The 116454-nt window shown below is 40.7% G+C and overlaps 5 protein-coding genes across 6 annotated transcripts; 2 read left to right on the top strand and 3 right to left on the bottom strand.

Moving 5' to 3' along the window:
* Nucleotides 1–27532: 27532 nt before the first annotated feature.
* On the bottom strand, nucleotides 27533–64392 carry zzef1 (zinc finger ZZ-type and EF-hand domain containing 1). Of its 2 annotated transcripts, none has more exons than XM_023962278.1 (54): nucleotides 63872–64392; nucleotides 62430–62574; nucleotides 62142–62336; nucleotides 60660–60843; nucleotides 60375–60574; nucleotides 59302–59512; nucleotides 59058–59174; nucleotides 58498–58676; nucleotides 57789–57887; nucleotides 57607–57698; nucleotides 57368–57513; nucleotides 56703–56808; nucleotides 56314–56532; nucleotides 55792–55883; nucleotides 55508–55707; nucleotides 53583–53716; nucleotides 53397–53467; nucleotides 53200–53314; nucleotides 52930–53095; nucleotides 52564–52685; nucleotides 52335–52457; nucleotides 51964–52133; nucleotides 51801–51882; nucleotides 51509–51710; nucleotides 51195–51328; nucleotides 50590–50830; nucleotides 50425–50504; nucleotides 50254–50344; nucleotides 49690–50173; nucleotides 49418–49582; nucleotides 48488–48607; nucleotides 48217–48378; nucleotides 47975–48107; nucleotides 47514–47652; nucleotides 47267–47432; nucleotides 46929–47191; nucleotides 46569–46741; nucleotides 44416–44611; nucleotides 44134–44297; nucleotides 43770–44050; nucleotides 42353–42527; nucleotides 42138–42270; nucleotides 41062–41288; nucleotides 40655–40963; nucleotides 40476–40576; nucleotides 40255–40390; nucleotides 39388–39747; nucleotides 39132–39275; nucleotides 38820–38988; nucleotides 36411–36509; nucleotides 36157–36322; nucleotides 34683–34833; nucleotides 31349–31420; nucleotides 27533–29523 (listed from the first exon to the last, which is right to left on the bottom strand). In XM_023962278.1, the coding sequence occupies exons 1-54, from the start codon at nucleotides 64268–64270 to the stop codon at nucleotides 29443–29445; spliced, it is 9084 nt and encodes a 3027-aa protein (XP_023818046.1). In that variant the 5' UTR covers nucleotides 64271–64392; the 3' UTR covers nucleotides 27533–29442. The 2 variants fall into 2 exon arrangements, with proteins under 2 accessions (XP_023818046.1, XP_023818047.1); XM_023962279.1 differs by having other exon boundaries at nucleotides 40655–40960.
* A 58-nt stretch (nucleotides 64393–64450) lies between these two features.
* LOC101169383 (neuferricin) lies at nucleotides 64451–67036 on the top strand. Its single transcript, XM_004076614.3, has 4 exons — nucleotides 64451–64775; nucleotides 64894–65034; nucleotides 65924–66110; nucleotides 66714–67036. Exons 1-4 carry the CDS (start codon nucleotides 64466–64468, stop codon nucleotides 66883–66885), a joined length of 810 nt encoding a protein of 269 aa, XP_004076662.2. The 5' UTR covers nucleotides 64451–64465; the 3' UTR covers nucleotides 66886–67036.
* On the bottom strand, nucleotides 67016–82003 carry ankfy1 (ankyrin repeat and FYVE domain containing 1). The gene is made up of 25 exons (XM_004076704.4): nucleotides 81872–82003; nucleotides 79743–79950; nucleotides 79380–79498; nucleotides 77563–77698; nucleotides 77360–77483; nucleotides 76021–76170; nucleotides 75773–75938; nucleotides 75463–75667; nucleotides 75311–75379; nucleotides 75031–75233; nucleotides 74855–74952; nucleotides 74351–74552; nucleotides 73643–73741; nucleotides 73415–73568; nucleotides 72636–72804; nucleotides 72275–72393; nucleotides 71476–71632; nucleotides 71191–71391; nucleotides 70937–71113; nucleotides 70690–70837; nucleotides 69113–69203; nucleotides 68873–68997; nucleotides 68642–68788; nucleotides 68442–68532; nucleotides 67016–68355 (listed from the first exon to the last, which is right to left on the bottom strand). The coding sequence occupies exons 1-25, from the start codon at nucleotides 81879–81881 to the stop codon at nucleotides 68223–68225; spliced, it is 3501 nt and encodes a 1166-aa protein (XP_004076752.1). The 5' UTR covers nucleotides 81882–82003; the 3' UTR covers nucleotides 67016–68222.
* A 1813-nt stretch (nucleotides 82004–83816) lies between these two features.
* Nucleotides 83817–96139, bottom strand: ube2g1 (ubiquitin conjugating enzyme E2 G1). The gene is made up of 6 exons (XM_004076613.4): nucleotides 95846–96139; nucleotides 87424–87526; nucleotides 87224–87321; nucleotides 86732–86910; nucleotides 86199–86317; nucleotides 83817–85065 (listed from the first exon to the last, which is right to left on the bottom strand). The coding sequence occupies exons 1-5, from the start codon at nucleotides 95889–95891 to the stop codon at nucleotides 86231–86233; spliced, it is 513 nt and encodes a 170-aa protein (XP_004076661.1). The 5' UTR covers nucleotides 95892–96139; the 3' UTR covers nucleotides 83817–85065; nucleotides 86199–86230.
* Nucleotides 96088–111764, top strand: LOC101168888 (protein spinster homolog 3). The gene is made up of 14 exons (XM_011483747.2): nucleotides 96088–96188; nucleotides 99918–99985; nucleotides 102152–102388; nucleotides 102472–102537; nucleotides 102815–102951; nucleotides 107727–107878; nucleotides 108031–108097; nucleotides 108174–108316; nucleotides 109376–109528; nucleotides 109608–109797; nucleotides 109917–109982; nucleotides 110065–110163; nucleotides 110252–110423; nucleotides 111271–111764. Exons 1-14 carry the CDS (start codon nucleotides 96181–96183, stop codon nucleotides 111330–111332), a joined length of 1620 nt encoding a protein of 539 aa, XP_011482049.2. The 5' UTR covers nucleotides 96088–96180; the 3' UTR covers nucleotides 111333–111764.
* Nucleotides 111765–116454: the final 4690 nt, after the last annotated feature.

Genomic DNA, 116454 nt, shown 5'->3' with positions numbered 1-116454 from the left:
CAGGAACATTTTGTGTCTAAAGGTAGATGTGGAGTTTTAAGACTTTTAGATTGCAAAGCACGTTTTTTTCTTAGCTACCAGTGTTGTCTACGCTTAGTGTTCTTTTACAAGAGGGAACTTTTCTGTCAGGTTGCAGCATTACTTACAGTTCCTAGATTTTCCAAAATGTGGACTGGAGGCCGTCAGCATATTAAACACAAAGTTCCCCATTTAGCTCTATTTTAAGACCCCAAGCCCTTAAGGAAATGTATTTGACTCTTTTTTATTAACCCAACAGTTATGCAACCTTCAGTACAAATGCTAGTAGACTTTGTCTAAATGTTGGTGCTGGGAACTTCACGCAAGAATGGAAAAAAATTGTCTTGTTAACATCAGTATACGCCACAATAAAAAAGGACATAACGTCCTGCTAGGAGTGTATTTTGTAAACTGAACAAGGTTCATACTAGACCTTTAAGGCCTGACCAGTTTTATTACAAACAAAATTAAAAGCCTAAAACGCTCAAATGGTCTTCAGAAAAATCAAACTCCATCCCAGGCTAGAACTAACTGCAAAGACACAATGCAGCAGCTGTCTTTTCATCCGGGAGCTTGTTCACTTCCAGTCATGGTTCGTGAGTTTTACGGTAAAAGACAGAATAACAGGAAGAGGAGGAAAGAGACTTAAAGACTCTCGGGCCCAAACGCTGTTGGCATCACAGCAGCATGAAGTAGATGAAAATGGATTTAGACTTCAGTGATCCGAGACATCTTTTTGTGAAAAGAGAAGACATTTCAACCTTTTTCATAATGAAATAATAAAAAAATCATTGGTGTTTTTCGAGCTATGAGGTAAGTACATCCAGAACATGAACATGAACAAATCTGCATGTTAGTATTTAACTAGAATAATGACAAATGTTAAAATAATGCTACTAACATAACCTAGTAACAAGGGTACCATGTCAACAATTGTTGTTGACATTCATTTGGACACACTACGACCATCTCATCTTTAAACTTCACCTTATAGCCCAAAAAAGACGATGGTTTGCTTTTAAAATGTCTTTTTAGACCCTGTGATTTTTCTTCTATCATTCTGCAGTGTTTGATTTGACCTTTCTGTCTTTGATGAGAGAAACTCTTCCTGCCATTGTTCTGAAACTACTTCACTCACAATAACAATCTTTATGAAAGGTTTCTACCAGTCAGCTTTTACTGTCCTTTTATGGAGTTGTTGTTTTTTAATATCTTAATTTTACAAAAGTGTCAAGATCCTGGTCTCCTCCCTGTCCTACCTGGGGATCATCTTCTGTCATATCTGCTCATTAGCCTGCAACCTTTATCTAGGACTCCTCACCCTTCCGCCCACGTCAGTCCGTCTGCTTCTTGCGATAGAGTACTGACTCGTGCTAAGCGCTCATGCCAAGCTCTATGCCAAGTGCTGCATTCTACCTGCACGCTTATCCGCTCTGTGTTTTGCCCTTTCAGGGATTGCTACCAGCCTCACCTCAACCATTGGTCACAGGACACCAAACAAGGCTCCACTTCAGTCGTCACTACCTCCACCAGACCAGCAGCTCTTCCATGGTAGAGGGTTCCAAACCACAACCCTCTACCACCACTGGGACTAAATAAAAGACTATTATTCCATCCTACAGTTTCTGTTCTGCTTCTGGGTACAGTCCCATTGTACTTAACAAATAGTGCTACGACCAATGGTCTTGTGTGTATTTGTCTTGTGGTCTTGTGTGTTTATTTGTGCTGCATGTCAGAGGTCCAACTTCTCCTTTGCTGTCGACTCTGCCCCCTGATTGAGTCTTCAATACAGCGTTAAATTTACGACACAAGTCCCCTATGAGTGTGTGTCAAACTCCCACAAGCCCAATGAGTGTTTCATGCACACAACTCAGTCACACTTTCAACTCCTCCAATCATCAGGCTGGGAGGGAGGTTTAAAAACTCCCAGAAACTAGTGCTCCAGGGACGAATTCCTGGATGAAGCCTGGATAAATTGCAGCCCAGGCTTTAGTTGTGTGTTAAATTTCATAATTATAATTAAAAAAACAAAACACTGGGAACACTTAAAATAAATCAAAAGACGATTGGAGTGGAAATTTAAAGTGGATTTTTTCTTACATTGTTTGCATGGCTTATGTAGGTTAAAACAAACTGAGAAAAAAAATGTTTCTTATTTTGTGTGATGCTTTTCTCCACCTAGATTGGAAGCATAAGATCCACAAAGCAACATTGTTTCTCTGTGAGGGAAACTTAGCTCATTGGTGTTTCAGCCAAGTTTCACTTTTCAATGTGGAGGCATAGGTGCAAGAGGGGTCAGGGATATGAGTCTCTACTTGCTTTGCTTCTTGACCTTGCCTGTCTGGTCATGCTCAGCTCGTCTTCCCTTGGATGTTTCCTCTCGTCACAGACCTGGCAACCCTGGCTGAATTTAAAGAGAGGAAGAGGGAGGAGGCAGGGCAGTTCAGCCTTGTAAAGTCCTAATGAGCTGTCACGCCGTTACACTTAGACACATAATTAATCTTGATAATTCGACATGTCGTGGTATTGATGGAGGGAACTTCTACGTGGCTTTCTGTGGACTCAGCAGGGCTTTTCAGCTCAAATGCAAGCATCTCCGGAGCTGCAGGGACAAGGAAATGAGGCAGAGGGAAAAGAAAAAGAAGATTGGAATGATAGTGATGGAGGTCAGCAATGAGGTCAGCGGATGTTGAAATCTCAGAGTGCTTTTTTTAGATTTCCTACAGAGTGGCTGAAACATCATTCCTTTCCCTTCTTTTATCGTTTTTGCAGGGAAGCCAGTGACACACTCCTACTCCTGAGCTTTTCCCTTCCAGAAGATTATTCATATCAACACTATAAGGCTTTGTCAGTCAGTGTTCTGTCCCCTGCAGGAGGAGGTGAGAGACACTGTTTTTTCATTCTTATCTGACGATTGTGACGCAACTCTTAAGATTTATACAGCAAGGAAGACATCAGAAGAAACCCTGAAGGAGGAGGTATGTGTGCTCACTGCTTATGTAAGCTGAGAAGAAGGAAGGAGGCATGCGAACAAGTACCAACATGAATGCATGCATACTGTACAAACACACAGGCAACACACTGCACAAACTACGAGAACAGTGGGAGGCTGCATCTTGTCTGTGGGTGGTTTGAGATGATCAGACAGTCCAGCTTAACAAGCTGTGAGTTCAGCTGGAGCTTTCTGAGCTCCGGCCGGGCTCTGAGGAACAACTGCGGGAAGATGTCACAGGTTCCGCAGTCGACTCCTCTTTTTCTATCTGTCCTCATTTTCCGTCACTCACACATCCGTAAACACAGAGGACTCCCATCAGGCCTGGTGACTCCCTCCACTTATTAGCCCAAAGTGTCTGGTTCACTGCACTGTTGGAAATGGAAGTCACAATGAGGTGATTGTTTTCTTTTGTGTTTTCTCTTTTGTGTCTTCTGAAAGTCTTTTAAAAAGAAGATGCTCCACCCTGATCGGTGGCTGTAATGAAGTCCTTTAGCTTAGGTGCTCTAATGAAGGTCACATGGTCACATTCTTCACCCCCGGTTTCAATCTGCTCCTGTGCTTTATTCGGGTAATCCATTATTTTACAAGTATTCTTTTTAATTCTGTGTCGACATTGTTTCATTTTTAACAGGCTACGACTTCATGATGTGATGTTTTCATAAAAGTGCTTCATAACAACTGACTGGAAATTATTTGAATAGAAAAGCCTGGATATCTGCTGAACCCGTATCATCTGTTTGTTTTGTAGAAATATAGTTTTAAAAAGTAAAATTGTAGTTAATCTATTACATTAACACCTTTTAAAATACAGATATATTCTTGTTGGGCATGACAGTTTTTACTCAAAATGTTTTTTTCTAAATCTCTACATCTGAACCACAGACATAGTAAATCGATCAAACAGACCTGTATCACTGCTTTATTCCATTATTTAGCTTAAGAAAGCTCTCTGTCTGCCTGCAATTTGCTAAACTACTCATATAGTGAATAAAACTTTAAGTGATCCCACAATGGGGAAATCAATATGTTACCACAGCTCAAAAACAAAACAATTACGCATAATAAGCAATATTAAAATACAATAAAAACACACTAAAGTGTCCAGTGAGTTTGATGCATTGTAGAGTCAGCTGACAGCGTGAGGACTGCTTTAGTTTGGGTTTGTTGTTTTCTCTGTCAGCCACACCAGGTTTAGGTTGCAAATTATTCACAGTTCTCCTCTTTCACAGTGTATTTAAGGTTGTCTCTGAATTTCACTACTTACTTTCTTTTTTTTTTTGTAGAGATCTCCGAATCTCATTCATTCATTTATTCATTTTCTATAGCCTTTGTTCTCTTTTGGGGTCACTGGGCTGCCGGAGCCTATCCCAGCCACTTGTGGGCGAAGGCCGGGGACACCCTGGACAGGTCGCCAGTCTGTCCCAGAGATCTCAGAATCTATAAATCCAAAATTAAGTGCCCCTATAAATTTCCCAGAAGTCTGCAATAAGAAAACACTGTGCATCAATGCTCACAAGATTGGGGAATATAGACCACAATGCATTGCAGTTGAACAAGTCTCATTTGTTTGACTTTTTTTTTTTATAAACCATCCAGGTTTTTATCATCAGAACACAGTGGATACATAAATAAGGATCATAAAATACTCGTATTTATTATGTTTTTACTTTGGCAAATCGATGTTGTCATATTTACTGTTTAAAAAAAATTGTAGTGAATATGGTGTCCGAACTGCTTTTAAAATCCAGGGCACTAGATGGTCCCACACTATGTAGTTTTTAGTGGTGCGGAAAGAATTCATAACCTAAGTCTCTGGCTTTAAATTCTTCATCGTCGGGTCATCTGGTTTGTCTCTCTTGTGTTGCCTCTTTGATTTTGTCATGTTCAAATTTTTTTATTCAATCTTTAACCCCTCAATGCCTGAATGTATTTGGTTTGGTGCATATTTGCATCAAAAGGCATCAAGAGGATGTTTCTGCCCCCAAATCTGCACTCCTGCATACTGGGTTCTACACCTCCAGTTCCTGACAGCAGGGAGGAAAGATCTGTGAAAGTTCCTTCCTTATTCCTCAAAACACTGCATCTTAGGTCTGAGTCTGTTCACATTTAAAAAATCTGGTAAAAAGGGGGATTGGTTTGAGTTTTGGAGACTTTACCATTATCTATTCAAACAACAACTAACCGGTTTGAGCACCATGACACTATGAAACCCCTTAGGATGCATCTGTGTCTCAGTGATCATCTGAACGCTGTGGAAAAAGATGATGAAAGCAGAGCATCTTTATCAATAGTTGGACTAGTTCTGTGCAAATGTAAGATAAAATGGCAAAAAAAATGTGGAAAAAGACTCGCCCCAGATCTCATTTGCAGCCACACGAGGAGAAAAGTCATCAGAATAAGTGAAAGTGAAGAAAGGGGTTGAAAACATTGTGGTGTAGGCAGCTTTGTTTAGGGTCAGACTGATCTTTAAAAAACTCATTACAGCACAAAAAAGGGAAAGGATTTGGAAATATGAAAACAAACCATTGAGAAAAAAACACCAAACAGATAAATTTAGATCATTATTAGGTTTTCTGTTGAAAAATGACCCCAAACCAACCTCTAAATTAAGTGTAGTGAGGACTGTGCACAGCAAAGACAAAGTACAGGACAGACCTGCCCTCTATCCTAAAAAAGTAGGCGGTACATAAAAGGCAAAACTGTTCTCTCAGGAAGTCTCCAGCCTGATCTTGTTTGACCTAAAACAGCAAAAGTTTCCTCAACTCTTTTGTCAGACTTTGACTAAAAAAAGGCGTCCTCTTTAGAAACTGCGTTATAACTTTCTGTCTGTATATTTCTTTGAGCAACTCCTGTTAGTGATCTAAAGTTATGAAAGGGATTTACTAAAATTTCATGTTTGTTTCTCTGAAACAACCATCAGATTTTTCTTATTCTGCTGATTATTCTAAATTCATGGATATGCAAGTGCTGACTTTGCAAGTTTTTGGATGAGAAAGGGTTATGCCGTCACAAATCATGTCGTTAAGTGTGTAAGTACTTAGCAGACACTACCCCTTCAGTTTATGAATATGACTGCAGCCCTCTGCTGTCAAACTCTGCACATGGTGTACACGATCGCTCACCGAGCAGAATAAACATTCAGGACAAGTAACAGCCGGCACAACACATTCTGGGTGCAGTGGAACTTCATGTGGGACAGAGCGTTTCCTGCTGCGTAAAGAGAATCAGAAATAACTCTCTAGGGCTGGGATGCTGAGAACAAGCAGCAAGGAAGTCGGCACACACACTTGCAAAATCCCACAACCCAATCAACTGTGTTGGTCTGAAGAGAAAATAGACTCACTGGATTTGTGGCTTGTCTGCCTGTTTGTGTGTAACTTTGGATTTGTGTGTGCATGAAATCTGATTTGTAAACTCATGCAAGACAATCTGTGCCTAACTTTGTGCACTTGCAATTGTGTATTCACATACTATCAAAAACGTACAAATACAGAATACAATTTACGCACGCACAAGTTGAACTTACAGCAGCATAAAACTAACAGTGACTTCAAAACGACGCCTACGTATGCAAATATTTCAATAGTACGCACCAACAGTCTGATACGCACACACACAAAACCACATTTGCGTACAGATAAAGATTTGAGAGTCATTTCACGTCTCTAGATTTGTTCGTAGATGAGATGTTTAAATGCTGCTAGAATGCTGGGTCATCAGTTTTCATATCAGTCGCTTCAAACTTTGACTGTGAAAAACATTTGGAAAAACTTGACTTTTTTTCCACTTTCTTAAAGTCCTTCTCTGATCATCTTTTGATCTATTGTTTAAGTGTTCCCAGTCATCTTTTGATTATGATTATGCTGTTTTAAGGTTAAATCAAAAAACTTGTCGTTTTCTAGCACATAGTTTCTGCAGAGCAGCAGTTATTCATTAGAATTTCACCATTGGGCAGGACTGTTGCCACAGTTTTGAGCCAAATGACAGCTTAGATGAGGAAAATGAAGATATTAATGGGTCTGTTTGTCTGCAAGTGGATGCATCAGAATGGAGCGGAGCAGGGGGCTTCTGGCGCGCCCATTTTCGTGTTTTTGTCATAACTGAGACCTTTTTCAAATGTCGTTTTTTCACCTGCCACTGATTCGTCACAATTTAAATAAGGAAATACTCAGAAATGCAGTTTTAACCTTCAATTATTTCCATTGAGAGGAAAAATGCTACAAGAACATGTTAAAAACAACAATAACAGGATTTTCGTTGGAGTGTAATCACATACAGGTTTGCCCATTTTTTGTCTGCAGGTGGCCCGTATCCACCCATAAGGAAAGTTATGACTAAGTGCTAAAAAAACACCCCTGGAAACATGAAACCTGATCCTCTCGTCAAGGAAAACGTTTGGGAGATTCAGGTACATGAAACTGATTATCTGCAGTTTTCTGACAAATTACCTCTTTGACAAATTGCCATTAACTTAATTTGGCTGAATCAAAATCAATTTTATTTATTGTTCTTCCTAATCAGAGAAGACTATTAAGTGATGAGGACTTGTAAAAGTTCAATATCAAAATGACATGTTTGCTGCAGGTCAACTTTACCCCCTCATATTTCAATTAAAAATAAAAACTTTGTTCCAAAAAAAAACACATTTACTCCAGTTTCATTTTCTGCTGCACTCTGGAAAGAATCACTAAACCACACAAGTCTGGAGCACCATTGCAGGATTTTCTAAACCATTCCAATTCATCTGTGCACCCCTGTCAGTTATAATTATCACAGCTGGGAAAATGATATTTGCATCATTTTCTTGAAACTCATCACGCTGTAACGACTAAAGCATCACTTTTCTTCTCCCCTGACATTTGCGCAACAGCTGCTATCCTGCATGCAGCCCTGCTGTCAGCCGTGGAGAGCGCTTTCAGCTCTGAATACTGACTCAATGAGCAATCATTTAAGACTGCAAAAAAAGCTGTGTTCTGTCTTTCCTGATAGTTCTGTCCTCAAAACTTTGCAGTCTTAAAGAGAAAGTAAAAAGGCATTTGCTGTCATCAAGATGGCTGTTTCCATAACTTTCATCTTAAATGTTCTCTGCATCCCTGAGCAAAATGCTAACGAGGAGGTAGAAACTTTCGTCCAACGTCAGACGGTTTCTTCCGCTAAGTCCATTCCTTTCTGATAATGGACACCTTGTTGGGCATTAAACTCCTTAAACCATGGTCACTTAAGAAAGCAATGCATATTAAATCAAATAATAGTAGTGTAATGTTATTACTTTTATGTTTCACAAAAAGTGGACTATTTAATGCTCTGTCATGATAATGGGTACAGGACCAGCTGTAGCTGGTGCATAAAGTCTAACCAGCAGCATAAAGTGGTATATACAGTATGCTAAACATCATGTGAACTAATACAGGCATCATTTCAGGAGGGAGAATTCACAATTTAACACTTGTTTTGGTACAGATGACAAAAGTTTGTTTCAAAGAAAAAAAGTCCACCATTAGGTTCCAAGATTGCTTTTGTTACTAAAAGATATTCATCATTAACTTGGATTATTTAATGTGTATCAACATATAAACAATGTATTTCATTAAATAATAATAAAATGGTTTATAAACATGTGTTCGGGTGTCTGTTGTTAGGTTACCATCTGGTGTTGAGACCAGCGCAATAATATAGAACATTCAAAGTATTGGATCAGAACTTTATTTTAAGGTGTCCAATCTCCCTTTTTAATAAACACTTTGCAGCCAATCAGAATCATGCAATCATCCAGACCATGGTATTAGGCGCAATAATGGAATTGATCAGTTCGGTTCAGATTTTTGTGTCCTTCACAGATGAGTTTAGCGGGTCCCAGTCCTAGAGCGAGCAACATGAGATGTGATGCATTCTGTTTCTTAAATTCACACAAGCCAACATTTTATTTACAGAACATAAACAACAGTTCTAAGCTTTTGTCCTCTAAATCCATGTTTCCCAAGCCTGGTCTGTAGGGAATACTGTCCTGCATGTTTTCCATGCTGCCTTGTTGAAACACACCTGATTCAGCTCATCATGAAGCTCTCCAGGTCTGAAAATAACAGTCATCAAAGGCAGGTGTGTTAGAGCACAGTATGATGGAAAAAATGCAGGACAGTGTTCCCCTAGGACCAGGAATGGGAAACACTGAGCTCATTTTAAAGAGCCTTTATTATGCTTTTCTTAAGCCTTTCAAATTAAATTGTATAAATGTTTATGATAATATATGACTTTTGGCACCTTAAAAAAGTATTTTTTTAATGAAATAGAATTTGTTTTCTCAGCTCATTTTCTCACCGAGAAGTAAGACGACTTGATCTCTGAGGCACCGTGTGGCCGCCGCCCATTTCATGATGTCAGTGTCTCGACAGTGCGTCTGCATATCGTCCTCAAAAACAAGCAACATCCGAACTTTTCCAAAGATGGATGTGCATATTGTGCTTGTAAAACGACATTGTTTTGCCGATCACAGTCAGCCCCCTGGAGAAAGTGTGTGTGTGTGGGTGTGTGTGTGTGTGTAGGTGGGTGGGTGTGTGTGTGTGCGTGTGTGTGTGTGTGTGTGCTAGCCAGGGGGCAGTGGAAGAGGCCGTTCTTCACTCGTCTATGTCACAATGTGAGAACTCACTCGTTTTCGTGGATTGGGAGGGGCTGGTGCTCAGAGCACAGAGTTTTAGAGGAATACTCAGAAATGTGTGAATGGATCAAAATACCGCTTTGGGTTATGGTTAGGTCACCCTTGACGAAGTGATTTATTTATTAATGCACTCAGTGTTCTTTTCAGCTGTGAGATCTGGACTGTAGACAAACAGTTTAGAACCTGAACTCTTCTGGAATTAAACCATGCTCTTTTAATCGCTGCAGTCTGTGGTATTTATTGTCTTTATTAATCACACAACATCTGTCAGTCCTTCTCTAAAACCTTTATACAGCATTTATAGTACTTCTTTTCCTTTCTGCTTTTCCCTTCAGTGGTCGCCACAGCGAAACAGTTTCCTCCATCTAACCCTGTCTTCTGCATCCTCTACTCTAACACCGGCTGCCTTCATGTCTTCCTTCACTGCATCCATAAACCTCCTCTTTGGTCTTCCTCTAGCCCTTGTGCTCGCTTAGATGACCCCACCCTTACATTGACGTGTTTTCCCTACCATGACAAAGGTGGATTTAGTTGGAAAGATGTCATGTAATCCATGGACACCAGTGAGGTTCACAAATCATTGAAGAAAAAAGGTTCAGCGCACTGTCTAGTGCAGGGGTCGGCAACCCATGGCTCCGGAGCCACATGTGGCTCTTTCATCCTTCTGTTGTGGCTCCCTGTGACTTTGGAAAGTTATGAGTATTTTATAATAATTAAATTTTATTTTAGTTTGTTCATTTTTCATGGCATTTCAAAGGCGTTGATGGCTCCGTACGAAGCGCGAGCCACGTAAAATACATCTTCGTAATGAGCTCGTATTTATCGGGCGAGACCTGCAGAGCTGATAGCAGGGAGAGACATGCGGGGCGGCTTCAATAAACACTCCGATCTTCTGCCGGGAACTTGACGTGCTGCGGGGCAAGGAGCAGTTCGCGCCAGTGTTGCCAGATAGAGTCACAGTTTTCCAGCCAAATAGTCATCTGAAAACCGCCAGACCCAGCCAAAAACCGCCCAAAACTAAAATAAAAGATTTTTCTAAATAAAAGATAGTTCTGACCAATAATAAAATGTGTACAATATTGAATATTTCTTCAGCGGAGCGCCTTCTTCCATTCATTTTCTTAACCCGCTCTATCCCTGCTATAACCTGCGTCCTGCTCTTTCATCCTTGTGCTGCGCTGGAGCGCCCCGACTTCCGTATTTTGCGCTCTCTGTGTAGGACACACTGAGGAGCGCGGGGGGAAACAAATCTCAGCTGCAGAGGATATGAACAGGTGAACAGGTAGAGAGGAAAAGCAGGTGGAGAGGCGGAGGAGGGGCTTTGGCTTCAAAATCTTTCAGAGAGGCAAACAAGGGCGTCAGATTCAGACGCAGCTTTCCCTGCGGGAGTTGAAGCAGAGACTTTCCCTGGGATGATTTTATAAACCCAAACATGGAAACATGGTTACCAAGTAGAACTCTTCAAAATAATAATCCTGATCTCTCCACATTCTCAGTGTCTACATGCATTGATAAACACATCGCTCCATGCAGCAATCAAACCAGAACCAGTAGCTCCTCCCACACGTGGCCGCGGTATCATCCTTTAAAGAACATAATGTGCATTTGCAGCGACGTATGCTTCAGACGATGTCCGATTGGCCAATCTACATGTCAATCAAGTCCCGTACTTCTCAGTGAGGACTTTGGTGGATTTTAAAGAAGTACTTTTTTTTTTTTTAATCTTTTCTGGCCCACGATCTACACTCATGTCATTGAAGATCGACTGGTAGATCGCGATCGACGTAATGAGCACCTTTGAATAATATATACATGCATAATATATATAATGATGTCAAAACGGGTTGTGGCTCCGGGTGCTTTTTTTTTTATTAGGGGCGGTCCCAAATGGCTCTTTGAGTAAAAAAGGTTGCCGACCCCTGGTCTAGTGGGTCTAGATGACCAAACTCCCAATGTTAAAGTGCCTAGGATAGCACAAGGGTTACACCTCTTGCCTGGCAGCTCTAGACTTAGCATCCTTCTACCAATATATTAATTGTCTCTCCTCTGGACATGTCTGAAACATCTCTGTCTGGCTCTCTGACTTTAACCTCTAACATGAGCTGTCCCTTCGATGGCCTTATTCCTGGTCCTATCCATCCAGGTCACCCCCAAAGAGAAGCTCAGCGTCTTTATCTCTGTTACCTCCAGCTCTGCTTCCCATCTTTTCCTCAGTACCGAGAAGATGCTGGAAGCTCTTCCTTACCCTCTTCAGTCCAAATGTGATTACCAACAAGGGTCAGGGTTAAGGTTAGGATCTGACCCATTGACTGCATATGAGAAATGGACTGAGTGACCCCTCCCCCATCACATTCCAAATAGAGGGTACCTGTTGGCTGTAAGAAGCGAAAACCCCATAGACTTCTGTAGAGAATTTAACAGCTATTACAGCTAGTCATTCTGTTTGTAAGAAGAACCATTCTAGCTCTGCTGCCTCTTTTAAACATCTTCTTGATAATCCTACTTTTTTTCAGAAGTTTTTTCTTCAGTGGTATAAGTTTTAGTGTTGCTTCCTTTCTGCATGACAGGGCTAAAGTTAGCATATGCAGATGGCACGGTGTGTTGTTGTCTCCTGAAGTACCTTAGGATTATTTAGCATTGTTGTGAACAAAAACTTATCAATGAGTCACCTGAAGATCAAGGATATACAATAAATATATTTCACTTTTTATCTTGAAAAATGATTTTACTCATTTCTTTAAATGTCCAGATCCTCTTATGCAGTATAAATGTAATTTTCTTCAACATAGATTAACCATTAAAATATTATTTTCTGTGTATATTACAGTTTATGTCTGGATCCATCAATAAACCTGTGTCGTTTTCTAGGACATAGTTTCTGCAGAGCAGCAGTAGTTTATTGGAAATTCACCTCTGAGTTGTTGACGCAGAGTTGGCTTACCCCACTTCCCATCATCCAACTCATAAACACACCTACCGCTAGCTTACAGCCCCTCACACCCCCAACTTGGCATTAGCAACAAAAATGGCTATCCAGCCATACAGTTTTGATCCGGATTCCAGCTCAGATGAGGAAAACAAAGACGTTAATGGATCTATTTGTCTGCAAGTGTATGCATCAGAAGGAAGCTGAGCAAGGTGCTTGTGACCTGTCGTTACTGCTGCAAGCTTTTTCCAACTGCTTTTTTTCTTCTGCTCCTGATTTACAGCGAATTGAATAAAGAAATACTCAGAAATGCAATTTTAAGCCTAATTTTCTTTTCCTTCATCATCAGAAAAATGTTAAATGACATGTTAAAAACACCATGTTGAACTGAGTGGGTCTTTAACATGAGCATATAGGACACCATTACGTCTTCCACTCATGGCATGGTGAACCCAGATCCCTGACTTAAGTTTTAAATTTCATGTTGCCTTCAGATATTCTTCAAAAACATTTTCAATAAGATCTTCTTCATCTCGTTCAGTTTTTTTCAGCTCTGCAGTTGTAGTGAACTGCAGTCCTTCCTAACAACCCAACGCCTGCTGTTATAACTTAAACCTTCTGCAGTTCTAAATGGTGATGCATTCAGGGAATTTGTACACCCCTGTCCTGCTTTTCAAGCTTATGAAGAAGGAGAACGCGGAACACTCATTCCCCCACATGTTTACCACAGACCCAAGCAGAGCCACTGGTCATGTGCACAGCCCTTGATTGGCACTGTGTCATTAATATTTTTATAGTATTGACCTGCTGTCCAGCCTCCAGATGCGCCAAAGTTGAGGAAGTAAAAAGGCTGAGGTGTTGAAAGTTAGTGGGTCTGATCACCTCCATGAGAGCTTGGCTGTGACGCCTCAAACCCTCTTGAGGACTGCTGCCCACGTTACAGCCTTTAAATAAAACACTGTCCTGATTACACTGCGCTCATCCCAGCTCAGGGCTCCATTTCAGACACATGCAGCAGAAGGCAGATTGCCCTCATGGCCTAGATGCAAAGCCTGGTGCAGTACAGCACACAGAATCAAGGAAGCATCTTTGCTATGAGATAACTACTGTTGTTTTCCATTTGGAATATTGACTCTACTTACAATTTAGGAGTATTGTTGGGTACAATTGGATCATTTAATGCTCTTGAAAATAGAAAACTTCTACTTTGATGGTTTTTTTTCCAAAGCAAAAAAATGAATTAAACTTCTTGGCAGCAGTTTTTTGTCCATTTACAACAGAAATTATGGGTATTTAGTGGTGTGACTCCTACCAGTCTGCAGGACTTTGGTGGTGGCCGGTCTACCTGAAGCCTGCGCAGAATTTGCCTATCAAATCCTGCAGAGCAGGAATGCAAAGGAGGGTGAGATGATGGAGGCTGAGCTGGACTTCTGTGACACGACTCTTTGTTTCATGTGTTTGGCCAACTCTGCCGTGAGAAAAAGGGATCAACCTCGAATCCAGAGAAACTCCTTTCTAGAACAATAATGGAAGCTTTTCAAACTGTGTCTTTGAACAAAACGAGAGTACTTGCTCTTACCAAAAACTCTGCTCACCTGCTCTGATATCTTCAAGGACCCACTTCAATGAAAATTGTGCTTTGGGTGACAAATGTGTTCTTGTAGCATTTCTCTGATGATGGAGGAAATTTAGTTTAAAATTGCATGTCTGAGTATTTCTTTATTCTTGTCATTGTGAATCAAGAGCAGAAAAAAAATGCAGTTGGAAAAAGATACCTCTAGTGGTTACGTACAAACTCCAATCAGCAGGCCATAAGCTATCTGCTCCACTCTATTCTGATGCATCCACTTGTAGACGTCTAGATCCATGTAGACCTTTGTTTTCTTCATCTGAGCTAGCATTTGGCTCCAAGCTGCCCGGTGTAGGTACCATAACCATAACGGCCTTCAACAATCATTCGGGGTCCTTGGACTAGTGCTGACGTCACTTTATTTGATTGGCTGTCCGTTGGTCCGATGACGTATCAGATAGTGATTGGTCTGGACAAAACACAATACTACCATAGAAGAAACCATGCGGTCCGTTGTGAACAAACAGAGCTCAGACAAAGAGCGAGATTATCTTCTAAACGTGCTTTTATTGTTGTTATGATTATTATTAACTGCATTTACAGCCAAACGGACTGCGGTCCGAACCCTTCTCCGGACTGCAAACTATAGCAAAGCCCCTTCCCTGCCTGCGAACACGAAGCTACGAGACTCCAGCTGCTCTGATAAGAGACACGATTCACTTGTGTGGAGCAGCAGGTTCATTCTAACAGCCACAGATCTTTTTACAAAGTGGGTTGTGGCAAAATCTCTCAATAAACATTACAAAGAAGAATGTCAGACACAACTTATGAGGGGAAAGAACTTTGGGTTACAAAAGGAAACATGAAAGTGAAAATATGTAGAGCCCGAGCAGATCTCCACACTATGTAGTTTGTCCAAGTGGGGTTACCGTAGTGTGACATTATCCTCAATGAAAGGACCCCGAATGGTTATTGCAGGCTGAATGGTTATGGTAACTACACCAGCGTTTTTAATTGCACTGGTAATGTTGGATTGGGGGTGTGCAGGGCTGTAAGCTAGCGAGAGAGAGTGTAAACAAAGGAATGTGTTGGGAATTAGCCCAGGCTTACTCCCCACCAATGGTCCCACCCACAACTCAGAGGTGATTTTCAGATGAATACTGCCTCTGCAGAAACTATGTCCTAGAAAATAACAGGTTTTTGGATTTTTGCTAAAAACCGCATAATCATAATTAAAAGACCACTGGGAACGCCTTTACAATATGAAAAGATTACAAAAGTGGACTTTAGGCAGCAGCTGAAAACAAAACAGGTGAGAAAAAGCTTGAGACTTTAATTTTGATGTTAACGAATTCAGAGGACATATGTCTGTTAGGCATTTCCATTGAAAGTCCTCAGATAAAGCGATATGATTAATGTAAAACCCATCAAATACCAAAGATATGGACCAAAGCTGATTGATGTACTGAACTCAGTATACAATAGACCCAGAAATGTAATATTACCCCATCACCTGCTCTACTCATTCTGACAGCATCACAATGGGTATCATAAAAAATGTTAACGTTCAGTACAAGCTGCCGCATTAGACTCTCCCATGAAGCAGCAGTCAGGCTGGAAGCCTGCAGGCTGCCGTGTCAGACCATTTACTCTGTTTTTCCTGGCAGTATAAGTGACAGTGGAGAGATGGGGATGGGGGGGTCCAAAAGAAACGATCTTCTGTTTTCAGAGTCGTAGCTGCAGGCATTTCCATTTCCAGTCATTTTCAGCTGCTACAGTCACGATATCTGACTTGTTTTTTATCAAGTTCTGCCAGCGAAGACCTTTTGGCTCTCATTGTTTTCCTCCACATCTGAAAATTGATATTCTAAAGCATGCAGGCTGTGTTTGTGCGGACTGAAGTCACAACAAAGATGCTCATGAAGAATTAAGCAGCTCATTCATGCAGGATCCTCTCTGTCTGTCAAGGCCATTTGTTGAGACAGGATACTGAAGCAGGAGGACTTGATAAACACGAGGGAATTAAAATATCATCTTTCATCTCAGTGACTCCATCAAAGCCTCCACACTCACCCTGAATGAGTTCCTGCACGGTGACCTATTGTGAACATCAGAAGGCATTTCCAGGTAGCCTTATGAGCACTGGAGCATATTGCTGTGCATTGAAGTGTGACCTACACAGGAAAAAAAAGATTTAAAAAAAGATTACAACATCTAATAAGGAAAAGGTTTAATGTTTCCATTCAGTCCATAAAAAATGTGTGAAAAATAATTGATATAAATAATGTTTAGCCGTACATACAGAAGGGGTTTATACAAATATATGCCTCATGTTTCAGAAGAATCATAACCCCCATTGTAACAGTAAAATCTGTACAACACAAGAAGCCTTCAGCTCTTATCTGTTTGCTCAGCTGCTGGACAGGACAAATATAAAAAAAGAAACCGGTTTAGTTCTAGGATCTGTAGATTTTGTCACATAAATATTCATTTTTAAGCCTAAACCTTACAAAAAAAGTGGAAACATTTACTAAAATTAAGTAACTCTTTCAGTAACTTTCAGTAATCATACACATAACAATGTAATGATTGTACTTAAAAGAGCTTTGATTATTTCACCACAATCAAGTTTACACATTTTTTGAAAACAATTTAGAATTATTCAAACACCTATTGATCCTTAACTCCTCTTATCTTCACATTGTGAAATCAGAGTTTCTTTATACCTTTTCCTGAATATTTGGATATTTGAACATTTTTTTAGCTACTGAACTTACTTAACCGTTCCAAAGTTTAGTGCCTCACACAGACACACAGAAACCTTTCTTTGTGGTTCTCATCAGTTTGATCTTCCTAGTTTGTTCCTACATCCCCTCAGTTTCCTTCATTTTCTAAGAACTGTTTTTGGATGTTGAATGGTAACGATTTCCCACTGTCTCTGTATAAAAGTTGCGCAGTGTAAGAAATCCACAAGGTCATTAAGTTTTAAAAGTCTAGATTGGTAAAATAAATTATTTGTATGATCAAGATATCCGGCTTTATGTACAATTCTGATGGCTCGTTTTTTACTTTAACATAATATACACTTTCACTGAACATCTCACCATGTTATCCTCATGGAAAATGTTTGAAGCAAGAGTCCTTCAAGATTTCTAAAGCTTTCTTCGAGATATTTTCTGCTTTTTTCCCCTAATTTTCAGCCATTGAGGACAATCCTTGATAAGCAACTTAAACATTTTTTTCCAGTATTTTGTGGTTTGAATCGTTTTAAAATATTAAACAGCTGGATTTTGGCCTTTCGCCAACTTACATGTCAGTTAAATAAGTCTGGATGTTAAAGTAAACAGTGTCAAGTGGGAAAATATTTAGAAATCAATCTCATCCAAGTGTATGTTTGTGACTTTTTCCCCTCTTTTGTGCAGACTGGTGTCTTTTATTTTCAATCCCCTTGTTTCTTATGCTTGTGTGTTGTTTTGTGTGCTGCTTTAGGATAATCGCTCTCAGCATGTTTTGACAGCGTACTTCAGTTGCTCAGGGTACGTTGCTCTCATTCTTTGTCACTGTAAACTTGTGTTTTGCTCCTTGTCGAATTGAAGGCGATTTAGTAGATGTAGATCTTAACCTAATAGTTTTCCTTTGAGATGTGGTGGAACTAGAGATTGGCATCATGGATGTGCAGCCGATAAATCTGCAGCAACTGCGTGATGCTGTCATGTCAATATGGACCAAACTCTCTGAGGAATGTTTCCACCTTGTTGAATCTGTGTGGTTTATGGGTTGGTCAAGCAGGCAACTAAAGGATTAAACTGTAATTTTGTCAATAAAGAGCTTCACAGTGAGCGCTTCCAAAAAAAAAAAAAAGAAAGAGAACTTGACACAGCCTGACATGGTGCACAGCAAAACCTAAATAAGTGAAAGGCCAAAAGGAGAACTGACAGGTCAGAAGGGTAACACATATGAAGTCACTACTGGATCATCTCATAGGTAGGACATTCAAGTCAGTGCTTAGTGGCTGAGCAACCTGAAAAAACGTTATTTTTTCTAAAACAGCTGAGTTGTAGGAATGAGGAAAGAAGTTTGTTCAGAAGCTGCTCATGACTCACTAAAGTATCTACATGCTTCAAGAACAAAAAAAGAAGGTCTGTTTCTTTGTTTCTGTTGTCAGATTCTTTGAGATCAGGCTGCTGGAACACAAACAAAGTTTATTTTCTTTTAATTTACTGTTGAGGAAAGTAATAATTAGGTGTCAGAACATTCAGTTCTCAGGTTTGATGTAAAATGGGTCCAACAGTTTTCTCAGAGCCTTTGGGGACGTGGAATCAACAACAATATCTCCACACTTGCATCTCATTAAAATGAATAGACTGAAAACCTGAAGGTAGTTCCCGAACTATGGCTGTGGAGAAAGGTGAAACCTGACTAAAGAGTCACAATTAAATAAGGGGCTCTTTGTCAAACAGAATCCATCACTGTGTAATCCTCCTGATTTTAAACTCATAGGGAATCAGAGATGTCCTCTGGAGTTTGTATGGGTGAAGAACACCCAATATTTTCACAGCTTGGAATTCTAGTAGGAACATAATTACAATATCATAGACTTTGATTCATTTTTCATTCTGTATTGAGGTTAATGCCTAAGTCACAACTGCCCTTAGGGTGGACACGGGTTGTCTGCATGGGGAAAATGGTCATTCAGGTGGCCTGCACACAATTTTAAGATCGTAGACTGCTCAGTGAATCCATAGAGCCAAAAATGTTTATGCATACTTTACAGGCATGCTGTGGGCAACAAGACCTTGAGAACATGTAAGGATAAGTAAAAGTGAGGAACAGATTTTTCATTTTTTTCAACCCCTCCAGAACCTTGTGCACTGCACGAGCTGTTAGTGCTGTTTAGATGAACATTGTGCGCTCTTAGCGTGCAGGCTGACGGTTAGAAACTAGTCAGAGTGTAGATTGTGTGAGCATCCTACAGGTGTTTAATGGGAACTTACACGTATCATGCGCATGCCCCATACGTTCAGCACTTGTACTTGATTTGCAGTCAGCAGCTGCTTGGAGTGTTATTGTCCTTTCTGCATATTCTCCCTGCTTTCCTGCTTAGTCTGTTGACCTGTTTGTTCAGCTTTGCTGATGCTTGCCTGCCGCTTCTTATGCTTTTTGTTTGCGTCTGTCCTGTTTGAATCAGTATCTGAACGTCTGCATTAATGCTGCGTCTTACATGTCTGTCCTCCTGCTGTGCCCCCCCCTCCCCGGCCGACGGACTGACTAAATCTCACAGGACAAAGATTCCCATGTCTTGAGTGACCCTTTGAGATCTAACATAGGCGGTCTCTCTCTGAATAAACACACAGCCTTTTCCAAACATCAGCAGCAGCTATATTAAAGCTCCTGTGACTTCATGGATTCAGTGGTTCTTCACAAATTATTTTTATTTGTCAGGAATTCAAAGCATATTTTATAGAAAATAAAAGACCCGCAGATCCAGCAGTAGTTTATGTGGATTTTGAATCCAAAAGTTAGTTCTTCTTTTGTGTCACTGTTTTTACATTTTAACTTCAGTGCAGCGTTTTTACTATAAATTAAAGGTAAACCTGTCCAATCAAACAAATTGATCTATGTGTTTCTTTTTGTCTGGGATGAAAAGTTGAGAATTACAGAGAAAAAAACGTGTTGTGGAATGAATAGTACTAAATAGAGAGATAAAAGACAGAAAGACAGAGGTCTCCCTTCAGGCTGGCCAGGTGTGGGCAGCTGGAGTGGCAGTGTGGAGGCACACAAGTAGGGCTATTGCAGGATTTATGCATTATTCAGAAATCTCTCAGCACCTTGAAGCCTCCTACGAGGAGCAGCTTGACAACAAGGAGGCTCGAGTATCACAGATGAACGGCAAACAGGAGCGACGCAGAGGAGATAGAGGATAATTTTCCACTTTATCTTCGCTGCTTTTTCTTTACCAGACTTGAATGTTTTCCCCTTCAGAAGCAGAAAACAGCTCTGACTGATGCTCGTTTGGAAGGCAATAGAAGTGGCTGATGGCCCACTTGAGTTCAGGAGTCCCGGGCTTCATTTCTTCATTGTTTCTTTTCTGTAAAATGTTTTACTCCAGCTAGAGGAAAAACTACACTTCAGCAGATTAGCATCCTTTTTGCCTCCATATTGAGATGTGAACTTTAGAAAAATATTACAATGATCAATCAGCATCACTGGGATCACTGTAAAATGCATTTAATTGCTTTCTCACTGAGAGTTTGATGAGAAACCTGCTGGAACTTGTCCACCCGATATGAACTTTAAGCAGATGATCTCAGCCAAACTTTGAATTAAACTTTGATTTAAAGGCACACAATTCAAAACAAACAAAACCCTAAACCGGAGACAATCAGTCTGAAATTAAAAAGTTTCTGGGGGAGTCCTAAAAGCAAAGGCAGCCTCTTCATGGACTTACTGGAATCAGAAAAAGATAATAGAGTTCAGTAACAAGGTATTAAAGTAAAAGGATGGACTTTGAATGTTTTTAATAAATACATTTTACAATGAAAATAAAGCAAAAACAAAAGTTAGAGCCAGTGCTTGCAAGGCCAAGTTTGTGAAAATACCTTCCATCATCAATACCTATTAATCCAAAGTAATGTTACAGGAAAGCTGCTCAACTCTGGTCAATTCGACACCCTGCTTGTTTTACAGTTCTCTCCTCACTGCATTCTGCTGATGTCTACAAATTCAGTGTCGTATATTTTTAAGTAGCTGGGGATTGGTGGCACATCTGCATGTAATTAATATCCAACTCTCCCTTCAAATTATTGAATTGTTGTCCTTGGCCTAGATGTTTCAATTAGTGGTAATTTCAAGAAAGAATGATCTGTAGATATCGTCCAAAAAAATTTATGTCTCCAACTATTCACAAGTTGCTACATGTATTTATTTATTTTTTCTTAATCAAATATTTGAGCAGTTTACCTAGAAAACGATGTTGTTTATAAATCTGTAAAGCACGAGTAATGCGTTAAACTTGAATTTTTGTCAGAATTAACAAAGATCTTGGTAGTTACCGATATCATAACTTCTTAGTAATGTGAACCCCCGACCACTAGTGCCTGCATCTCTGCAGCCAAAATCAGAGAAGTACTGCTGAAGGTAAATGCTGATAAATTGTCATTTTTATTTCAAACTTGTTATTTTCTACAGTTCTCATGTAAATTCTCCCCAATATGTAACTAACCCCATTAGTGGCACTAAATTGAACGTGTTCACCACTGTCCTGTGTTTTTTCCTTCTCTTTTTGAATGTCATATACACATCCAGACTGCACATCATTTGTTTTCAGTTTTTTGTCCCAGACAAAGCCTTTCAGGTGTGGGTCAGTCGTGTGGATGAATGTGATGTTCATCACTGTTCCTGTTCTTCTGGTTGAAGGATGAAGTCCTTCTGGACTCGAGCTTCACCTTTAAAAACACGTGAATAGACAGTCAAATTGAATCTGGCAGATTTTAGGTACATGAGAAACAGTCTGACTGCAAGAGCTGCAGACTTATTGTACAATGCAATGGTATAGTGCCACATGTTATGCACTCTGTCATCAGCTGGCCACTGGGCTGTTAAATAACGTAACCCTCCCTCCAATATATTCTGTTTACAAGCGAGCATTAAAAGTTTTAGATGAGAATATTTTTTTGGGTACCACAGCTGCAGTCTGAAAAATGTGCACTGCTGTTTATGGAATTTTACTCTGATTTTATGAAGCCAGCTAAGTTTTTAACGTTTTAGTCCACCACCACTTTCCACATTTTCTAACCTGGGTAGCAGATTCACTACATCTGTTCTTGTTGCTGCCTCTAAGCAAGAACCCGCTCCCACATTCACCATGCTGATACACACAGAACTCCTAATCACATGTTAAAGTCATGGTTACAAGGAATTTAACACTGGGTTCAAGCTTGTGCCCATTTTGTCCAGTCAAGCATAAACAGTGAACGTCTGCTGGAGCTGCAAGTTCATTTCATGAACAATTAATATTAACGTGTTTAAAAGCTGTTATGAAGCCCATACTTACGATCTTAATATTTCTACTTTTATGCACCAACAAACCATTGATTCATGACCCACAGCTCCTGGCCATGCTTCACCAGAAGAGATGGCAACAAAGACAGAATTACTGCATCAGTCAATTCCACACTCCATCCTTCCCTCCATTGTGAAGAAAACATCCAGATGCTTACACTGCTCTACCCACAGACGTGACTCATCCTCAAAGACTGACTTCCATCCTCTTGTGATCTATTTTCAAAGTATTCTCAGTTGTGTTTTAATGGTAATTATGATAATTTTACCAAAAAAATAACAAAAACCTGTGTCGTTCTCTAGGACATAGTTACTGCAGAGTGGCAGATGCTCATCAGAAATTTGCCTCTGAGATGTGGGTGGGACTTTTACTGTGGATCAACCCCACCTCCCCTTCCCCTCCCAATTAATGAGAGCTCTGAGCATGGAGCTTGTGACCCGCCCAGTGTGTTTTATTCATCACAAATAAGCTCTTTATCAAACAGTATCTTTTGTCTGCTCCCGATTCACAACAATTTGATCAAAGAAATACTCAGAAATGCAATGTTGAGCTTAATTTTCTAATATGTCCTCCATCATCAGAAAAATGAACATGTAAAAAGCATCAAAACATAATTTTCATCAGCGTGGACATTTAGTGGGAAGGGGCCATTCTGCCTTTTTCCAGGTGAAACCATGTCCTCAAACTGGGAAGTGCTGGTCTTTATCACAGCTGCAAACTGCCTTATGGACACTGACAGATACTGTCCATGGAAGTAAAGATCGCCTACAACAAGTCTGACTCTGCAGCTCTGCTTATATGGAGATCAAATGGATCCTAATAAGGGGTCTCGTGTCCCATAAACTCCCAGAGCACCTCCCACTAAAGTGTGACTCCCCTGTAACTGGAACACACCCTCTAGTCCCAATTTCAATCACCACCTCCCTGATCAAAAACCATAGTGAGGTGAAGGGGTTTGAATGACCAACGTCTGGTAAGGTCTCCCAAAGTAAACTAGTATTGTGTGACGGACCAGACACAAGAAAATCCAAAATAAAGAACTTATCAGACATGGGTCACCCAGGCTCTTCTTATCCATCAATGAAGTAAAAGAAAGGTCAGGAATGATCCAAGTAAGGTATAATCATCAGTCAGACATCAAACTCAAGAAAAAACATGCACAAAAGATTGCAGGTTTTCTAACAGATACATGTAAAAAACTTATTTAAAAAAAAGACAATCAAAAACGTTTCAAAATGAATGACACAGCAGCCGACAAAAGACTGCAGTAACCCTTGTGCTGTCTTAGATGACCCCACCCTTGCATTGACCTGTTCTCCCTACCATGACAAAGGTGGATAAAGGTGGAAAGATTTCATGTAATCCATGGACACCAGTGAAGATCACAAATCATTGAAGAAAAAAAGGTTCAGCGCACTGTCTAGTGGGTCTGGATGACCCAACTCCCAATGTTAAAGTGCCTAGGATAGCACAAGGGATAATCTGGTCCCAAAAACCATGGCAGCATAGCTAACCTGTCCTTCTGGAAGCACGGAACAGAGACGCATTTGTCAGAACAAACAGCGCATTTAGATAAAACTATACGAGTCCAGGCATCCTGAGAAAACCTTTGAGGATAGAGTTGGAACTGATGTTTTTTTTTTTTTTAGTTACCTTTAATAATCTGGCTAATAGTTGACACACACTATTCATGTCTTGTTTGTTGGCTAATGAGAATTACAATGAGGGGAAGGAAAATGCAGGAATGGTATTTTAATTTAACAATTTTGTAAATATTGGTGGTTTGTAGTCCCAGGACACGTTGCAACAATATTTTAGAGTCAAAATAAAGCCTCTTTCGTCATTACACAACAGATCAGGGCCAAATATGCCAACAAGTGTTTTTCTGCTGTTTCATCTAGAAATAAAAAAAAAGATTTAATATGAGAAGAAACATGCTTGGTGTATTAAAAGAAAGAAACCTCTGCTAATTTAAACTAGACCAACCCTGACCCAGAGCCAGTGGTTTAGTCCATCAACTGATGGCCTCAATCTAATGAGGCTGTTATTGTCCAGCTGTGAGGTCGGGGGATAAAGCCCATTTTCTATCACCTTCATTATACCAACACCAGCTATCCCCTCTTAGTCAAACACAGCAGCTTTCATCCTAATGATTCTGATTAGTTATCACTTTTGGCACCATGGCTGTCATGTTGAAAGTCCCCACAATCTATTATGGTCTGAATGCTCCTGACACTACGGCTAATCTTCCAACCCAGATCGCAGAACCGAGATCTAAAACAGCAGCTTCCTCTGTTACATGACAAGAGGAATTCTAAATAAGGGCGTAAGTGTTCCCTTAGTCCTTTTCTCTCAAGGTTCTGTAAAGTACCCAATTATTTCAGAACCTCCCGAGAACTGACCCATAAGAGCCTCAAGTCCCAGGAGAGTTTACAGGAAGTAGGTTTCATTATGACGAGGTCAAGGTGAAGAGTCCTCCGGCAGGGAAGGCGATTCATCGAGTTGAACGTCGCAAAAAGAGCCCAAAGACTCAGATGACATGGTGAAGAAAAAGATTTATTCTGTGTGTGAAACAAAGAGACACAAGAGAGAGGATTTTCCTTTGTCACAGCTAAAATCACACAAAGATTTCAACTAGTGTTGAGTGCATTAGGCCTGCAACAGAACCGTCTTTAGAAGTACAGAGATAAAGAAAGAAAAGCTTACTTTCTATGTTTTGGCCATTTTAAAATTCCTAAATCTCCTCACTGGTTTAGGTTTTGAATCAACTGGAGGTTTAAATCTGTGATAAAAAATAAAAAAAAAAGCTGAAGATCGTGCAGATGATCTGCAGTTTTTACCGTTATTTGTTTTCTGAAGGAGTCCATTTTTGCAGACAGTACGTGTCTCCTAGCACTATGATTTAGAATTTGTTAGAATAACAAAACCTCTTTCCTGGTTAACAGTCTGGTCACTTCCCGTTTAGATTACTGTAATTCTCTCCTCTTTGGTCTTCCTCAAAAAGCTTCAACTGGTCCAGAACTCAGCTGCCCGCATCATCTCCAGAACCTCTTCCCTTTAGTCATTTCACCCCGGTTCTCCACCAGCTGCACTGGCTTCCCATAACCTCCAGAAATAAATTCAAACTCCTCCTGTCTACCTTTAAGGCCCTCCATAACCTGGCTCCTCCTCATCTTTCTGACCTAGTTCATATCAAAACTCCCTCTCGTTATCTTCGGTCCTCCTCCTCTGTTCAACTCTCTGATCCTCAGGCCGGATGCGTCACCATGGAAAGCAGAGCCTTCAGCTGCTCGGCTCCCAAACTCTGGAATTCCCTCCCTCCTGACCTCCGTAACATAGACTCTTTACAAACTTTCAAATCAAAACTCATCTCTCCTTCTGATTCACTTTTGATTTTCTGTCTATTTCTATTTATTGTGCTATTAATTAACACTTTTACATTTGTTTTGTATACAGTGTCCTTGGGTTTCTTGAAAGGCACTTTTAAATAAAATGGATAATTATTAATATTAAAATCATAAAAACTTGCAGACGCAACAAGCTGTGGCTGGAAAAAGATGATTTTTGATCAGCAGCTTCAACCAAAAGCTTGTTTGTCTGATCACAGCTAGCTGTCACTAAATCTCACATGTGCTCCTTTGATCACTCATCTGAAAGTGACGAGCAGCCTGTCGAAGCGTGGGTCCGAGCACCACGACAGCTGCCGCTGATGGCGTCATCCACAAAGGCATGACCATCAAATGATCGCATGGGGTGGGTCTGACAGAGAGCCTCAGAAAGTGACGCAGAGATCCCTCAGCTGAGGGAGGGCAGAGAAAAAGATGAGTCAATTAAACAGCTTTTAAAGAAGAAAACCAGCCTAATGCTGCTGCTGTGCTTGTGTGATTTAGTCTAGTTAACCTTTTATACTAAGAGGTGATGAATCACTGAGATAGAATAAGCTGCTGTTTTAGTTGGCATTCCTTTTTAACCCTTGTGCTATCTTAGATGACCCCACCCTTACATTGACGTGTTCTCCCTACCATGACAAAGGTGGATAAAGGTGGAAAGATTTCATGTAATCCATGGACACCAATGAAGATCACAAATCATTGAAGAAAAAGGTTCAGAGCACTGTTTAGTGGGTCTAGATGACCCAAGTCCCAAAGAGTTCCAGACTCTACCTGCCTCGGAACAGATCTGATGTGAATGTTTGTGCTGCAACTGTTGACAGATTTTGGTATTAAGGTGCAGCACATTTGGAGATTGAGTCAAGATTTGAGCCCTTTTTATGGATATTTTGGAGGTTCTCGGCTTCTTTCGTCTTGCGTACAAGAAAACCGAGAGACCGTTTCTGCCTCCAGGACGGATCAGTAGAGAAGAGCAAAGGCTGAGTCACTCCTGTGTGGGGGCTGTGGTGCTGCAGAGGGCCGCTGAATCATCTATTGATTCATCTAACATCTTATTGAACATTTCCTCCACTTGATGTCATTATCGCCACAGTGATCATCACTGCCATCACTGGCGTCGAGATAAGGAGGAGGCGGTCAGCAGGAGCAGATGAAAACAAGCTGAGTTTCAGTTAGAGGAGAAGAGCCACTATGATGAAACCCTGAGGAAAATTAACCTAAAGCATAAGACAAAACAGCTTAAACTATTTAATGTGGCCCACCAAACTAGAATAAATTATACTGATTATTAATGTTTGTTTCTAGTTCTGGTGTTTCCTCAGAGATGGTGCAGTACTAATACATTGATTGACCTTTGTTTAGGTGAAGAAAGGTTTTCTGCATTCATGTGTTGTTGGAAAATGTGTTCTTTTTCTGACATTCTTGTGTTTTCACAGCCGTTTTTCCGATCATTCCAACACAACTCGAGCGCAGCATTTCTTTTATGCTATGTCCACACCGGGCATGTGACGCGTGGTCTTTTGGACCACATGCACCCGTGGTCGCTTGAACGCACATTGCAGAGGGCGGTGTGAACGTACCTTTAGTTTCCATTTTTACCAGAGGGACATCAACCCATCGGTGCAATTGGAAATAAAATTTAAAAAAAAGATATAAACATTTAATTTTTATTTAAAATTAAGGCATTTTTTCATCCAGATTCTATGTTATTTCTTTCTCTTATGTGGTGGATTAACAAAACCCTCCTGGTCCGGTTCTTCTGTCAATTTTAGAACCCCTTGTGGCCCATGAGTCAACAAGTTTGCCCACTCCTGGATTAAATATACTTTTCACTAGAATTCATTAAACTTGGAAGTTTTATTTAATTGAATTATTTGTGAATGTTTGGTGTTTTTATAGTGCAAAAAAAGAAAAATCCCATTTCCAGTCTCCAGCGGTTAGTGCCTGCTTTTATTTCTTAAGGGGTGGATATCAAAGTCCTTTTTTTGTGCAATTAATATTCACAGTTATGTACATTCAATTAGTCAAGCCTCACATCAAGCACTTCTGCAAAAAAGAAAAACAATAAAAATAAAAAGTTACAAAACAACTCAAATTAAACAATATATTTCTCTCTTTAAAAAAACTTCCTAATATGAGTTAAATTATGATTGCTTCATTTTTAACCATAGGCACATCGTACATGTGTGAGGCGTCATGGAAGAAAAATGGAGGCGTCTTCTCTTCTTGCTGCAGCAGCCGTGTGTGAAAATGAAAACGGAGACAAAGTTTAAAGGATTCCTGTGCTCCAGCTCCTCCGAATAGTCTGATATGTGAGAAAACAGGACTCATGCAGGAGCTCCTTTAAAAGTGTGGTATGGGTCAAAACACGATGGGTCTCTTTGGTATAAAACTACCATGACTTCCTACTGTGAGCGTCTGGTTTTAGAAAAAAGCAGTCAAAACAGAAGAAAAAAAGAATCCTCTACCTCTCAATTTCCAATAAATGGCAATTAAACGTATGAACACAAAACCCTGGAAACCTCTGGAAGTGCACAGGTGCATCCAAACATGAAACAAATGTGGGATCACAGTGATGGGATGGAAAATGGCTCATCTGTTGTGTTCTGAAGAAGAAGGGAGGGATGTGGCTGGACTCCGTGTTGGCCCTTATGGCAGGCTGTCACGCCTTTTAACCAGTCTCCTATTCCCTTTGAATTCATAAACTTTTCTAACAAAAAATAAAAACGTTAAGTTTACTAAAAGACATTATTCAATGCAAAGAGAAGGAGAAACGTGAAGGAACCGGCTGTACTAACCGCTGAGAAGTGCAAACAGGAAACTCTGTAACCACTTCACTGAGTGTTTGAGCAAACCCAACACAGAGTTTAAAAATAAAGGGTCGTTTCTCAGCTAAAAGCTAAACAACAAAAAATGCAGTTTTTCCTTTGAATTTTGTTTCATTGTTTTGTTTTGGGGTCTGTTAACAGACAGATATACGATTAGATATTTGCATAAAACGGAAACCTCTAAAGAATCTGCATCTTTTCTTTTTTTTTTTGGCATAGAAATCCTACTTCTTTAAGCAATAACCTGACAGAGGGAAAAACTTTCACCTGAACCTGATGCTAATGTGAGGGTAAACAGATTTTACCCACTGGTTGCAAAGTGGTTCCCTTCACATTAGATGAATGTTTCGGGTTTGTGTGGTAATGGACTGATCCTGCTCCTCAGTGAAAGCCCTAAAAAGTACCTTCATGTCTTGGTGTTGCTTGGGAGGTAAAAACGGGAGAACACACAAGTGACAGGAAGAAATGAAGAATAGGGAGAAAGAATGGAAAGGGGAAGCGACGGAAGAACTGAGCTTGTAGGTCATTCCTTTTGCTCAGTGCTGGACTGTATTTTTAGGATGCTCCGCACGTCCACTGGGACATCGAAGTTGCCAAGGTGACCTGCTTTCACCACAATCAACTAAGTGATCCAGAGTATCTGCTGCTCGGGAGAGGAACACAGCAGAAAGAAAAGAAAAAAGTTCTCCTTGAAGGATGTAAATTTGCCACACCTCATCTCCTTTAGCACAGTGAAAGTAAACGTGAAATAAACCCCACAACTGCCTTGTTTATAGGGGAAAGCACATGCTGATATACTTGATTCACCTAAGGCAAAAAGGACAGTGAGGAAGAGTGGAAAGTGCTCTCAAAGTGCCCTCCCCCCCACACACACACACCACGGTGCTGCAGAGTCCAGGTGTAGAAAGATGGAGTCCTGTCAGAAGAAACACGCTTGGATGGTGAGCAAAGCTCTCCTCTGAGTCAGGATGTGTCCTCTCCTCCACAGTCTTGAAGGGTCGCTCAAGGAGATGCGTTGAGTAACTTTGTGGATTTATTGGGGTAATTGATAGCAAGACTGATGGCAGCAATGTTCTTCAAAGCCTGCACCAGGAGAAGAAGATGGCAGATTAAATGATAAGGGTCAACACAGGAGAAGAATAACTCTGACTATTTAGCTTTCTGGTCCCGCCTAAAGTATTGAATGTTTCAGGATAAAACGTCTTAGAAATGAGAGAAAATAAAAGACAAATTGGGCTTTGAAAAGTCAAAATGTTCAAAGGAACTACACGTGGAAAAATGCCAAACCTTAATACAGTTTCCTCCACAGTTTCTTGATGTCATTGACTGTATATGAGAACTGGACTGAGCGAGTGTGACCTCACCAATAGAAAACGATTTTACTTCCAGCTCCAACCAAATGAAGTCAATTTAGTCGCCACTTGTCACGATTTGCTGTCCCCATGTTGGACATGTTCAATTTACATCGAATGCTTGATGCAGCTTACGTTTTCTTTATACATGTCCTCAATCATCAGAAAAATGCCAAAAGAACATGTTAAAAACACCAAAAACACAATTTTCATCGCAGTGGATCTTTAAAAACAGCAGAATTAAGTTTATATTCTAATTTGGTTTTGCTGGTTTCCAGCAAGGCTGATCACTTGCTAAATGGATTCTGACTGATTGATTGGTGCAACTCCATCTTGAAACCCTCAAAACACTGCAGTCTGTAAATTTCTGATGTTGATTGAAGGGGCTATATCATGCAAAATTAATTTTTTGACATTTTAAGTGTATTATAATGTCTATTGCTCACAAGAAACAACCCAAAGCGGTATTTTGATCCGTTCATGTATCTCTGAGTATTTAAAAAAACATGACCTCTGACCACCAGCCCCTCCCAATTTATGAAAGCGACTGACGTCACAATGTAAAAACCCAAAGTGGGGAACCACGCCTTCCAGGAAGAGTCTGCACTGCTAGCACCGCCTCCAAGGTGACACACGCACATACTTTCTCTGTTGGTTGCTCTTTCATTTTAAATGCACAATCTGCACATCCGTCTTGGCAAAAGTTTGGATGTTTGTTGATGTTGTGGGTGAAACGCAGACACGCCGCGTAGGCCGTGTGTAGGCCGACTCTAGGATGACGTCCACAAGAAGCGAAAGGCGGTGCCTCAGAGATCGAGTCGTCTTACTTCCGGGTAAGAAAATGAGCTGCAAACATTTTTTTATTTCATTAAAAATGTGTTTTTTAGTCTGCCAATGATCATATTTGATCATATTTATGAATAAAGTTTACTCTAGAAAGGCTTCAGAAAAGTATGGTATAGGCCATTTAAAAAACTGCCTTTCTAAGAGCTTCAATATAATCTGGTTGTCAGGGAGAAACTAATCTGGAAATCTTTTAATTATTTTCTCCATTCAACATCCTGTTTGCTCAAATCCGTCCTCTCATTGTTAATATAACAGACTAATCTGACATGCCAAGGTAGCCATCGTTTCTTTTTTTTCAAGCTGACAGGTGTTAGGCGACAGCTGAGCAGAGCCTCCCACAATGATTTTTTTTTTTAAATCACCCAGCATCCTTTGCTCCTTAAAGCTCCGCCGCTGCATCACGGGACCCTCTGGTGCAGAGGACGCGGCGGCTCGCTCAGCCACAAATGCTAATGGACTGTAATTATCAAATACATTAGCCATGAGCACGGCCCACACACATTCAAAACAGGAGAGAGCGGTGCTGAGGGACCTGCTAGGTGCCAACAGCTCGGTGATTCACAGCAGAAAAAAATAAAAAAAGGACAAGACTACCGTAAGACCAACTGTTACACAACACGTCCGCTAAGGACAACTTGATGACTGTAACTAGCAAACGTAACCTGAAAGAGTTTAGCTTAAAGGAAATCATTCAAGTTCAAGAGGCGTACCATGGCGGTGCGATTCAGGAGCTGCTCATCTGTGGTCATGGCCATCAGGTACTCCTGGAGGAGCCCCTGAGTCTGAAAAACACATCAAATGTGGGTTAGTAATAGATATCTGCAATATAAGTTCAGGCAAGACATGTACCACTCCTGACCACAGCGGGATGCAGGGCAAGCCACCGATCATTTTTAAAACTGCACAGATTGGAGAGCATGCGTGCTAAATGTGCTGAGGCCTTCACAGTCCTGCAGACACAGTCCAGAGCCTTGTTTAACCAGTCTTCCTAACAGCAGTCCAGGTGTTTATGTCCCAAACATCCTCCAGTCATTTGTACATCTAGCAGAGTGTGACACACAGTTTTGATTTCCTAATATTCAGATGACTTCCTGCAGCTGACTTGGCCGTAAACTATGAGGATTGGAGAGAGAGAAAAAAAAGGCTAAAATCCAGACAACTTTTGATTCTGAAGCTTTTAGTCACAGAACTCAGTGCTGGGTTTTCAATCCACTTTTCCAGTGCGTGTAAAGAGAGATGTAATTTAAGGCAAAGCCTACAGCCTAACCAAAGGAAGAAGAAGAAGGAAAAAGTAAATATCTGACTACAGCATCACTTTGTTAAACCTACAGATCTGTCCTTACCTGCAGAGGATCACAATTATTATTTATCATTTTTTTTGACCTTTTAATAAACGTTTGTATTGATGATGAAACAGTAAACTGACTGCATTCAGTGAAAAACTTCAAACCCTTTCTCAGGTATTTATGCCTTTTTCTCATGTGACCTCCACACATCGTCCTGGTCAGGAAAAATGATCGCAGTCATGCATCGTGGTTCAAACCCCGGCTGGGACTTTTCTGTGTAGAGCATGTTCTCCTCGTCAAAGTGTGGGTTTACCCCGGCGTCCTCCCACAGTCCCACAACAAAGATTCATACATTGGTGGAAATAAGAATTTGACCCTATGTTGATTTTGGAGGTTGTCCATCTAAAAATAAATAAACAAAATAAAATATAGTAATAATAATAATACCTAAACAGTCAGTAATCCTAATGGCCGGTTCATTTGAACAGTGAGAGATAGAAAGACAAGAAATTAACTTTGGAGAATTTATATAAATGTTGATAAGTGTTTCAATTGAGCAAAATACTTAGTACTATGTGGCAAAACCCTTATTAGCAGCAAATAGGTCCGATGTTTCTTATAGTTAATGAGCAGGTTTCAGCACATTTCAGGTGGACGTTTTTGACCTCTCTTCTTTCCAAATAATTTCTAAACCATTCAGATTTGGTGGCTGTTGCTTAGCAACTCAGAGCTTCAGCTCTCTCCATCGGTTTTCTATAGGATTAATGGTCCAGAGACTGGTTGGACCACTCCATGACCTCACTTTGCTTCTTCTTCAGTCATTCCTTGGTTGACTAGGCTGAATGTTTTGGGTCATTATCCTGTTGGAAGACCCAACTTCAACCCATTTTAAGCCTCTTGGTTTAAGGAGGCGAGCTTCTTACTCAGGATTTGAAAGTGCATGGCTCCATCCATCCTCCCATCCACACGATAAAGTAACCTAGTTCAGAAAAATACACCACAGCATGATGTTTCCACCTCTGTGCTTGACAGAGGGGATGGTGTTTTTGGGATCACAGGCAGCATTTCTCTTCCTCCAAACTGGTTGAGCCGACGTCAAAGAGCTCCATGTTGGTCCACAGCTCCTTCTCCCAATCATTGAAGGTGTTCATTGGTAAACTTCAGGGGGTCTGCACATGTGCCTTTTTAAGCAGGACGACTTTGCGAGCACTGCAAGATGTTGAACTACTGCAGAGTAAAGAATTCCCAATGGTTTTCTTGGTGACTGTGGTTCCAGCTGCTCTGGGATCATCAACTAACTCCTGTTTTAGGACGATTTCTCACTGTTCTTCTCCTCTAAATCCACTGTGGTGATTTGGTCCACAGATGATTAGTTCATACAGGCACCTTCAGTTAAGATGTCAGGTCTGTGTGGATCAGAATTCTTAATGTTTACTAGGGGATCAAATAGCTATTTCCCTCAGTGAAATGCAAATTCATTTAAATAAATTCTTTAGTCATTTCTGGATTTTCTATCTGTCACTATTCATATGAACCTACCAGTAGGATGACAGACAGTTAATTTATTTTTAGGTGGGCAAACCTACTGGAGGGAATCAAATACTAATGTCATCCACCGTAGGTTGGTTGGTGATTCTAAATTGTCCCTAGGTGTGCATGTGATTAGTTCTGTGACCCTGCAACAGACTGGTGAGCTGTTCAGGGTGAACCCTGCCTTCGCCCAACAGTAGCTGGGTTGGTTCCAGCAGCTCCGTGACCCAAAAAGATATTCAGTGGAATTTGAAGATGGATGGACATGTCAACTTACAATTAAAAAATTTCTTTTAGCAACTCCTAAACTGTTAGTTTATCATTACAGTTTAGGAGTTTCCCAAAAGAGTTTAGTTTTAAGTTTAAAACAGTTAAGATGCCAGCAGGAATCTTCTATAATAACAGTATTCTGATGGATAAAGTTCTATAACCTTTATTTCTGTTGTATTATTGCAGACATTATTCATTTTATTGCACAATTTATAGAGTGGATTCTATAATAATATTAAACCACCACCTCATGGCAGATTAGCAAAACCTTATTTGTGGTTACATGGCACTACCTTTACCAGAGTATATGAGTGGACTATTGGTGTCTTGTTAACCAATCTTTTGAGTGAGCAACTCGAATTCCAGGACAACAAAAGAAATCGCATGTCTGTAGTAAGTAAAAGGAGGTTATCGTGGGTTCAAGCACACAATGTGGCAGACGGAATCATGAATGCACATTAGACCACAGTGTTCATGAAGGACGAGCACAAACTAAACTGCAGAATCCAGCTACTGCCCCCTGCTGTCTGCTGACACATGCTGCTAGGCATGAATCTGCAGACGCGCTAACATGTCAGCTGGTGTAGTTTCCCAGTCGGAGAAACCTTTCCGGGCCCATGTGATTGAGCTTCAGCTACAGGTAGGGAAACCCCTGGCTGATGGTGGGCTCATTTCAGGGCTGGTATTATTTCAGAGGAGGAGAAACAGAAGAAGAGCATGCATGCGTTTGGAAAAAAAAAAAAGGGATAAAGGTGTTTTCCATCTCAAACAGTTTTCAGGGAGTCTGAGTGGAACAATGCCGTCTGGCAGATGGATGGACTCCAGTAAGAAAAGAGCAGGTACTTAGGAAAAAATTGAAGAACAAAATGGTGGGGTTAACAATTGCGACTGACTGTGCAGCTGTCCCCACAGAGCTTGAATAGCACAGGTTTGAAGTGTGATAGTGTCCATGACTCACGCTGGCATGGCCCTCTGCGACGAAGAAGAGCTCGGTGAGGGCTCTGTGAACAGGCAGCAGCACAGTGATACTGGTGGGATCCTGGCTCAGGCTGTTCTCCATGGATATGAAGAGCTGCCACAGCGGGCGCAGCAGCGTCAGCTCACAGGGCCTGCAGCACACCAAGCACAAAAACTGTCACCGCCACCCATACACTATGAAGGACTTGCACCATTAAAGGAAAGCGCTGACTTTTGGATAACAATTGCTAAAACACCCCGCGTTTCCTGGCGCTCATCCAAGATCGCGGGGTGGGGCAGAAATCTAATCAAAGATGCCCAGACTTGATCTATTGTCAAATTGTTCCCAGTGGTCTTGATTATAATTATGCTGTTTTTAGCAAAAAAAAAAAACAGTTGTTTTCTGGGACAAAGTTTCTTCAGAGCAGCATTAGAATATTAGAAATTCTCTCCTGAGTTGTGGGCGGGACCTTTGGAGTGGAGCATGGAGCTTGTGACCTGTCCATCATATTTATTTTCTACGTATCAAATAAGCTCTTTTTCAAACTGCCATTTTTCATCTGCTCCTGATTCACAACAGTTTGAATAAAGAAATACTCACAAATGCATTTTCTTTTATCAGAAAAATGCCACAAGAACATGTTAAACACACCAAAACCACAATTTTCATTGGAGTAGCTCTTTAAGATATGATTTAAACCTCATTTGGGACTCAATTTCAAAACTGGTACCACTATTCAATGAAATTGATTAAAAAAATCTTATGGAATAGTTATTTGTAACAGCTTCTGGTGAATTTGCACCAAACCTTTACTAAATAATCAATCCAAAATCCACCTTCTTTCCAAAAAGTTAGTCTGGAAAAAACAAGGCAATCTCAATTTATTTAAAACCTGATCACCGAGTCCATGTTATACTTTTGTGATGGGAATGTTCACATTTGTTTAGCACTAAAACGTCATCACAAACCATCTCTCATGTGAGCATTTCAATTCTCCTTTGAAAAGAAAGATAACCACCAAGAAAAACTTAAGACTGAAAAACAGGAACTCTGAAGCCTCTAAAAAATCCCTTAGTCCTTTCATGACTAAACACATCTTAAATATATAAAAAACTAAAAATATCTAAATGCTCAGATGTCAGTTTTTGAACAATCATTGATTCACAGTTTGAGCATTGTTTGCATTCATGCAAATTCCTGAACACTATTTTTCCTAATATCTCAGATTACCAGGAGGACGTTCATGAAGGGCTGCATGCAAAACCTGTGTGCAGGTATATCCAGCTCCACCGGAGAGGACGGACTGTTGAGGGAGGAAAACGCGCATATGGCCGAAACTCTTTCTGTAACTACACTCTGGAAAAACGTGGCTTTGAGTTCTGAGGTAAACAGGCTTCAATTCAGTTAAAAATGTATTTACTTTGGTGAGAATAAAGCCTGTCATATAAAAAAAAAAAAAAGAGTCCAGACTCACTTTTGACATTGACACTGCAGCAGGCGGAGCAACAAATGAATGGCTTTAAGGCGCTGGTTTCCGGTCTGTCGACAGGCCACGCCCACTTGCCACTCCCAGATGTCAGCCAGTGGCAGCTGACTGAGCACTTGATCGTCAGCTAACATCTGCTTCAGGATCTCAAATCCTGATCGGAAACATGCGGAAGAGGAACTTCATTAAAGTGATTCTGGTTGGAGCAAATGGAAATCGGTTTTTCTGCCATTCCAAAGTACCTGTTTGGAAACGGCCCCTGTGGCCCCCGGTTACAGTGAACTTGTAGCCCCACTCTGTGTTGCTCATGTCTGACATGAACTTGTAAAACAGGGTATCACCTGAGGGAAACAAGAAGCCATGAATTTACAACCTCATGTGCTTTGACCCTTTTACACCACAGCTTTAGCTACGGTGTCGACAGTCTTTCGACTACCGTAACTCTTCAACCGTTTGCACAACTGGATTCTGAAGTGGAGAAAAGTAGCCTTTGTCTGAGATGCCACACTTTACATTAGTGAAGTGCTTACGTGATCAACGCAAATCAGGCGTCTCTGTGTCTTTTTGCCACTATGGTTATTAATAGGTATTAGGTATTAATAGGTTATTAATATGTTGCATATCAGTGCAATGCCATTTTCTCTCCAAGTCAGACACAGCTGATTACGTTGATCGTGTAAATGGTTGAGCGTGTTATTTAGGTATCGCCGGTGATATCTCTGCTGTTAAAGGGTTAAAATGGTTTTGCTTATTGTCCATACATATGTAGCATTTAGGGTCCTCTGGCAAGCAATGAAATATAATACCGTCTTTTCCGGACTATAAGTCGCCCTTTTTTTCATAGTTTGGCAAGGGGTGCGACTTATACTCCGCAGCGACTTATATTAGAAATAAATTGAAATAAATACATTGTTAACCCGCCTGTTATGTTCATTTGTGAGGAACAGAGATGATGTTCCTGGGTCAATTTGATGTATGAGGTATGTTAAGTGTTAAGAGTATGTTAAGTGACTCAGAGAATCAGCAAACTTTTTTTTACAGTAAGATCTTGAAGGCTAACAACATAATATTCTATTTTCCAATGATTTCATAGATTCAGAAATGCAATAAAAATGACAACTGTTTCTACAAATACAGGATGAAAACAGAGTATTAGTTGGCCAATGATGCTTCATGAAAAGAATAAATAAATAAGTTTGAGAAAAAATTACTGTGAAATTATGAGATAAACAGTCTGCTATGATTGTGTCATATAAGGTTGTGAAAGTTAAAATGCGACTTATAGTCCAGTGCGACTTATCTGTGTTTTTTTCTACTTTATAATGCATTTTTGGGCTGGTGCGACTTATACTCCGGTGCGACTTATAGTCTGGAATATACGGGTATATATATTCAAGGCTAAATTTCAGACTCTTTTGAGTCTTTGATTGTGCCATCATAGAACAAAATCCTTAAATTTAAAAAAATGCAAAAGTTTTTAGAACTGATGATATTTTATAGCGTAAACAACAAAAACAGTAGACTTTTTCTACTCATCCCACCAGACCTAAAACCCATATCTGGCAGTGTAGATAATGATCTGACAGAGTTAACCAATGGTATTTGCATTTCTGATTTACCTTGAGCTCTCTTCTTCCACTCCCCTGTCTTTCCTCAGCTAGCAAGGCATACTTCTTCTCTGGATCAACATTTAATTTTCCTCTTTTTTTTTATCTATCCTCTCTATTTCTACTCCTTTGTGCCGACATTGACAGTTTCTCTCAACACAAAAATGTCAACACATTTAATGCAAGCTACTCATGTATATAAACTCCTCCTAAAATGCCATTCTCTTCCTGTACCATGAAAAAAAAGAGGATATTATAACGAAATTGAGCATTTATTGTTCGATTTGTCAACTCTGTCCGGCACTACTAAAGCTGATGGAGTTGACAAAATTGCACGTTTTCCTCGTTGCAGAAAAAAATACTCCAGCTGGCTAGCTAGTTTTTTGGCTATTGCTATTTGTCTCCATAATCTCCAAAACACACTTGAATTGTTTCCACTATGGCTTTTAAAAAGCATTAAAACAGAGAGAAGCTGTGGCGGTCCGGGTGTGACTGAATGAAAATTGGCCATTTTTATCTGAAAGATCAAAAGATGTCAAACCTATCAGACCATGTGTGGCTCTGCTGCATTCAGCACAGCTAGGAGAATGAAAGCAGCCTCTCCAGGATACAGCTGATCAAGTTTTTGCATAATTAAACTCATATTTATCTGACAGAGTTGACTAAAGCAAAAGGCACACAATAAAAAGGATGATTTCTGAGAAAAATAATTTTAGAAGTTCATTTTTTATATATCTTTTTATACATTTAACCCTTAGCTTTGCATTGATGTACATTTTTTCACAATTATAGATGTTTTTAATGTTTTTCAATGCTGCTGACTATTGTGACCTCTATCCAAGGACAAGAGAAATAACACTGGGCCTTTTACAATTGATCATTCATCTAGGCAAAAATACCCCCAACAAGTCATTATCTGTGCTAAAACGCAACACCAGTATTCACAACTCACTTAGATCTCACTTATTTATTAGTATGTGAATCATGTTTAATCTATCTATTTTTCATTGGAAGAAGACTATGAAGAATCAGTGAGATCCGTACCTGGTATCTCAAAGTCAGACCATTTCTGTGGAGTTCCACTGAAGTTGTGGACATCCTGGAGAAAGTCGCTGCTGCTGGACATGATGAGCTCATCGCAGCCTTCCTCTGTGTTGCAGCGAGAGTCAAACTTCACGGACAGGTAGATGGCTCCAGGGATGTGCACTTTATCCTGAAGATGGTGAATGGGATACAAGTCTGTCATAAAATGACTAAGAAAATAAAAAGTGCAGCATAATTGAAGCCTCACAGTATCTTTTCAGATCCCATCCCTTGATTATGAACCCATAAAAAACTAAATAGACATGAACTGACCTCAAAGTTGGTGTTGTTGTCGTACGGGTGTTTGGACTCTCGGATCTGCACGGCCATACCTGGCTCCTCCATGAACTGACAAGCAGTGAGAGACAGGCTGGACAGCATGGTCTGGCTGCAGCCCTTTAGCACCCTCTGGAGAATCTAGTCATTAGAGAAACATTGTCAGTAGGAATAACTCGTATGAAGTTCTGAGAGCACATTTGCATTCATCTGTTTCATTTTTTCCATGCAAAGTTTCTTCACTCCTCCTCACTTTCTCCCAGAGTGGTCTCTCCTCCAGCTGCATCAGCATGTCCAGGATGTAGGCCATGTGTGAGGCTCCGTTCAGCTCCAGGGCCTCCTCACTCAACAGCGCTTCTGCGGGCCAGTCTGCCAGCAGAGATGCCAGCACGTGGCGAGCGTACAGGGTGGCGATGGCCTGGTTGACCTTCACCAAGTATTGACGCACCGAACGATTGCTGCGCATGTCAAGTTCTTTGTGCAGCAGAGCTGAGCTTTTGGAGCGCCTCTGTTTAGCGTAGCTGAGCTGCAAGTCGCTCTCTGAACTGGTGATCAGCTTCTGGGCCACGACATTGATTTCCTCTGTGGCTTTTTCACAGTGACTTGGTTTGGACTGTTGGAGGAGACAGAAAAACACTGAGATTGATGTAACACATCATGCTGTAGCTGCTACTGTGAATACATGTGCATTGAAAATACATCTATGGTGAAGACCCACTCTGATGAAAATGGTGTTTTTTGTGTTTTTAATGTGTTGTTCTGATGATGGGAGAATATATTTGAAGAAAATTAAGCTTAAAACTGCATTTCTGAACATTTCTTTACTAAAGTTGTTGTGAATCAGGGGCAAAAAAATGCAGTTAACAGAGATTTTGTATTTGAGAAGGGGGGCAGGGTTGCTCCACACCAACAGTCCCTCCACAAATTTCTAATGAACGCCTAACGCTTTGCAAAAACTATGTTATAGAAAAATAAACTTTTTTAAAAAGAATTTTGGCTAGAAATGGTATTAGTTATAATTTAAAAACCACTGAGAACACTTTTACAATGGATCAAAAGATGCTCAGAGTGTGCCTTTACGGGGCCGCTTTAGTGCAGTTTTCTAAATAAAAGACTTTACCATGTAAGAAACTACAATCATGTCAGTGTCCACAGCCTTGGTGCTCCTGTCCTCAGAGCGGTGCCGTCTAGAGGGCTGCCACTTCTGTGCCAGTGTGCGAATAATCTCATCTGTTTTAATCTCCTCTCCATCAAACCTGAGAAAGATGGAAAAAAAACAAGCAAAACACATTAAGAAAGTCATTTTAAAGTAAGTAAAGCTGTCTCCGTTTTTTTGCTGACCTCTTCTGCACTTCGAGGAAGAAAGAGTCCGTCCTCTTCATCTGCAGCTCGTACATGGCTCGCAGAATTGGCAGGGGAGCATTTAAGGCATCATGGGTGATCTGGACAGACAAAGTAAAGTAAAGCACTGTATTCCACTATAGTTTATGTCCTTTGTTATGAAAAGAGTTTCTGATCACCTGGAAGCAAATCTTAGTCTCCTCATCAAGACCTTCCAAAGGGTCGGGTCTGCTGACATCTGTTTCATCAGCGCAGGAGCTGGAGTGATCAGAGTCATGCTCCTTGTCCTGTTCCCTCTGGTCCCGCTCAGGGTCTTGAGACATGGAATGGATCTCCCTCTTGGAGGAGTAGAGCATGATGGAGAGAATCTCCAGGTCTCGCAGCAACCACAGCTTGCTGAAACCCGTCCCTTTGCTACACTTCCTCACTAGTAGTTGGGTCAGGCCTGACTCCTGGATGGCTTCTTGTGCCTTCTCCACTCCATGCTTCTAGACACGAGAAGCAAAGGTAAAAACCAAAAAAATTAAACCTCCACTGGAGAAACCCCACTTGATTTAGGTATTTGTGACATTATTAGAGCATTAACCTTTAATGTGTTGTAGAGGCCTTTGAGAGCCAAAGACAGGACCCAGGATGCCTCCACAGCATCAGTGGAGCCATTGTCTGGGTTTGTCTGCAGCAACTGGCTGATTATGGAGGTGAAATTACTTAGGTAGCGACTCAGAAGTGTCTTTTGGCAGCTCTGGTTCTCAGACTGTACTGAAAGATCAGCTGTGGTAGAATCCTGAGACTGGATAAGCTGGTAATCCTTCACTATAAAAGAGAAGAAAAAGGCAGGATACACCACTATGATGCTTCAGAAAACTACAAGAGAGTAAGTCTGCAGCTGCAAAAGCACTTCATTAAATTATTTTTACAAAAAAAAACAATTCCCGAATGCACTGAACAGGTTTTTTAATTGTCTGGGCCTGTTAGAGGGCCGTACAGAGGAGCGGCTGCATCTTAAAGAAAAGGCAGGTCTGTCTTGTAGGGACATTATGAAAATGGAACATACCATTGTTGTGCGTGTGGCAAGTGTTTTGTGAAGCATTTGTAAGGATGATGTAAGTTACGTGCACTTTCGACGTACAGGTGATGCTGTTGTACAGTTCCCGGAAGCTACACTCTAGTCATTTGTAAGGTGCGGACTGGATCCTTACTGACCAGGCTCAAACGCTGCACGCACAGGGCATAAGTAAGTGCTCGTCGGACCCCCGTCACAAACTATGCTATAATTGTCCAAATTCCTCATCTCTAACAGCCAGGCTGCACACAAGGGGCACACACTTGTTACGTGAGCAGAACTAACATGCCTGTAGAAAAAACGTGCATGGATATTTTTGCTCAATAGGTTCACTCACTGGTCAACGACCCTGATATTTTCTGTGGGCTACCTCAATGCCTGGTACAGGTTTGCCCGTTTTTTTGCCCGTACCCATCCGTAAGAGCAGTTGTGACTAAGGAATAAGCGGAACTTGTTCCAACATGTTAAAAAGTCATCTAGGCTTCAAGAGGCCCAATCAGAAGAAAAAAAAAAACAAGCTTATGACGCGTCTCCAGCCTTAGTTATCAGTGCACAGAAAAAAGCGCTGTTTTGCTTCCACTTGATCTTAAACCACTAACCTGTTTTCCTCTTGCGTGTTTTAACATCCACCACTGCAGCATGATTCTTCTCCGTGAAGTGTTTCAGCAAGATCATGTTGTGCCGCTCGTTGGCATTGTCGATAAACACTGTCTGGGTTCCCACACATAACACCTGGCAGCAATCGCATGTTTCAGTGAAGCAGCCCACTCTGACGTTGGGGGGTTGAAAAACGCAGGAGCTAAGAGCTGCTTACCTCCGGGAAGCCCACCAGCACCAGCAGGGTGAAGAGGTTGGTGTGTTTCAGGGTTTGTGGCAGTTGCTGTATGCAGTGATCAGTGAAAGCAGCAATGACTGCACTCCACTCAGGGCAGGCATTCAGGCTGTGTAAGATGTCTGCCACCGTGCACGCCCAGTCCAGACCAATACGACTGAAAACAGACAAAACATATACTGTGGGGATCACAAGTGTGGGCACCCCAACTATAAAGGTGTATTAAGGAAGCCAAGGATAGATGGAAAAATTACCAAAAGACATCAGTGTTTAGACATTCTTGTATTATTTTAAAAGATAAAGCTTTCTTCTATCATTTTCCCTTGGAAAATAACAGAAAACAGAATAATTGTGTGTGCAAAGGTTTGGGCACCCTGCACACTTAGTACTTTGGAGTGGCCACTTTTGCAAGTATCACAGCTTGTAAACACTTTTTGTAGTCAGCCAAGAGTCTCAATTCTTGTTTGAGGTATCTTCATCCATTTTTTCAAGGATTTCAAGTGATTAGGAAGGCCATGGCAAAACCTTCAAGCTGCTTCTGCCTCTTAATGTAAGGCGGGCTGGATTTGGAGGTGTGTTTAGGACCATTAATCATTTATAAAAGCCATTTTCTCTTCAACTTCAGCTTTTTCACAAATGGTACCAAGTTAGTGTGGCTGCAACACAACCCCAAACCATGACTGATCCTCCCCATGTCGAACATTTGGACAGAGGTTCTTTCGATTAAACTCTGTGCCTTTTCTTCTCCAAACGTACCTTTGCTTATTCCAACCAAAAAGTTCCACTTGAACCTCATCCCTCCACAGAACTTGTTTCTAAAATGCATCTGGCTTGTTTATATGTTTATTTGGCAACTTCAAATGTTGACTTTTGTGGTGAAGACCTAGACGAGGCTTTCTTCTGATGACTCTATCATGAAAACTGTATTGACCTGCTGTAAAGAGAACAGTGTAGCACAACTCCAGTCTCCCATGTCTTTCTGGAGGGATGAAGCAGTCAGAGGATATTGGCATCTGAAAACGCTTTGCTATCTTCTTCCTTCTCCTGTTTTGTGAGCATAAACTATTTTCAGTTTCAGACAACTGCTTAGAAGAACCTATGGGGCTTATTATTGGAGCAAGTCAGATGACTCCGTTTTTTTAAGATTTGAGATTGAAATCTGATTGTGAACCATGGTCTCAGCTCTCCAAAATGGTCAGTAGAAGGTATTAACTCTAGGTGCCCAAACGTTTGCACACACCATTAACTTACGTGAAAAAAAAACACGTTTTTTTATATCTTACAAGAATGACTCATCTGTAACCTGATGCCTTTTGGAGTTTTGTCATACAACTTTTTACCTGGGGTGCCCAGCATACAAAGAAGGGAGTTATAGAGTCTGCCCGCATTCTTTCATTACCTGTCTAAACAAACTGCCCCAAGGCCGAACAGCAGCTGGGCGGTCTTCCAGCCCTGAGTTCCTGAACAAGCTGCCTCTGCCTGAGTCAGCAGATCGTACTTGTCGGCGAGGGCCTCTGTGACGGCTGCGTCGGCCTCCAGTGGAGAGATCCGCAGCAGCAGCTGACCCAGGAGCCCAAGGGTCAGGTGGTAGGTTTCATTGAGAGATCCGGCGTTGAAAATGACTGCCTTGAAAAGCTGTGGCAGGATGGAGCTGCAGCTGGGCAGAGACAGGACGCTGTCCTGAGGACACAACACATTTCTTTTAACATTTCATTCAAATGTGTTGATAAGGAGAAGTTTCACTGCTGGTAGCCTTTACATACCTGTTTGACTGGGGGAAGCATTGCAGCAAGCAGCCCCAGGATCCTCTCTCTGGAGCATTCAGAGAACACATGTTCCTGAAGGGGAACCTGAGGCAGCCTCTCATTCGTCTCCCTGGCACCATCAGGTGCTGGAGATTTCACTTCTCTTTGCACCGACTCTGAAGCTAAGCAGAGGGGAAAAAAGACAACTTACAGACATTCAGACAGTTGCGAATGTCACAGCCCCTTACAGAAGGAGCTCTGACTTTTACTCAGGCTGCTGGAGGTCATCTGAGGTCTTACCTCGGACCACAGGAGAAAGAGGATCTTCACTGGACAGAGACGGAGTCTGGCTGAGGCTTGGTGACTCCAGGGTGTCTTGTTTAACCAGTTTCTTTTTATCCTGCCCTTCAGAGGTTGGAAGCAATAACCCCTCCCGGTGTGCAGACGGAGGGGAGCTCAGCTCCTTTTCCTTTTTCTCTTTGCAGGATGGTTTATTCTAAAGAGGGAAAGTTAAAATGCTTCAAATTACAGTCTGCTTTACAGTACTTCTTAAATTTTTTTACATGAAACATTTCTGTATCTTTTAGAATTCCTGACTGCAAGGACCAGATTGTTTTAGCAATTCTTTTTTCTTTGCGCTTTTGAGCCAAGATTTTACCCCCATCTAGTACCCAATAAATGATGACATCACAGCAGGAGAACCCTTTAAAAAATGAATGGGCCCCAAATCTCTTTTGGTGCTCAAAAATATCCTCATCCACAAATAAAACTAAAACACATATGTCCGGGATATCCAAAGGAGTTTTTTAGTTATTATGGGATGGCCACAAAACCGACAGGTTGGCAGCCATTTTGCCGCAAAGTGTGAATTTTGGCAATTTTAACATTTTTCCACAATATGGAATGAAAACTTGTTCAAGCAATTTTCACAAAATTATTCAAACACACACCGCCAGCTGGAATATACAACCACAAAGTTTTGTTGACCTGTAACCTTGGGGAGAGGCCGCCATCTCGAATAAAAAAAATAAAAAAAATCACCTCAAACTCTTTTAAAGATTTTGATATACAGCCTCCTAATTCCTTAAGCACCATTGAGAAGCTATTTGGAATTTGGAATACTGTTGAATTAGAAGATACAGATTTTGAACAACATTAGCATTGCAAGCTTGCAAACGTGGCGTTTCCCTGTCGCTCATATGTTGTTTTTTTACAGGAATATTGTGAAAATTGAATACATGAATCCCTGACTCAAGCTGGAAAAAAAAACGATTTGACATTTGATAGGAACATATTAGGAATGTGGGCGTGGTTAATAAAAAACCTCAGTTGCTGAGGAAATCCAGAAGTTTACTTTAGCTGATTCTTCTAAAAATTACATAGATCTGTTCGTCACCCCAAGGCGACTAAAATAAAAAATGGTTGCTATGGAGATAAAACCACAAGAAAAGTTTTCCTTTTTCATTAACTCATGACGTATAGCTTGGACCAGGTTTGCAAAGGAAAAGGGGAAAGTGAAGCCCTGAAGCAGGCGCTCAGCCAGTGAAGACCGGTAAGAAGGGTCAATGGGAGGAGCGGTGGGGGCTGGTTGTGCCTGCAGGCCATACAACTTCACTAGCTGCTTTAATTTTATCTCAATCTTTTTACCAAAAGATGTGAGCATAAAACTCTGTTAATAGCATCACCACACTACCCTTTAGTTTTGTATTAATTGGTGTAAAGCCACGCAGAGAGCTTGGAGTAAAGCCGCTGCTCCTTCACATCCAGAGTAGCCAGTTGAAATGGCTCGAGCATGTAGTCCGGATAACTCCAGGCATGTCCCAGTGGGCGGAGCCCCAAGGGAAAACCCTGGACACAATGGAGAAACTACATCTCTCAGCTGGCCTGGGAACATCTCGGGGTCCCCCCATAGGAGATGGAGGAAGTGGCAGGGGGGAGGGAAGTCTGGGCGCCCACGACCCGGTGTTGGATGAGCGGAAGAAGAGGGACGGATGGTGTTAAATAATTTTGCCTTTAGGGTTTAAGCAGACCAGCATGTGAAGATCTGCTGTAAAGACATTTCCACCATTTTTGGAGATGCAGGGAATCCGATTCAAACATCAGGGTGACTCTGCTTCACAGTTGTTTCCTCAAAACTACAGAATAACTAGATTTTAACAAACTTGTTCATGCATTTTAATAGACATTTTGGTGTCCAAACTTTTGACTGTTCATAAAAATCTCTTTTATTCTTTGTAAACGTATTTTTGTTATGAGTTTAGACCACTTTTGTCAAAAATATTCTGTTTTGATTAAACCAATCCTTTGGATATTTTTCAGTTTTAACGAATTTCTGCACTCCTCTGTTTTTCAGTACTGACTGACTTTTAAATTTAGTGCTGTAGAATTCCACTTTGATATATGAATTGGGTTTTGGCTGTAATTTATCACTTCATGTCAGATGTGTTCATCACCTTGTCTCTGGGAGATGATGGAGAGCAGATGGCTGCAGTGCTGCCAGGCAGGGAGGAGGTGTCCGTGGCCGTACTGAGCTCCTGAGAGGACTCGGGAGAGACTGGACAGAGCTCACTGTCAGAGGCTGATTCATTGGAGGACAGCAGAGCAAGCAAGGCAGAGGAACGGAGGCCTGGGAAAGAAAGCAGTATAAACCAGAAGTTTTACTTTTTTATTTTGACAATATTCATAACTCTAGAAATACTGAGATTTGGCCAAATCTTTTAAAAAACAAAAAGTAGAAGCTTATCTTTTATGCCTGCTTGCAAAAGACAAGTTGCATAAAAGACGTTTTTATTCTGTATAGAATTTAGACTTGCCTTTGCCAGTCTGCCCCTTTAACAAGCAGTCAGTGATGAGCTGCGAGCAGCGCGTCTGCAGAGAAGAGGCCTGCTCCAAAGTCTTGTTGTCCAAAGTCTCTCCTTCAATCTGCCTCTCACTGGTAAGTTCTGATGTAAACAGGGCCAGAGCGGCAAACAGAAGCCACGAGTAGTTGTGGATATAAGGCTGGATCAGGCGGTGGCGGTCGCTGATTCGTATCGTCACCATGGGGTAAACGGTGATCCGGTGCGTCGGCAGATGACTGAGAATAATAAAGGATTTCATAAGGCGTTTCGGAAAAGCATCAAGTAATGTGTACTTTTGCAGAATGTCTCACCTGTCCGGATATTTCTTGGCATTGTAACATCCGAAACACAAGTCAAAGTCCTCACACACGTTACAGTTGATCCTGCTGCCCACGATGAGCCCCTGGCAGTGGTCACAGGCATATTCCATGTTCACCATTTCATGATCATCTTCGTGGCCCTCAGGCTTGACACCACCTGCACACGCACATTCATTTCACTTGGTCCATTCAAATGCAGAAACGAAACCATGTTGCTAGATGTGGTGCGTGAACTTACTGAGGAAGCAGGTCTTGCAAAGGTCCATGTCCATGCACTGCAAACATCTGTAGCGATGCCAAGGTGCCATTCTGTCACAGCCATCGCAGGAGATCACCACATTGAGCAGGTCACAATAACGAGCGATGAACATGTGCATCTGTGTGGAAAAGGTTTTATTTACATCTAAACAAAAGTGAACAGTTTGTGGTGGAAAGGAAAGACGTGAAATGTGTTCAAGAACAGAAAATCGGCTTAACCCTTGTGCTATCCTATGAACCCAGCCTTACATTGACGTGGTATCCCTGCCATAACAAAGGTGGATAAAGGTGAAGAGGATTTCATGTAATCCATGGTCAACAGTGAAGATCACAAATCATTGAAGAAAAAAGGTTCAGCGCACTGTCTAGTGGGGTCCCACTCCCAACGTTAACGTGCCTAGGATAGCACAAGGGTTAAATCCTAAATATGGTTTTCCTTACTTTCCTCTTGTCCTCCACAGAGTCCTCTTCATCGATTTTGTCATACCACTTCTCAAACATGCCATCCATGCACTCATCCATCCACTCCTGGTTCTTCTTGTAGTCTGCGATTTCATCCTCCTCTGTCCACTGACTGAATATCAAACAGCAAATGCAATCAAAAACAAAACATTAATATTTCAGAACTAAAAACTGCTAAAACAATGCATTTTATTCTCAACAAAGCTCGAGTGTGACATCACCTAATGGCCACATCATGAACACTGATGTTTTCCTGTGACATGCTGAGGAGGAGGTCTGAAAGCTTGATGCTCTGAAAGAGCGGCAGGTCCTGCACCTCCCAGTTCATGTCAAGAAGGTGCAGCAAGCAGGTCTGCACACATGACAGGGCAGGAAGCAGCGCTCTGGAGAGCAGAGGTCAGGATCAGGAAGTTCAAATTCTTTTTTTTTCTTCTCATTGTGTCCTGTTCTGAATAAATGTGATGTGTGAAAGGGGAAAAAACAACAACATACTTTTCGTTAAGGCTGTTGAAGCTTTGAACAGCTTCTACCAGCATGAGCACCAGCTGATGGTAGGAAGACCTCACTTCTTCCCCAAGCTTCTGTCCGCTGTCCGATAACTGAGAGTAATAACTAAAAAAAACAAAAAGAAAATTTCAAAAGATATATTGACTTATACATTGACATTGATATACATTGACTTATTTTCAAACGAGTTTAAAAGCATGTATTTTTGTACCATAAATTATTGAAACTTCTTTTGTTGCCTTGGAAACAAAGTGATAACTATCATTACATCTCAGTTATGTCCAAAAAAAAGACAATGCAAACTGATTTAAAGTCTACAGAAAAATGTGATGCAGCTGCAGCACAGAAATGCTAGAATGCATATTTGCAATGTTTAGAAGGAGGTAGGGTTCATTTCTGTGCATTTATGTGTCACTCACACAAAATATTCAACTGTCTAAAACCTGATTTTATTTTTCTTTTGTCATCAAATTTGACCAAATATCTTTCCTTATTGTCTTAAAAAATGTTAAAACCGGAACCAGATTACAAAAACTGTAAAACTATCAAATGAATTAACTCAGTAGGGGTGGGATTATATAAGTTCGCTTCTTCCCACTCCTTTTCAAGCAATAAATCAAACTCTACTTGACTTTAGTTAATGATCACTGCAACACTTTAATTAAGCAAAATGTGATTTAAGTGACTTTTTTGTTTTGTTTTATTGTCTGTCTTTTTAAACTATGCATTTCAACATTTCTGTAATGAGTTTGATAAATATGTGTAAATTCTTTATCGCTTTGACTACAATGCTTGAAATAAATCAATAAATCAAATCAAAAATAGTTCTTTAGATGGTAATCACCATTTCCAAAAAGAAGATAAAGAAAGAAGAATGAAGTGGTTTCATGAAGTGAAGAAAATCTACAGACGTACCTAGTGAAGTCTTTCTGACATGTCAGCAGCTCTTGCAGGAACAGGATGCAGGGGGCTTGGAAGAGGTGTGGCTGTCCCAGGGAGCGTAAACACTGCTGAACCATCTGAAGGACTCTGCACACGCTCAGAACCTGTGCTTTGGTCAGAGCCAGGGTCTGCAGGATGCTGCAGGAAGAACATCTGATGACCTCAGCTTGAATTGCATGATTTCCAAACACTACTAACACAACATCACATTTAAAAAAGCCATTTGCTGATTCAAAACCAGCTACCTTGCAGTTGTGAGAGCCTGGTCCTTGATAAAGTTCAGGATATGTTTAAGTATGGGATGGTGATCTTTGACAGAAAGAGTTGCTTGCGGCTCCTCGACAGAGCGGAAAGAGAGTAGACGGCAGCGTGTTCGGCTAAAAGGATCTTTGCGGGCAAAAGCAGAGGGAGAGGCTTGCTCTGCTGCCTGGGAAGGGAGACCTTCAGTGGAGTCTTTGTGGTGCTGCTTGTTGTTCTCAGAGGAGCAGTTCTGACCCGTGACAGTGGTTGACTGACTCAGTCCAGCCTGGGTTTCGCTGCTCTCTTCAGACCTTCCAGTCTGTGGATTCAGAGAGGAGCTGGCTTGGAAGCCTCCCTCAGCGACTGGCTTTGAGTGAAGGAGTGAAGACAAGGTTCCCTCTGCGGCTTTAGAAGAATCACTGTCTTGTGAGGATTTCCCAGAAGGAGCAAATCGGAAAAGTAACAGGCTTTTTTCAATGCACATCTCCGCTGAAGCAAAGAAAAAAGTAAGATATTAGCAAACACATCAATCACTCTAAGTTAGGACTACAACTCCTTGGGGTCCTCACCTAGTGTCTCCATGGTGACCTCCTCATGACCATCTTCTTTGTCGTCAGGAAGATTCATTTTGCCAACCAGGTATCTCTGCTTCATTTCCAGCTGATAGTGAGTAAATATAACATGTCATTCATGGGATCAGGAGAAGACAACCAACAGAACTCCATGTCTGGTGAACTCACCATCCATGTTTTGATGCCGTCAGCCAGTGAATAAACCTGCACAAACTCTTCCCCCAGAGGCATCTTACAGTCGTTGTTAACTGCTCAAACAGAATCATCACAGTCAGCAACAAAGTTAAGAAGCAAACATCTGTCCTGCGAGGACGGCAAGTTGCCAGCTGTTACCATAGTTTAACAGGGCCAGGCTAAGCGCTGGAGTGTGGTACACCATGGCTGCCCAAATGGCATTCACAGCTTGGTCTGCCTTTGAGCCAGCTGCAAATTCATTTCTAATGTGCTGTTTTTTGCAGGACAGCATGAGGAGCTTCATCAGCTCTGTTCTGCTGTCTGCCATTTGTTGGGAAGGGTTCCAACGTGCAAAATCTTCCAGGAAGACCACCAACTCCTCAAAAGTCCACAAGCTTTTCTGCAAAAAGGAAAAACAGTAAATATTTCTTAAAGACTCGCTCCCAAGACAATGTTTAGGTTTTTTTAACCTGTTCTTGTGGTATTTTTTCTGATGATGGAGGACATATAGAAAATAATTAAGCTTGTAAACAGAGAGCTCTCTGCATTGGGGAAGGGGGGTGGGGTTGCTCCGCTCTGCAGAAACTATGTCCCAGAAAATGACACAGTTTTCTTAATTTTGGCTAAAAACTGCATCATTATAACTAAAAGCCCACTGGGAACGGTTTTACAATAAATGATCAAAGTGGATCTTTAACTTAGTTCATCGAGTTATTAAATCCTTTGAATGCAACGCCGGTAATATGCATCAGGCTCGTTTTTACCTGGTCGGGTGCAATTCTACTGTGATTGGTGTCCCGTGGTTCGCACAGGCCATGTCGCAGGATGGGTTTCCACAGCGGGGAAGACTGAACATGGGACATTTTTCCTGCTGGAAGCTCCTTCACGGTGCTAATCTCTGAAACACACAGCAACCAGCAAACATGTCAGTGAATTTTATAGATTTTAGGCAGACAGCAGAAAAATAAAACAAGGACAATTTCTTTTAAAAAAGAAGGTGCAAAATTAAAAAATTACACCTCAATTTTCATGTTTAAATAGGGAGATTTCCAAATGTTCCAAAAGCAGGGGGTCTCACCATAAGGGGATTTGAGAGCCAGGGTTCTGGAAGCAAGGCGACCCATCAGGCGAGCCACTAGCAGCTGCAGGTCAGACATCCATGAAAGGGTGATGTCTGGCAGTCCCAGGGCTGTCACAGTGAACTTGTAACCCCACTCGTTATTGCTGCTGTCAGAGTGAAAGAGGAACTGCAGCTGAGGGCCCGCGTCAAACGTTACCTTCTGCAAGAGCAAAGAAGCAGACAGACATGAAGGACTTCTGCATCCACTGCACTCCAAATAGTGACATTTAGGCACCTTCCTATTTTTTACCTTTGGCCATTTCTCAGTTCCAACTTTCATATCGTAGCGCACCTTGCCACCTCTGGAGTCTGTGAATTCTAGGTAGTCGTACCTGTCATTAACAAGACTTAGTTACAAATTTCACAGGCAGTTGTAAGAGAAATAAAAAGAGGATTTTTGTGGGCGAGTGTACCTCTTCTCTGTCTCACAGCGTTCATCAAACTCTACCTCAAATGAGGTTGCACCAGGACAGGCGAAGATGGTGGTCTCGTGACGGCTGTTCTCATAGTTGTGAGGGGACTCCATGCTCCAGGTCCTCAGCACCACCGGCTGCTGAGGCTGTTGCCAGCTCTCACAGTCTCCCTTTGAGTGAAATATGAATATGTTTGTATTATACAACACTGTAATTGGAGACAACTCGATAATCCTGCATTGGTTTATCTCAGACCAGAAGAAGCAAACCTTATTCAGTCAAGAAAGTTAACCAAAAACGGTTGTTACAGCTATCGATGTAGCTTAAACTTCCGGGGGGCGGGGGTTGTTTTGCCAGAATGTTTTTATCACCTTAGATAATATGTCTCCAGTATCACTTGGTAGACTTTTGAGAAGCTCCACCAGAGAGGAGAAGCTCTTGAGCAGCACACTATGGGGGATGTCCAAAGAGCACAGCTCCAAGAGGAAAATCATCTGCAGGAAGTGAAAACAAACTAAATGTTGTTCCAGGACAGTCAGTGCAAATCTCCTCCGTGAAATGCCTCCACAAAGAACATGAGGTAGTTATGTGGAGGGTTACCAGTTGTCTGAAGATGGTGGCCAGGATGGAGCTGCCCAACTTCTCAGAGATTTCTGCTCTGGTGTATCTCTCCAGCAGAGAACCCAGAACAGCCTTGATGCTTTCCAGGAACTGATCCACATCTGTTAAAACACATGGTGTAGACAGTTCCAAAAATCATATTTTATCCCAAAACTAAGTTTCATATTTTTACTAAAAATAAATATATATATATATATATTAAAATGTTCTTATTGCACAGCTTTGCAATAATAAACCAAAGAGACGTGTTAGATTAATTTAAAACAAAAATGCTATCTAAACAAATAGAAACTGGAGCATAAATTAAGGGTTATTATCAGCAGCATCACTATCACTCGGTCTTACATTTCAGAAGGATTTCTCGTGCCAGATCTGAATCGACCGGCGTCGAAGCTCCACCTTTGAGCTGCAAGTAGCACCAAGACAACAGACTTCCCTGTGAAGCCCAGAACAAGGACAGCAAGGCTGTTCTGCTGGCTCCACCGCTCTGATCCAACATCATAAGCTCAGACTGAAAAACAGAAAAATAGAAAGATTTGACAACCAAAACACAAAGAAATTCCTATAGATATAAAAAAGAACTAGGTAATAAAATTGATAGAATTTGAAAATCACCTCTTTAGTTGCCACCAGTAGTAGCGTCTCCATGACGGACAGGATTGGCCTGATGTCAAAGTCAGAGGGAGCTCCTTTAGGGGGCAGCAGGAGGAGACCGATGGGATCTTGGTCGCTGCATTAACAAATAACAGCTTTTTTTTTTTTATTTCTGTGAGGAACTCTCAAACTATGATTTGCATTTCTGAACTGCTTACCTGAAGTAATTACACAGAGATTCAAAAGTCACCTTGACTGATTCTGGTTGATCCTCCTCTGTAATATTTTTCTGAAAATGTTGATAATTTTTTTCCATCATTTCAGGGTCAAACAAGTTATCAGTCTGAATAAAGGTGAATGATTTCAAACCACTTTCTTCAGGAGGACAGATATTGTAAACTCACCATCATGTGAAAGAGTTTGTTCCTTCTTTCCTGTTTGTCAGGGAAGAAAACAGCAGCTCCATTCAGGACGGCCTTCACTGCTTCCTTGTGCAGCACTTGTTCCACAAACGTCTCACCATCCGGACTGTCAACAACTGAAACACAACATGTTGATCAGTAACTTTGATCTCCACAGATCCGAACCAACATCGTTTCTCACTGCTGGAGCTTATGATGGCACAAAGCAAAATATAGATCCGCTGGTTTAATTCCATTAAAGTTGATCACTGCTGTCAAAGGAAAATAATGCACATCAAAATTTATAAGTCACTTAACATCTTGACTCAGGAAACGTGTGACAGCAACTTTTAAAGAAATTAACAAAAACTAAATAAAGTTGAACTAACATGGAAGTTTTTCAAATAGCTGCTACCTCCAAAGCAGAGATCATATGTTCCACAAGTGGAAAGTTCATTCATTCATTCATTTTCTATTACGTTTTATCCCTTTTGGGGTCACGGGGTTGCCGGAGCCTATCCCGGCCACTTGTGGGCGAAGGCAGGGGACACCCTGGACAGTTCGCCAGTCTGTCGCAGGGTAGACTGTCCTCAATCACACATCCATTCACACTCACACCTAGGGAAAATTTAGATTAACCAATTAACCTATGAAGCATGTTTTTGGACAGTGGGAGGAAGCCGGAGAACCCGGAGAGAGCCCACGCATGCAATCTCCACAAAGAAAGGTCCCCACTGAGGTTCTGCTTCAGGTCCCCCAGCCGGGACTTGAACCAGGGGCCTTCTTGCTGTGAGGCAAGAGCGCTAACCACTGCGCCACCGTGCAGCCCCAAGTGGAAAGTAAGAATTGAATTTCTAAATCACGTTTTTAAATGTTCAAATGTTATTTGCATTAAACAAAAGTAAAAGCGATTCTGTTAATTGACACACTTGTCTCAATGTACGGTAAATCTCTATCCCAGTGGTCCCAAAATACGTGGGACAGTTGGTGTCGGTCACAGAGGAAAAAAATACACAACCTACGGTACATTTTTCCATTTTTATTTGAAATCTGATTCTGAAGGAAGTTTTATTTTGGAAAACGACGTTATTCTCTCCACCACCACATCTGACTCATTTTAGACATGTCAAGCCGCTCTGTAACATGTTGAACATCTATCCACTAGTTTCTTAAAGCAGCTGTGCTGACCGCTAAATTGAAAACCTAAATCTAGCAAAGGTAGCGAACGTTTCTCTTAATGTATAAGAGCATGTGAGCAAATAAAATAAAATAAATCTACATTTAACAGACAAAAACCAGGAGACTTCACTCCAAATATGGATTCATTGTGACACCAAAGTAATAATGTCTAATATTACAAGGATGTTGCTAATAAAGTTCTTCAAATGGTGAATTGACATTTTTAGAAAATACCATTTGTTTTGTATTTATCTGTTGCACCTTAAAAATCAGACAATGGTAAAGTTGGTGTCCGATTTGTAGCTTCTACTTTGACAGTTGCGTGTTAAGGGCACATCTATATGTCATTTTATTGGTTCTCACGTGAAATCTAATGTACAAATAAAGTCTAAGGCAGCTGCAGAGATTTTACAGAGGATGAAGGTAAACTTTACCCTCAAAAGTTAAGGCCTCCTTGCCCTTGTTCTTGTGTCTCTGGGTTTTTTTCTGGTTTGTTTGTTTTTCCTTTTAGCCTTTGTTCAAGTGTATATTGTTCTGTGACAAAATACTTTTAATAAACAAATGTTAAAAGGCCTATGTCAGCCTTGAACATGCCAGCCCATGAGAATATTGTCTGACATTAAATCGGTCCACGGCCTAAAAAAGGTTGGGGACCACTGGTGTAACACATTTCTTCTGTTGGTTATGCTTTAAATCTAAAGAACCTTTTGTGAGAGTTGTTGTAAAGAATTTGAAAACAGTTATCTTACTGTGGCACAGATGAGTGTAGAGCTCATACACAGCTCTTGTGGAGTCTCTGAGACTCTCCCCACTGCAGGATGTGGATGGACCTGCTGCTGCAGAGGCTTCTTCTGCCCCTTTAGCCTCCAGTGGGTTGGGCAGTGTTGGGAAGCAGTTTTGCATCAACTGAAGAAGGAGAACCCTGCTCTTCATAACCTCCTCTCCCTCACTAGAAAAAATAAACAAAGACAATTGGTTTCAGGAACACACAAATGGATCCCGATTTAATCCTCATAAATATACAATAACTCACATCTCCCTGAGTTTACTATAGAATTCCCAGAAGAGGTTCAGACTGAGACCACTGAAGTCCAGAAGATACTTCTGCTTCAGATAAGATAAATCCTGCAAAAAACAAACACGGCTTTGCTCTGACTGTGTTCAACATTTAACCAGCCATCCTCCATCCACTCCTTCAGCCCAAACAGATGAATCTATGTCTTTAAATAGTCAGAGGACTGCAAGATGACCAACCACACAAAGACAAAATCAAACTGAAGACAAAATCAAACGAAAGGTAAACCAGAAAGAATATATATAAGTTATTAACAGATGAGGTCGGAACGCCAATCAAATTTAATATGACTATTAGTCTTGCAGGAAAAGAAAGCGATTACGTATGTGGGTTCTTTTCCACCAGACTTCCCACAAAACGTCGCACTTCTACATTTTACCACACAGTGTAATTGGATTGAGTGCAAGCGTTTGATCTTGCTGTACAATTATGGTCTGCTGTTAACGTGACAAACTGCAGACAGAACAAGACCCAAGTTACCATGTCTTGTGTAAGCTGCTGTATGAAGAATAAGGTCTTGTTTAAAAGACAAAGGCCAGTGACGGCACCGTCTTTAGAAATCTCTCCCTGAGCTGCGAGGTCATCCAGGTCTCCCAGCCTCTCGGTGCCCGGACACAGGTAGCCGCTGAAGCTGAGTGACTGCACGCCCAGACGCTCAGCGGAGTCCTGTCTGGTGCAGAGGAACTTCACCATGAGGAACTGGAGAGGCACCACATGAAGAGAGTGAGACAGAGAGAAAAGGTGTTATGACCACAGCGACATAACAGGGCACCCGGGACATTACAAACTTAATGCATAGGTAAAAAAAATCCCCAAAAGGTAAAAAAAAATAATAATGTTGGAATGACTGTGTGATATCGAGCAAACACCTTTGCAATACGACATTGGTGCAGCTTGATTTGCACGTCATTCCAGTCATCCTCAAGCTCGAACCAGCCAATCGGCCCGTCTTCACTCCGTGCAGAAGATCTCACACTGAAATTAGACAGACAAAATACCAGGTACAGTGTGAACAAACAGTTTATGCTAAGGTGGGCTCCCTTTAAAGACCATTCAATATGACGTGACTGAGCTGAAATTATTTGGATTTTCCAAATTTTTAAAGACTTTTTCAAAAAGTGTTTTAAAAAAAGTAGTATGGTATTTTTCAAAGTACAAGTTGTGGAACAGAATTTGGCATCACCAACATGAAAGCATGGATCCACCCTGCCTTGTATCAACAGTTCAGGCTAGTGGTGTCATGGTGTGTGTGTGTGGGGGGGGGGGGGGGGGGGGGTATTTTCTTGCTACTCTTTGGATCCCTTATTAGCAGTTGAGCATGGTTCCAACGCCACAGCCTACCTGATTTGATGGACCAAACTCTCTGAGGAATGCTTCCAGTACCTTTTTGAATCTATGCCACTAAGGATTAAGGAACTTCTGAAGGCAAAATGGGTCCAACCTGGTACTAGCAAGGTCTACCTAACACAGTGGTTGGTGATTGTATATAAACACAATTCAAACTGAAACAGAAAGATGAAAAAATGATACCCACTTGTCTTGCACAAACTCTTTATATTCCTTGTAGTTCCATGCATCATACTTTTTGAACCTCTTGAAATGCTTCTCTGCATCAAAAGGGTCGTCCTCCTTATAGGCAAACACCAAACCACATTTTGATCCAATGGCTCCTTTTCGCACCTTGTGACATAAACCAGAAACATCTGAGCATCAACCCCTTCTCAGCGTCGGTGGTGTTTTGGGTCAGAAATAAAATAAATGCTGCCATCCTACTTTGATCTTCATCTGAGTGATTTGGAAGCTGCTCTGGTCCTCAGTGGACAGGATCACGCTGGCTTTCTTCCTGCCGCTTTCTGTGAGAAAACCTGAGGAGAGAAAGGTTCAGAGCCTCTGATCTCCTGTAAGGAACAAAGACGGTTGGCTGAAGCTCAAACTGTCACGGCTCTCAGTCGTACCGTCTCCTGTTGCAGACTCTGTCAGCATGTTCTCTGGTCCTGATTTCTCCTCCTTACTCTTCACATCACAGGCCTGCAGGTGGAGCTGAAGAGGTTTCCCTGTCATGGGTCAGAATATGGGTCAAGTACTGGAACAGTTTTAGTTATGGAGCAATAAAACTTTTTTTAATTAACAATAACAGCTAAAAAAGGGGTAAGAGGATAAAAATGTACTTAATCCCACTCCTTACACATTTACAGATCAATATGATACAACATAACTGGTGGTTTATTTATGTATAAAATAAATTCTTTTGATGTTACTATTGTCTTCCAATGTCCATGTTCATTAATAACATTAACCATGGTAATGATTCTTATTGGCTTTGTGTACGAGTTGAGTGTCTAAAAATGTATTACATTAAAAAAACTAGAGACATTAGATTTATAAATTAATGGATTACTGTAAGTGAGTTCATAATATCCTACTCTGAGCACATTCTTTGAATGTTGAAAATTAGAATTAATGCGCTTTTATAAATATTCCCACATACTTCTACACAATTAATTACATTATAGCAATACCAATGAACCATAGAGAACATATTTTAAGGAGGTTTTATTAAACTATTAAAGTGTGAAAGGGTATTAGAAGTGGAAAAATAAAAAGATTGACAGTGTTTCAAATGTCATCCTGTGCAGAATCGTAAAGAAATTCTGTTCTCGTTACCGTTGCGATAAAGAAGCTGCAGCCGAACGGAGGCCATGGAGCTGATGAGGGATGAGGCCTTGTAGTCGATGTGTAAATGATTGCTGATGGAGGACAGGGCCTTCAGCACCTTTGCCATGCTGCCTCTGGCCAGAGCAAAGGCCAGCAGGGTCAGCTCTGCATCAGGACCCACGCAGCAGCTGCACAGAGACAAAGAAGAAAAGGCTTTTTGTGAACACTTGCTATTCATCAAAAAACAACCTGTTGGGCTTATTTTGGCAATGTATACCTTCTTGCATAATCGTATATGTATTTTTTCTTACACAAAGAAAACATTTTAAGATGGATTAATGTAAGTCTTTTCTATTTAAAATATTGAAAGCGCATTTAGATTTTTATTTTATTTGTGACTCATGAATCCCCATGGAAAGATGTGCAGATGATCAAACGCAGAGGGGTCATCCCGCTGCACAGTCACCACTTTGGTTTTTACTCTGCTTCCGTTGTGCTGACGTTGTCATCACAAACAAAGTGAGGCAGAGACGTGTTACAGAAACAACAGAGACCCTGGAGGCGCTTACTTAGCTATCCTGAGCAGAAATCCATCCACCTCTTCCAGGATATTGGCAGAGAAGAAATTAGGGAACTCTGAGGATGACGGAGTCAGGGACAGGGGAGGCGTGTACTGTAAGGCTTTCCTAGGTGGGAGACAACAAGAACAATTCAGAACCTGAGCACTGAATCAAACTAATAGTGGAATCTGAGCTTTAAAGAACATTGCTGGCTTCCTAAAAAACCTTAAGCAGAAGCCAGGTGGGACCTTACTGAGTATTCTGGAGGACTGCCTGAGCCAGAGCCGGGTTAGTCTCCATGGACACGCTGACCAGGGAAGTGAGGAGAGACAGATACCAGATGGCTGACGCATCAGAAACAGAAACCTCCTTGCTCTTCGTGATCTGGTATCCAAGCGTCTTCAATCCATGAATGCGCGTGTCACATCCATCGCTGAGGCACCTCTTAATGTTGATCTGGATGTCTGGAATTTAGCAAAGAGAAAAGGCTGTTAGCCAGCTGATGGAATGCATCACACAGAAGAAATGACTGGAACAATTAAATCAAGCCAAAAGGCTTGATGTCAGCTATTAAAGACCATCTTTTGATATTTTTAAAAGTGTTCCCAGTAGGCTTTTAATTATTGTTAAGAAAACCATTTATAGCCAAAATCCAAAAAACTGTGTCGTTGGCTAGGACATAGATTCTGCAGAGCGGCATTAGTTCATTACAAGTTCATCTCTAAATTGTGGCCGAATCCGTTGGCACGGAGTAAGCCCAGCCCCCCCTTCCAGACACCCATAACTCAGTGGGCTCCATTTGCCCGCTTGGGGGCAAGCTTATAGCCCCGCACACCCCCAATTTAACATTACTGGTGCAACAAAAATGGCGAGCAGTGTTGGAGCCATCCTGCCGTACAGTTTTGATGCAGATGCCAGCTCAGATGAGGAAATCAAAGACGCACGTGAATCTAGTCGTCTACCAGTCGGTGGAGCAGGGACGAGAGTTTGTGGCCCGTCCAGCGCATTTTCAAAGTCACAAATTTTTTGTCTGCTCCTGATTCACAACTAGAATGAAAAAATACTCAGAAATGCCATTTAAAGCTTAATTTTCTTTACATATGTCCTCCATCATCAGAAAAATGCCACAAAAACATATTAAAAACACCAAAACCACCATTTTAAATCGGAATGCGTTTTTAAATCAGGCAGGCCTCTGAACAGCTGACACCATTGTTTGAAATTTTAAAAAGAGAAAACTGAGCTTAACCCCCTGTCAAAGCATTAAAAAACACTGCTTTGTAATAACAGTCCACTGAGCTGACAAACTGACAGGCGGATGCTCACAGGGGTGTGTGATGTTGGCGTTCTCCAAGAGAGCTACATAACCCGTCACATTGCTGGGGATGCGGATGTCTCTGATCTCCTGTAAGGAACGCCGATTTTTGCCCACGGCCACTGAGACCAGCTGGGGCATGTAGCTGTGGTCGTTGGAGGCTACTGCAATGGCCAGACGTCTTAAAACCACATCTGGTTTCATTTTCAGTCTGGAAACGAGAAAAAAAAGTATTTCCAGATCAAAACTCATTAAAAAAGGACATGGGTAACTAAGCAAAGCAGAGAAACATCCACCTTATCCAGTGTGACCGAGCACTGCCATCTGACTGCCAGAAAGACGTGGTATCCCCGTTTGTCATCTTGAAGACATCGGCAACGTTGGAGGAAGCTTCTATCATGCTGTAACACTGTGTGATCGCCTTAACTTTATCTACATCTGGATCGCGGTCCAGCTCTGCTCTGTACTGGATATCTAAATCTGAGAGAGAACAGCATTAATGAAAAGTGTCACATTTTTAAGCAGCGCGAACATAAAGACATTTATTAACGCAACCTTTAATGCCATTTGGTCTAGTTTTTACAGACCAAAACCCAGTGAGGCCCACAAAGTTCCATTTCACCGTTTATGAAAATATACTGTATGTTTTTGTGGCCATTAAGCCATTCATTATTTAAATGTAGGTTTAAAATATTTAGAATAATATAATTAGAACAGTGTCATATGTTTTATATATTTAAAATTGTCACTTTTTTTATAATTTTGACAGCAGGACATACAATTCCTTTCAAAATAAAATGCATCTTGTGCCAAATAAGATCCTCCTGCTGCAGCACTTGAACAAAAAATGCAAGGAAGTCAAATCAAACATGGTATTTTCCATCTTTAAAACTTTGGACCACCATCATCCTTTTTCTCCTTTTACAGTCAAATACATATTTGACAATCTTGGAGAAATTTACAATATTCTTTTTTAAAAATCCATACATAAAAATGCAATTAGATACTTTAAAAGCCTCCCTCTAAACAGCTACTAGACACTGGAGAGCAGCAGAAGACCAAAACACGAGCTTTAGGTTAATTCTGATGATAAAACACTGACAGAAGATTAAACCTTTTTACCAACATTCAGCTCCGTTTTTAAAAATCTTGATATAAATGAAAAAACTTAATTAGCTAAAACAAATTAAGCAACTAAAAACCCATTGTTTATTGAAGTCTTTTGCGTTTTTCTTCAATGCCAAAAGATCCACAATGGAGGGATAAAGAGCTGCATTAGGTCCAGAGCATTGACTGTACATGAGAACTGGACTGAGTGACTTTGATGTCACACATAGAGAATGGTTTAGTTCCGGTTCCAACCAAATTAAGTTAATTTATTTGCCATTTTTTTCGCCATACAGAGGTGGCCATGATGGAAGCAGAAACTTTTTGAATGTTTTATGTGAGACCACCTACTTTTATTGAGACATCTGATTCGTCAGTTTATAACTTGAATAACCAAAGACAGAATTTTATTGTATTTTAATTATCAGAACATTTTTAAAAAAGGTAGCAGAGCAAGAATGTTTATTCTGACACTTAGAATGACTGAGTAATAGATGTTTATTTCTTTATAGAAGTCCATGGGATTTTGGTTTTGGTACCAGCGAGTAATTCCTGTTCAGAACGCCAGGGGGGACGGGTCACTCAGTCCAATTATTAAATACAGTCAATGAGTTAGACATACCATGAATAAGTTAATTTAATGGGTAAACTGATGTCTTTCTCATTCTTACCTTTTTCTTTTTGCAAGAGGGACACCAAGAAGTCCTGAACGACGCTAGACCTCATGGTGCAGATACTGTTGTAGCCCTCTAAGATCGGGAAGGGGATGGCACTGCTGGGAATGCGGTTTCTATGTAAAAATTTTAAGATCTTAAAGGCATGTGCTCCTATTTGGTCTTTGGTCTTCGAGAATATGTCAACAAAACCTGTTTGAAGGAGATGACATTCAAGGAAGATGCTGACAGCGTCTCACATGGGCTTGACCATATCCCCCCAGGTTAACCAACAACATGTCTTACCTGGAGTTAGGGAACACGCCTGGAGCTGTCTGATCACGTGACTTAGCTCCCCCTGAAGATTAGCTCCATTAGAGTTTTTCAGAGCAATCAGCATACTCTCAATGTCCACCACTCCATCCCCCTCAGCATCAAACTGTCCAAAGGCCTGAAATACAGAACAAGACATACATTCACTGGCCACTTTATTAAATACACCTATCCAACTGCTCTTTCATGCAATTTTCTAATCAGACAATCACGTGGCAGATACCCAATGCATTTAGACCTGTAGGCATGATCAAGATGATCCTGCTGCAGTTCAAACCGAACTGAGGCTGCAATTCACACAGACTCACTAAAATTAGACAATACATTAGGAAAATGTTGTCTGATCTGATCAGTCTCCATTTCTGCTGCAATATTCGGATGTCAGGGTCAGAATTTGGCATCAACAACATGAAAGCATGGATCCATCCTGCCTTGTTTCAATGGTTCAGGCAGTGGTGGTGGTATAATAGTGTGGGGGGTATTGTCTTGGCACACTTTGGACCCCTTAGTACTAATTGAGCATGGTTCCAACACCACAGCCTACCGGAGTATTGTTTTTGACCATGCCCATCTCTTCAAGACCACAGTGTACCATCTTCTGATGGCTACTTCCAGTAGAATAAGGCCAGATGTCAGAAACATGGAATCATCTCAGACTGGTTTCTTGAACAGGACAATGAGTTCACTGGACTCAAATGGCCTCCACTGTCACCAGATCTCTACCCAATAGTTCACTTTTGGGATGTGGATGAATGGGGGATTGGCATCATGGATGTGCAGCCGATAAATCTGCAGCAACTGTGTGATGCTCTCATGTCAATATGGACAAAACTCTCAGAGGAATGTTTCCAGTACCTTGTTGGAGCTTTACCACCAAAAATTAAGGCAATTCTGAACCCGGTACTAGCAAGGCCGGTAAGTACATGGGCCATTATAGTGAGGCATAATCATAGCACCTCAATCACACAAACCTAAAAGCATATTATACTAAAACCTCAAAGAGTCAATAATTGATATTAAAAGTAATAAACAGTTTTCCATGTAACTTGTTTTGATCAATCAAAGCAGTATTTATAGTTTTACCTACCATAATGCACATTCATGTCCAACCACTGGTTCCACAACAAATGTCAGCTACCGGGCAACAAAGCTGAACACAACCATGAACACAAAGCCTTCAAAACCCAGCAACAATAAGTCCAGCAGGCACACAAACTCATGACAACTCACTGCTCTGTCCAGCACATTGTCCAAAGAACAAAGTGCTTCATTTCTGCCCTTCTCCAGACCTCATGATCCTATCTGATCATTCCTTGTAAATGGGAGTGCCCACAGCCTTTCAACCCTAACCTGCCCTGATCACTAGAAGCCACAGCATTTCGCTAAAGCACGGCTACGTCTCCGTGGGAACTCACCTCCTCGCATTCGTCTCTTGGGGCATCTCTGCTCTCCAACATCTCGCAGAATTGCTCCACGTTGACCGACTCCTCTCCTCGGTTTACCCGGTCCTCGAGCCACCGCATCAGGACGCTCTCATTCCCGGACAGGACGGACTCGTGAATGGCGATCCTGGAGTCACTTACCCGAGCGGCTGCTTCTCTTAGTTTCACTTGTTCCAGGAGGACCCCGGGGCTGGGCGGTCCACCGGTTGGTGCGGGCAGGCTCGGACCCCTTCCGTTTCGCCCAGAAGCGGTGTCTCCGCCGCCTCCGGTGGCCGCAGAGGCCGGGCTGTCTTCCGCGAAACCAGGGCTCTCGGTCTCTATGTCCTCCTCGTCGCCGCTGCCTCCGCCACAGCCGCTCTCTGCGTTCCCCATGGTCACTCCGCCGACCTAAGGCACACCGGGCAGTCGGTGTGGGCCGTCGGTTGTCTGTTTTAACACGGCTGTGCCGGTCTAAACACAGACCTCTGCAACGTTAACCTACAGCCAAAGCTCCACTGTGTTCCACTACCGCATTGACGTCCTGCACGTCACGTTTCCTCCAACGTCCCTTACGTAGCCTCTTCGCGCATGCGCCGTTGCGTTCTGCTTCTACGGAAGCTCCGGGGCTGTCAGCCCATGGACGTGAGCAGTATGCTCGGCTACGCATTCGCCGCGTTAGTGTCAGTCTCTTTAGCAGTGCTGATCGAGTGGTCCGTTAGATCTGCGGAGGGTTGGGTCCCGGAGCCCCCCGCGAGGCCCCTGAGCTTGCACGAGCTCTCACTGTACCACGGAGGAGCCGGAAGCAGGGGCCTCTACCTGGCCATACTGGGCCAAGTTTTTGATGTGCACAAGGGATATAAGCATTATGGACCCGGTGGTGCTTATCACTTCATGGCAGGTGTAGATTTTACATCTCTATGTTGTAATTCACATGTTTATTACACAGATTGCATGATTATACACCTATTACTTTGTGAGTAATTTGAAATTCTTTTAAAAAAAATGTCATATTCTAGGCAAAGATGTCTCACTGGCCTTCATCACTGGAGACTTCTCAGAGAATGGCCTGACAGATGATGTTTCCAGTCTGTCACCCTTACAAGTGGTGGCTCTTTATGACTGGCTGGCCTTTTATCACAAAGAGTATAAAACTGTTGGTAAGTAGCCGTTGTCAAGACCACAAATTGTGACTCCAGTTTTTGTGAGATTAATCAAATTTGAGGAAAACTATAATCATTATATCCATTGAGAATTTTTTGATTTACTTAAACAATTATAAATAATGATGCCGTCTGCAGTGCCTCAAAACATAACACAAGAAAGTACTTTACTGCCACATTTGTTGAATGATTTAGGTTCAAACCAATGGACATTATTAAAAGCAGGCCAATTTAAAATATGTGATAAAAGTTAGTTACCCCTTTGACTTCCAGATTGAATCATAATCAAAAACAAAAAAAGAAATCCCATCAATTCAAAAAGTGGCCACTAGATGGCCTCTTACACAAACAAACCAGTTCTCCAACCTCACAAAACCCTATGGAAGCATATTGCTTTCAGTTAAAAAAAAGTTTTGTCTGCGACAGACTGGCGGCCTGTCCAGGGTGTCCCCTGCCTACGCCCACAAGTGGCCGGGATAGGCTCCAGTAGCCCCATGACCCCAAAAAGAATAAACGGAAGAAGATGAATAAAAAAAGTTTTTCCATTTTTGTTTTAATATTTCCAAGAACTACGAAAGCAGAGAACTCCAAACAGGCTGGGCTCCAATCTGATCTGCTCATGAAAACTACATGAGCTGCAATTTAAAGATGAAAGCCACAATGTGTCCGTGTCACAGACATGATTCGTTTGTGTTCGTCACGATACCGCCAGTCTGTTTTGTTCTTCCTACTGACTTTAGCCACAAACATTACAGATCAAAACGTCAGGAGACTATTAGAGATTGACCAGTATGAACTTTTAAAATTTGGTTCCGAACCAAGAGTCTCAATGTGTTTTAGTTAATATTAGTGAAAAAATGTTAAAACAATATCGTCTGTCTTCCAGGTACAGTTACGGGCCGTTTCTATGACGAGTCTGGAAAGCCCACAGAGGCTCTTCTGCAAGTGAGAGCTTCTCTAGCAGAAGGCCAGCGAATAAAAGCCCAGTCAGAGGCTGAGAAAGCACATTACCCAGCCTGCAACTCTGAATGGAGCGCTGCCAGAGGTGGAAGAGTATGGTGCTCCACTAAAAGGTTTGAAAACAAGTGAAGAGATTAGAGCATTTAACTTAATCCTGAAAAATCCTCTAAAAAGATCCACTTTGTTAAAAATACTGTTTTTAAAATGTTGACATTTTTCTGATGGACATATATTGAGGAAATGAAGCATAAAATTACATTTCTGAGTGTTTATTTATACACATCGATGTGAATCAGGAAACAGGGAGCATCTCTGATCTGTTCCATTCTGATGCATCCACTTGCAGACAAATCTATCCATGTACGTCTTTGTTTTCCTCATCTGAACTGGAATCTGGATCTAAACTGATATCTTTAATACTTCTCAGCTTTTTTTGTTGCATCGGTAATGTTAGGTAGCAGGAGAACAGGTAAACAGATGGGTGATAAGAAGTGGGGGTGGGGTTCTTCTGCGCCAACGGTCCTGTCCAGAACTCAGAGAATTTCTAAAGAACTACTGCTGCTCTGCAGAAGCTGTTCTAGAAAACATTTTTTTTTCCAATTTGATTAAAACTGGGACTTTACAATAGATCAAGATGATCAGAGTAGGTTTTTAAAAGACCAGAAATCTGCATTGGGATTTTAAAGGACTCTACTTTCTGGCCCTCCCTCCTATAGCGGTGGAGTGATTCGTGAGTGGGCAGGCGTCCCACGAAAGCGGTTTTCTCCTGGTTCCAATGGAGTTCGCTGCGTCTGCGTTGAAGATCCATTTTCAGCAGAAGATCCCAGCCTGCAGGAGTATGATGGCTGCCCCCCACATGCTGACTCATGCACTGTAACAGAACACTAATCTGAGGGCCGCCCAGAAACACGGCAAATGCTTTTGTTTTTAAACTGCAGGGGGAAAAAAAACCTTTGGTCACTATGTGGACCCTATCAAAGATACACTTTAACAACACTAATAATGAAGAAATAAACACTTTGGCTTTCGATTAGCTTTATATAAACGTGTCCTCCCTTTTTCTAAAACGGTACATCAGGAAGAGACAGACTAGATATCTGAGCATACAGATACAATACAATGTGCATAAAAGATGAAAGAAAGATTGTGTGCATAAAAGATCAACAGAAGCCAGTTTTAAGTTTGTCACAAAAACAAGCACAAAGAGCATTTTAAGTACAAAACAGTTGTAGTGGTCAAAAATATCACACATTTATCTGTACAATTTAACAATACTTAAGAGGTTCTACATCGTGGCTGCTCCTTTGAAGCCCATGTTCTCCCCGTTGATCAGAAATCTCTTGATATCTTTATAAAGTGCACCTGTTAGGCTAAGAGATGGAGAGACTTTGAAAAGATTGAACAGAAACTCAACAGAACCTCACATCAAAACTGGAATGTTTTCCCTCTGGGATTTCAAAACATCTTCGGAAAGGCTACAGATTTAATGACACACATGATCTTCAACTCAAGATGACATCTGAAGGTGTTTTATAGACCAGAAATCTGCTCATGACAAGGAAAAAAAAAAAGGCTTCTAGGTCACATTTTGTCCATTTTCAATCTCTGAACTTTAAACTGGCACATAGTGACACACTGTGTCTTTTCTGTCAAGTTGGTCCCGCTTCCTTTGCAAACAATTGAGCGGTGTTGTAAACTTAAGGCTGATCTGCGAATCCTTTACATAAAAAAGGAGCCTCTCTCTGTAAATCCAACAGCCCTGACCTACATCTTTTGATTAAACAAAAAGGTGCAGATTACAGAAAAAGGGGGTAACCGAGTCAGATCTGATGTAGTTTGACTGACAACAGGCTTAACCAAAAGAAGAAATGTTGTTTTCTGGGATGAGATTCTGTCAGTACGATTCCTGTCATGATGAAATAAGAAAGCCTCTCTTTAGGGGACATTACTGGACTGAAATCTGGAAACAGTTACTTGCCTGTAGTTATAAGAGCACAAACATTGTCTTAGAAAATGAATCAACTCCGTCCAGATGTCAGCAAGCTGAAGAGCTGCTTTGATCCAAACTAAACAATCAGAAGGATTTCTATTAGGAAGGTCCCTCTGGAAGATTAATGGTATTTGATAGACTGGGATAGTATAAAGACGATATTCCGCGGTGACTCCCGTCTCCTGCTGTTATGGAATAGCTGGGCACAGTTGGATCTGGCGTGGCCGTGGAAGCTTTATGACACTCCGCCAAGAGTCAGTACGTCGAAGCAGATGTCACACACTCTCACTGGTTTGTTCAAGTCAAACTTGATGATGGGAATCTCCTTTAAAGAGCACTTATGGCAAAGCAGTCGCCCACAATGGCGGCTGCGGTCAGACACAAAGAAAAGAAGATTGCTATAGAGTGGTTGTGTTACGTTGAACAGTCATTGGAAAAAAGTCCGTCTACTCACCAGTGATGTTTACGGGTTGTGACTCCAAACTTTGCAGCACATTCATAACAGTTGGATCCATCACACCATGGGGGTTCTTTGGACAGCATATCTAGAATGAAAATAAAACTTTTAGTTATTGGCAAAGAGGATCCTCAACTCTCACAAACATGCATTCTAAATTAAGGCACAACTGCCATTTAAAAGTCTGATAAACAAACCTAGAAGGCGAAAAAGCAACTGCTTGGTTGCAACTTGGTAATTAAAAATGTTGATGCCCTGATTATTGGTGATGCCTAGTCGAGCCCCGGCTCTTACAATGGCACGGCAGAGGTTTGCGTTCCCCTTCATATACGCCAAGAGCAGCACTGCAAGAAAACGGAGGTGGACCGTCACATTCCTGTTTATGTGGCATCTGTATGGAAATCACTGAAACACTCCGTCCGCTCTACCAGTGTTCCCTTCATTGTCTGGTTTGTCAAGAGGATATTCAGGCATGCACTCCAGAAACAGCTCAAAGATGGCAGCAGCATTTTCTTTGCCATAATGTCCTAGGATGTGCATTGGTGACTGACCCCTAAGAAGATATGAAAGAGAAACGTGTGGCTTTAAAATGTGGAACACATTTATGGTGTTGTAGTTTAAAGTATTTTTCAAAATTGAACAGAAAAGGTGAATAAAATGTTCTGTACCTGAGATTGAAGGCCTCAGCATCAACGTTTGACTCTGTGAGGAGGACTCGGACATTGTTAAGGCGGCCGTGCATCACAGCCAGATGCAGAGCTGAAGAAGCAGAGCAGCTCAGTTACGAGAAAACATGGAGGGATAGTGACGAACACCAGCAGTAAACAAAAAAATAAGTGATATTCTAAATATAAATGACAACTGTGTGCCTAAAAAGACCCACTCTGATAAAGAAATCGTGTTCTTAACATGTCCTCGTGGCTTTTTTCTGATAATGGAGGACTTGTTAAGACAAATTAAGCTTAAAATTACATATTAGTACTTCTTTTTTCAAATCATTGTGAATTAGGATCAAATGAGAAAAAGCTGTTTGAAAAATATTGTATTTGTGACGTAAATATATGCTGGGGAAGGGGGGCGGGGTTGCTCCACACCATCAGTCCCGCCAGAGGAGGGACTGATGGAACTCAGAGGGGGAATTTCTAATGAACCACTGCTGCTCTGCAGAAACTAAGGCCCACAAAAAAAACTTTTTTTTGGGCTAAAAACGTTCTAATTATAACTAAAAGACCACTGGGAACACCTTAAAAATTGACCAGTAGATGATCAGAGTGGATCTTTAAAGGTTCAGAGAGCAAGTGAAACCTCTTGCTTTTTGTATTATGCAGTTCAAATCAGATCAAACTATATATAAAGCCCTTTAACATTACATTACATTTTAAATAAAATAATAAAACATAGAATGTCCTGACCCCTCGCACGCAACATAATGAAACATAACGCATAAACAAAACTAAAAAATAGAAACAGTAGAAAGCCAAGTGGAAACCTGGCTTCATGGTGATGTGAGGAAATTATATTTTGGGGATCTAAAAGTCTGTTTGCATTTATTTACAGAAAGCCAATAGAGTCTTATAAACCAGTTTTCTATGCTTTGACCGTCTTATGAAACTCCTTTGCCATGTCAAGTACAGCTGAATTTTTGAGTATGAAAATCAGCCCTGCTGCTCCCTTGGGTGCAGCTGCTTAGTCAGCAAGTGCAGGCCGTTGTATCCAGACAACAAGCCCTCCCCCCAAACAGAAACGCACTCCTGCGACTTGCATATTCTTTTATCTTCAACAAATATGTCAAAACGGCAAAGAACGAGGTATTGTTTTTGCATCATGACAGGCAGTCGCTCAACCTGCAGCCACACGTCTTCATACTTGAGGTTAGGCGTGTGAGCAACAAGCAAACATCATGGGAAGACCAGAAAGACCAGGATTAGATCTCGGGGCCTGTCAAAGCCTGGCAGTGTGAATTAGAGTCATTTGGGCAGCTTTAAAGCAGAACACTTTATCTGGATTTTAACTGCCTATTAAAACCCATCTATGTACAGGATGTGAAGATGCATGAGAAAGCATAAATAGCAATTGGCTTCTATCTGTAAATGTACAATAACAAATAAGAAGGATGTGTTTGAGAAAAAAGTCAATGTTTTCAAAACAAAGCCCTGAAAAATTCAAGTCTGGAACTGTGAACGCCTGATTTTCTCAGCACCCTTTTTTTTGTAAAGAGGAACAAAATGATGAAGAGGCAACCTACCGTTATTGCCGTTCTCATCCTCCGCTGCAAAATCGATACTGTTCTCCAGCAGCACTGAGCATATAGTGGCCAAGTCCTGCTGGGCAGCCAAATGCAGCGCCGTTTGTCTGTGTTTGGTCACCTCATTTACTTTGGCTCCAGCAAGCAGCTGGAATCAGGAAAGAAACTGCTTATCAGCATGATCTGCACCGCCATGTCAGTACTAACTAATACCAATGCACAAGTATGAAAAAGGATTGAGGTTTACCAGATTGCGGACGATGATCTCAGAGCCGGCCTGCACAGCCAGGTGGAGAGGGGTGAGTTTGGCAGCATCCTGAACCCTGGAGTTGACATTAGCTTGGACGCTGATCAAAAACAGGACGCTTTCGATGTCCGAGTTCTGAACGGCCACATGCAGGAAATTCCTGCCTTTGTTGTCCACCTGAAGAGAAGCAGACGCGTTCAGATAACAAAATGACTTTAAATCTTTCCTCCATCAGATTTGTCCCGCAGCTCCACCTGTTCGGCAGCACCTGGCTCCCTCTTCAGGATAGCTTCAGCTGCTTTGTTATTCTTGTGCGTCATGGCACAGGCAAACGGAGTCATTCCTTGACGGTCACGAATGTTGAGCCGGATATCTGGATGGGAAATGAGTAGCTGTATAATGACGTTATGCTGGTTGCTAATGGCAGCATGGATGGGAGTTCTTCCTTCTGCATCCTGAGGGCAAACGCACACGAACACAGCATTAAACATGCTCTTTGGAAAAGTGCTGCAGAGGCACTTTGTTTCCTAAGAACTAACCTGGGTGTTCACATTAGCTCCAAATTCCAGGAGACACTGCACCACCTCCTCCAGACCCCAGTTGCTCGCCAGGTGAAGAGGCGTTTGTCCATCTCGGGCTTCTTCGTCTCCCTCCCCGTTGGGGCCCGGCCGTCGGGGGCTGTTCACGTCACAACCACTGCACAAGAAAAAACAACAAGTTCAGCAGCTCGACACATCTGTTTTAATAACAAAAGTTAGTGGTTAAAATCTGCCTAAAGAGAGAGTATTGAACACAAGTCTTTGGCGACATGACAAAGAAGTTTCCCCTGCATTTTTGCCTGTAGTTTTTGACCCAAATGCTACCATATTTGAGAAATGTAATGAAATTATTTTCTTTAAGAAAACAAACAAAAATGACTTTTTCTTTCACTTAATTTGAGAAAAAACGGTTTGGATGAACGCCAAAACTGTCAGGACAGTTCCCAGACTATCAACTATATGCCAACACCACACATCAGAAAGTAAGGAAGCCCGGAAGGTAACATTTTTAAAACCATCTTTATTCTTTAATATTTACAGCCATCAATAGTCATAAAACATAGAATAAGCAGCAGCAGTTTTACTCTCCTTTTTTTACAAAGTCTGCTGATACTCTGATAGATGTTTTAGATAATATAAATGTTATCTTTGGACCCATATGGTTCAAAAGCATTGATTGAGTTACATTCATCTGAAATGTTTTCATTTTTAACATAAAGAGAGCATTTAGAAAAAAACCATAAGCTTCAGTCTGAAATTGGGGAAAAGTGCAGAACCGCTTAAAGGAGAAGGCACAGACCTACGGATGAGGAAGCAGGCTGAAACCTCATTATTCTCATCTACAGCTCGGTGCAGGAGAGTCTGCATGCAGCCAGAGGGCCCCGGGCTCCAACAGGTGGAGTCACAGCCATGCCGCACCTTGGAGGAGGAAAAGAAACGAAAATCAGGCTGCAAAAGCGTTCCTTTCTCGACTTTAACTCAAGAAAATGTCCGAGAGAAAAGATCATCTGTTGTTTTACACATCTTCACTGAACATGTCAGTAATAACAGTTCCAAAAATAGATTTTTTTTTTGGCACGAAAAAAAACTAAGAAAAAAGCTGTTAAAATAAAAGCTGATACAAAACAGTAAAAATACTTTTAAAGTCTTTTTTGTGTTACCAATGTGGATGCAATATCCTCCAGTCCATTCTCCAGAGCCAGCCACAGCGGAGGGTCGCCTTTGTCATCTACCACAGACATGTCTGCCCCTCTTGTGCAAATGGCATCCACCACCAGGGGGAGCTTGTTACTGATGGCGAGCTGTAGTGCTGTTTGTCCCTCTTGAGTCCTGGTAGGAGAGCCAAAAAGAGAAATAAAATGTGATGCTCATCTTGTAAGAATTATTTTTTTTTTTAAATGGGTATTTACTCCTGATAGAGATAAAACATTAATAAAAAGCTGGGAACCCAATGAAGGGATAATGCTTTCGTTTTGCACAGGATTTCCTGAGATTTCAGGGTCTAACTTATTCCACAAGTGAATCACTAGAAAGTAACAAAAGTGCAGAAACCTGAGTCCACCAGCTGTTTTAACAGATTATTCCATCCCGCACCACAAAAAGAAAAGCAGTGTGCCCAAAACATCCCATAAATGGATTCTGAACATTTTTAAAAGTTCATATTACAACTACTACAACATTTGACCTGACCACAGCAGATAAAATAAAAATAAAAAAGATGCTATAGTGCAAAAAATAAAAAATAAAACATACATACAGAGCACCACAAAATCAAGCGACAGGCTGCTCAATCAATAAACTATCTAGCATATTTGATAAAACTGGGACTCGGGAGGTGGTCTGTGTCTACTATAGATGCTCTAAACACATGTGCTTTGCATTCTGCCCTTTACATTGTATTAAATCCATCAGGTGAGCTTCAGTAGGTCTCTGGGCCTACCGGACATTGATGTCTGCCTGATGTTCAAGCAGAAAGAGCGCACTCTTGCTGTCCTGTCTTTGGATAGCCATGTGAAGCAGGGTTTGACCGTTGGACATTGTGTCATTGATAGAAGCTCCTGAGCCCAGCAGCTGGGCTGCTATGTTGTGCATACCTAACGGGGACAAGGTAGACGTTTGAGTCTCGAGTATCCATGTCTGAAACGGCAGGAACAGCTGCGTGACGTACCGGTCCACAGAGCCAAACCAAGGACCGTCTGGTCCATGGCATCTTTGAGACTGAAGTCTGGAATGATCTGCAGGTTGTTGGTGGCATGAAGTGCATTAGCTGCAGGAACAGAAACCAAGACAGGAACAAGAAAATAAGTTTCAAAACATTCAGCTGGTAAATATGACATACACAGAGGTAAGAATGCATCTACCATACACGCAGCCTAGTTATAGACACTTCAGATCCCATTTCAATCATTTATTTGAGCCATTTCAAAGCATTCCCAGTTGTCTTAATCGTGATGATCCTGTTTTTAGCCTGAATAAAAAAAACTGTTTTCTAGGTATTAGTTCAAGTTTATTCAAAATTAATGAACACAGCCCACCATTATGGATGCAACACATACTAAGAGCAATATTCGAGCTATCCAGCTGTAGAGTTTTGATCCAGATTTTAGCTCAGACGGCGAATACAAGAACTTCCCAGGAGCTGAGAAGGGAGCTTGTGGCTCACTCAGCGTATTTTCTACCTAACAAATGAGCTCTTTTTCAAATTGCATTTTTTTTATGCTCCTGATTCACAATGATGTGAATGATAAATACTCAGAAATGCTAATTTAAGCTTCAATATATCCTCCATCATCAGAAAAAAGCCACAAGAACATGTAAAAAACGTTATAAACCTAATTTTCACCAGATCCTTAAATGAAACAAACCCTTTACCCACCTTTTTGCTCCAGGATGACAGACACCACATCTGGGTGTTTGTGAGAAATGGCCATGTGCAGTGGGGTCTGCAGGGCGTCGCCGTGTGCGTCATCCGGCAGAGCCTTCTGGGTCTGCATGTTGGGGTTGGCCCCCTGCTGGAGCAGCTCAGCTGTCAGGTTTGCCAGGCCGTTGCGACAGGCTGTATGAAGCGAGCTCTCACCCTGCAGGCCAACAAAGCGGACAATTCCAGACATTATTTCTTCCATAATGGTTGCCACTGACATTCATTTCACCCCACAACTTTTTAAAAAAATGTAGATGTAACAAAAGTATCTGTCGCTTGTGCTAAGATAACACCTTAGATTTGGCTAAACCTGTTGGTACATTTGAACCTTAATTTAATTAATTAAAGAATTGGATTTTGTAACAAAATTCTAAACTAAACTCAGACTGAGATATACTGCTGCAGCTCTGAAAACACACAGCACATCAAGTTAACCCGTGACCAAACATTTATACGCACCAATTTGTTAACATGGTTGACCTTTGCACCATGAGTGGCCAAGAAAAGAGCAGCTGCTTCATTGCCAGCCTGAGCAGCTCGTTGCATAAGGCAGTTTTCTATAGAGATGCAAATGCATTACAAATCACAGCACGGCACTCTTAAATGAAACGTAAAAGCAGCGTTTGACGCAGCACCTGTGGAGGCATCAGGAGCATCAGGATTGCTTCCCCTCTTGATGAGTTCAGCTGCGAAGCCGTTCTCGTCAAACGAGGTGCCGTTCACGATGACGGCGTCGTCCTCGAAAGGGTTTACAGATGGATCAGAGGACAGGGTGATGTACTGCAGAGCCAGCCACAGAGCCGTGCTGCCCTCGTGGTCCTTCAGCTCCATGTCAAGCCTGGTGAGACAGTCAGGTTGGGATGTAAGGACCAGCTTTGACTGAGTTTCATATTTGTCCTAAAGAATTGAACTCACTGTTTGCACTGTAGCAGCTGCTGGAACACAGTCTCGTTTCCTGACACCACAGCTTCATGCAGCGGAGTTCTGCAAATGCCAAAACACTGAACTGAAGCCGTGCTGTGCAGAGCAGCTCTGCAACCGGATAACCCAGGAGTCATGCGACCTACCGACCCCTGCTGTTCTGCATGTTGGGGTTAGCTCCAGCTTTAAGCAGAGCGTCTGCAATCCGTGCCATGCCACTCATCACTTGGGCAGAGTGCTTCTTAGGGCTGAATGAACAGACCAAGTGAAGTGGGGTTTCTACTGCCCCCACAGTGGCTGCATTCACCTGAGCCGAGTGACGAATCAGGAAGATGGAGGCAAATTCGTCACCTAGTGGAGGTCACAGGTCAGTTTCAAAGTTTCTACAAGGAAACATCTGAAAAAATGAGAGATTGTCCAATCTAAAAACACCATGGCTGACAAAGAGAAGTGCACCTCTTTGGATGGCCTTGTGCAGCAGACTCCAGCCACTCTGATCCACTTTGTCCACATCTGCTTTGTTGTTCACAAGAGTGGTGGCAATACTTTCCAATTTTCGAGACAACGCCAGGTCTAGAGGCAGATCCCCATTATTGTCCAGCTGATTTAGCTTACCAGGCAACTGGAACATGAAAGCCAGTTTTAAATGAGGTTTTTTGGAAACATGTAAAAGGAACAGAGAGCAAGAACAACAAAACACTCACCTGTGAGTCCATCTCAATGAGGTACAGGAAGACAACATCTTCCCGCTCAATTTTAATAGCTTTGTGAAGAGGATACTCCGTTTTAGACTTGATCATTTTGTATAAAAGCTGGGCACTCATGGTGCTGAAATCTTCTTTCCTAAGATCATCCTAAAAATACAACAAAAGTGTCAACGCTAGCATGAAAAAACAGCCGTTTGTTGATATTTATCTGTTATAAAGTGAGACAAAGTGATTACATTAAGCTCCAATATATTTTACATTTTTATAAAGCTGACAACAGAAAATCTGCAACAGTCAAAAGTGAAAGTAATGGGAAAAATATGCAGAAGTTATAACATTTATTTTTCTTGATCCACTGTCAAATAAAACAAAATATTAAATACTAAGGCTAAAGTGCTTTAACCCTTTATACCACAGCTTTCTTTCAATTACAATAAATCTTCAAGCGTTTACGCAATTAACTTAATTCCAGTGGATTCTGGAGGGAAGAAAAGCAGCTTTGCGCTGAAATATTCACACAGTCAATGTAAATCAGCTGATTGTGCCACAGAAAAAAAGTGTTCATGCGCCATTTTCAGTGCAAAGCAGATGCAAAAAACAGATTTTCTCTGCAACAGAACCGGTTGAATCATGATCGGTCATAAAGGTACGGTATGTCAGGAGTGCGTGTTATTAAAGTGTTGCTGCCAACATTTCTGGTGTAAAGTTACGGACACACCCTGGGCATGAGACGTGCGTTCAAGAAGGCGCTAAACGTGGGTTCTTAAACGTGCATTTAGCCCATGGGGTTCACACTGGACAAGCTGGGAGGGGCTTCTTTTTTTTACTGATTATGTTTGCCATGTTTGCCACCAACAGTTGAAAGAGGCTTGGTGTAAAATGTTGAAGTGGTGTAAATCTAGTGAATCTCGCTCCAGCCTTTTTCTTTAACAGCTCTATTCTGATAAATGAAAGACTTGACGTGATTTCGGCCGGACACAAATTCATTTCTCCTCCATGATTAATTTTTTTTAAATGGTTGCCACTCCCGTGAATTAAAGGGACGCCATTCATACGTCACTACTGGTACCTGATTGGTCAAAGTTTGACCTGGTTTAAGTTTCAACACGCGTTCAATGGCCATGCGCGGTTTGGACGTAGAGCCCGAAAATGTTTGCACAAACCTATGTCAATATATTTGAACCCGAGAGTCGTAACTGTGGAAACCCAAAAAATGCATTTATGTACGTTTACATAGACTTTTTATTGTAAATAGTGGATTGAACAGGTATTGCTGAGGGCAGTGTGAACATAGCTTTATAGGGTTAACAAGCATGAACAGTCTTCAGGCTCTCACCCAGTGACTCGCAATGATCTCCCCACAGTAGTTCATTAATGTGCTGGCGTCTAGCTCCTCGGCTGTTTGGTAGAAGCGAATGCAGTTCCTAACGTTCACCGAGGACATCACACCTTTCTCACACCTGGATAAGTGCAAAGCCAGACAGGTTTCAGGAGCTCCGCATGTGACACCAAAGTTCACTGAATGGAACTTTTTCAAACCTCTCTCTAAGCATCTGGAGCTGGAAACGGTTAGCGAGCTTCATCAAATCAATCAGAAAGGCGTCATCTTCGCTGAGCTCCAGGTCATCCGTGTACACCCACAGCAGCATCGCCACAGCAACCTCAGGTTTGCAATCTACAAACCAGTAAAATGATGCATTAGCCAAGGTTTAGACAGAAAAAAACAAACAACTAAGAGGAACATAGAGAGGAATATACCATGACAGAGCATAAGCGCATGGCTATCAACATGTTAGCTCACAATTTTATTCCCAAATATCAAAGAGAGTGAGCCAGACTCTGTTCAGATCCTGCAATAATTCACAATTTCATGAGTCATGCAGTGAGCTGGCGCATGTTGTTCAAACACCAGATAAAGGCTACAGCCGTCACAAACACAGGAATGGACAAACAGTTGATCCATCCCTCTGGGTTCGGATTTTGGAAGGCCAAAGTTAACAGCTGTTGCTTCTGTGGGTAAAGTTTACCGATGTTGGTTTGAGCACGTTCAGTGACAAAATGGCGAAAAGAGACTAAAGAACGTGAGGTCGGTTAGGTATAAATAATCAGATTAATAATGGAGGAACATTAATTCACAAAAAAATATAAATGGTTCAAATAGTGTGATTTAATTGAGAGCTTTTATACCAAATAAGAAATTTGAAAATGATCTTTAACATTTGTGTGCTTGCTGTGAAAAATGTGTTTTTAGGGGGTGGCAGATAGAATCTGATAAAAGGCCGGGTTGTTAAAGACCCACTCTGATGAAAATGCTGGTTTTGTTGTTTTTAACATGTTCTTGTGGAATTTTTCTCATGACGGAGGACATAAAGAAAATTAAAATTTCATGCCTGAGTATTTCTTTATTTAAATTGTTGTAAATCAGGTAGAGATGGACCAATATCCTTTTTTCAGGCTGTCACTGTGGCCGATAGGCGATATTTGCAGATACCAACACTTAAGTGTCAAGAATAACAGAAAGTTTAGATTTCCTTTGTTTAGTTGTTAGAAATACACAACTTTTAGTTTGCTGTACAATAACATTGTAATTGACCTTTTTAACATATAGCAAAAGGATTTCATAGGAACAAGTCTGACTTTAAAACTTAATATATCAGAGAACTGTCAGACCATTTATCAACTATTGGACATAACCATAAGCTTCTCAGTGCCAGGGATCCATGGGGAACAAGGACACATTTCAAAAATGTCAGAAGAATAGCGGTAGATTTCTTTTACATCAGACCGATAAACTGAAATTATGCAAATATCGGCCGATACTGATATATCGCCCATCCCTAAAATCAGGAGCAGACGAAAAAAAGCTTTTTGAAAAAACACATATTGTAGTGGGGGTCACGTGCACGTTGAGTCTAATGGCATCAAAGGATTGTGGGATGCAGCTGGGCATGGATGTTTCTTTTATTGCACCATGACTTAAGTGTCTAACAACTGAAGTGTTGCTGGACATAGAATTATTCTCCCCTCTGAGACCGCCGGAGCGCTCCTGGCGGCCGTTAAATAAAAGCATAAATTAGCTGCATCATCGAATAAGCCACAGAGTTGAAAGTTGGTGACAAAAGAAGCAGTTTATAGTCTGGAAAGTCTGGTTATAGTCTGGTTATCATAATTAAAAGACTCTGTGAACGCTTCAGAGTGGGTCTTTGAGTTGATAAGACCTCATCAACCCTTAACCCTTGTGCTACCTTAGATGACCCCATCCTTAGACCACTGTCTAGTGGGTCTAGATGACCCAACTCCCAACGTTAAAGTGCCTAGGATAGCACAAGGGTTAAAAACACTGCAGGCTTACTCACCTGACAGATCCAGTTGAGAAGTGGTGGCCAAATTAGCCAAACTCCAGATGTCACTGCGAGCAGCCAGCACGAATTTGTGGGCATAGAAGTCTTCCCCAGCAACTTTAACTGTCAGATCGCTGAAAAGTAAATGACTACAGTGACTCCCGAGAGAACCAATAACAGCAACAGAACAAAAAATTTAAATTAGAAAATTATTCAAAAGCATACATTTGTTCAAGTTGCACTTAACTGGTGAGGGATACTTTAAAGAGCATCCAAAACAGGAGATTTATTTAAAAATAAAATTCTAAAACAGCGGTTTTTAGTGATATCTGATGAAAGATCCAAGGATGTTGGATTAATTACAGTTATGTACTATACCTGTACTGTTCCTGCTTGTAGAGGCTGGCCACGATTTCCAGCAGACGGCTGATGAAGGTGTCTGCAGCTGCAGGCCCGGGGGAACCCTGACTCGAGGTCTGAGCGGCAAGCACGGCGCAGCGCCTCTCAGTGTCAGCCAGCTTCTGTTGCATCTTCACGTACTCCTGCCGCAACAGGGCTAGGTGCTTCTGCAGCTTGGCCACCTCCTCTGTCCCGAATCAACATAAAGAGGACAAAAAAGATGGAGAGATAAAATATATATGTATATAAATATACTAGGCCTCTATTTCAGAGGGAAAAATTAGATTTAAGGCCCACTTCAACATTGATTTATTGTAAAAGCGTTATTTTTTATATTTATTATACCGTTTTAGACTAAATTTATAAAAAACTAATTTTCTAGAACATTGTTTCGGCAGAGCTTCAGGAGTTCATCAGAAATTCACCTCAGAGTTGTGGACAGGACACTTGTTGCAGAGTATTCCCACCCCACTTCCTGTCACCCATCTGTTTACACTCTCTTCCACTAGCTTCCCAGCCTCTCACAACCCCAACCTAACATTAGCAGTGCAACAAAATGGCCAGCAATATTGTAGCTGTCCAGCCGTATAGTTTTGTTTCAAATGTCAGCTCTGACGAGGAAAACAAAGACGTACATGGATCCATGTCTGCAAATGGATGTATCAGAACTGAGCAGGAAACTTGTGAGCCGCCCACTGTATTTTCTACATCACAAATAAGATCTTTCTTTTTCAATGAGCAAATTTTCATCTGCTCCTGATTCGCAACAATTTGAAAAATAAATACTCTGAAATTTAATTTTAGCTCAATTTTATATATATACACGTTCACACACACACACAGAGACACCCACATGTCCTCCATTGTGAGAAAAGGACATGAAAAGCACTTCAAAAACTATTTTCATTGTAGTGGGACTTTAAAAGTGGATTATTTGGGTCACTTCACATTATTTGTTTCATAAAACAAAAAGTAAAAGTATGACAAACTCCAACTATGACTCATTTAAATGCGTTCCTGCAGACTAATTCATCCTTTGACAACAACCAAACTGATTCCAATTCCAACCAACTAATCTAGTCTGGCTGTTCTGTGATGCTGGAGCCTCCATGGGTTTTCTTCAGTCTAGTGAGAGTCCACAGAATTCTGAGCAAGTCCACAAAGTTTCGCTTCCTCTCTCTAAGCCAGTTAAAGTTTTAGTGAAGTAGGAACGCTGATGCAGCACATCATGCCTGTTCCACCATAAACGGTTGGTCATGAGGAACTGCCGGGTCAGCTCCAGCGCAGGAAGGATGGGCTGCTGGAGCAGCGTTCAGAGGACGAGCTGCAAAAGCGAACCAACTCAAATGTAGAACCGAACAACAGAACTTTGCTTAGATGCTGATTCTCAAACTGAGCAAAATGAGACTAGTGAACATGCTGATCCTTAAAAAAATGAAACACTTAAAAAAATGCATTGGATATTAAAGATATAAGTCACTTTCACACAAAAACGCTTTCAAATGAGGACTTTCGTTTAGGCACTAAAGTGAATGTGATCACCAACAGTTAAAGTAGCAGCTGATGCTCTGGATTCACGTTAGTAAGGGGATTTCCTCTGAAGAGTCCAGGATTAAGGTGGTGCCAGGACAGGATTTAACGCCTCTTTCTATTCGCGATTAATAAACACTCCCTTACAAAAAAAACTACCCCTGTGGGACTCGGGAGTAGGGATGCTCAGTCAATAAAAGCTGAATCACACAGTAGTCAGTGCGGCTGGACTGGAGTAGAGGCATGGCGCTTATTACTAGTCAGCGTGGAGAATGCGTTCGCATAGGTGTACCGTTAAGTTTCTACAACCTAACTAATTCAGTCTAAACTCGCGGAGCAGCTGCAGCATTTGTTGCTCAGTTTTTGACTGTCGCAGCAATAAAACCGAGCTGCTAGCAGTGAGAAGAGCTAGCGGCAGCGCTCACATCCGATATTAGCGCTTTTAAAAATGGCTTTTAAGGCTTCGCATCGTCCTCTCTGATCATTCGTGTCAAAGTTAAGACCATACGCCTCCTCCACGCGCTTTGATAGGAGCAGACAAATGCAAGGGAGAGTGAGAAAGTCAGTCAGTTTCATACCTTCCGCCATGTTGTTCTGGGTTAGCTCCGTGGCCTGACGGCGAATATCGCGATAGGAGGCTGGTGCTGGGCGGTGGCGCTGCTTCCCATCCACTTGTTAGCTGACAGTTGACCACGTGACCGCCGCTTATCCATTACTAGTGACGTGAAGTAGTACTCCACAGGTAGTACTACCCACAGGAGAGGCTGGGTGACAGCACTAATACACACAGGGCAGAAACAATTCAGTAGACAAAGGTTTGAGGTTATTTAAGAGAAAATTCCGTCAAAGTTGAACATTTTTGCACGAAAATGATATTTTTATTTACCCATATACAGTGGCATCGATTAAAATAACCAAGGGGAAGAACTCTAAATTAAAAAAAATCTTTAAAAGTAAAACAAAAAAATGTGGGGGACTTTACCTTGGATTAATACGTAAAAAAGGGTCCAGATTTGCACAAAACAAGCACTTTTTAAAAATATTTTTGATCATCTTAACTTGCTCTAAGATTTTGTCAAACTTACCAATAGGAGAATGTGTTGTTGTTGGCTCTTTGAGAATTAAAAACAGCTCAGTTTAGATCATGTGAAAGTGCTGAAGACCTTCATGCCAAACATTTTGAAACAATTTTGAAAGATAGTCACAGGATGAGATTAATGTGATAAGTGCAAACATTAACAAACTGAGTCATGATGCTACTCTCATCCATCTGGAGATATGGTCATCTGGATCATTATGAGCCATTTTTATGAAAAACATAAACAGGTTTTGGAAGAAAATAGGAGTGTAACGATTAATCGACAAATCAATTTATATTACAACGATCCAACCAGATCAATCTGTCTGAGACAAGTTGTTAATCAAACCGACCTATAAAATTATAAATTTGTTTCTTAATTAAATAAATTGATTATATCAATACTGGAAAATACTATTTGGATTGAGACATTGTACGTTTATTTTACTATAACGTAAAAACAACAATACAGGTTATGGCAGCAAAAACTGATCAGTCCAATGTGTGAAAACACTTTGAATTTAGAGAAGACATGGGACCATCCAGTGTGGTTGAATGTTCTAAAAATGTTCCCTTTGGATTATGTGAATGGATTTTCCATTAATTCTTGTTTACTTGTTTGTTTATACAGGTATTTAATTTACACTTGATTATCTTGAAGAAATACAAGGAATCTGGGAAACTTCACCTGAACTGCACTCAGTACTCAGTGAGTCACATTGGATGAAGTTTTGGCTGAAGATGTTCAAAATTTATTTTAGGTCAGTGAATTGGATTGTTCAAAATGAACCAGTGTGGACAATGAATATTATCAATAGTCAACCAAAAATTTTATGAATCCAATCGCTAAAATGATTCGCCACACCTCTAGTAGGACAGCTGATAAACCCCAATGAAAGTACTTCGTTTTACCCTGAAATCTGCAGCTGTTGTATTTGGTGGGAAGAGCATCATGGTGTGGGCTTCTGCTACCAGATCTTATTTATAAAACAGAAAGACTTGTGGGGAAAATGACACCAAACCTGGATCAACAAGTCAACTGAACCATCTAAAACCAGCTTCATACAAAGAAAATGTGTCAAAAATGACAAATATTCCAAGATACCTTTTTGTTGACCAGACCATTATCATATGAAATGATAATATTGCTAATTGTTTTGAACGTCTGTATAATACCGACCCAGTATCAATACTACAAAGCAAAAAAAATAATAAAATAAATAAAAATTACTCTTCACACCACAATTATGGGTTTTTAAATGCTCAAAAAAATGATTGTGCCATAAAAGAAAATGGCAAAAAATGCCATGACATTCATATCTGGAAATAGTCAAAAAGAAATTAATGAATAATCAATTAAAAAACCTGTATGGGTCATTTAGAAATGTTTTAAATGTAATATCCAATGTATATCCGAACAGTACTACAAGTAAATACTACAAAAGTTTGATTTAAAAAAAACGTCATGTTTTAGAAGAGTACACTACAGACGACAGCTTTCATGACACAAAAATATACACTGTATTTTCTCTTTGTACATTAGGCAAACACTGCATTAGCAGGGGGGGGGGGGCAGAATCATGGGATCAGAAATGAAAATAGAGAATGTTAAAAAAAAAAAAATAAGAACGCACGCGCACACAAAAAAACAATTGCAAAATGTGATCAAATAAAACAAATTAGGTTAAAAAAACCGCATGCATAACACTTCCTATAATGAACAGACAAGGAAAAACGGAGCTACTAAAAATAAAGGAAAACCTAGACTCCAATCGTAGCAGGATATCAAATATTACCACATACAATTTTTCCTAAGTGGGTTATTGCTACTGCAACATTGTTACCAATACCCAAATGACGTTTTCTGTGTCATCATTAATGTAGAAATTCATACTATTATGGTTGATAATTTTGCATGTTTTTCAAAGCAAACAATTTTAAATACTTGTTTAATTTGGGGGGGAACTGGCCAAGCATTTTTATTAGGAGGCACTTTTAAAAACAAGCTAAATTTGGCATGCACATATCGTCCATGGGCATCTCCTTCTTCTTCTTCTTGAGTCAACTTAACAGGATGGAAAGACTTGGTGATCAGGAAACCATACTGGTTCGTGTATAAAATGTAAGTACTGGGAGTGTGTTAGACAGAGGGAGAACCCGCGAGAGCCGAATATGGTGGTGTTCCTCAGGGATGTCGCTCGCGTCTTCAATGAACAAGATGAGATCTTCACTGGTGGTTTTTCCTCCAACAGCATCGTGATTTATTCTCTTTAAAACCTCCAATGGAAACAAACTAAAGACAGCTAATACATGCTGGAGTTGAAAGAAGAGAAACACAAAAATAAATCTATCCCAACCAGTACTATATATTTGGTCTAAATGTCTTGATGAATGGAAGGGAGGGTATATATTATCCGGCTTAGGTTGGCTATATACATGTCTTTACAATATCTTCCTGAAAGTAGAAGCGGTTCATAGACTCGAAGAATATGTTAACATCCTCTGGGCATTTGTTTATTTAAATTTTTTTTTTTAAAGTTGGCACTTGCTTGGTGATTTTCTGTCAGCCTTGCTAGTCACTGAAGGATAATGTTGCAGCCTGCAGTAGCCAGTCTGTTCCCTCCAAAAAAGACAAGCCTGGCGACACGATAGAAGAGTGCAGGAAACAGTGCCATTGTGATTTCAATAGGAGACCTGAGAGAAAGCACAAAAACATATGAAGTAGCAAAACAAACTAGTTCAGTGGCAGAAATATCATTCACATGACTAAGGGTTAAATGAGCAAAATGTTAAGTCAACAAGTATGAAATATTAGTCACTGAAATCAATGTTTTTATAAAAAATACATACACAAAAAGACGTTAAAGTTGTATTTAAACTTCTGATGATGTCACATTGCCACGCCCTGATCTTGCCTACCCCAAAGAAGCTTTAAAAGACCCACTCCCATCATCTTTTCATCTATTTTCAAAGCGTTCCCGGTGGTCTTTTATATAATTGTTGTATTTTGGCCGAAAAAAAACAAAACAATTGTCATGTCACAGTGGTCCACAACTTCCAGGCGGTTGTTACTCGGCCACAGAAGAAAATAAACAAATAAAACAATGACCCGCGTTTTCTGATTCTGAAGGAAGTTTTATTTTGGAAAACTCCTGGATTCCCTCTACTACACCCGACTCATTCTTGATCACGTCAAGTCGCTCGGTCACATGCAGAAAATCCATCCACTACTTTATTAAAGTCGTTGTGCTGACCGCTAAACTGAAAAATCCAAGCTAGCAAAGTTGAGAAAAAAACAAGAGCAGATATTTTACAAAGATTGAAGATGAACTTTAGCCTTACAAGTTAGAGACCCACTCCGATGAAAATGGTGTTTTTAGTGATTTTATAACTGTTCGTGAGGCATTTTTCTCATAATGGAGGTCATACAAAAGGGGAATTAATATTACATTTGCATTTCTGAGTATGTATTCAAATAGTTGTGAATCAGGAGCACACAAAAAAATGCAGATGATAAAAGCTCGTAAATGTGTACAAATTACTGTAACAAGACACAAGCTCCCTGCTCTGCTCCATTCTGATGCCTCCACTCCTCATACGTCTTTGTTTTTGTGAGAACACATGATTATTACAGAGGCTGCTGTGCTTAAAACTGGGAAAAGGCTTTCTACAGTTGTTTAACAAGAGTCACTGTTGTATTGATGCAGAGGAAAGTCTAAACTTCAACCAACATTTAGATCCTGAACCCTTTTCTAGAAAAACGTGCATGTTTACCAGTCTTTTATCGGATGATCTTCTAAATAATACCAACAAAAATGTATACTTGCCCTGAAAACATGAACTAAATCCTTGCTAAAGATCACTCAAATGCAGTTTCTTGGCTTTTTCGTACACAACGGGCAACTTTCCTTTTGAATGCACCGTGTCTGTCTTCCCTCCACTCTTTCTGTTGGGAGAAAATACAATAAACATGTTGATTACAAATGCTTTTTCCATCTTATTCTGATTTTAGAATGATTCCATCTAATCTTAGTTTATTGATTCATTTTATATAATTAGTAATGAGAACCAGTGTAACAGGCTTAAATACAGATTACAGATGACAAAAATGCAGACAGCTTTAGTGTTCACCCCCCGGTTTTATTAAAAACCCTCTTTCGTGGGTGACAGTTTTGTTTAGTCCTCATTCTGGAGCCTCTGCATAAAAAGGCTCATTTGAATATTTCTACTAATCATCACATTATCATCATCATATTAGATAAATAGCTACTTTCAAAATGTAATGCGTAGCAGTTCTATGAACTAAAAGCATTCACAGGGTAGATGTTATCAACAGACATGCACATTCGGACACACTTACTGCAGCGTCCACATTAGCTGGCGAGTCCCCGTTTGGGTCTGCCAGCATAGAGATAACACTAATCATGATGGTTTCCACTGTGTGGATGGGCAGCCATCTCTCCTCTGGTTTCTCATAGCCATACTTATCCTCTCCCGGTTCATGCAAAATAGAAATACATACGTCTCCATTCTTGTCAACTGAAACAGAGAGGAGAAAAAAGATGTTGACAATTATAGAACAGCCAGCTCATGATTTTGCTCCTTCAGTGGCCTAAATATGCATTAATAACCACTATACATTATGAAGCTCATGGACACTGGCAAGAGAAACATTTCACTAAATTAACACAGTTCTTTGCTAAATCAATTTAATTTTTTTTTACATTATGAACAGCAAAAACTTAAATGTGTTCACGCACTTTAAATCTATACAAAAAAGTAATGTGTTCACGCACTTTAAATCTATACAAAAAAGTTATCTCAAACCACAGCATTGTGTAACAGGACCTACCATTAGGGTGCCAAATGTCTGTGATAAACTTCATTTTTGGTGGCCTGAGGGGGTAATCTTTGGGAAATGTCAGATGAGCTTTAAACACACCACCTTCACTGTGAACAGTAAAATAAAAAGCAAGAAAAATGATCACAATGTTGGTGGAACATTTGACCAGATTATCCATTGAATATAATGAGGGTCTCAGTCAAACTTACTACAGTGTGTCTGGAGGCCCAATAATAAGAACCTCCCATCTGTAAAGATCGCTGTCCTCAATCAGGCCAGCAGAAAATCCCTCCACCGGGTTTTTGTTCAGCTCTAGATTTAAAGACAAACAAGAAAAAACAAAACCGTTTGGTTAACAGCTTCACAATGCTTTCTAAAGTCATACTGTGCTATTCCAAAAGAGGATTGTGTTTTCTGTGGAAGCATTCTTTGTGGTTGAGTAAAAAGACACAGGTCTTGTGGTGAAACCTGTGACTACGCCTGCAGTTTAGCAGCTATGGCGATTGCACTCATGCCGATTATGCATTTGCACCCAAATAGATAATCAACATTACAGGATAATCAAAAAGGTGGTGCATTGTGATCCATCTAGTACAGTTTTTCCCCTTATTTCTCAAATATTTATTACCTATTCATTTGTCTTGATGTTGTAGAATGTGACAAATAAAAACAACTAACATTTGAATAAAAAATATATACGGCAATCTAGTCTCCAAGAAATAGTTTAGAATCAAGGTGCCAAGAAGACCTAATTACGGAGCCAAATGAAAAACAGTCTAAAACACTCATGACTTTCCCCTGAGGAATGTCTGAAACCATTTAGCACACTGGTTCTTAACCTTTTCAACAATGTACCCCCTGTGAAATATCTTTTCAGCCAAAACCCCCCAACCAGCAAAAGGTGGCTTTATTTGGAAAGCACCTTTCATACACAGAAGCAGTTCAGGGGGCTTTACAGAGACTAAAAAAGCAGCATTTAAGCAATAGCAAAACACTAAAGAAGAAAATTCACATGACCGAAATAAAAAAAAATAAAAAATCTAAGCACTGCTTTTTTTTTACTTAAGTATTTGAAATGACAAAAGATACAAATGATTCTAATTTAAAACCAAAATGGCACTAATGCAAATAAAGATAATGATCAAATGAATCAGGACTCCATAGTTGGGAATTCTCAAGGTTGCCATGTGGACTCTGAGATGAGACTGAGATGTTGGGGTGAAATCAAACAGGACGAGCATACTAAATACCAAAAGTCATGAAGCATTCCCAGAAGTTAATAAGAGCCAGTGTTCTAGCAGATCTAAATAGAAAGCAGAAATTTGGGCATTGTCAGATTCTGATCCAAAAATGATAAAGACTGCATTTCCATTGACAATGAAATTGCATAAATAGGATTTGGATAATAAATTCTTCTAATGGAAACACGAATTACACAATTAAAATAAAAAGAAAAAAGGCCCATTTATATTAAAAAAGGTTTTTGCGCTTGGAGGAGGCAGTTTTTGAGTCACATCGTAATTGACATTTTTCATAAAATTCCAACGATAAAAACTTTTTTCAAATTAAATGAGTCATGTGACTAACAACCTTGGGCAATCCACAGCGGGCGCCACAAGAGGACCCACAGCGCCACACAGCTCATCAAAAGTTGAGCGCGTCAAGAAATTGTTGGAATCACACCTCCTCTGTAAAATCACCAACCACCATCTCCCAAAATGGCTTCATCCGTAGCCACTCCCACGTGTAAGGAGCTCGCCGCTTCACAGCCTGAATAAGACGTTTGCTACAATGTATTTGCTGTAAATCAAAGTACTGTTCTCATCCCTCGCCATGTTTTTGGATGACTTATCGTGTGAGTTAATTTGTGTTTCTTCTCATAATTAGGATTTAATGGAAACTGTTTAACAGATAATTTTTTGTTGTTGTTAACCGGGCTCAAACCGGGCTTGGAACCGGCACAGGGGTAGAGAAGGGAACAGGGAGCAGCCCGGAGTCGAACCCTGGTTTCACGGACGGAAGGCGCCGCAAACCAGCATGAGCTAATATGAATTGCAATTTATATGAATTGCAATACATGAACAAATAGCAAAACAACTCATACATCATTTCCATTTCTCCGCAACAGTTTCATGTAATAAAAGTCAACATAACTTAAGTTTTCTCAATAGGAGACGGGTTAAGAACTTGTATGTCAGGGAAAGACACCCAAGAACAACTATCCATATTACTGGTAGTACTGTCCAAAACTTATATGGACAACAATTTAGAACAATGTATGTAGTGTGTGTTTGGGCTTTTTAAAAACCTCTCTCTGTTGGTGCACGTCTGTAATTATTTAAGGTAACCATTTATTGTGGTTTACGCCGTCTTTCGCAATTTGTGTTTGGCACAAGCGGATATGATGTTGAAAAATGTTCTATTTAGTGTGCAGGTGTAACCACTCCCATAAAAAAAAAAAAGTTTTGGTAAAGAAAAGAATTTCCTCAAGAACAAGTCATCATTTGCCAGATTATATTTGAAGCACATTGTAAATCACAAGTAGGTAGCTTAGGCCTGCACAATATACCACAAATTTATCGTTATCGCAACATTAAGCTGTGCAATATGCAAACTGCAAAAGACGGCAAAAATCGCAATAAATGGTTACCTTAAATGTGCTAAAACAATCTCATGGCAGCTTGAAATATTGAACAAATGAAATAAATCCCTTTATGCATTTAACCAATCGGAAGGACCCGTTTACGTTGTTGATCAATCAGATGAGCCCTTTTATGTTTGATGTTTGCCTCCTATGTCGACGACGGTCATTTGGAGTATAACTTTTAAACTGTTGCAGTGAAATGGAAATGATGTTTTTGGTTGTTTTGCTATTTGTTTATTTACCGCGAATCATATCGTTATCGCAATATTAATCACCAATATCGCATATTGCGAGTTTTCCTCATATCGTGCTGCCCTAAGGTAGCTATACATTTTCTCACACAGGACTCTTAGGATTTGCTGCTAAGCATAAAAGTACATAGCCTGGGAGACATCTAGGCAATATCAACGAAGGTAAAAATATTGATAAAGTTAAGGCAGAGACTAAAAATGCTCTACTTTGCTTAGAAAATTGTTACCATTTAGCCACATAATCAGTCATTTTTCCCGCATCTTAAAACCATCATCTTAATATAAAAGAATTAAAGAGGCGCACATTTTTACTTACATACTTTTTAAAACATAATGTGTTGGCAACAAATGACATGAAGGTTTTTCTGTTACAGGAAATGACTTTACAGAGACACGTTAGGGGTTATTAAGAAAACAAATGACTAGGGGAAGATATTAGATACAGAAAAAAAAAAAGAATCGATTGAGAAACAGCAGTACAGTTTGAAAACTACAAGACATGAAGAAGAATATGTTAGAAAAAAAGGTATAAAATCAACCAAGTAGTTAAGTAAACTGTCTGGTAAACTGTCAGTTTTTCTTCCTGTTGTGTCTCTACTATCTTTGCCTTTAATGTACACGTGATGCCAACAAAAAGATGTCCAATCACAAGCTAGCTTATACCAAGTTGGGTCAATTCCAATTTGCTGAAGATGAACCACATTAAGCGATGTGTGTTGTGTGCACTAAACATATTTTTAAAAGCACTTATAACAATACCTTAGTGGGTATTGTAATCAGGTTGTGATTATACTTTTGACTATGCATTTATTTGGTTCCATATATATCCATGAACAGTGTGTGTTTTGTAATAACACCTGTGCTCGCTTGCTGTAAATTGAGCAGGACTGGCATGCATCACCAGATTAGGAGTACTGAGCTAAAGCACAAAGTTGTCTGTGTTTTCTTGTCTGTGCTAAGTTATTTATGAGGCATCTGTGGATTGCAGAGTGGAAATAAGGACACGATCATTGTTGACTGGTGGGAAGATCTACCTAATGACGTATTTTACATGTTTACATGTTGCTCTGTTGGATAATAAAAAACCTGTCTGCTTTGCAAGCAGAGAGGGAGCAGATGACAGTGTCGCTTTCTGACCTGGTGGTGTCTGATGCATCTGAAATATCTCCCTTTGCAAAGGTTTTAACTTTCATGCACACTCTTATGTGATTTCTTTATTTTCCTTTTGCACATTAGATCTCTGGTGTCCTTCAATCATCCGAACCTGCGAAAGCCACACGAGGCTCAAACAACCAAATAAATGAATATCAAAACACCTTCACAGGGGTTGACATAGCCCAGAAATTTGCACTGGCCCACAGGGCCAGTAGTTTTTGAAAGTTACTGGCCCGACACCGCGCACAGCGAGACCCGCCGCTCCGCAGGTGCTTGCAACTTTAGGAGGGTCCGGGGGCATGCCCCCCCGGAAAATTTTAATATGGTGCAATTTGGTGCATTCTGGTGACATCTAGCACTTATTTATACACTTTTCAATGACTAAAAATAGAGCATATCAAACTTAAATCTGCTCTAGTCTGTTTCAGATGTTTTGAAGAGAACACTGCAGTGTAGTAGTTAACACTAGTTAAGAAGTTTTCATGTTGCTTCTAATCACTGCTATTTCACATTTGTTCCTAATCAATAGTTAAGAAGTTTTATTGACTTTTTTGCCCTGACTGCCTTAAGGTTCTGCTTTTTGTTACTGTTGCAAAGTTACATTTACTTTTTAGTTACTTTAGTTACCTAATTAAATTAAATAATTGAAAAATTAAATACAATTAAATTACTGAGATCATTCAGCTAACTAGAAATACTTACTGCTTACAGTGTTGTAAAGGAATACAAAATTAAGTAGTTTGACCTTATACTCCATTTGAGTCTGAGATTCAGGTATTTTGAGTTGCCTTTGATTCTTTGACATTCAGCTTAAAGCTTAGTGCATACAGTTTCATCTTCAATGCATTCATTAAATATCTTGCTGTCCATACTACTAATTAATAACTACTAACATATTCCTATCTATTCCTGCCATGTCTTCCACATCTCTGACATGCTTCAGTCTCTCTTCAGTGACGGTGTTGGATTTATGATCATCGCGGTGAAAAACCACCAGGGGGCGCGCGCTGATATGTGTGTCAGTTTAAATATATCTGCCTAAAATGTAATAATAACCCACTGGCTTGTTCCTTCGTTGTTGCTGTTTAACATTGTTTAGTATTGAATTGTTACATTCAATAAAGTTTGAAAAAAAAATTGAGTGAGCGCGTGCCGCGTGGTGCTCGGCAGTGACAGCCGCACGCGCAGGCGGGAGAGGAGGAGAAGAGTGATAAAAGGTTTCCCATAGAAACCCTTGAAGTCTGAACACAGGACTAGCAGAAAAAGTGAATTATAAAGACGAGGTAAATCTACACGTTTTCGCAAAATATACTTTATTGTAAAAGGTGAAAAATGTATTAATTGTTAGATATTTTAGTGGCCCGAGCGGACAAGTAAAAAATAAAGTCTTGTGGTCCGTACTGCTCGAAAAACAGGACCGGGCCAGCGGACAAATGGCTATGTCGAGCCCTGCTTCATTAAGCACGATAAAGTCTAAAAGTAGGGACCACAAGCCACGATTTTCTATGGTCCAGAGAAAAAGGTTGGTGACCATAAAGGTTAGAGTTTCCAATTCTGAACACAGAAATAAATAAAATAGCCCAATAGACCTAAAGTTAAGCAAGTAATTAATATTTTTCGCCTTTGTATTACGGAAAGAAAAAAACTGGGAAAAGTTGGTAACCACAGATACATATATAGCCGTTTTTTTGTCTTTTTAGATACCACATGATCCCTGTCTGTCCACTTTACACCATTAATTTGTCAAAGGACAAGAGATTCCACAATTTTTTATATTTTTTAGTAGATGGTTCATTTCATGGTTCAAAGAAGAGGCATGAAGGTCAGTCGTAGTAAGACAGAATACATGTGTCTGAACGAGAGGGATCAAGGTAGAAGCGTTAGGTTACAGGGGGCTGAGGTGAAGAAGGTGCAGGAGTTTAAGTACTTGGGGTCAACAGTTCAGTGTGATGGGGATTGTGGAAAAGAGGTGAAGAGGCGAGTGCAGGCAGGTTGGAGCGGTTGGAGGAAAGTGTCAGGAGTGTTGTGTGACAGAAGAGTGCCAGCAAGACTCAAAGGAAAGGTGTACAAGACAGTGGTGAGACCAGCTCTGCTCTATGGGTTAGAGACGGTAGCAGTGAGACAGAGACAAGAGGCTGAGATGGAGGTAGCGGAGATGAAGATGTTGAGGTTCTCCTTAGGAGTGACCAGGTTAGACAGGATAAGGAACGAGTACATCAGAGGGACGGCTCATGTTGCCTGTGTCAGCGACAAAGTCAGAGAAGCCAGACTGAGATGGTTTGGACATGTTCAGAGGAGGGATAGTGGATATATTGGTAGAAGGATGTTGGAGATGGAGCTGCCTGGCCGGAGGGCAAGAGGACGGCCAAAGAGGAGATATATGGATGTCTTAACAGAGGACATGAAGTTGGCTAACGTTAGGGTAGAAGATGTTCATGATAGAGTGAGGTGGAAAAGGATGATTCGCTGTGGCGACCCCTGATGGGAAAAGCCGAAAGAGAAAGAAGTAGATGGTTCATTTTATGTTATTACATGCTTTACATCTGCCAAGAGCAGTTTATTATTTTGTATTAAGGGGTTGAACCTGTGACTGCTCCTTACTGCGCTTATTAACTTTTTTTTTATCACCGTGTGACGTTTGAGACTCGGGTCTGCAACGTTGAATGTAACGCGTTTCATCAGGTTTCCTTAATTTTTAGGGGGTGGGTTTGGGGACCTAGTTTATCTTGTACCTTTCACAAAACTGTGAAATTGACCCAAAGTCAAGAGAAAGCTGCCATTGGCTCACAAATGTCCACAAAGTCCCCTGTACCTTGTTCCGAATTGAAATCAAAGTATAAGCTATCCCAGTAAGCACAGCAATAGCAATGCCTAAATCAACACTGTACATTTTCCAATGCGAAAACCAAGTTCTTTAATTGCGAAGTGAACATTGCACAACGGCATGCGCAGTAACACCCTTTGCTGTACCTACTAAAAGACCCAAAATGCCTGTTTTTTGTTTGTTTGAAGATCTTATGTCAAAAACAGGTTTATTTTTGTAGCTTAAAAAAAAAGTTTGTCAGTTAAAAGGCATGCACTAGGCCTGCACAATTAATCGCAAATTTATCGTTATCACGATTTCAAGCTGTGCAATATCCATATCGCAAAAGTCAGCGAAAATCGCAATAAATGGTAAACCTTAAATGTGCTAAATCAATCTTGTTGCAACTTGAATGATTTAATATATTGAATAAATCCCTTTATGCATTTGACCAATCAGATGGAGCCTTAACGTTAGATGTTGCCCTCATAAATTAGACGAGGGTAATTGGGGAATACTTTGAGGTATTTTTACTCTTATTTAAATTAAACTTTTGCAGTGAAATGGAAATGCTTTTGTTGTTGTTCATTTATCACAAGTTATATCGTCATCGCAATATTGTTCACTAATATCGTGAGTTTTCCTCATATCGTGCAGCCCTAGTATGCAGGTTTAAAAGCCAAATGACAACTTATTATCCAGATTGTATATATTTAAGTAAAAGAATCAGGCTGCATTGTATAACAACAAAGTTGGATGAATCTTTTATGTTTTGATTTGTGGACCATGTATGGAGATGTTTACATACGAGTAACTGATTTGTTGGAATTGATGGATAAATAGAACTTTGATTGATCCCACAATGGGGAAATTGCTTTGTTACCATTAAAACAAGATAATAATAAAAGTAGTAAAATACAAAAAACAACAACAACACAGACAATAGATAATTAATAGCACTGAAAATAATACAATGAAGTGTGTAGTACATAATAAATATTGCTATCTTAATAACAGTGAGTCATAAAATAAATACACAACGATAGAATCCTAAAATACTGCCCAGACGTGATACAAATAGAAAGGTATAGTTAGTACACAAGAAGTGTGTGTTTTTAGCCTTAAGTCGTAAAAACAAACCAGAAACGTTACACGGTCCGAGTTCGGCTGTTTTTAGAAAAGGGTTATTATTAGAGGGGTTAAATTTATTGTGCAGCTGACTATGCGAAAAAACTCCAATTGAGGTAATTCGAGATAAACATTTGCTTCGTTCGTTAGCTTCGCACGCTGAAGCCAAAAACGGTTAGCATGAAGATGTAGGTGGCTAACAATCCCGTGCCCGGGAAAATAACAAATCAAGACTAGTGCTGGGCATTTTATCTTCGTTTTCAAATAGCAACACATGATACTCCGAATCAATACGAGTGTTGGAAAATACAAATTCCATGTGTTGCTAAAATTGCATGTAAACACATGTCATCGAAGCTAGCGCCAAGCTCTAGCCGAAAGTCTTCGAGACTTGTGACAGCGGCAAACAAGAACCGACACAGTTACTTACACGGGTCTCATGCAAAGCGAATTTGTTTGATTTTTGTGATAACGTGTATAATAGGTATTCTTGTTGTTGTAAACATCCCGCAGTATGTTTGTCACAGGACATCAACGTTCCTCTGGAAGGTTCAAGAAAACAGTTTGCGCCGCCAGCACCGTGCTTTTTAATCACACGGCTAGCGTTAGCTTCCTATCCACAGTACCAGTTGATAAAAATGTTTTATTACCTGCAAGCTGTCTCCTGAGTAAGAGCGCCGACTGAGGCTCTGTCATAGCTCAATTAATTAATGGTCCAATGTTCAAATGTGATATTTCGAGGTAAACGCGTTGATTTAACGTGCGCCTAACGGAACCAGTCTTTTCTATTTTCAGTTTAGCATTATCGTCGTTGCACTTCTTCGCCGCCTTTTCCTGCTACTGCTGCGGTTTCTTCTTCGTTGATTTTTTTTTTTCTTTTTTTTTGCGACAATTGTCGTTATCTTTGCGGTACTGTTGCCATACCATGAGAGGGCGGTGAAACCCCGCCTCCCAAATCTACAATTTAGGGAAAATTCAACAATTTATGAAACGGTAGGATCAAAAGTCATAACTTGTTTTGGTGCGATGGAAATAACTTGATTAGTGCAAGCAATAAAGTTCTCTATCATTCTCTTTTGCGTAATTTAAATGTTCAGATGTTTGCAACTATGGTTAAAAATGTCTAACGCAAACTGCTACATTTGGATTGCAATACTCAAAAAAGACACTAGATGACGACATTGAGACAACATCCTACTACAAATCCCATTAAATTTAGTTGATACCAAAACAATGCAAGCAACGAATAAAAGAGATCATATCGAAAACATACTTTTTCAAAGGCAAAAATGTTACAGAGTAAAAATGTAGAACCAAACTTCTACTTTTTTTACAGTTCTGGTTGGTGTTTTTTGGTATGGAGGCAAAAGCTGTCACTTGCAAGTTGCACTTGAATCATTCAAACTAATGTCTAACCAGGAGAAGAGGAGGTAAACTTTTTGTGACCTAAATCCTTCCTGGCAAAGGCGACCACACCATTGCATTGTGATGCACAGTTATTTTGTACCTGAAATGCTTCTGTTTTCTTTTTCTTTTAGTCACATTAATCTTGGCCTGCTCTAGACAAAAACACCACCACTGACCTGCATACAAACAAATAAATCTCTGACTTTAATTCGGCGAAATAGGAAACATAAACTTACATAATCACAGCTCAGCTCTTCTCTTTAATAATTTACAAGTCATCATCCTTTCAAAAAGCTATTTTGCTCGCTAAACACAGTTTTTACAGCATCACATTATCAAGGAGTGAGTCATAAAAGTGTAACTTTGTCAATGATTTTGGAACTTTAAAGAGTAGAACGTTTTTATATGACGTTCCTGGAAAATGCTTTTTCTATTAAAGTATCTGATCCCTGCTGTTTACTTCTACAGTTAGGTTTCAAATTGCAATGCTTTTCTTAATTTTTGCATCTCTATCTTTACCCATAAGTTTTCTTTAAATAGATTTATTTAAAGACATAATAAATAACTCTAATAATACCTCTCTTACTCTCATAATAACTCTAGGCAGAGTCTTTTATACTTTCCTTTTTTTATCTGGGGATCAGGTGAAATGGTATTTTATGGTGCCTGTCATAGTTATAAGGTCAGTGCTTTGAATGTAGGCTATTACTGCAAACCTTTAATCACTTTATTTTATTTTTTAAAGATAAAGGACAATTTTTTTGTCAGATCACAAAACATATTTTTACAGCAGAGCAAAAGAGTGTTTCAGACACCAATTCTGTCACCAAATAAGTTGTTCCACCTACCCTAAGTAGTCTAGAGACTTTTTGATTTTTTTTCTCCACTTTACAATTTGGTCTATTCATTTATCTTTAAATGTGCTTTTTGTGGCAATATTCAATGTCCAGCTTCTTTCTTACAAATATCTTTTTCATCATTTCACACAATAATTCCATAATGAACCTGAAACCTTCCAGAATTAAGTGTTGCATTTTGTCTTTTTTACTGAAAAATCAAAAGCAGACAGAGATGACGGAACAGAAACCCTGATTGTATACATTTTTGTGTAAAAAAGTGTCCTGTTCAATAAGTAAAATGAGGTGAAACTCATAAAAGTGACCAGGTGATTGATTGTACCAGCAGGGTTGTAGAGTTAAGAGTCCTACAGCTGAGGGGAAGAAATCAGCTATTGTATTTTACAACTGATTTTATGTTTAGTACAATTAATGAAGCCTGTTGAGACAACTGTGTTGTAATATTGGGCGATATAAATAAAACCGAATTGAATGTAAACATTTTGATCTATTGTAAAAGTGTTCTTTTAACTATATTGTTACTGTTTTTAGCCCACCAAAAAAAATTAAAAATAAACTGTGTCGTTTTCTGGGACATAGTTTCTGCAGAGCGGCAGCAGTTTCTTGGAAAAAAAATTCTGAGTTGTGGGCAGAACTGTTAGCGTTGAGCAGTGCTTCTTAATTACTAATTGCAAGACCCCCTTGGGAAAAAGAAAATATTTCGCGCCCCCCCTGCCCATCCCCCCACACACACACTCGCCGCGGTGACAATATATTAGGTTAGTATCTATAAAAATTGTGTAAGTACACCTAAAATTGTATGTTAACATTAACAAAAAAAAAATCAATATAAATCCACTTTCAACAAATATTCCGTTTTTTTAGCCACACAGAAACCCTGTTATAATATAAAACAGAAAAGAAGCTTAAAGTGCCTGAAATAAAAAAATCTGTCATTCCTTATTTAAACTAGAAACAGTTTTGACCAACTGAACCATTTGATGCTGAGAAAAATAATTCAATCAATAAATTATATGAAATGTAAATTGATCTGAAACTTTAACAGCACCAATATGTTTAATATTTTTAGTCTTAAGAAACAGGTAAACACATTGTGCTGATTTTTTTTCTAAATTATGGATTGTTTATCCATGATCTCAAAAAGTGCAGCTGTTTTCCTGCATTACCTGCTGTCTTTATGTCAAATACCGACACCAACTAAACGACAGGCAGACAAAGAACACATTTATGGAAAATAAAGTCACGTCATTAAAATGTCTACAATAGTTAATAAAGAATTACATTATTAGCATGAGCTGAGTAATCTAAAGGCATGCGATGATCCTGGTGTTGAGCAACAGAGGTAGTGCTCCTTGAGCGTGTTCCACCTCGCAGCCTGAGCCCACTATTCCTCCCCTTTCATTCTCACACACGCGAGCCAACAGGAGACAGGAGCGCGCTGCCTAGGGACGGTGATTCACAGGTTTCAGGCTGTTACAAACACTGATATGACAGATAATAGGAAAACAATAGCGGCGCAGATTTTTTTCCAAGCACTGAGCCGCTGTCACCGCCGCCCCCCTTTTGCGCCCCGGGCAATTGCCCGTATTACCTGTGCCTAAAACCGCTACTACTGCACGCCCCCCTGGCATCGCAGGGGGGGCGCGGCCCACCATTTGAGAAGCACTGGCGTAGAGTAAACCGCCCTTAACTTCCCATCTTCCTTTTTTTACACATTCTGCCTGCTGGCTCACAATCCCAAGCTAGCATAGGCGGTACAACAAAAATGGCATCTAAGACATCAGAATGGAGCAGAGCAGGGAGCTCGTAGCACCGAGGTATCCACTACAAACAGTATTTTATTTGTAAGCTCCTGATTCAAAATTATAAAGAAAAAAAATCCTCAGAAATGCAGTTTTAAGTTAATTTTCTTTATTAATGTTCTCCATCATCAGAAAAGTGAAGAACACCAAAAACAGCATTTTCATTGGAGTGTGTTTTTTAAATGCTTTAAAACTGAAAGTGTTGCTGCAGAAAAGCACTAATATAGCACGTCAATTACATTTTCCAGATAAAAGTTTACATATTAACAGTAATTACCACTGGCTTGAATTCCAGGGCATTAAAAAGAAGAGCAGTGCTACTTCTGCTTTTTCTTGAAGTGACACAATATCAGACATATACTGCTGGTTCAAACCCCCTATCATATGCTTAACAGCACAGCATTTGAAACCAAGATGAGTAAATATAACTCTGCTTATCTTTTTCAGATCAGTTTAGCGGTTTCACCTTATCAGACTGTTCTGTTAACAAAGGTGAATGCATGCATGAGCAAAAGGCTGTCAGAGTGAGTGGTATTTGGCAGCATTGGTTGGAGACAAATGAAGAACATATGACTGGCTCTGAGTGGGCTGGTCTTCCTGCTAACCCAATATATCTTGAGTCAAGTTAGAGGTGAAGCATCGTCTCACTTCCCCAGGTCTTCCAGACACGTTGAGCCACAGAAGCCCAAATGTGCACTGAACATCTCTGAAAACGCACAGCGGGGTGAGTCTCTTTTACTTGCTAATTTATTTCAAGACACTTTGATGAGTTGAAGGGTCACGTCTGAGTGTTTTGATTACATCATTTGCTGTGACGGTGAGTTTGATAAAAATGCAGAGGACTTTGAGTTTTGCAGTAGAAGCTTTCTTGACCAGTGCAAATGTGCGCGTGAGTGTTGTTTTGAGAAATGTTTTATTTTATTTGTTTTGCACACAATGGCCACACTGTTACCACTGCACACAATCTGAAACATGGGCATCAATTTAGTGGCCTTTTCTGAGGGCGCCATGCCAAAAATCCAAGGCATTGTGATGCAGTCTTGACCATTTTTTGTAGTTTTTTTTAACTGCCCTGGTGCTTTTTTTACACAACAAGCAGGACAGTTACTGTTTGCTTGTGAAACTGCCCTCCTTTAGCAATACCTTTGCATATGTAGAGCTGTAGAAAACAGTGTTTTTTTTTGTTTTTTACCAAACTCTTCCTTCTCCTTCTGTGTTTTGTGAAAGCTGTTGTGTAATTGCCTTTTGTGTCACCATGATTATTTTTTACCAAACCTTGCTGCAAACTGTGTTAGGTTATTTCCAGTAAACAAGGTTAATCATGGAGCAATTCACAAGTCTTACACGAGGAGGAAATATACAACAGTTTCATCATGTGTTATCAGCCCTGAGCAGTCAGACAAACACAGTCTTTTATTGACTTTTATTGATTCAATTTACGTCCACGTTTCTTTAGTTTGCCTTTTTTCAGTCAAATGGTCTATTCTGAACATTCAGCAGGAGCAGATAAACAATCAAAAATTATTTCCTGCAAAAAATGAAAGATCATTTCAACGTATTGTGTGAAAAAAGTCCTGAAAAAATGAAAAACTAAAAGCTGAAAGAGGTATTTATAATAAAAAAGTAGTGTTTTTTTCAAACTGTAGGTTTGTGTTTCTAAGCTTAACAGAAACTCCAACAGCCATTCCTTTGGTGAAACTCTAAGTTGATTGTGGTGCATTACAACACAGCACTGATTGAGTCAAAGTGAAGAAGACATTACCAGATAAACGATGAATTACTGGGGTCATGATTTAATTTAACATTTAAATGACATTTTGAAACTGTGTGAAATGCTTCTTTTTCACATTGAGGTGTCAAACAACAGTCCTCTTAATCAAGAGGACTGTTGTTCAAACAATTCAGTACCACAGTTCAGTTACTCAGTAGTAATTGAAAAAAACGGCACGCTGCAAGTTGCATTTTAACAATGTTATTGTTGCATGTTTCAAATTTTAAGTTAAATGTATTTTGTGTTTAGTTGATTTAACATTATAAGTACAGTCTTCCTTTGGCCCTTCCGATTTATATTACAGTCCAAAAACGTGCTTTATTCTAGGTTTTATATATATATAGGTTAATTGGTCACTCAAAAGTATCCCTAGATGTGCACGTGTGTGAGTGTGTGTGGGAGCGATTGTTTTTCCTGCGACAGACTGACAACCCTTCCAGGGTGTACCCCGCCTTCACCCAACAGTAGCCGGGACAGGCTCTGGCAACTCCGTGACCCCAAAAGGGATATAGTGAGATTAGAAAACGGAGGGATGGATATACCACAGTTTCACCTTTATAGTTACATGTTTTGTTGTAGACTCATGACCTTTTTTACCTTTTTGGATTTGATTTGATTGATTTTCTTTATTTTAAGCACTAATTGCAGTCAATATAGTAAAAAAAAAAATCACACAGATTTATCAAACTCATTACAGAAATGATGAAATGTATAAATAAATAAAAAACAGACAGACAAAAATAAAGACACACGCAAACCCCATTTGCTTAATTAAATAAGTCAATCATTAACTATAGTCATGTAGACCTTGATTTATTGTCTGAAAAGGAGTGCGAAGAGTTAATTCATTTTTTAGTTTTGCATAGTTTTTTTTCTCAACCAAAGATGAGTAACCCCATTTCCCAGTATGGCTGTGTGGGTGTTTTTTTTTTTTACCAACTAAATCATCTGATGCATCAAAAGATAAAGGATAGACAGAAATGTTCAACAGTTACCACTAAAAAAAAATTCCGTATCTTGTCTTGATTTGTTCTTTCATTTTGTGAAGAACAAAGAACAAACAGCAGAGTCATCGCTCCACAGGCGACACATAAAAACCTATTCTGTGTTTGGAGACAGAGCTGCTCACCATGGAGCTAAACGGATCAGTGGAGGCACCCAAGGAGAACCCAGCACCTCGCCGGAGCCTCAGCACCAGCCCGGGGCTTCAGTACGGCGCTCTTGTTAACAGTGTTACTTCACTCACAACACCTGAGTCCCAGAATCCACCTATTTCAAACAGACAGGCCTATGTGACCATGGCTGTTCTTTGCTACATCAACCTACTCAACTACATGGAGCGGTACACAATAGCAGGTTGGTATGAACTTTTCATTGCAAGACTCTTCAAACTTGTCTTGTTCTTTATTACATCTCGTGTGCTTTCTCATGTCTTCCAGGTGTTCTTTTGAACATCCAAACTTTCTTTAAAATAAGGGACAGCACAGCAGCACTTCTGCAAACAGGTAATGCAACTCAAGAAAACAAGTTGTTTTTGCTTCCTGAAAATAAAATACAAATCAACAGTTTGTTTCCCTTTTTATTGTACTAATTAAAAAAGTGTTGCAAGCATAGAGTGGGAGCCTTGTAGTCTGTTGAGAAAGCACCACAGCAGAGATCTGTTCTTTGATATGAAAGCTTTGGCTGGGTTTCATGCCCACTGACCCTGTTTCTCTGTCGACTGCAAATGGAATGATCAGTTGCCACGTGAAGGGAATTAAAACTGTGTCAATACATGTGCAGTTTTTATCTGCAGTTTCTTACTCCTGGCACCTCTCTTCGGTTACCTTGGTGATCGCTACAACCGCAAATTCATCATGATCGGTGGTTTGTGTGTGTGGCTCCTGACTGCAGCTGCCAGCTCTTTTGTCACAGAGTCGGTAAGTGTGAACAGGATGTCCTCGTGTTTGGTGTGTGGTCATAGTGACAAACAATATTCCAGGACTTATTACAAAAATGAAGAAGTTTTTGTGTTGTTGTTTTTTTTTAATGCAAGAAAAAAAAGCAGACTGATGACTGCGTAATAACCATTCTGAGAGATCTTAGTTTCTGTAAATAGATTTTCTGCAAATAGATTTAGGAAGAAACCAACTCAAAGAAACAGGCTCTTCTTTTTTCCTGTTAGATAATCACACAAATTCAAAGGGACCTTCTTTTATCTGATTCATAAAAGATCTTCTTTCTCTTTCGGCTTTTCCCATCAGGGGTCGCCACAGCGAATCATCCTTTTCCACCTCACCCTATCATGAACATCTTCTACCCTAACGTTAGCCAACTTCATGTCCTCTGTTAAGACATCCATGTATCTCCTCTTTGGCCGTCCTCTTGCCCTCCTGCCAGGCAGCTCCATCTCCAACATCCTTCTACCAATATATCCACTATCCCTCCTCTGAACATGTCCAAACCATCTCAGTCTGGCTTCTCTGACTTTGTCGCTAACACAGGCAACATGAGCCGTCCCTCTGATGTACTCGTTCCTTATCCTGTCTAACCTGGTCACTCCTAAGGAGAACCTCAACATCTTCATCTCCGCTACCTCCATCTCAGCCTCTTGTCTCTGTCTCACTGCTACCGTCTCTAACCCATAGAGCAGAGCTGGTCTCACCACTGTCTTGTACACCTTTCCTTTGAGTCTTGCTGGCACTCTTCTGTCACACAACACTCCTGACACTTTCCTCCAACCGCTCCAACCTGCCTGCACTCGCCTCTTCACCTCTTTTCCACACTCCCCATCACACTGAACTGTTGACCCCAAGTACTTAAACTCCTGCACCTTCTTCACCTCAGTCCCCTGTAACCTAACACTTCTACCTTGATCCCTCTCGTTCAGACACATGTATTCTGTCTTACTACGACTGACCTTCATGCCTCTTCTTTCCAGAGCAAACCTCCACCTCTCTAGCTGTTCCTCCACCTGCTCTCTACTCTCACTGCAAATTACAATGTCATCCGCAAACATCATTGTCCAGGGAGATTCCTGTCTTACCTCGTCTGTCAGCCTGTCCATCAGCATAGCAAACAAAAAAGGACTCAAAGCTGATCCTTGGTGTAGTCCCACCTCCACCTTGAACTCCTCTGTCTGACCTACAGCACATCTCACCACCGTCATACTTCTCTCATACATGTCCTGAACTACTCTGACATACTTCTCTGCCACTCCAGACGACCTCATACAGTACCACAGCTCCTCCCTCGGCACCCTGTCATACGCCTTCTCTAAATCTACGAACACACAATGCAGCTCCTTCTGACCTTCTCTGTACTTTTCCATCAACATTCTCAAAGCAAAAATGGCATCAGTGGTGCTCTTACGGGGCATGAAACCATACTGCTGCTCACAAATCTCCACCTTCTTCCTAAGCCTGGCTTCCACTACTCTTTCCCACAGCTTCATTGTGTGGCTCATCAACTTTATTCCTCTATAGTTGCTGCAGTTCTGCGTGTCACCCTTGTTCTTAAAGATCGGGACCAGAACGCTTCTCCTCCATTCCTCAGGCATCTTCTCACTCTCTAAAATCCTATTGAACAACCTTGTTAGAAATTCCACTGCTGTCTCTCCTAGGCACTTCCATACCTCCACAGGTACGTCATCAGGACCAACGGCCTTTCCGCTCTTCATCCTTTTCAGAGCCTTCCTAACCTCATCCTTTCCAATCTCTGCTACTTCCTGCTCCACAACAACCACATCTTCCTCCCTTCTTTCCCTGTCATTTTCCTCGTTCATCAGCTCCTCAAAATACTCCTTCCATCTTTTCTGTACACTCTCCTGGGTTGTTAACACCTTTCCATCTCTGTCCTTAATCACCCTTATCTGTTGCACGTCCTTCCCATCTCTGTCTTTCTGTCTGGCTAGCCTGAACAAGTCCTTATCTCCTTCCTTTGTGTCTAACCTGTCATATAGCTCATCGTAAGCTTTCTGTTTGGCCTTTGCCACCTCTCTCTTCACTCTACGCTGCGCTTCCTTGTACTCCTGTCTACCTTCCTCAGTCCTTTCTACATCCCACTTCCTTTTAGCCAACCTCTTCCTCTGGACGCATTCCTGTACTTCCTCATTCCACCACCAAGTCTCTTTACCGTCTTTCCTCTTTCCAGATGACACACCTAGCACCTTCCTACCTGTTTCCCTGATAATCTCTGCTGTAGTTTCCCAGTCATCTGGAAGCTCATCCTGACCACCCAGAGCCTGTCTCAACTTCTGCCTAAATTCCTCACAAGTTTCTTCATTCTGTAGCTTCCACCACTTGGTCTTCTTTTCTGTTTTCCCTCTCTTCTTCTTCCTGACCTCCAGAGTCATCTTACACACCACCATGCGGTGCTGTCTGGCTACACTCTCTCCTACCACCACTTTGCAGTCATTAACCTCTCTCAAATGACCTCGTCTACATAGGATGTAGTCCACCTGAGTACTCCTACCTCCACTTCTGTATGTCACTCTATGTTCCTCTCTCTTCTGGAAGTAAGTGTTGACTACAGCCATTTCCATCCTCTTCGCAAAGTCCACCACCATCTGTCCCTCCAGATTCCTTTCCTTCACACCAAACCTGCCCATCACCTCCTCATCACCTCTGTTGCCCTCACCAACATGCCCATTAAAGTCTGCTCCAATAACAACTCTCTCTCCTCTGGGGGTACTCTCTATGACCTCATCCAACTCACTCCAGAATCTCTCCTTCACTTCTAATTCACAGCCAACCTGTGGCGCATACCCACTGACTACATTCACCATCGCCCCTTCAATTTCTAACTTTAGGCTCATCATCCTGTCTGAGACTCTTTTCACCTCTAGAACACTGTTTACAAACTCCCCCTTCAGAATCACTCCTACCCCGTTTCTCTTCCTATCAACACCATGATAGAACAGTTTGTATCCTCCTCCAATACTACGTGCCTTGCTGCCCTTCCACCTTGTCTCCTGCACACACAGTACATCTACCTTCCTTCTCTCCATCATGTCTGCCAGCTCTCTGCCTTTCCCTGTCATTGTGCCAACGTTAAGAGTCCCTATTCTCAAACCTATGTTCCTGCCTTTTCCCTTCTCTCTCTGGCCACGGACCCTTCTGCCTCCCCTCTTTCTTCCACCAACAGTAGTCAAATTTCCACCGACACCCTGTAGGTTAACAGCATCGGTGGCGGTCGTTGTTAACCCGGGCCTCGACCGATCCGGTATGTCTAAATCTTTCTCGTGGATGATTCGCATGGTTATTTTGGCAATTTTTACGCCGGATGCCCTTCCTGACGCAACCCTCTCTATTTATCCGGGCTTGGGACCGGCACAGAAGTTACTGGCTTGCAACCCCTGTGGCTAGATTATCTGATTCATAAAAGATACAAGATGGTAAATCTGCAGCACATGTGCCAGTCTGTAACTGGCAGATACTTCACACTGAAAAAAGCACAAAACATCACCACTTGACATGAGGCAAAACTTACACCCGACAAACTTTTCAGTAAGATGTAAAGACTTTTTAAGACATGAAATCTTTATAACATCCTATTTTAAGTGATATCTCTAATGAATCTATTTTTTAAACGTAATTTTCTAGCAGATTTTTTTGTGTGAACGGTGCTCTAACAGACTTGCTTGATTTAGGAAAATTGGAAATTTTTATTTGACTCATCACAATTAAATTTAGTATTACTTGTGATTATGGTCTAGAAACAAGGATGCTTGGATGGTGTAACGATTCCGTTCAACAACGATTCGATATTTGTAGATTTTGGAATGCTAAAATCTAGAACACTTTAGATTTTTGACTTTAGTTTTAGCTTGAAGGTATCAAGCAACAAGTTCTGGTTCCTACTTTTGCTTTTTGCAGCTTTCTCTTATTTGTCTCCGCTAAATTGTGTAAAGCAGATGATAAATATGCAAGGATATTCTATTCACTGGGCGGCCGTGGTGCAGCGGTAGGGCGGTCGACCCATGATCATAAGATTGCAGGTTCGATTCCCGCCTTGCACGCCCATGAGTCGAAGTGTCCTTGGGCAAGACACTGAACCCCACCTTGCCTCTGGTGGTAGGCAGGCGCCTGTGTTTGGCAGCGGAGCCGCCATCAGTGTGTGAATGTGTGTGTGACTGGGTGAATGGGTCTGTGACTGTAAAGCGCTTTGTCCTTGTAGGAAGAAAGGCGCTATACAAGTATACGCCATTTACCATTTACCATTTGGCTGTTGCATTTGTGTTGCATCTTGAAAAATTACACTTCCTGAAAACTTGCACATGTGAAATTTGGCAGCTAAAACAGTTACTGAAGAAGTTTAAGTAAACTTAAGCACTAAAGGCACATCACAAACTGAGTGATGGTAAACAATGTAGCAAACACTAATGTGTCTGCTAATTTTTTTCAAATAACAGAAATGTTTTTATTTAATCTTATTTTTTACTTGAAAAACAGTGACTTTTAAGGCCTCCCAAAAAATAAAATTTACAAAAAAGCTCAAAATATTTTTCAAAAGGCTCTCAATAAATAAAAATACATTTTGACCAATTTTTTTTTGCAAAATACTGACTGTCAAAAGCATGTTGAAGAGTTTATGTGCCAGAGAATATCTCCAGAAAGCTTCTAGAATACATACATTATGTGTCTAATAGAGTGTTCCCCTCCCCTAATAATGTGTGGTGTTTGGACCAACCAGTCATCTTCTCTGCCCTTCTCAGTATTTCTGGCTCCTGGCTCTGCTGAGGGGTTTGGTTGGCATTGGCGAGGCCAGCTACTCTACTATTGCTCCCACAATCATAGGAGACCTCTTTACTGGGGGTAAGCGGAGCATCATGATCTGTATCTTCTACATCTTCATCCCTGTTGGAAGGTAAAGACCCAGATCCGTCTTTGGACGTGATCACGTTTCTCCTCACTAAGCCAAATAGCAACATTTTCTGTGTAAATGGTGCAAAAAAACTGTTAGTTTCATTTTATGTGGACCAGATATTTTTATAAATGTCCTGTTTCTGTGTTTTCCAGTGGTCTTGGATACATTGCAGGGGCAGGCAGTGCTTATCTCACAGGTGACTGGCACTGGGCTCTTAGGGTGAGGAGACACTCATTGCCACTCAAACATCAAGGTTGTGCCAACATTTCCCATCTTCTTTGTGCTTTCTCTTCAGATCACTCCCATCATGGGTGTAATTGGACTCATCATGATGATCTTCTTGTGCCCCAACCCAGCCAGAGGTGCTGCAGAAACCAATGGAGAAGGAGTCGTAGCACAGAGCTCCTACCTGGAAGACATAAAGTACCTTCTAAAAAAGTAAGATAAGCAGGCACAAGCTGTAGTCCGAGTACAATAATACACACATACAGACAATTAGAAAGGTGTTCATTTAATTTAACATTTTTAACACAAACATTGGAATTCCAAATCAAAGTAGAGGGAAAGCAAGCAAGAAAAGATAAGAAAATATATTATTTTAATATAAGGCAACAATGGTTGCCTTATCGCTTAGCTAGTTTACACATTGTGGAGAATTGAAATAGACCTTCACTTTGATAAAACACCTGGATCTAAAGTAAATTTGTCAACGTAAAGTTGAATTCTACCTAGTGTAAATGTCTTGGACACTTACAGTTAGTCAGTTGAACAAGGATATTTCGATTTAATTATGTTCAAAATGGTAGTTAAGCAGAAAACAAAGTGTTTCAAAGTTAATAATTAACAAAAATCTTTATTGATGCAGATCATAAGAGTGCTGAAGCTAAACTCTCTAGCATGGACAAGTCAGCAGGGTTTTAGAATGTGAAGGTCCTTCTAAAAAAAACAACCTCTGGAATATTTCAAAGAACCAAGGAAAAATAAGGTCAGGTCAAACTGCAACCTGTGGGAAAGCCAAACACAGAATCCCATGTATAACCCTTCATGTATTGTTGATTCCATAAACTTTTCAACTGTCAAATGTTTGGCATATGTCCAACAAAATAAGCGTACTGTGATATCAAACAGAATATTGAAGGCAGAAAAGCAGTGAAACGAGATGATTAAGATGCCACTGCGGTGTCGGTGGAAAGAAGAGAGGGTCAAAGTTTGTCTGCATCAATAGGAGAAACTGATTATGTAAACAAACAAACAAAAAAAAACAGTCTATTCTGAGTCATCTGCTGCTGTTTTATAAAATCGTAAACTAGATGTTGTTCTTAGACTACACTGAACATGTAAATCTTTTATTTTGCAAACTTGAAGCTTTTGATTTAAGCAAATGTAAATTTGTTTACCCAAGGCCATATGGAATGATTTTTAAGTCATGTAAAAAGTTGATATGTTTCAGCTTCATTTGTCATGAAGCTCTTACTGTTTTGTTTCCTCTTTCTGTAGTAAAAGCTATGTGTGGTCATCGCTGGGAGTGACAGCTCTGGCCTTCCTCACCGGAGCCCTGGCTTTCTGGGTTCCCACTTTCCTGTCCAGGGCTCGTGTCACACAGGGGCTCCACCAACCTTGCACTAATGAGCCCTGCGACTCCACAGACAGGTGCAGCACAGGCTTTCAATTTAACCTCTTCTAATGACAGCAGATTTAACCCATTCCCTCTGATCTTGCATTCCTTCAGTTACATCTTTGGTGCTGTAACCGTGGCGACGGGCATTCTCGGGGGTGCTGTAGGCACCACCCTGTCCAGGACGTTCAGGGATAAGGTGCCATACGCTGACCCGCTCATCTGTGGAGTGGGCATGCTGGGATCAGTGCCATGCATTTTCATCATAATCTTTGTGGCGGCCTCGAGCATTCCGGCCACTTATGTAAGAAATGGCGCCCTCCACCTTTTTTCTTCCTTTTTCCATTTATGTCAAGCCTAATCCGTGAGTACGTATTTGACAACATCTACCACATTATTTGGATCTTCAATGTCTCTTTTCAGGTATTCATTTTTTGTGGTGAACTTCTGCTCTCTCTGAACTGGGCTGTCATGGCTGATATTCTGCTGGTGAGTTTTCACACTCAAATACGCCACATTTCAGCTGAAACCTTGCACCAATCAGTGATTTACCTTCTACTTTCTCCTCCAGTATGTTGTTGTACCAACCAGAAGAGCTACAGCTGAAGCCCTGCAGATTTCTTTCGCTCATCTCCTTGGAGATGCCGGGAGCCCTTACCTGATAGGAGTGGTGAGAAACATTATAATATTTTCACATCACACATTTGGAAAACAGCATGAATCTTATCGCCGATGCTGCTTTCCCTGTTCTCTGCTAGATATCTGATGCTGTAAGCTCATCTAAACCTGATGATCTCAACTGGAGCTTCCACAGCTTGAAGGTCAGCCTCCTGGTGTGTCCTTTTATTGGGATCCTGGGTGGAGCTTTTTTCCTCTTTACCACCAAGTACATCACAGAAGACAGTAAAGCAGTCCTGTGTTTGATTGAAGGTAATGAAGTTCTGAATGCACATTTGTCCCATCTGACCCCTTGTTTTTTTTGTTTTGTTTTTTGCTTTAAGGCCAATGCTGTGTGTTGAGTGTTTAGCCTTAAGCCTGAACAGAAGTCATGGATTCAGCCCATTGTCTCAAAGAAAATGTATCTGCTCACATACTTCCATAACACAGGGTCAAGTTCAACTTTCTGGAAGGCAAAGACCAAAAATAATTTACTCTAGTAAAGATAAGACATATCTTACAGCACATGTGTCAAACTCAAAGCCCGGGGGCCAAATGTGGCCCTCCATGTCATTTTATGTGGCCCGCAAGAGCATAAAAGCTTTTAATTTATTAAAATGAAATAAAAAATTGTTGTGTATTTATTCATATCTAGGGGGAATCTGACTTGAAATATCGGATTGGGCAACTATACATAAGGACTTAAACACTGTCCATATAACGTAACCTGACAGAACCAAATTTAAAAGGATTCATGCTAGAGTAAAAAGCAAACATATGTTTTTTATGCAACTGTAATTATCACTTTAAAAAGTTATAATAAATAAATAATGAGATAATTTAAAATTAAGGGGTAGTTACATTTATTTGTCATTACATTTAGTTACATTTATAAGTTTTGTCTGGCCCTTTGAACACAGCCACTGTGCTGATGTGGCCCTCGGTGAAAATGAGTTTGACACCCCTGTCTTACAGGATCTGAGCTGACCTCTGTGGACCTGGTCTGTTCATTGATGTGCAGCTTTGGCGCCACCTTTAGCAGAAATGAGCTGCTTCTGACCCACAGGTTTGCTCCTCTGGTCTTGTTTAAATCATATCGTCTTTGTGTGTGTGTTTTCAGAAGAGCAGCATCATCCCCCACCGGAACCCTCCATAGAGTTGAGCAACAAGATCACAACCTGAAGCAGGTGGAAGCAGCTGATCAGTCCAAGCACAGGTTCATATAAACATGGTAACTCCTGTAAAGCTGAAAGGGGGACAGAGTGTGGGAGCTCCTATGACTATAAATGCTTCCCTTTTAAGGACAGTTGCTTTAAAAAAAATGTCCATGAATCAAATACTTTGGTTGTTTACCTGTGCTGTTTTTGTACTGTTTTGCCCACAAGCAGCTTTTTGCCAGTGAGCGTAGGACTCAAAACACCAGCACGCCTCTTCGCGCCTGTTTATCAATGCCTCACAATCCAGTTTAGATCAGCTGATTGCAAGATCACCTCCCATCTGAATGGTCCTGAGAAAATACTTACTTGAAAAGAAAGTGTGATTATATTTTTTTGGTAAATGCAGTTTTTTTAAATTATTGTTGACTTTCCAAATAAATTGCTTCAATTCCCTCTGTGTTTGTGGTCATAAATTTAATGGAGTTTTTACAAATACTTTAACAAATACTTACTGTTTGAGAGCGTACTGAGACACCTCCATAATAGATCTATGGTTGTTGTGTCTTTGCTGGGATTTCCACACTGACTATAGATGAAACCTGGACTGCATAAGAGAGTGTGATGTCAACCATAGGAAATGGTTTTCTTTCAGCTCCAATGAAATTAAATCTATTCAGGGTAATGTTGATGCTGCCATGTTGGAGCCAGACGTCGTCAGTAAGTGGTGATTGGTCGTTTTACCCCGTCTTCAACCTAAAATCACCACGTCAATCTCCATCATCATCACCGTGTGAGGATTGTGCTCTTTGGTTTGTAATTCAGTCCCAGAGACCAAAATGCATTGTTTGAACAATTTGTCATTTGAAAAAAAGGGATGTAAATTAATTTTTTATAAATGGTCCAAGGTTTCATCATCAGAACACTGTGGATTCATGACTAGTTTTCATAAAATGCTCCTATTTTTTAAACGTTTCTTTCTTCAACAAATGGTTGACATCACATCTGCCATTTGAAAAAAGAAAGTAGTGAGCTTGTGTCCAAATTGCTATAGAATCCAGAGCACTAAATTGTCTTTTAAAGGTTAAAGAGTAGTGAGAGAATTCAGATATAGCCTCTGTGCGATTAAATGTCTGGTTTTCAGTCCATTCTTGTCAGGTCATCTGCTTTGTTACACTTTTCATTTCAGAATCAGAATCAGAAATACTTTATTGATCCCACACGTGGGAAATTTGTTTGTCACCATAGCAACTGACAGCAGTGGGAAAAAAAAGACTAAGAATAATATAAAAAAACAATAACAAAGAAAATGTAGCATAAATGCAAATGCATTTCTCATCTTTTCCAAATTTAAGTTTATTTATTCATCTTTAAGCTCCTGTGATGAAGAAGGAATTCCTGCATTTTGGATCTTAATTGCTGACACCCCATGACCCTGTGCTGCACAAAGCAAGAATAGAAGATGGATGGATGGATGGATGGATGGATGGATGGATGGATGGATGGATGGATGGATGGATGGATGGATGGATGGATGGATGGATGGATGGAGGTTGTATCCATAATCATGAGTGGAATACTTGTCAGAGCCATAAAGAAAGTGGAACATTACACTTCCAGAGGGCTCAGTATTTCAGGCTTAATTGAAAAAATCCTCAATTTTCACACATGCCATTATCATAAAATCCATCCCATCAATGTTGTCATGGCAACAGTGAGCCCCTTATCATGCCCTCGTCTTGCTTGTTGGCTCTGCAGTTTAACCTTCAGTTCCTTTCTATAATAGGGTTTTCTTTACCTGTTTGAATTGAATTGTTCATTCTTAAAGTCTGGTCCCTCCTTGTTCATTACATTTAAAAAAGACCACTGCTAAATCTTTCAGAAAAAGTGTAATGGATCTACAGAAACCAAAACCCACAAAACTTTTCATATTGAGACAAAACTCTCTAAACCTTTTGACCCACATAAAGACTAGGCATGTTTCACAAAAGTGCTCTATAATAAAATAAAAAAACACACAAACTTGCTGCTTTAGAACTTTTAACTTGTGTCAGAAGTTTAGAATGACAGACTTTTCCTTGAGTGATGAGCCATTAAGGGTTCAAGAAAACTATTGCATTACTTGAAAGATGAAACCAAGTCATGCCTAAAATAGGAAAGTGTGTCTAAAATAGCGCAATTATGCTCTTTTCCCATTGGCTAAGCCGTCGAGGTGCCAAATCGTGGAGCATTAAGATGATATATTTTGTTGAAACTTTGAGTTTTGCAAACGTTGTACATGTTGTCACATGAGAACAATGACCTCTTAGTTTCATAAACTTCAAAGAGATTAATTATTTTTAGTTTATTAAATGCATATTGGCAAACATAACTTTTAAGGAGACAAAAAACAAGCTTTTTGTTCAGATAATGTTCAACGTGATGCTACAAATGGAAATGTACCTTTAATTTTGGCTCTATTTTTAGAACTTTAACGGTTTCCTGATACATGTATGTGGTAACTGCAGAGGAGATTAACAGGTTGAAACACCATAAAAGGAACTTGAATGCATCTTGTAGCTTTGACTTTAAAACTGTTTTCTGAATTGTTTGATTTGCCTTTGGCGACATATAGGAAAACAAACGTGAGTTTTTGAATCCACCAAAAGATTTAATCAGCTGTCAAACCCTACGGGGTCAGGGCATTTATTCGTGCTGGACTGATATACTATATCTGCAGCTGCAAGAAACACCTCGAACCAAAGACAAACTTCCCCCGAGGACAAGCTAATCAAATCAGATCTGACTTAACAGCACAAACTCATAAGGATGAAGGCAAATTTAGACTTCTGTTTTGGTTGGTCTCCCAGTTAAAAGTGAAAAAACAAAAGCCACAAAATGAGTAATGGCAGAATTGTTATAGTAATCAAGTCATTTCAGAGAGAAGATGACTTAAAACTTGTCCATATAGAGACAACATGATACCATTAAAACAAGGCTTTAACTTGGCTGTATTGGCATTCTGTCCATCTATCCATCCATTTTCTAAACTCAATTTCTTTCTTGGTCATGATGTTGCTGGAGCCAATCCTAAACACTGTGGGATACGCCTTAGATGGATCCATTTAGGGCCACACAATAACACACACACACACACACACACACACTCACTTAAGGACATTTTAAAGTGTTCCTAATTCCTAAATAGTGATAGTCTAATAAAATCGAGCGAAGCTCAGAGCTATATATATCACATTTTGCACGTCACACTTCCTTCACACCTTAGAGATCCTCAAATCAACATAACCACACAGAATGAGCATCCAGTCCAGCATTATAATGCTGATTCCTGAGGGGGACCAGCGGGCTTTGAGCCTGACAAATACCTTTACAGAGAGTCAAGGGAAAATATCTTCATTCTCTGCATTCAAGGAAAACATGTTCTGCTTTTTATTGGTTGCAATCAAAGAGGGCCCAAAAGAATGCTCCCCCAAAAATTCTAGTTTTGGTCTTGTTTTTATAACTTTGTCCAGTAGGTGGTGCAGCTGTATCACTTTGGGAACTTGTCTTTGTCAAGTTTTCCTCCATTAGTGAGGCAAAACATGATTTAACCAAGACTGATTGCTCTAATAGCCCTGGCATAAGGAGTGTTCATGTGTCAGTGCACAGTTTGTAGATTCATTTCCTTTGCCTTCCATTTTCTATAAGCCAGAACTGTTAAGTGTGCAGACAGTTGCTGTAATTGTGATATATGAGAGTAATTTGACCTGTTAAACTCTCTCCAGCTAATATTGATTTAGCTTAGTTTACAAATTGCAAGGTCAAGTAAAAAAGAGCCTTTAGTCAAAATAAAAGAGGTCACTATTATGAAGAAAAATGTCAGCGATCTAGTGGAGATACAGCAGCTGGAAAAGAAAGACTAGGCCAACAATTACAGATTAAAATAAATGACTTTGGTTGCTTTTGTGCCCACAAAGATAATGGAAATATTCCAACGCAAGGATCTGGATATTATATAGCATTATTAGTGAGTATGGTAAAACTGTTTTGCGAGAATAAAAATCTTCGAAACAAACAAAGATAAAATTGAACCAAACAGATGAAAATAAAACATTTAGTGAAAGGTCTTGACCTGAAGATCCAACATCACCTGTGAATAAGTGAAGGAAAAAGCTGCATGTAGTTCAACAAATATGGCAAAATTAGCAACGTAATGACTTGCTTTTTAAAGATTCTGTGAAACAACATGACCCTGGCTTTTTTAAATATATGTATGTGTAATTCTAACATTCTTTATATTTCTGACTGCCTGTGTTACTGTAGTATATTACCAAAAGCATTCACTCATCTGCCTTGACTCACATGAGCTGAAGTGCCATCCCATTCCTAACCCATAGAGTTCAATATGATGGGGGTCCACCTTTTGCAGCTCTTACAGCTTCAAATCTTCTGGGATGGCTGTCCACATGGTTGATGAGTGTGTTCTAATTCATCCCAAAGGTGTTCAATCGGGTTCAGGTCAGGACTCTGTGCAGGTTCATAATGTATGCTCAAGTTCATCCACACCAGACTCTGGTGTCTTTATGCACCTTGTTTTTTTCACTGGTGCACAGTCATGTTAGAAGAGGAAGGGGCCTGCTCCGAGCTGTTCCCACAAGGTTGGGAGCAGGGAATTGTCCAAAAGGTTTTGGTATCCTAAAGCATTCCAAGTTTCTTTTATTGGAACTAAGAAGCCAAACCCAAGTCCTGAAAAACAACCCCACATCCTAATTCCTCCTCCACCAAAATTTCACACTCGCCACAATGCGATCTGATATGTGCCGTTCTCCTGGCAACCTCCAAACCCAGACTCGTGCATCAGATTGCCAGATGGAAAAGCGTGATGCATCTCTCCAGAGAACATGTCTCCACTGCTCCAGAGTCCAGTGGCGGCGTGCTTTACACCACTGCATCCGACGCTTTGCATTGTACTTGGTGATGCAGCTGCTCGGCCATGTAAAGCCCTTCCACGGAGCTCTCTGCGTACTGTACTTGGGCTAATCTGAAGACTGTGATGGTCATTCTAGTAGTTTGGAAATCCAAAGGACTGGGTGTTAAAAGCATGAGAGCCTTTTGAAGGCTGAATCCAAGCCTCATGTCAACCGACTCAAGCTCACTTTTAAGCAGAGTCT

This window comes from Oryzias latipes, chromosome 14 (genome assembly GCF_002234675.1).
Source record: "Oryzias latipes chromosome 14, ASM223467v1".
Classification (NCBI taxonomy): domain Eukaryota; kingdom Metazoa; phylum Chordata; class Actinopteri; order Beloniformes; family Adrianichthyidae; genus Oryzias; species Oryzias latipes.
This window is presented reverse-complemented; position numbering and strand designations above follow the sequence as displayed.

What these genes read in the sequence shown, in the direction of transcription:
- ube2g1 (XM_004076613.4), bottom strand. Translation starts at nt 95,891, where the DNA reads ATGACAGAGCCTCAGTCGGCGCTCTTACTCAGGAGACAGCTTGCAG. An exon ending in ACTCAGGAGACAGCTTGCAG is followed by an intron (nt 87,527 to 95,845) that starts GTAATAAAACAT and finishes CTTTAAATCTAG; the next exon opens with AGCTGAACAAAAACCCGGTG. An exon ending in GGGCCTCCAGACACACTGTA is followed by an intron (nt 87,322 to 87,423) that starts GTAAGTTTGACT and finishes TACTGTTCACAG; the next exon opens with TGAAGGTGGTGTGTTTAAAG.
- ankfy1 (XM_004076704.4), bottom strand. An exon ending in TCAACCATGTTAACAAATTG is followed by an intron (nt 74,553 to 74,854) that starts GTGCGTATAAAT and finishes GTTGGCCTGCAG; the next exon opens with GGTGAGAGCTCGCTTCATAC. An exon ending in ACAACCCGTAAACATCACTG is followed by an intron (nt 68,356 to 68,441) that starts GTGAGTAGACGG and finishes GTCTGACCGCAG; the next exon opens with CCGCCATTGTGGGCGACTGC.
- zzef1 (XM_023962278.1), bottom strand. Translation starts at nt 64,270, where the DNA reads ATGGGGAACGCAGAGAGCGGCTGTGGCGGAGGCAGCGGCGACGAGGAG. An exon ending in ACAAACTCTTTCACATGATG is followed by an intron (nt 53,468 to 53,582) that starts GTGAGTTTACAA and finishes CAACATTTTCAG; the next exon opens with AAAAATATTACAGAGGAGGA. An exon ending in TCCTGAATCGCACCGCCATG is followed by an intron (nt 29,524 to 31,348) that starts GTACGCCTCTTG and finishes CTCCTGGTGCAG; the next exon opens with GCTTTGAAGAACATTGCTGC.
- LOC101168888 (XM_011483747.2), top strand. An exon ending in ACTGGCACTGGGCTCTTAGG is followed by an intron (nt 108,098 to 108,173) that starts GTGAGGAGACAC and finishes CTTTCTCTTCAG; the next exon opens with ATCACTCCCATCATGGGTGT. An exon ending in CCCTGCGACTCCACAGACAG is followed by an intron (nt 109,529 to 109,607) that starts GTGCAGCACAGG and finishes GCATTCCTTCAG; the next exon opens with TTACATCTTTGGTGCTGTAA.
- LOC101169383 (XM_004076614.3), top strand. Translation starts at nt 64,466, where the DNA reads ATGCGCCGTTGCGTTCTGCTTCTACGGAAGCTCCGGGGCTGTCAGCCC. An exon ending in TGCTTATCACTTCATGGCAG is followed by an intron (nt 64,776 to 64,893) that starts GTGTAGATTTTA and finishes GTCATATTCTAG; the next exon opens with GCAAAGATGTCTCACTGGCC. An exon ending in GTATGGTGCTCCACTAAAAG is followed by an intron (nt 66,111 to 66,713) that starts GTTTGAAAACAA and finishes TCCCTCCTATAG; the next exon opens with CGGTGGAGTGATTCGTGAGT.